The sequence below is a fragment of the Plecotus auritus genome (assembly GCF_963455305.1).
Source record: "Plecotus auritus genome assembly, chromosome: 6".
Lineage (NCBI taxonomy): Eukaryota > Metazoa > Chordata > Mammalia > Chiroptera > Vespertilionidae > Plecotus > Plecotus auritus.
In genome coordinates, this window is record NC_137773.1 from 108,750,178 (window position 1) to 108,893,545 (window position 143,368).

At 45.6% G+C, this 143,368-nt stretch overlaps 3 protein-coding genes and 1 pseudogene across 23 annotated transcripts; 3 read left to right on the forward strand and 1 right to left on the reverse strand.

Annotated features, from left to right (window-relative positions):
* Positions 1 to 11,601: 11,601 nt before the first annotated feature.
* On the forward strand, positions 11,602 to 90,675 carry RUFY1 (RUN and FYVE domain containing 1). Of its 2 annotated transcripts, none has more exons than XM_080676731.1 (18): positions 11,602 to 11,890; positions 24,564 to 24,737; positions 26,220 to 26,337; positions 29,780 to 29,881; positions 31,419 to 31,542; positions 37,881 to 37,942; positions 41,818 to 41,883; positions 44,430 to 44,499; positions 51,224 to 51,325; positions 52,560 to 52,676; positions 53,867 to 54,034; positions 65,276 to 65,373; positions 67,541 to 67,660; positions 68,269 to 68,398; positions 72,619 to 72,713; positions 75,346 to 75,394; positions 76,505 to 76,582; positions 90,217 to 90,675. In XM_080676731.1, the coding sequence occupies exons 1-18, from the start codon at positions 11,626 to 11,628 to the stop codon at positions 90,238 to 90,240; spliced, it is 1,962 nt and encodes a 653-aa protein (XP_080532857.1). In that variant the 5' UTR covers positions 11,602 to 11,625; the 3' UTR covers positions 90,241 to 90,675. The 2 variants fall into 2 exon arrangements, with proteins under 2 accessions (XP_080532857.1, XP_080532856.1); XM_080676730.1 differs by lacking the exon at positions 90,217 to 90,675 and adding an exon at positions 77,868 to 81,873.
* LOC308250525 (large ribosomal subunit protein uL16-like) lies at positions 22,727 to 23,879 on the forward strand. Its single transcript, XM_080673242.1, has one exon. The coding sequence runs from the start codon at positions 23,319 to 23,321 to the stop codon at positions 23,808 to 23,810; it is 492 nt and encodes a 163-aa protein (XP_080529368.1). The 5' UTR covers positions 22,727 to 23,318; the 3' UTR covers positions 23,811 to 23,879.
* Positions 83,003 to 93,290, reverse strand: HNRNPH1 (heterogeneous nuclear ribonucleoprotein H1). 19 transcript variants are annotated; one of them, XM_080676736.1, is made up of 14 exons: positions 93,040 to 93,290; positions 91,832 to 91,960; positions 90,174 to 90,329; positions 89,824 to 89,967; positions 88,203 to 88,341; positions 87,077 to 87,255; positions 86,927 to 86,998; positions 86,738 to 86,871; positions 86,455 to 86,590; positions 85,777 to 85,836; positions 85,594 to 85,683; positions 84,838 to 84,930; positions 84,352 to 84,401; positions 83,003 to 83,766 (listed from the first exon to the last, which is right to left on the reverse strand). In XM_080676736.1, exons 2-13 carry the CDS (start codon positions 91,926 to 91,928, stop codon positions 84,352 to 84,354), a joined length of 1,350 nt encoding a protein of 449 aa, XP_080532862.1. In that variant the 5' UTR covers positions 91,929 to 91,960; positions 93,040 to 93,290; the 3' UTR covers positions 83,003 to 83,766. The 19 variants fall into 19 exon arrangements, with proteins under 19 accessions (XP_080532862.1, XP_080532864.1, XP_080532860.1 ...); XM_080676738.1 differs by lacking the exon at positions 93,040 to 93,290 and adding an exon at positions 92,424 to 92,533 and having other exon boundaries at positions 85,624 to 85,683; XM_080676734.1 differs by lacking the exon at positions 93,040 to 93,290 and adding an exon at positions 92,424 to 92,533.
* Positions 93,291 to 116,950: 23,660 nt separating this feature from the next.
* LOC308252303 (glyceraldehyde-3-phosphate dehydrogenase-like) lies at positions 116,951 to 118,174 on the forward strand (annotated as a pseudogene). The gene is made up of 2 exons: positions 116,951 to 117,737; positions 117,947 to 118,174. The product of its transcript is annotated as a glyceraldehyde-3-phosphate dehydrogenase-like (transcript).
* The last annotated feature ends 25,194 nt before the right edge of the window (positions 118,175 to 143,368 follow it).

Below are 143,368 nucleotides of genomic sequence, written 5' to 3' on the forward strand. Positions count from 1 at the left end.
AATCACTGGAAAAATATCCTCCAGTGAAGATAAAAAAAAAAAAAGATTGATTGAGGTGAGATGTAGGACAGTCTTTAGGGTGCCCACTGTCTTCTCAGATCACCAGCCATCTCAATAAAGCACCCATAAAGATTCAGTCTTTGTCTCTACTTATTGGTTCTGGTAGGGACAGGCAGCAAGAATGCTGATGTTTCAAATTCACAATGTCTACATATATCAAAGCATCACTGCACACCTTAAATATATACAGTGTTTATTTGTCATTCATTCCTCAATAAAGCTGGGGGCAGGGGAAGAATAAAAAACGTTATGTTAGTGTTTCTCACATTGACCGTAGAATCACGGTGTTATAGAGTGAATTGTGCCTTCTAAAATTCATGTTGCATTTCTAATGCCCAGTACCTTATAATGTGACTATTGGAAATAGGGCTTTTAAAGAGGTGATTAAATTCAAATAAGGCCAGTAGGGTGGTCCCTAATCCAATCTGACTAGTGTCCTTATAAAGAGAAGATTTGGACACAGAGAGACACCAGGGATAGATATAGAGGAGAGGGAATGTGAGGACACAGAGAGAAGGCAGTAAGTGGCCTGCAAGCCAAGGAGAATCGTCTCGAGAGAAACCTTTTGGTGCACCGAACCACCCTCCAACCAACTGAACCAACTGAGCCACCTGGCCAGGGCTAAACACTCTTAAAGGACATAAAAGGGCATCTGAAGAAACACTCCAAGGGCTCTCGAATTAACCTACCACGTTCAGGCAACTCCATTATAATTCCAATTGGATTGATTACAGAACTTGATAGACTTACTCTGAAATATTCTGATTCTAGTAATAGCAAACCAGTTTATTCAAACAAAACTTCCTACTGGGAAAAATTTAAATGCAGTTTTAAATGTCTCTTAATCGTTGTAAAAACAATTAAGACATTCTGGTTCCAAGTAAGATGGAGTCAGCACAGTCCACTCCTTCTCTTTCACTGAACGCAGTTGAAACCCTGGGCCTGGACCCACAGTTTGGCTTTCTGGGGGCTCTGAAAAATAAGTAGTATCAAACAGATTGGAGATGAAACCAGATCTCACGGTACACATGATCGGGCAGTGGCTTCGGGGGGAGTTGCCTCCCTTATCTCCTGGTCTGAATTCAAAGGCAGCACAGATCCTGGAACTGCACACCGAGTGCCAACAAAAATTGCTCCAGGACAAGCCCTCCTTTTCTTGTCTGAGAAGCAGAAAGAACCCCTAAAGAACAAAGACAGTGGCAAATGCCCCCTACGCTGGCTGGCTGGTTTTTCTCCCCAGGCTGGAAGCTGCAGCCCTCAGCTCTTCTATTTCTCTCTCTTCTCCCTCCGCCTCACCACAGAAGGTGTGCAGAGCAGGGGAACCGCAGCTCTGGCTTTCTCGGGGCTCCTGGGAGTAGGGAGTGTGGAGAAGATTGTGAAGAGGAGGCCGCTTAGAAAGGCATCCCCTATGTATATGAACTCCAGGGCTCGTGTTCACGCTGCACATGCATGGGCCTGACCCCAAGCAGGACACCAAAGGCTTTGAGAACTAAATGACATGTTATCCAAAAACTCAGATCAGCTGTGAAAACTGAACCACTGCTGGAACCGGAACCCACAGAGGACAGGTTGGAACTTGGAACTTAAACCTCACCCCAATTAAACTGCCTGCTAAGAAAAAAATTTCCACAAGATTTAAACAACACCCGGAGTCTCATGATATATTATATTTCAAAGGTCCAGGATAAGATCCAAAATTGTTTGACATGTAAAGAACCAGGAAATTGTGATCTATTTGCAAAAGAAAAGACAGTTAACACACCAACTTCATGATGACCCAAATGTTGGAATTATTATATTTTAAAGCAGTTACTATAACCATGCTCCAAGAAGTAAGGTCAAGCATTCTTTAAACAAACAGAAGATAGAATATCTGAGCAGATAAAAAGAAGCTTTTAAAAATATTATAACTGAAAAGTATGGTCACTGAAATGAAATGTATTGGATGAGCTCACGAACAGACTGTAGATGAATGTACAAAGAGTCAGTGAACTTAATAGCTAGACCAATCGATGTTATCCAATCTGAAGAGCAGGCACTTTAAAAGTTGATAAAAAATGAACAGCTTCAGGGACCTGTCAAATAATATCTAAAGGTCTAACATCCATGTCTTGGGAAATGCAGAAGAGGAGAAAGGGTGTACCACTAAAAGAGTATTTAAATAAATAATGGGTGAAAACTTCCCAAATTTGGTGTAAGACATAAATCTACTGATCCTCCTCAGCGAACCCCAAGCAGAATAAACGCAAAGAAATCCAAGCCCAGAAATGTGATCACCAAATTGATGAAAATGAAAGACAATGAAAAAGTTTTAAAGCAGCCACAAAAAAGACTCATTGCATAAAGGGGAACAATGATCCAAATGACTGGAATTTCTCCCAGCAGGATTGTTTGCAAAAACTGGAAACAGCCAAGGGTCCATCAACAGGATAAACATGTTGTAAATGGATAAACAAATTTCGGTGTAGCCAAACAACAGAAACTACTCAGCAATAATAAGGAACTAAAGCACAATGGTTAGAGCACCAGCCCATGCACCAAACGGTCTCAGGTTCAATTCCCAATCAAGGGCACCTAGTTTCTTTCTTTTTTTTTTTTTAATATATTTTTTATTCATTTTTTTACAGAGAGGAATGGAGAGGGATAGAGAATTAGAAACATCGATGAGAGAGAAACATCAACCAGCTGCCTCCTGCACACCTCCCAGTGGGGATGTGCCCGCAACCAAGGTACATGCACTTGACTGGAATCCAACCTGGGACCCTTCAGTCCGCAGGCCAACGCTCTATCCACTGAGCCAAACTGTCTAGGGCTAGGGCACCTAGTTTCTGCATGTGGGAGGCAACCAATCAATGTGTCTCTCTCTCCCTCTCCCTTCTTCTCTCTCTAAAAATCAATAAAAATATATTTATAAAAAAGAATAAATTCATATGTGCCTCCCACAGACTTACAATGCAGACATTATTCTTGTGCAGAAGAGCAAATTGAGGGCCAGACGGATGCAGCAGCCCATCCAAGGCAACCCAGAGGCTGTGGGAGACCAAGGAGGAGACCAAATTGAGGGCCAGACCCTGTGCTTCTTCAGGTAAAGAGGACTTGACTAAAAGGCCTCGGTGGGGTCATCTCATGCCCCTGGTCCAGGGCCTTCACAGGTAACTGGAGTGAGCATTTACCATGAGCATTCCTTCCCTAACCCTAGCCCTAGCCCTAACCCTAACCATAACCATAACCATAACCATAAACCTAACCATAAACCTAACCATAAACCTAACCATAACCCTATTACTCATGTGTCAGGAGGCACTCAGCCAGGCTCCTCTCAGCCCTGGGTCCACACATCTCACCCCTTCCTGGACCACTCTACCTGGATGTCCCCGCACATGTCCTCTCCTTGCTCCCCACCGCACATCCACTCACCAGGTCAGAAAGCTGAACATAGCCTACATTTCTTCTCCTCCTCGCCTTCCTGTCTCACAACAAGTCCTCTGACTCTCCTCCAACAGCTCTGGCATCAGACTGTTCTGTCTCAGTGTAGGCCTCCCACCTGGATGACCATGAATGGTTTCCCAACTGGTCTACTTCTCTTTGATCTCACATGCCCTTGAACCATGCCACCTGCCACCATATTTTAACTTTCAGAGCACTTTCTGAACATGTCACTTCCCTACTTACAAGCATCCTTGTCCCTGCTGCTTACAGGATAAAGTCCAGACTCTTTCGAGTCTCAGTTGGCATCCTCCAAGGCCTGCACTCAGACCACTTTGATGACTCACCGTTACCCATTGAACCACTCAAATCCCACAGCTTATTCTGCACAAGGTGCAGATCTCAGCCATTCCAGGACTCTGCACTTTGCTCTGGATGCTTTCCGTGCCCCAGCTCCCTGCACAGGTGAGCAACTGCTCATCCTCCCAGGCCCAAGCCATGTGAACTTCTCTACGAACACTTTCCAGCACCTCCCACCACCACACTGGAGGATGAGCATGGCTCCTTTGTGCACCATGCGGTGTTGTGCTCTGCCATCCCTTCCAGCCTGGCCCCTCATGACCACCTCGCTGTGTCTGCCTCACCAAGGTGGGAACCATCAGCCTCGAGCACCTCCAACCTGATTCTTCTCCTAGGCACATGGTGGGGTTGCACCTCCCCTTGAAGCTAGGCATGACCATGAGTTCACTCTGGCCAGTGAAATGTGAGCACAAGAAATGGTCACTTCTGTGAGGAAGCCCTTAGGAGCAGGTCACTTTTCTCTCTGTCCCTTCTGTTGCTGAGGTGATGAAGTGCCAGAGGATAGGTCTCAGCCAGCAGGGTCTCTAAGTGGAAAGAATGGGGAGCAATCTGCCAACCATCCACACAGTGGCCGTGTGGTGCGAGCATGGCATACACTTGTGTGGGGTTTTGTTTGTTTGTTTGTTTGTTTTTCCCATTCACTATTTTTTTATTTACAAATAATTTTAGGCAAAGGCTTATGGATCAATATTCATTTACAAAGTAAGTTTAGCCCTGCCCGGTTTGGCTCAGTGTATAGAGCGTCAGACTGTGGACTGAGGGGTCCCAGGTTCGATTCCGGTCAAGGGCATGTACCTTGGTTGCGGGCACATCCCCAGTAGGAGGTGTGCAGGAGGCAGCTGATCGATGTTTCTCTCTCATCGATGTTTCTAACTCTCTCCCTCTCCCTTCCTCTCTGTAAAAAATCAATAAAATACATATTTTTAAAAAATAAGTTTAGTTTTTGTGTTGCTATTTTTTATCCTAGGTACTTCCACAGTTTTAAAAAGAAATTTACTTTTCACATTTGAATGTCTTTCAAAGGATTCCTTATCCTTCTGCGTTCTCCTTTTCAGAAAGTACTTTTGAGGTCCATCTGTTCCAGATTCTTTTTCTTTTTCTTTTCTTTTCAGAGCTAGATGGTTTTGTATCCTGTGCTTTTTTTTTTTTAACTTAACTTTATTGTTGAAAGCTTTACAAATGTCCCCCTTTCCCCCCCATAACTCCCTCCACCCCCTGTCCCTACCCCCATCTCCACTAGCCTTCACCACACTGTTGTCTGTGTCCATGGGTTATGCATATCTATAATAATAAAAGTGTAATATGCTAATTACTAGTAGACCAGACATCCTTCCAGGACGAAGCCTGCTGCAGCCGCCACAGCTGTGAGGGAGGGGTTGAGGCAGCCGAGGCTTCGAAGGACTACTCTTGCATGAATTTCATGCATTTGGCCTCTAATATGCATATAAATTCTTTGGTTAATCTCTCCCATCCATCCCCACCCACCACCCACCTTCCCTCTGAAATTTGTCAGAGCAAGACAAGTATCCTCTCGCTCATATGGGAAATCTAATAAACAAAACAAATTGATGAACAAAATGGACCCAGCGATACAGACTGTGTTGTTTCGGGTTTGCTTGTTTGTTTGTAATATATTTTCATTGATTTCAGAGAGGAAGGGAGCAGGAGAAAGAAATAGAAACATCAATGAGAGAGAATCATTGATTAGCTGCCTTCTGCACGCCCCACACGCCCCGAAATCTGGGCATGTGCCCTGAACGGGAATTGAACCTTGACCTCCTGGATCATAGGCCGATGCTCCACTACTAAGCCACGCCGGCCAGGAAGACTTGTGTTAAAGTCACTAACACACGGGTGTAGTTTGCTCTGAGCACCGGGGATCCGGCAGTGAGCAAAAGAGGCAGGCCTCCCTCTGCGCTGTGCTCCAGACACACCAAATCCAACTCCAACAGGAAGAGACAAGTTCCATGACACTTCACTCAGTGATAGAGAGGGACCGGAGACGGGACGACTGTGCATTTTAGAGTGTTTACGCAACGTCTCTGTGCAAAGTTGAATTGAGCTTGAATAAGAAGAAGGATGACACAAAGTCAGTCAGGCTAAAACTGAGGGTGGGGAGGAGGCAGGGGGTTGGGAGTCACTCCAAGCAGAAGGGGAAACATATGCAAAGAATAAGCTTGGTGTGTTTAAGGAACAGAAAGAAACCATGTGGGGCTTAACAAATGCAGATAATAATGTTATGAAATGGGGTCAGAAAGACTGGCAGGGGTCGGTCCCATAGGACCTCATGATGCGTGATGGCATGGCTACGTGGATGGGAGGATGTACGAATGGACTAAAGGATGGATGGGAGGATAGAGGAAGGAAGGATGGAAGGATGGAAGGATGAATGGATGAAAACTGTCAAATCCTGGATGGTTAGAAACCCAAATCCAAATCCATTTTACACCACTAGATGGAGCCAAACATTGGCAGTATTGTTACACAGTTGGGTCTTCCTTTTGGCATAAATTTAAAAGCATACATGATATTCCTCACTGGGAAACAGACAAGCCATCCACTCTCTTTAGGGGGGAGCAGAGCTTCTCGGCTAGTACAGCTGTTGGGCCAGTGGCCAGGCAGAGACACTGATGCCCTTGGTTCCGGGGTGATGGAGTCAAGTATGATGAAGCCAGACACCCCAAGCATCACGTCCACAGCAAGCAGCCTCGGTCTATTTGTGATGCTGTCTTATACATCCAGCACGAACATGTTCTTGGTTGGCCATGATGTAAAGAAGATGAGGAGGCACATTTCTAGAGAATGAGAATCTCTGGTTCTGATAAAGAAGTGAAAAGACCAAAAAGTTTGACCTAGAGGAGACTCCTACCCTAAAAAGTAAATGTCCGTCCCGGACTCTCCATTTTAAAAATAATTGCTTATAGAATTAAATTACATCATTCAGTCCTTCAAAACACACTTCATGAGCACCCACTCTGTGTCTGTCTGGCATACAGAAGTGGGTATTATTGTGAGGAGGCCCCTACCTTAAGGAGCTCCACTACAGAGAGGAGACAGACAGGCAAACCAAGGACTATTAAATAGCAGGATGCTCGCCGTGGCCAACCAGCACACAGAATGAAGTTCAGCTTCACTGGGTACCTCATTTAGAAATACAAGTAAGAGGTTTACTGTGGCTTCAACAGACTGGTCCTATTATGCTGGTCACATTATGGTAGCACAGTGGCTGCCTTCACTCCAGCATCATGTCTCCATTTAAGGCAGGAAGGGACAAGGACAGGAATAGTCAGCTAACTGTTCTGTTTATCAGGAAAGCCAAAAGACTTCCCAGAAACCCCAACACACTCTAGTTGCAGCTCCTTAGTCAGAACTAGGCCACATGACAGCCTGGATGCCAGGAAGGTTGTCAGCATGAGTACCTCACCTGGGGGTGACCCGATTAACAAAATCAAGATCCAATGAGGAAAACAGGACAGGAACTGGCAGAGCATACAATTGTCTGTGTGTCTCATACAGTAATAGTCAAAGAAATGCTAATTAAAATAAGAGATCTTTTTTGCTTAGCAAATTGGGCAAATTTTAAAAGGTTCACATCTACTGTTGAGAAGGTGGAGAAAAGTGAACATTTCACAGCCTGTTGGTAGAAATGCGCAATCCTCATTTGGCAATATAATGAAATTTAGGATTTTTTTCAATGTTAATATTTTGACCCAACAATTCCACTCCTAGATAGTTATCTTAAGGAGGTAAGTTCACAAAGATATAGTTAAAATATATTTGTTTAGATAGTTAAAATTAGAAAACTATCTATATAGCCAACAATAGGAAATTGGTAAAAATAAATGAAGATACCTCCATACAATCTAATACAATCATTTTTTTAAATTACAAATTTATACAAATGCAAGGTTAGATTAAAATATCTTTTTTGATGATTTTCTGTAGTGGTATGCTTTGATTTCTCTTCCTCTTTGTGTAACCAATATAGATTTTCTTTTTACAGTTACCATTAGGCTTATATAAAACATCTTATAGATATAACTGTCTATTTTAGGTGATAATAACTTAACTTTAATCACATACAAAAACTGTATACTTTTTGTCTCCTACCACATTTTGTTTTTGATGTCACAATCTATATCTTTTTATATTATGTATCCATTAACCAATTATTGTATCTATAGTTATTTTTAATATTTTATACTTGAGTTAAAAGAGTTTTACACACCACCATTACAAGAGTATTCTGACTTTGACTATGTAGTTACCTTTGCCAGTGAGTTATACTTTCACATGTTGTCATGTTACTAATTAATGTCCTTTCATTTCAACTTCAAGAACGTTCTTTAGCATTTCTTGTAAAGAAGATCCAGATCAAAAGTAACTTATTAAGCCCAGCCAGCGTGGCTTGGTGGTTGAGGTTTTGACCTATGAACTGGGAGGTCCAGGTTCGATTCCTGGTCAGGGCACATGCCCGGGTTATAGAAAATAACATAAATATGTTAGAGTGTCTTCTAAATCTTACTGTTTTGACCTAAAGTAATCACACACATCCTGTTCATCAAAACCCACCTTACCAAGTTTTCTCCAGAGTTGATCTCATGTAAAATAAAACTTGAAAGCACTTAGAATTGCCATGTTTATTGCCAGGAGGATTAAGATTATTATCAGCACACTCAATTACCTACCTTATCAGGAATATATATTTTATAGCGCCCCATTTACAATTCTGAAATAAAATTCATAGATAATAAACCTAACAAGACTAAAAAAATTAAAAATAATCTGTCTTAACTGTAATATAAAAGAGAAGTCTATAATATGTATTTCAATATGCAAATGAGGTACAGCTACCACTAAAAGAAATACTGTAACCACACATTTGCACCTTTATATAAAATCCCCATGATTGCAACACCACAGGCACTGTCTTAACATCTCAAATACCAAAAGCAACAGTGTTGTGGGTGATGAGATGTTCTGAAATAGTTACCATCTCTTAGTTTCTGAACAAATCAATTCAGTTACATTCTGGGAAAATTCAGGCTACATTTATGGTAGTCATTCTACTGCTCACCAATATTCACAATTCTCCTTTTCCCAGGCACTAGTAGGACTTAACCTTCTAGCTCACTTGAAGTTAGAGGTGGCATGTGACTTGCTTTGGACAATGCAATGTGTGTAAGTGAAGTCTGTCACTTAAATACTGGGGCAGTTAATGCTGATGGAACCTCCAAAAGCCAAGGTCCTCCAGTGAAGGGTGATGAGCAACAAACTTGTTATGTTAAGCCCCTGAGATTTGGGGCTGTTACTGAAGCATATAGCCTGATACAATGTGAAAACTGTTCCTGCCCCTGTCCCCCCAAAAAAGAGTTTATATTTTTATGCAAAATGGAATTAGGATCCAAGCTCTGGTCATTATAAACAAGCTTTTCACTTATGTGAGTGTCCAGGGGCGCTGGAGAGTCCTGAAGGGTCCTGGACAACTGCTAGTTATTCAAGACTCCTTTACACCTTGCTCATCCCAATCCTCAACCACTGTGGCAACTCAAACACTCTCCCCACCAATTCCCCACTCACTCCCCACCCCGCTCAAAACACGGGCCTTCAGGAGCCAGCCAGGTCCTGAAAACTAGCAAAGGGGCTAGATCAGGGGTGGGCAAACTTTTTGACTCGAGGGCCACAATGGGTTCTTAAACTGGACCAGAGGGCTGGAACAAAAGCATGGATGGAGTGTTTGTGTGAACTAATATAAATTCAAAGTAAACATCATTACATAAAAGGGTACGGTCTTTTTTTTTTTATTTCAATCGTTTTATTCATTTCAAACATTTTAACAAGAAGAATGTAAACACTAATTATTATAAATGGAGGAATCATAGCACAATAACATACCTTATATTGAAGATGGCAAAGGCAAAATAAAATTGCCTAACAAAGGAAAGGTACAAAAGCCTTTCAAATTAAACTTAAATATAATAAAATAATTTAAAACTAAAACAAACAGAAAAGAACAAAATGTGTAAACAGTAAATTAAACATTTTCTTTAGTGCAACTTCCAAATTATGCCCAGGACGTAGATGTAGATGGCAATGTAGACTGGGTTGAAAGGTTTTTGGTCTTTAAAACATCAACTTCAGTGGGAACAGTGTTGTTGGTCTCCTTTTTAGCTAATGCTCTGATACTGTGCTCTCCAGGGGCGTGTCTCCCTACATCACCACGATAACGTGTCTGTCTACGCATTCCCAGGGTGATGTCGGGGGACGCGTCCGCGGGCATTACAAGGAGCCTCTGGAAGATTGAGAGGTTGTTCCTTCTACTGAATGGGCGGATATAAATGCGCCCACTCAGAAGAAGGAGCTGTGGCCGTGTTTCCCCACGTTGCCATGTTAACACTGCTGCTGGTGAAGGAGCGGAGGGGAGAGCAAGAGAACCCTCTGCTCTTTCGGCTCCGCGGGCCGGATAGAACAGCCGAACGGGCCGGATCCGGCCCGCGGGCCGTAGTTTGCCCACGGCTGGGCTAGATGCTTGAGACACCTCAAGGGGCAGCCATTGTCCACTCTAGCAGTTCATTGCCACCAGGAAATATACCCGGTGGTACCGAGTCTTCCGATGTTTCAAGAGAAGTCCAAAGTCCAGATGTTTGGGCAAGGGGATGGGGGCTGGAAGGGAAAGAGGGTATGGGGATAAATGCTGAGGAAAAAAAAAGTTAAAATTTTAAAAGAAAAAAATCATTTTAAAAGTCCAGATTTTTATGCAAAATATTTTAATTTCTAAATATCTGCAACAATTTAAAATATTTGAATTTAAGGCCCTGACCGGTGGTAGCTCAGTTGGTTTAGAGCCTTGCCCAGTACACCAATGTTGTGGGATCCATCCCGTCAGGGCACATGCAAGAATCAACCAATGTATGCATATGTAGGTAAGTTAATGTTTTTCTCTCTCTCTAAAAAATCAATCAATCAATATTTTTAAATTTAAGCACTTTGGGAGTCAACCCAAACAGTTCTAGTTTGATGAGGCCACATGCAACACTTTGCAAAAAAAAAAGTCAAATGCTAGTGAAATTTGGGTTTCTATTTTGTCAAACTTTCTTCGTTTCCAAGTGACAAAATAGTAACTTCTTACAAGTGCAGAGTGCCTTGCCCAAGCCGCATGGTTGGGTAAGTCACACAATGGCGAACGTCTGCCCTGTGCTCCTTCCAGCAAAACCTGATTTAATGAGGAGGTAGGTTCTGTTATTGTCCCCACTTAACTGATTAATAGCAGAATCCGAACCTTTAGCTTTCCGTCCCAACAGTGTGCTCTTTCCTGCCAACCTGTTGTAATTAATTTTTTTTTAAATCCTGTTTCCTGCCTCTCCTCTTCCAGTTTCCTTTCCCGCTCTTTTTAGGGCTTGTCCTGAAGACTGCTGCAGAAAAATGACTAAGTAGAAAAAGTAAAATATGAACTGAAAATAAAAAAGAGAAACTCGTGTCACAAAGAAAACGAAGTCAGGGGGCTGTGTTCCAGGCCCGGCTGGGCGAACCCCGTAAGAGGAGAAAGCCCAAGTACCCGCCCTCAAACAGACCCCTGCGGGTGCGAAGGTGGGCGCTGCTGAGGTTAAGACTGGTGCGCTCCCGCAGCCACCCAAACCTGCCGAGAGTGGGAGCAAGGAAAGGAGAAAGACGCGCCCAAAGGAAAGCGGGACAGCAAGGGCGCGAACGCTAACGCCAGCTCGCCTGCCCGCGGGAGGCGACCCGTGCGGCCACGTGACGCGACCACGTGACGCGGTCAAGATGGCCGCCAGCAGGGGCGACGGCGGCCCGGTGGAGTGGAGGCCGGGGCCGGAGCCCGGAGAAGAGTTCGAGGTAGTGGACAGGAGCCAGCTGCCAGGCCCGGGGGACCTGCCGAGCGCGGCGAGGCGGCGGGCGGCGGCGGAGGGCTGGTCTGCGCCCATCCTGACCCTGGCGCGCAGGGCCACGGGCAACCTGTCGGCCAGCTTCGGGAGCGCGCTCCGCGCGGCCGAGGGGCCGGACGGCGCGGAGGGCGCGGCGCGCGCAGGTAGGTCAGTGGGTTGCGCTGCCCCGCGTTCCCGGTGGAGTGGTGGGCCGTCGCGGGTTGGGAGCCGGCTGGCCGGGCCTTGCTAGGGGAGTTCCCAGTCTGACTTGTCCTGTTTTCTCTGCTCCGTGGCCACGCCCAGATGAGCACGTGGGCTTGGGGGGCGGGTGTTGACTCCCACGTGCGTTCCCACAACAACATCCTTACTCTCATGGGTGAGCATTAGGAAAATGTTTGCGCTTAGGTTATCTGTATGAACTTTAATTAGTGATTCAAGGCTGTTCTCTGCCCGCCCACGCGCACCTGCAGGTGTGGCCGTCCTGGGGCCTCCGCACGGGCGGAGCTGGGGGTGCGGGTGCAGACGAGCCGGAGCGCCGTTGCCCACGCGCTGTGTGATGCACCGCGCTTCCCAGGGCACATGCAAGAAAATTGGGACATTTCTTTTTTTCACCCCATGATCTCTTATAGTCCTTACAGCCCTTGTCTGGAAAGCGTTTGAGCACCTTTGTGAGAAGAATGGAAACATTACAAGTGTGACTTTCTGGGCTGCATGTGGCTAGGGGCTGCCTGTTGCATGGCGGTGAGAGCGTTTTCTTCTTCCTAGGAAGGGTGTGGGACACAGCTGACTGCGGGGCTCCGCTCCCCAGGATGTGTTAGGGTGCCTGGGAGGTTTTCTGATCGTGCCCTATCCACCGGTGAATTTGCTGTAGAAGTCACACTGACACCAGAATCGTGAATTGTGAAAATTTCAGGGGTTAAGAAAAACTGAGTAAAGTTTAAAATTGGACTTGAGATTCTGGCAACGAAAAGTAGTTCTAGATTAGAAGGTAATGGGAAAGGCTGTTCAACCCAGATTTCTGGTTCCCACAAGCCTGCCAACTTTATCCAGTCCCTGGTGTTTGTCTACCCCACACACTGGCAGTCCTGAGAGCCCAGGCCTGGGGTCTAATGGGGCCTCTCAGATGGTTCATGGCATGTAGTAAGCAAATAAATTCGTCAGGGCCTAGCACACAAATGCATACAGGGTTGGGGAAAAGTAGGCTTGCAGTTCATATGGAAAATAATACAACGATTAATAAATAATACAAGAATAAACTTTTGTGTACTCACAACTGTAAACCTACTTTTGCCCCACATTGTATTTGAAAAATACTTGTTTTCCATTTATGGTAGATGAATAATAGCCAACACTTACATTGTGCTTCCTAAGCGGCAGATTTTATCTTAACTCTACATGCATGAATTCATTTTATCTTCACAATACTACCTGGTAGCAGGACTGGCTTCATGGTGTACAGCCGATGCAGGCTGTGGTTAGTGTGGTCACCCAGGACTGGCTCTGAGCAGTGCCCCATGCTTGACATCCTCATTAATTATATCTCTGAATTTGTGTTTTGTAAGTGAAGTCCAGTGGAACAAAGGAGCATGTGCGGAAGCGGGGCCTGGAGCTGGGCTCATGTGTGGTTCTCCCTTCCACTGCCTCCTTGGAACAGGTTCTCAGCCCCACCCACCCTTCCCGCCCCAGTAAGGACTGCCCTGGGGCTTGTCTCTACCCCTCCCTGATGCTACTCCATGACCACTGCTGGCCCGGGGTGGGGGGGAGGGGGGGGTGGAGGTCACACCTTCTGAGTCTCAGGGCAGGGCAGTCAGTCAGGCTGGCAGCACCACAGCACACTAGGCAGGCAACTGGGCAGGGGCCTCACACCACCCCAACCAGACAACACTGTATCCCTGCAGGAAGTTGTGATGCCTTAGACCAGGGGTGGGCAAACTTTTTGACTCGAGGGCCACAATGGGTTCTTAAACTGGACCGGAGGGCCGGAACAAAAGCATGGATGGAGTGTTTGTGTGAACTAATATAAATTCAAAGTAAAGGAGCAGAGGGGCAAGCAAGAGAACCGGATAGAACAGCCGGATCCGGCCCGCGGGCCGTAGTTTGCCCAAGGCTGCCTTAGACCCAATGAAGGGGAGATTGACGTCCTCGTCTCTGCCCATGTAGCCAGCCCCAGGTAATAGGTACCATTATTCTCCCCGTTTTATAAAGAGAGAAACTGAATTAAAGAGAAGTAACTTGACCTGGTTACTTAGACATGGCAGAAGCAGTACCGGAACCAAGACATCTGCCTCTCGAGACCATGCTCTCAGTCAGAATAACTCAATGCCTCGATGCCTCTAATTTTATAAATAAACTAGAGGCCTGGTGCACAAAAATTCATGCACAGGGGAGGGGGGGTGTCCCTCAGCCCGGCCTGCCCCCTCTCACAGTCCGGAAGCCCTCAGGGGATGGCCTACTGACAGCTTAGGCCTGGGGAGCAGGCCTAAGCCACAGTCTGGCCTCCCTCTGCGGGAGGCAACCGGGCCGATCAGGGGAAGGCGCTGCCCCCATCACCCCGCTGCTGCTGCCACTGCTGGCCACCACAGCCACCTGCCCTTGGCCCTCACAGCTGCTCCAGCTTTGTCTGGAAGATGTCCAGTCTATCTGGTCTAATTAGCATATTACCCTTTTATTAGTATGACTAGTGGCCCAGTGCATGAATTTGTGCACATTGAAAGGAAATTAATTAGAAGAAATATTTTAATATTGCTCTTCGCCCTTTTTTTATAATAGTGTCAACCAAATTGACGATTGACAATGACAGATCGAAACACACGCGTGTGATTGGCACCAGTGAGAGCTTTATATGTATCACGCATGCGCACGTCAACTTAGCCTTTTATAGATATAAGAATACACTTGCTTAATTAGACCTGCTTTCTGATTTAGCTAAATTTTTTCCAGCCTAACTTCTCTTTCAGATAATTGTCAGCAACACAGTAGTAAATATCAACACAAAGCAGATTATTATTGTAGATCATGCAGGGAGAACAATGGATAAAATATTTAACTGCGTCAGTGTTTGACTATATTCTGCGCAGTGAGAAAATCTGAAGTCATTTTCAAGGTCCACCATTTCTTCTTTACAGTCGGGTCAAGTTTCTAAGCTTTCTAAATCTCTGTTTTCTGGCTAATGAAAAGAAAATATGATTCCACCAAGTCTTCTATCTACCTACTCCAGGACTTCTGTAAGGATCAAATGAGATGAGGCTTGGGAAAATGCTTCACAGACATTTGGTTAAAGTGTGAAATGTTTGCACCTGGCTATAAAGCAAGTCGTGTTTCTGGGCTGAAGAAACTCCAAGGATGCTAGTCACTAGGGAGAGGAAGCTGGGTGTTGCTACGTGACATCATTACCCGGCACTCACAGTGACCATTTCCAGTCTGGGCTGGGCTGTGGGCTGCATTTTGCGCCATGGGGTCTTGGCAGCGTTGGCTGCGATTTGGTGGGGTGTCACTCCAGGGTGGTGGTGGGGCCTGTGTCCCACTTGGGGGAAGCCAAGTGTTGGTTTGTTGGCACCGGGTCCATGGTGCCGGCGAGTGCGTGTCATGGCAGCTCCTGCATTGAGCATCTGCCCCTTGGTGGTCAGTGCATGTCATAGTGACCGATCGGACACTTAGCATATTAACCTTTTATAGATATAGACTAGTGACCCGATGCATGGATTTGTGCACATTGAAAGAAAATTAATTAGAAGGTGGCCGGCAGGGTGGGACTGGGCAAGATGGGCCGGACATGCCCTGGAGCCAACCTCCTGCTGTCCCTCCCTGGCTGGCTGCACCTGGGGTGGCACCATGGCTTAAAAGGCATCTGCGGAGTGAGCGGCGTCCCTCTGGCAGATGGGGTTCCCTTGGCCTGGCCTGCGGAGATTGGCTGAAACCGGCTCTCCAACATCCCCCAAGGGGTCCTGGAGTGCGAGAAGTGTGGAATGCAAACGCAAGTGTGCAGTAAACCAGATTCGGGGCTGACAGTGCCTCAGCAACAACATAACCCACGGCCAAAGGTGGAATCATGTGGCCACGTGAGGAATCGGGCTCTCTCCTCTCTGGTTTCGGGGTGCATCACCTGAGAACCGCCGCTGCCAAGTCACTGCAGCTCGGCAGCTCCTGCGTTGAGCGTCTGCCCCCTGGTGGTCAGTGCGCATCATAGCGACTGGTCCAACAGTCGGACACTTAGCATATTAGCCTTTTATATATATAGATTGCCATAACATATACATATGGATTTTTTAATTAGACAATTTATAGAAAATATTATGTAAATAACTGCCGCTCAGATCTGGTAAAAATTGTGAACATGGGTTACCAAGGACCAAAATGTGGGGAGGAGCTGGGAGGAGCTGTGTAGCTAGTCCCCAAAGGTGACCTGGATTTGAAGCTCTTCAGTAGGATAGGAATGGGGGTAGGGAAAGGAAATGGACCCTGGGCATCACACTTGGCAGAGGCCTCAAAAAATCAGGTTCAGAGAAGACAGCAGCATCCTTCCCTCTTATCCCCCAAGCCAGGGCCTGCTCATTCCTCTCTTTCCCATTGATCTGCTTCCACAAGCAGTGAGGACAGAGCTTTCTCAAAGGAAGTGGTGAAGAGCAGAGATCCAATTTGAGCAACACTCTTGCCAGATAAAATTATTTTTGTAATAGAGGTTAAAGGGAAATGAGGTAGACTGTTGTGGAATGCTCTGAATATTTCTTTTACAATGCTGTCCTGTGTTGGGCCTGGTAGCACAGCATGCCACAGTGATTCCCCATTGCATTCACATTGTTGTCTTGTTTTGGGGGGATTGTTTTTTCTTAAGATAATAAATGTGCATGGTAAAACAACAACAACAAAAGACATACAAAAGAAAACCCAGTGTAGAGGAAGTCCTCCATCCCAGAAACTGTTCCTGTGGCATGTCCCTTCATCTCCACACACAATTCTCATACAAACCACAGGGCATACACACAGGGTTCCACATCTTGCATTGTTATTCATCCTCCTCCTAAAGGATGAATAACAAAACACACATGTTTACAGAATTAACGTGCCCAGCACAATGTCTTGCACATGGGTACTCACTGAAGAAGGCACTCTTTGATTTTAAAATTATATATTTGCCATTGGGTAGGTGGTAGGTATGCCTTTCTCTGTTTTCTTCCATGGCAAATTTTATTTTGTGGTGCAACTTTTTCCAAAGGGAAGCATGATAACTTTTTCCCCTTCGCATTGCTGACCTCCTTAAGTTAGCCATTAACATAAATATAAATTAGGAAAGTGTAAAAACCATTTTCTTCCTTGTCGGTACAGATGACACCATACTGTAAGATAAAATACTTCAAGAAACCAAAGGGCTACTCAACTAAAACTTACATCTACCTGTAAGAATCTAGTCCTTTCACTATAAAATTCAGAACCCAACAAAAAAAAACGTTCAACCCCCTCCCCCTCCTGAGTACTTATTCTCTCTACCAGATGTTACAACACACTGGCAGCCCTTTGAGCTGTTTGTGGCTGCTGGTTTGTATTTTTTTCTATCTTGAAGGTATAAAAGCATTTAAAAAAAATTTTTTTAGGCAATTAGCAGGTCTTACATAAAAATGCAGGACCCCAGTTTCTGAAACCTCTACTGATAGCATTTCTCCAGCAAGAGGGTCTGAAGCTCAGCCCATCTCTGCTGTGCTCATTTAGGTCACAGGCCCGCCCTTCTAAAAGCGTCAAGGTTGAGATCCCTGATCAGACCACTTATTTGGCAATCCCATAAGTGTAGAATTTTGTGACATTCTGTGTGTTGTGTTGAATTATTATTAATGAAGCTTAGAGATGTGAAAAGCATGGCCAAGGTCACAAACCTAGTAAAATTGAGAGATAGACCAGGTTGAAGATCCTTCCGCTCCAATTTTCCATAATTCTAAGTCGAGCATGTGTGGGAATAGGTGACTCACCAACCGGGGTGGATGAGTTGGCTGCAGTGCACTGCCATTCCCAGCATCAGTGGTGGGAGCCGCTGCCACCCCCAGCTCTGACCACCTAAAACACTAGTCTCCACGTTTTTTGCTCACATGACCCCCTAAAGTAGTGGTTCTCAACCTTTCTAATGTCGCGACCCTTTAATACAGTTCCTCATGTTGTGGTGACCCCCAACCATAAAATTATTTTCGTTGCTACATCATAAGTGAAATTTTGCTACTGTTATGAATCATAATGTAAATATCTGTGTTTTCCGATGGTCTTAAGCAGTGGTCCTCAAACTTTTTAAAAAGGGGCCAGTTCACTGTCCCTCAGACGGTTGGAGGGCCCGACTATAGTTTTAAAAAAAACCTATGAACAAATTCCTATGTACACTGCGGGCCCAGGACGAGTCGGCTGCTAAGCAGGACAGGCAGCGGCACCCGGTGGGCCGGATAAATGTCCTCCGCGGGCCATAGTTTGAGGACCCCTGGTCTTAAGCGACCCTGCTAGTGGTCACGACCCACGGGTTAAGAATCGCTGCTATAGAGCCTAAGACCATCGGAAAACACAGATATTTACATTACGATTCATAACAGTAGCAAAATTACAGTTATGAAGTAGCAATGAAAATAATTTTATGGTTGGGGGTCACCACAACATGAGGAACTGTATTAAAGGGTCACGGCATTAGAAAGTTTGAGAACCATTGCCCTAAAGAAACTTCAACTTTTTTTTTTATTACTTTAGAGAGAGAGGAAGGGGACACACACACACACACACAGAGAGAGAGAGAGAGAGAGAGAGAGAGAGAGAGAGATAAATTTGTTGTTCCACTTATTTATTTATTCATTGGTTGTTTCTTGTACATGCCCTGACCCAGGATTGAACCCGCAACCTTGGTGTATCAGGATGATGCTGTAACCAACTGAGCTTCTCAGTCAGGGCAAGAAACTCCAACTTTTAAAGTTGACATATAAAGTTCTTCATCATAATTTTAAAGTTTAGAATACATTTTCCGGCTCATTAAAAATGTTGACTTTTTGAAATAAAACTATTACACCACTTTTAAGTGTGTCAAGTGGTATGTAAATACCTTAATGATTTGATAAGCACTAGCATTCATCTTAAAAATAAGCATGTTTTTTAATATTTAAAAATTTTTACATTTTTCCCTTCTTTTACCCCTTGAACTTGAATTCCCATTCCACTTCCATATGTTTTATAATTTTTTATTGGTCATCCTATCATATATCTCAGCCAAAAATATGTAAATAAAAATTTAATAAACTTTTCTTGTGACTTAAGCTCTAAGTGTATAAAAATTTTTCTTCTGGAATGTACCATTAAAAGTATTGGTGATGAGAAGTCGATACAAGGAATTTAAATATAATTTTATAAATAATCATACATATATTTTTCATGGCATTGCCTCTCTTTTAAAAAACATATATTTTTATTGATTTCAGAGAGGAAGGAAGAGGAAGGGAGAGATAGAAACATCAATGATGAGAATCATTGATTGGCTGCCTCCTGCATGCCCCCTACCGGCCCACAACCCAAACATGTGCCCTGACTGGGAATTGAACCATGACCTCCTGGTTCATAGGTCAATGCTCAACCACTGAGCCACACCGGGTGGGCAGGTGCAATTGCCTCTGTTAAGATGAGCTAAATGGTATTGATTTTTTCATTAGCATGTATCTATAGATGAATATATATGATTTACTGATAAAATGTGATAGGACTCAGCATCAATTTTATTCCAGATTTTTTGTTTTTATGAATGTAATCCCTGAGAAACCTGGTTCATATAAATAAGAAATATAGTTTTGTTAGAGCAGTGTTGCTCAAGTCTTTGAACTCCTAAGTTATATGCTCCAAATCACATTGATCTACTGTCAGTAATTTTTTTTTCAAAGCAAATGAAAATCATCTGACTTGCAAGAGAAGATACAACTTGCAAGTGTTACCCCCACCCGCTAGACCAAGTTTCCTTAACTAAGTGCAATAAAGCAGAGAGGTTTTATAATTTTTATTTCCTTTGCCCATTATCCATTTCATTAAAGTTTCAAATGTATAAATATAATACATAGGATTCTCTCAAAATTTAAAAATAATTAACTATCTCAACCTCTGGGAAGTTTTCCAACAAAGGCTTTACCAAAACTTATCTAATGATAATTATGCTTGTAATTCTTTTTTTTTTTTTAATATATTTTATTGATATTTCACAGAGAGGAAGGGAGAGGGATAGAGAGCTAGAAACATCGATGAGAGAGAAACATCGATCAGCTGCCTCCCGCACACCTCCCACTGAGGATGTGCCCGCAACCAAGGTACATGCCCTTGACCAGAATCAAACCCGGGACCTTTCAGTCCGCAGGCCGACGCTCTATCCACTGAGCCAAACCAGTTTCGGCGCTTGTAATTCTTTTATGTACTTAGTTATCTTGTTTAACCCAGAACACTCAAAATGGTTGGGGACATCTAAATATTATTTCATTACACCTTTGCGGATACAATATTTTTTGACCAAAAGACTTATTTTATGTGTACTTCAAAGCTATTTTCATCAAAAACTTGGAGCTACAGTTTGGCTCATTTAATTTATGAAACATGTCCATGGAGTTAATGGCACATCCTAGAGTATTGAGGCTAGCGGAAAATAATTATTTATAATTGAGGGGGGGTAATTTTCTAAATTCAGGACACCCAGCAGAGGACTAGAAGTGTTCCCCTCTCCCCCTAGACAGGTTTCCTTAACTAAGTGCAGTAAAGCTAAAGCATTAAGGGATTGAAAGCTCTTCATGTTGTTGGTGACTTAATCATCACAAGCGGCTCCACCACCATGTGGTGTGTGCAATTGTGTGGGACTTTATGCAACCAGGCCAATGCATCAAGAGGACAAGGAGTGAATTGACACTCTTCTGTGGAATGGGAGAAGAAAAAGTGCCTGTGAAACAGGAAGGTCTGTTCATGGGTTTCCTTAAAACATCTGGGCTTGCCTCGCCCTCTGCAAGACTTCCTGGATATGTACAGCAATTGGAAGACCACTAGTTTATAGACCGGGCCTGTCTTCTGTACGGTTAAATCTTTACAAATTGTTTCTATGGTTATTTGGTTTATTCAGGGTGACTCCTCTTGATAAGGTTTTATAATTTAAAAAAATTTTATTGATTTCAGAGAGGAAGGGAGAGGGAGAGACAGATAGAAGCATCAATGATCTGCTGCCTTCTGCACTCCACCCACTGGGAATCAGCCCACAACCTAGGCATGTGCCCTGACTTCCTGGTTCAAAGGTCGATGCTCAACAACTGAGCCACGCTGGCCGGGGAGGTTTTATAATTTTTATTTTCTTTGCCCAGTAACCATTTCATTAAAATTGTCAAATGTAGAAATATAATACATAGGATTCTCTCAAAATTTAAAAATGATTAAACCGCCAACCCAAGTGCTTTATTTTTTTCTCTTTCCACAACCAGGATGAAATGTTCAGACAGAGTTTCCTTTCCCAGAGCTAGTCTTGGGTTTTGCTGAGAGTGGAGAATATTTAGTCCCACCCAGGCTGTCTCAAGTCTCAATGATACTTACTTAATGCCTTTATTATATAACTAGTGACCCAGTGCACGAAATTCGTGCACATTAAAAGGGGATTAAGGAAATAATTTAATATTGCTATTTGCACTTTCTTTATAATAGAAGTGTCAGAGATGAAAGAAAATTAGTAAAATGTATATGAAAACTTTCCTCCTGTCAGAGTCTGGGGCTCACCACGGGACCCAGAGTCAAGTCCCCACCTACCCACATGCACCTCAAAATCGCATGAGACCCAGACTCGGCTGGCCCCCACCCCCTCCCCATTGGGCTAGATCCAGACCCGGCCAGTCCCACCCTTGTAAAGCCCTGCCAGGCAGGGGGTGTAGCCTCAGGTCCCCTGGCCTGGTGCAAGGATTGGGGGGCGTGGCCTGAGGTCCCCCAGCCAGACCAGGGCAGGGGGCATGCCTTAAGGTCCTCCGTCAAGCCCTGCCAGGTGGGGGACACGGCCTGAGATCCCCTGTCAAGCTCCACTAGGTAGGGGGCATGGCCTGAGGTCCCCGGTCAAGCCCTGCTGGGCGGGGGAGCGCAGCCTCAGGTCCCCCGGCCTAGCACCGGGAGGGAGGCGCAGCCTGAGTTCCCCTGAACCAGCACTGGGCGTGCACCTTGAGGTCCCCCGTCAAGCCCCGCTGGGTGGGGGGCATGGCCTGAGGTCCCCTGTCAAGCCCAGCCAGACAGGGGGGTGCAGCCTCAGGTCTCCTGGGGTGGGGGGCGTGGCCTGAGGTCCCCTGTCAAGCCCTGCTGGGCAGGGGGTGCAATCTGAGTTCCCCCTGCCTGGTGCCGGGGTGGGGGGGGGCACAGCCTGAAGTCCCCTGTCAAGCCCTGCCAGGTGGGGGGTGCAGCCTGAGGTCCCCCAGTTTGGCACTGGGGCGGGGGGAGCAGTCTGAGGTCCCCTAGCCCAGCACCAGGACGGGAAGTGCACCTTGAGGTCCCCTGTCAAGCCCTGCCAGGTGGGGGGTGCAGCCTGAGGTCCCCGGCCTGGTGCTGGGGCGGGGGGAGCAGCCTGAGGTCCCCTAGCCCAGCACCAGGATGGGAAGCGCACCTTGAGGTCACCTGTCAAGCCCTGCCAGGTGGGGGGTGCAGCCTGAGGTCCCCTGTCAATCACTGCCAGGTGGGGGGTGTGGCCTGAGGTCCCCCAGCCTGGTGCTGGGGCAGGGGGAGCAGCCTGAGGTCCCCTAGCCCAGCACCAGGATGGGAAGCACACCTTGAGGTCCCCAGTCAAGCCCCGCTGGGTGGGGGGCGCAGCCTGAGATTCCCTGGTAAGCCCCATGGGAGGCGGGGGAAGGCGTAGCCTCAGGTCCCTGCTGATTGTTCATTAAGGCTCCTTATGGGAACTTGGCCTCAGCTGTGGGTGCAGCCATTTTTGTGACAGAGTGATGGTCAATTAGCATATTCCCTCTTTATTAGATAGGATAGGATTCAGTTATAACTTCATTACTTTCAATTTAGCTAACATATATATGCCCTTTTAACTGTATCCATATAAATTAATGCTCATAAAAGAAAAACAGGCAAGCAAAGGATTAACACCAGAAATATACAGATCAACTCTTGTTAATATTTAACAAGCAATTCGGAGATTACGAACTTAACGATTAAGCACAGTATAGTAATCAGACAACTGCAAACTAAAAAACGGTAAGTCCCCCGTCCCATTTCCACCTGCAAACCTTAGGCGAGGGTCGGTGCAGGATCGGAGCCACGCGGGACAGAGAGAGGATGACACGGGCACAGAGGGCACAGAAGGCACTCCCCCCCACCCCCCGCCCTTCCTGCCTGGGGAGTTTTCTGGTCAGGACTTTTAAGAGTTGAAGGTCTAGCTTTGCGCAGTGGCGGTATCTTAGCCTGTGAGGTTTATCTGACATGCGATTATTGCTAATTAAAAAATAAGAAGTTGGTCTCTTTCCCTTCCGCGTGCCACTGAAGATCCTGGTGTCGCCATGGGTCGCCGTCCCGCCCGGTGATGCTAAGATCCGAATCTTTGACCTGGGGCGGAAGAAGGCGAAAGTGGATGAGTTCCCACTCTGTGGCCACATGGTGTCAGACGAATATGAGCAGCTCTCCTCCGAAGCCCTGGAGGCTGCCCGTATTTGTGCCAATAAGTACATGGTGAAAAGTTGTGGCAAAGATGGCTTTCACATTGGAGTGCGGCTGCACCCCTTCCACGTCATCCGCATCAACAAGATGTTGTCCTGTGTTGGGGCTGACAGGCTCCAAACAGGTATACGGGGTGCCTTTGGAAAGCCCCAAGGCACAGTGGCCAGAGTCCACATTGGCCAAGTCATCATGTCCATCCGCACCAAACTGCAGAACAAGGAGCATGTGATTGAGGCCCTACGCAGAGCCAAGTTCAAGTTCCCTGGCCGCCAGAAGATCCACATCTCTAAGAAGTGGGGCTTTACTAAGTTTAATGCGGATGAGTTTGAAGACATGGTGGCCGAGAAGCGCCTCATCCCAGATGGCTGTGGGGTCAAATACATCCCTAATCGTGGTCCCCTGGACAAATGGCGAGCCCTGCACTCGTGAGAGTCTCAGTGCTGCCCCCACCTTACACCCACCAATAAATCAACTTTCCATCAAAAAAAAAAAAAAAAAGTTGAAGGTCTACATTTTTACCAAGTTTCTGTGATAATAGTTTCCTGGGTTTGAGGGGACAGTTGGCACGCATCTGTCCTGGATATCTAATACTGATTGAACACAAAGTTTTTAAACCTCAAAACAAAGCGACAAGGTTAATGGCATTGAAATGGAAAGACACAAAACTCATAATTGTCCGCTCATTGTAGACGAAAGGTGGGCAACAATTTGTGAGTCCAGAACCGAGTGGCAGGTGCTTCCCAGAAGGAACTCGGATGGCACCTTCACACCCAAGAGCCGGTTCCAGACCCCCTCCAGGCCCAGGGGGCACCCGCGCCCCACGTGACGCCCGCGCGGGCTGTGGGCGTGGCCTCTTGGGGTTCGTCCAATAGGCACGTCCGGGGGCAGACACATTCTCCAGCTTGGGGCGGGGCTTCCTGCGGCTTGCGCCTCTCAGGTGGGTGGAAAATAGAACACTGCGTGCGGAGAGGCCGCTCCTCTGCTGTCTGACCGCGGGCCAGGCGGTCCTGGTGCGGCTGTGACCACCGGGGGTCAGGTGACTGCGGACCCGTTATCCGCACGTTTGCACCCCGCGCTGACCACCTGCCTCCCACCTGGCTGGTCTTGCCATTATTGTCCCGCGTCCTTGCCCTGGAGCACACGCAGTCCACTGACAAAGCTATCCCTGCTTCTGCCCCACAGCTTCCAAGTCCCAGATGATGGAGGAGCGCGCCAACCTGATGCACATGATGAAACTCAGCATCAAGGTCTTGCTCCAGTCCGCTCTGAGCCTGGGTCGCAGCCTGGATGCGGACCACGCCCCCTTGCAGCAGTTTTTCGTGGTGATGGAGCACTGCCTCAAACATGGGCTGAAAGGTGAGCCTGGGGTGTCCGGGGCTCACAGCATGTATTCATCAGTGCAGAACATTGTTCTGGTGCTAGGATAACAGCAATGTTCAAAACAAAAGCTCCTGCCTGCAAGATGGGACATTCTTGAGCAATGCTGTCCAATAAAAATAGTCATGCAAACCAGATGTGCAATTTTTTTTTTAAATATATTTTTATTGATTTCAGAGAGGAAGGGAGAGGGAGAGAGAGATAGAAACATTAATGATGAGAGAGAATCATTGGCTGCCTCCTGCATGCCCCCCACTGGGGATCAGGCCTGCAACCCAGGCATGTGCCTTTGACTGGAATCGAACCTGGGACCCTTCAGTCTGCAGGCCAATGCTCTATCCACTGAGCCAAACCAGCTAGGGTCAATTTTTAATGTTCTAGTACACATTTTTTTTTTTAATTAAAAGAAACAAGTAAAATTAGTTTTAATGATTTATTTTATTGAACTGAATATATCCAAAATATTGTGATACATAATCAGTATTTAAAAGCCTTACTAATGAGATATTTTGCATTCTTTTTTATACTAAGGCTTAAAAATCCACTGTGTTTTACATTTATAGCATGCCTCAATTGCACTAGCATTTGAACAAGTGTTCAGTAGCACATGTGGCTAGTGATAACCTTGGACAGCACAGTTCCTGACCAGGAGGTAGATGATAAATGCCAGGAACAAACCAACGTAATTATAAAATGCTACAAATTCAAGGAAGCAAAATAGGTTAAATGATAGAGAATCCAAGAGAAAACCTTTCAGCTGGAGTAAAAGGGGCCAGTTTTTCTGGGGAGGTGAAATGTCAACCGAGACATACAGGAGAGGGAGGAGTCAATCATGTAAAGATTAGGGGAAAGCAAAAATTAGAAACAAAAAACAGGTTAAGGGTCCTGAGTGGGACCACCCTTGGCCTGAGGAAGAGATCAGGTAACTAAAGGGTGCTGAGAGGAGAAAAGTAGGATGGGCTAGAACATGTAGGCCTTTGCGGGTGAAGAATTGGGTTTTATTCTAAGAGTACTGGGAAGATTTTAAGCAAAGGGAAACATGACCTGACTTCCATTCATAAAAGACCCCCAGCAACGTGGAATGCGAATTGAAGGGTGACAATATTAGGAGCAGGGAGACTCATTAGGAGGTTATTGCAGCAGTTCAGGTGAGGATGGTGGTGATGTCCATTTGAAGTTAAGTGTTGATTTTGGCATCAGGTAGGAAGGAGAAAGGGGAAGGACTTCACAAGGGATCATGTTTTATCTCCTGGGCAGTAAACAACTTGGAGAAAGAGCATAAATAGGTACATCAGAGAATCCCTGTTTCCAGAAGAAGGGAGAGCTCATGTGTTACTTGGCTCTCCCAGTCCTCAAGACTAAATTTGAAGCGTTTATTTGGCTTTTGGAAGAGAGACCATGGACCCCTGAAGACATTTTGCAACCTATCCTTATGACTAACACTTTCGTTTTCCCTTTTAGTTAAGAAGAGTTTTATTGGCCAAAATAAATCTTTCTTTGGTCCTTTGGAGCTGGTGGAGAAACTTTGTCCAGAAGCATCAGATATAGCCACTAGTGTCAGAAATCTACCAGAATTAAAGTGAGTAAGAAGTCATCACATGGTCTTGATATTTAGAAAAACTTACCCATTTCTTAATTCCTTGCTGATTAAACATTTTCTAATTTAAAACAAAGTGCATGAACCACATTCAGGGACAGTGTCTGGCTGGCATGGCTCAGTGGTTGAGTGTCGACCCATAAACCAGGAGGTCATGGTTGGATTTCCAATCAGGGCACACACCCAGATTGCAGGTTCGATGCCCAGTGGGGGGGCATGCAGGAGGCAGCCAGTCTATGATTCTCATTCATCATTGATGTTTCTCTCCCTCTTCCTTCCTCTCTCTGAAATCAATTTTAAAAAAAGAAAAGGAAGAAAAATTTAAGTATTAAACTGTACATACTGTTCTGTAGGCTTTTTTTCCCCATTTCATATTAGATTTTAGACCTCTTTCCATTATCAGATACTCATCCACATCACTTTTGAAATGGGCATAGCTTTATGTTATCTAGCTCATATGTTTAACGCCTCTTTGGGCTTTGTAGCTGTCTTCCAATGCTCATCCTCCAAATAGTGCAGTAGTGACCATCCCCAAGCATCCCTTGTGCATTCTAGTCACTTCCTGAGGCTGTATTCCAAGATGTAGAATTTGGATAACCAGCCATCACCAACCTGCCTGCTGGAAGAATTGTGACAGTTTACACCCCCACTGAGCAGCCTGTGTCAGTATCCATTTTCCACAACATCCCAACATTAAATACCTTTTTTCACTATATTGTTTTCTTCCCTTTTACTCTGGTTCTTTCCCCGCCCCCCCCTCATCATTTATTTGGCGGGGCGGGGGAGGGGGTTACGGGGGTGTTCAGAGCCTTTTGTATTGATGAAGTTAGATGAGCCATGAGGTCACTGGGGTGCACAGCCAGGCTGTGGCCCTAAGAGTGCCCTTGGATGCAGACACTGATGACAGTGGTGCCTCTGTACTCCTGAGTGTCACAAATGCACTTACTCTGCTTAAAAAGAATCTTGTTTTTCTTAAACAGTGTGAGGTGTATAGTAGGGAGGCTTTTTTTCCTTTTTCTAATGTTTAAAACAGGCCTTTTCAAGTTTGCACCTTTGAGATTGGTTGCACAACAATGTGAATGCACTTAACATTACCAACCAATACACTTAAAAAGATAAATTTTATTTCATACGTTTTCTACCACAATTATTTTTTAAAATACATTTTTATTGATTTCAGAGAGGAAGGGAGAGGGAGAGAGAGATAGAAACATCAATGATGAGAGAGAATCATCAATCGGCTGCCTCACCCTAGCTGGTTTGAGACAACCAGCCTAGCCTAGGGGTCCCCTACACCTAACCTAGGTAACCGCTAACCTAGCCTAGGCGACCCCTAGCCTAGCCTGAGGACTGAAGGGTCTAGGGCAGGGGTGGGCAAACTTTTTGACTCTAGGGCCACAATGGGTTCTTAAACTGGACCGGAGGGCCGGAACAAAAGCATGGATGGAGTGTTTGTATGAACTAATATAAATTCAAAGTAAAGGAGCGGAGGGGAGAGCAAGAGAACCGGATAGAACAGCCGGATCTGGCCCGTGGGCCGTAGATTGCCCAAGGCTGGTCTAGGGTTTGATTCTGGTCAAGGGCACATGCCCGGGTTATGGGCTTGATCCCCAGTGGGGGACGTGCAGGAGGCAGCCGGTCAATGATTCTCTCTCATCATTATTGTTTCTATCTCTCTCTCCCTCTCCCTTCCTCTTTGAAATTAATAAAAATATATTTTTTAAAAAATCGGCTGCCTCCTACACGCCCCACATGGGGACTGAGCCTATATCCCAGACATGTGCACTGACCAGGAATCGAACCGTGACCTCCTAGCTCATAGGTCAACGCTCAACCATTGAGCCATGCTGGACAGGCCACAATTATTTTTTAATTGCATCTTTGAGCTAATGCCTCAGAAACCTTGTGAGTCTTCAACACTTTAACAAGCACTGACAATGTTGTGTATGAATCTTTGAAAGAATATTTATCCATTCTACAAAGCTAATCTAATATTTCCTGGTTCCTGTGAAATTTTATCAATATACACAAAGTTTTATCTGATTATATTTGTTCCAGGAATCAGATTTTGTGGCTTAAGATTTTTCCCCTGTTTTGTCAAAATAAAAAAAAAACACACACACATGCCCATGATACAAAATTCAAACAGTACCCAGAGGTATATAGTGAGCTAACTGCCTTCCCTGACATTGTGCTCCCTCAACCCCCAACACAGCTATTCTTACCGAGTTCTCTGTATTCACAAGCAGGAATGTGTGTACCTCTTGGGCTAACTTGTCTTTTTGCTTTGTTTTATTGTTATTATCCTATATAATAAAGAGGTAATATGCAAATTGACCATCACTCCAACACACAAGATGGCTGCCCCCCATGTGGACACAAGATAGCCAGCAGGGGAGGGCAGTTGGGGGGACCAGGCCTGCAAGGGAGGGCAGTTGGGGGTGACCAGGCCAACAGGAGAGAGCAGTTAGGGGTAACCGGGCCAGTAGGGGAGGGCAGTTAAGGGCGACCGTGCCAGCAGGGGAGGGCAGTTAGGGGTGACTGGGCCTGCAGGGGAGGGCAGTTGGGGGGACCAGGCCTGCAAGGGAGGGCAGTTGGGAGGGACAAGGCCTGCAGGGTTGGGCAGTTGGGGGCGACCAGACCAGCAAGGGAGGGCAGTTGGGAGGGACAAGACCTGCAGGGAAGGACAGTTGGGGGGGACCAGGCCTGCAGGGGAGGGCAGTTGGGGGGGACCAGGCCTGCAGGGGAGGGCAGTTGGGGGCAATTGGGCCGGCAGGGGAGCAGTTAGGTGTCGATCAGTCTGGCAGGGGAGTGGTTAGGGGGTGACCTGCCAGAAGCGGGTGATCAGGCTGGCAAGCAGAAGGGGTTAGGGGCAATCGGGCAGGCAGGCAGGCGAGTGGTTGGGAGCCAGCAGTCTTGGATTGTGAGAGGGATGTCCAACTGCCCGTTTAGGCCCCAGTGGGATCGGGCCTAAACGGGCAGTTGGACATCCCTCGAGGGGTCCCAGATTGGAGAGGGTGCAGGCTGGGCTGAGGAACAAACCCCCCCACAAACACTGTGCACAAATTTCGTGCACTGGGCCTCTAGTCCTATATAATAAAAGGCTTGTATGCAAACAACCGAACAGCAGAACGACCAGTTGCTATGATGCACACTGACCACCAGGAGGCAGATGCTCAATGCAGGAGCTGCTCCCTGGTGGTCAGTGAGTTCCCACAGGGGGAGCACTGCTCAGTCAGAAGCTGGGCTCACGGTGGCAGGCCTAAGCCATCATTTGGACATCCGCCGAGGGCTCCCGCGCTGCAAGAGGACACAGGCTGGGCTGAGGGTCCCATTCCACGCCCACCCCCTCCCAAGTGCACGAATTTCGTGCACCAGGCCTCTAGTTATGCCATAACAGTTTGTTTCTCTGTTTGAATTCTAGGACAGCTGTGGGAAGAGGCAGAGCTTGGCTTTATCTTGCACTCATGCAAAAGAAACTGGCAGATTATCTGAAAGTGCTGATAGACAATAAACATCTCTTAAGGTAGTTCATCACCTATCTTTGCTTGTCTTGCTTTGAATTAAAATGAGTCTAACTCTATAATGTATAGAGCTTTTATTCAAATTATTATTAGTCATAAATATTCTCTGGCTTAGTTTTAAAAGTTCAATTCATTTTTTTGAGCACGGATATCTGAAAGTTGATATGAATGGCTGAAGATTTATATTACTTTTCATTTGTAAAAGTTATTTTAAAGATAATTCTTCAAAAATACCTAAGATTAGGTAGTTGACAGTATACTCCATTAAATTTCAGCAAAATTGTATTTATTAGATTGGATAACGACAGGGAAAAATTACTTTCGGACTAAATGCTTTTTGTAATATCTTACCGATTTTAGGATTCCATATCCAATTTATAAAATTTTATCTCTTAGCATCAGTAATTTGACTGGTTCATATATATTTTTTTATATTTTTTTATTGATTTCAGAGAGGAAGGGAGAGGGAGAGAGAGAGAGAAACATCAGTGGTGAGAGAGAATCATTGATTGGCTGCCTTCTGCCCACTCCCTACTGGGGATTGAGCCCACAGGCCAGATACGTGCCCTTGACTGGAATCAAACCTGGGACCCTTCAGTCTGCAGCCCAATGCTCTGTCCACTGAGCCAAACCAAGTAGGGCTGACTGTTTCATATTTGATATTTATAACTATAAGCAAAAATAATCATTATGAAAGGAATTTTCTCTAGAATATGAGAATTCATAAGGGAAAAATCTCTCGAGTTAATTCTCTTATCTAATTGAGATAAAAATAAATTTTATAGTATGGCCTGCTACTCCAAATTTTTCATTGTTTTCAAGTCATGGTTTATTGTTGAATATTCTTTACATGATAAATACAGATTTCAAGTATGTCATGTCCTTTGTACTCTGAGCACAGTTACGCTGAGTAACTTTGAGTTACAGATTTTGTCTAAAAAACTGATTCTTAAGATAGTAAGTTCTCGCGTGCGCGCGCGCGCGCGCGCGCGCACACACACACACACACACACACACACACACACACACAATGGTAAATTAGCAGATCAATGGTGACCAGAAGCAGTCAGAGACGGGCTGCTGTCCCACTGCAAACAGCCGCGGTGGTGGCTGCTGTCAGGAAGTAGGAGCAGCCAGTGTTGCTCCATGGGACATGTGGAAGAGGGAAGAACTTTATTCTTGGGTGTGGGAGTTGTCCTCAGCAATGTGGAAGAAGGAGCCTGTAGGGAGAGGAGGGGCAGATGGTCAGGAATGTAGGAGCCAAGAGGAGATGAGAAGGGCTGGGGTCCAGGATCCAAATGGCAGAGTTCACCATAGACCAGAGGCAGGAGGAGCCCTCTCTAAGCCATAGGAAGGAGAGAGACCAGAGGAGAAATAGCGACTTGCAGCAAGAGAGGAAAATGAAAGGGAAGGAAGTTCACACAAGGGAGCTGCTGGCAGTCAGGCCATGAGCTGAGAGGTGGGAAGGCAGGTTGGGGTGGGGAGAAGGGGTGGTGAGGACATTCCTGAATGGCTCCCCCGGCCACCAATCTCTTGCAGTGAGTTTTATGAGCCAGAGGCATTAATGATGGAGGAAGAGGGGATGGTGCTCGTCGGTCTGCTGGTGGGACTCAATGTTCTTGATGCCAATCTCTGCTTAAAAGGAGAAGACTTGGATTCTCAGGTAAAGTGGGGATTTGGATCCTGATGGAATAACTTCTCTAGGCCAAGGATTTTATGTAGGATCTGCAGACAGTGCTGAACCTCAGGCAGGCACAATGGGTGTCTGACTGAAGGCTATGCTGGGGTAGGCAGGGAAGCACTGGGGAAGGGTGAAGAAAGCTGGGCAGGGGCTCACAGAAAGCACGCATGCTTGTGAGCAGGAAGAGCTCTCCAAGGCTGGAGCCCAGATGCTCCACAGGGAGGTGAAGGTGAAGGCTGGGTTCAGATGCTGGGCCACCGGTGTCAGGCTAAAGGCTTTAACATGGTCCTTGAGCTTTGAGAAGCTCTTGGAGGTTTTTAGGCAGTGAAATGATCAGGTCAGAGCTTGAGAACAATCAATTTCACATCCAGGCCATGAGTTAGAAGTGGCCAAGAATAGACACAGCAAAACATTGAGCGGACAAGCCTACGAGTCCCGCAAGATTGGATGAGAAGTGGGGAGAGAGAGTCAGGAGAGGTTTGGGAAGTCAGGTTAATAAAATGGGGCACAAATGAAAGTAATAAGTAAAGTACAGAGAGGTGGGGCAACCCGCTTAGAATGGGAGCAGGTGACCAGGGTTGAGGCCTAAACTCCTGGTGTCTGAGCGGGACAGACACCCTGAACCATCCCTCCCTTGACCCCTCTTCAGGGCAAGAACGGCCTTCTGCCCACCACATGTTTATACCTGAAAACTCTAAAGCTTCCCTAATCCCTAAACACCCAGGTCAGCTTTTTTTTTTTTTTTTTCAATAGTTTTGTTGTTTTTGAGTATTGAACAAATTTTTTTAAATACAGAGGTATATTTTTGCCCTAGCTGGTTTGGCTCAGTGGATAGAGCATTGGCCCACAGACTGAAGGGTCCTGGGTTCGATTCCAGTGAAGATCCTGGTCGTGGTCGGGGTGGGTGCGGGAGACAACCTATCAGTGTGTATCTCTGACATCAGTGTTTCTCTCTCTGTGTCTCTCCCACTCCCTTCCAGTCTCTCTAAAAATTAATGGAAAAAATACCCTCGGGTGAGGATTAACAAAAAAATATAAATAAATAAATACAGAGGTGTATTTTTTAAAAGAATCTAAATATCACACATAATCCCATTACTCAGAGATAACTAATTCAGTGTTACATTTTGGTATATATTCTTCCAGCCCCCGAATAAGCAGATGTTTGTATGTGTGTGTGTATTTTAGAGAGAGATGTTTGGAGTTGTTTTGTTTTTTATCAAAATATGGTTATTTAAAGCACACTACGGTAATTTTTTTTAAAGAACATACTCTACATAGACCCCAGTGTCACTGAGATGTAAGCCATTTTTAGTGGCTAGATAGTATTCCATTTTATGAATGTACCATATTTATTTAACCAGTGCTTATTAACTTAGGTTGTTTCCATTTTTTAACAACAATATTATAAACAGCCTCATACCTCTTTGTACTCTTGTCCAATTATTTCCCTACGATAAATCTGGGGATTGATTGTCAAAGTATGCACATTTTGGTGTCACGATGAACACCAGCAAAACTTTTTTTAAATAAGATTTTCATGTTTCTGGAAGAATTGAATCGTGGGCTGATAATGAACCAGTGCTACACATTTGGCAATCTATCCATCTATTTCCTTTTTCTTTTTTTAAATATATTTTTATTGATTTTAGAGAGAAGGGAGAGGGAGAGAAAAACATTGATGAGAATGAATTATGTATTGTCTGCCTCCTGCACGCCCCCTACTGGGGATGGGGCCCGCAACCCGATTATGTGCCCTTGACCAGAATGGAACCCAGCGGGAGTCCACAGGCCGATGCTCTATGTGCGCTGAGCCAAACCAGCTAGGGCACGATGAGCATTCTTGGTCTTTTTCAATCTGATAGACAAAGCAACTGTTCTCAAGTTTACAGTTTTGAGAACTAGGGAGGTCAAGTATTTTTTCTTCTTATTTATTTTTTTATTGATTGATTTGAGGGGGCGGGGTGGGAGAGAGAGAAACATTGATTTGTTGTTCCACTTATTTACGCATTCACTGGTTGATTCTTGTATGTGCCATGACTGGGCATCGAATCCACAACCTTGGCATATTGGGGACAATGTTTTAACTAACAGTTAGCTGGCCAGGTCAAGTATTTTTTTCATGTTTTATTTGCCATTGATGGTTCGGCTTTTAACTACCTGTTTATATCCTTTTCCCATTTCTCTGAGTTTTTCATCCTCCCCCCACCCCCCCAATCCCCGGTTTCTCAGAGCGGATTTTCTCTGTAGAAATTTTTTGGGGCAATCAATTTTAATGGACTTTCCTTTATACTTTTTAAGGTATTGTGCTTAGAAAGTCCTTCCCCACCTAAAAATTATTTTTTAAATCAACTGTGTATTTTTTACATTTAAATAATCTCCCTGTCATTTGTTTTAACATAGTGTGCAGTATGAGTCTAGATTTCTTTACTAGTGTTAAACCAATTTTCTGAATATCATGTATGATATGTTATTTTTCTACTAATTTGAAATTCTGAGGACCAGGGTCTTCACACTTTCAGGGTTTCTTTTTTCTTGCAAATTTTGGATCAAAGTTTTCTGTTTTTCGTCTGCCTCTTATGGTGGGACAACAGCCCTCAAGTCTCAGCTGTCTCCTTTGCCTTGTGTAGTCCTGCACTCACGGGTCCTAGGGGCTTCCCTCTGCACAGACCAGACTTCACGCTGGCTGGCCTCGCCCTCTTCTCGATCCTGGAACCCTGAGCTTCCATGTCTGGGTGGGGACAAGGGTATAAACATTTATTTATTTTTTTAGGGTACAGATATTTATAAATTTTTATACATTACAAGACATGAGGGGCAGTAAATGCAGTTTTTTGTGGTGACATGGATGTATATTTTGATACCAGCTATTACAGGCTCAGTATTGTTAATGTGGAGGGAATATGGCACATTCCACTGCCCGCCTGATGACTTGTAATGTGGAAAGAACTGAATTAAAGTGATTTTATAACAACTTTGCCTTTTCCCCAGGCTTTCTGTTCCTGTTGTTGAAGGCAGTTTGGCCAGTCTGTACTGGATTTTGAATAAACTCTGTATCCTGAAAGAAAAAAAAAAAAGAAAAAAAGAAAGAAATTCCATCTTTATTATGTGCGAAATATCTAAAATACAGAAGTTTATTTCTGGACTCTCTGTTTAGTCTCTGGATCTCTTTATCCTTACATCAGTAGCACAGTCTTTTAATTTCTAGAGCCATATGTGTTGTTGTTTTGCTTTTGCGTTTTTTTCGGTTTTTATTTTAATCCTCACCTGAGGATATTTTTCCCATTGCTTTTCAGAGAGAGTAGAATGAAGAGATGGAGGAGGGGGGAGAGAGAGAGAGAAACATCAATGTGAGACAGATACATTGACCGGTTGCCTCCTGCACATGCCCCAACTTGGGATAGAGAGTGAACCCGCATCCGAGGTTCATGCCCTTGACTAGGAATTGAACCCACAACCCTCCAGTGCACAGGCCAATGCTCTAACCATTGAGCACACCAGCTAGGGCCCACATGGTTTGTTTTATACTCTGGTAGTTCACCTCTTGCCCACTTTGTTACACTTTTTTCAATATAGTTCAGGCTGTCCATTCTGCCAGCTCAACTTGAACATCATTTTGTCAAATTCCAAAATAAAGATTGGGAATTGTATTAAATAATAGATGTGCTTGAGCCCCTGCTGTTCTTTAACGCAGTGCCTCTCATCTGTCACCATAAAGTGTGAGTGTTTGCTATTGATGTCTGAGGAGTTCTCCGTCCCATGTTTAGAAAGTACTGTTTTATTCTAATTTACTTTGTGTTTTTATGAAAAGTGAACATTAAATGCTAATCAAATACTGTTTTTGGCATCCATTGAAATGTCATATTTGTTTTTAATTCATAAATATAATTGAGTTAATTCATTGGTTTCCTGTGTGATATTATGCCTGCATTCCTAAAATAAGTCTCCATGCATTATTCTCTGTGTGTGTTTCTAGATTTAATATGCCTCTGGTTTATGTGGAATTTTTGTGTTTCCAGGTACTAGTGACACTGTTCTGAATTTCCCTTCCTATGCTGTCTTTGTCACTTTTCAGTGTAAGGATTGTATTAATCTCATAAAATAAGCTGGATAGAATCCTTTTTCCTGTTTTCTGCAGCAGTTTATTAGAGCAGGAGTTATTTTTCTTTGAAGGCTTGCTGGTAGGACCACTTCTAATACCTTTGTTGGTCCTAGTTCTTTTATCACATTAAGTTTTTTCATGGCTTTTGGTTAGTGTATTGGTTTCCTAAGTCTTAGGACTATGTTTTAGTCATTTAAAATTTTCCATAAGTCATTTGTTTCATTCAGATCAATTATTATATCAGCATATTCTCTTACAGCACCGTAAAATCTCACCGTTCTCACATGTAATATCGTGCACTTGCTGAATACTGATCATACTTGGTAGAGGTTAGTCTTCTTTGTTGAACTCGAAGAAGCAGCTGTTGTTTGTATTAATTCTGCTTTGGGAGGAGGATTTTATTTGCTTTCTTATCCATTCATTTCTACTTTGGATATTCTTTCTCATTCTTTCTCTTGTTTTTTTCATTTGAATATATTTTTTCCGTTATTTTTTTAATTTCAAAAGTACATGCTTCTTGAAAAAAAATTAATTAATACAAAAGCATGAAAAGTGAAATTCAAATTGCCCTTCTCCCCTTCCCTCTCCTACTCTCATCTTAACGGTAAAAGTTGGCCGGGGATGGAGGGGTGTCTTTCTTGAACTTTCTACTTTTTTAATGCACTTATGTATACATAGGTTTTGGTTCAAATTCAGTCTTTTCTGGTTTTCTCTTTCTGTGTAACAAGTCAACAGGCACATGAACAGTAACACCCACTGTATCTCACAGTTGGGGGTTTGGGCTCAGCAAGGCCCTTCCTCCTCTGAGCGCCAGTTTTTGGTGCTGGGCAGGCAGCACGGAAGGCTTGCTCTCGCTGGCTGGGAGAGGCCAAGGGGCTCCATGAACTGGCCTGGAGCAACAGGGGCTTCTTGACCTCTCTGTCCCCAGGTGGTCTTCCCACTTGGTGTTCTGCATGATGGCTTCAGCTTGGCCAGACTTCTTTCATGGCAGCCGAGAATTCGAAGGTCTATGCCCCGAGAGAAAGTGCTAGGAAGAAGCTGGTATTGCCCTCGTTAGTCTGCTGTAGAAATCATAGCCATCATTTCTGCTGCTTGACATAATTTTTTTTTAAAATCCATGTTTTTTATTGATTCTTTGAGAAGAAGGGAGAGAGAGAGAAAAACATCACTCTTCTGCCTTGTGGACACGCCCTGACCAGGCGTCGAACCTGCCATCTGGGTATGTGTCCTGACCGGGAATCAAACCTGCCACATTTTGGTATACAGGACAATGCTCTAACCAACTGAGCCACCTGGCCGGGGCATATTTCTGCTGTTTTCTAACTCATCAAGACCGGCACGAAGGCTGCCCTGGATCAAGGGTCAGGAATATGGATTAGTGGGAGGTGCTACAGAGAAGTTGCAGAAACCATCCTGCATAGCTTTTGGCTTTAACACAAGTGGAATTATGATAAGGAGTTTAACGCTGTGCATGTTATTCTTTGACTTAAAATTTTATCCTGGAACTTCCTTTGTGCAACTACATTTCCATCTGCTGCATTCTTTGGTATGCTCCCTAGGGTTCTGTGATATGGCTATAAAGTGATTTTAAACATTTCTCTACCAGTGGACCCAATATTCTTATATATCAAATCGGAATAGCTTCCCTTACACTGCAGTGGACATTGGCAGACTAGGACCCTCACTCCCTTTCTCTCAGGTGCTTTATTTCTGGACCTTGACCTTGAGATGTGTGAGGGGTCTTCATCCTCTCTAGGTGCCCACAGCAGCAGAGAATTTTCCTGGCATACCGATGGGCCATTTCCCCACAGTCCCGGAGCAAGGGGGGTCAGAGTCTTAGTGAAGGTCGCCATTTTCGTCTAAAGCCATGGTCTCTCCCTTTTTTATTACTTGGCACCCAAAGAACTTGGTTGATCTTTTGTCAACAACTTGATTATTGAATAAATACACAAAACTAATCGTAACTAGGTGGTAACATTTCAGAATATTCCTTTAAATTTTGATTTTTAGTAAGTTTTTCTTCTACAAGCGGGTGGTGGGGTAATTTTTTCTTGACTTGTTTGTTTGATTGATTGCTATTTTATAGAGCTGCTTAACCTAAGTATTTGTAGGAAAGAGACAGGGAATGTAAATACCAGAATTTTAAAGATTGTAAGGTTTGTGTGGAAAGTGAGAACGTGATTTTTTTACTTAAACGTGTGTGTTTTATGTTGAACAGGTTGGAGTGATCGACTTTTCCCTCTACCTTAAGGATATGCAGGATCTTGATGGTGGCAAAGAGTGAGTACTGGATTGTGTGCTGCTGTTCACATTATTAATGAAATCCCAGCAAAGAATGCTACATTTGTTTTAGCTTTGTTTGAAATCCTAGTTTTTATTTATCTGCTTTGAATTACAGAGGTGATACATTAATTTTCCCATTGTTTGAGGAATTGTGCTCTACAGAATGCAGAGTACAAGTGAAATTTCTCCATTCATACTGTCCCTTGTCTGCCTCCCACTGCCACTCCCGCTCCTCCCTCAGAGGAGTCTGCTCATGTCTCCTTTCAAGCCTTTTATTAATGCCCCACAGATACATCGTTGTTAGTCATGATTTTTTTTTTTAATACTCACTGAGGAGTGAGGATATTTTTTTCCATTGATTTTTAGAGAGAGTGGAAGGGAGGGGAGAAGGGAAGAAAGAGAAACATCGATGTGAGAGAGACACATTGATTGGTTGCCTCCCACTTGTGCCCCAACTGAGGCCAGCGACTGAACCTATAACCAAGGTATGTGCCATTGACCAGGATTCGAACCCGAAGACTGAACCCGACACTCTATCCACTGAGCAAAACCAGCCAGGGCTGCTTTTATAAAGATTTTTTATTGATTTCTAGAGAGAGAGGAAGGGAGCGGGAGAGAGAGAGAAAGCAAAACATCAATTGGCTGTCTCCTATACACTCCCTACCAGGGATTGAGCCCGCAACCTGGGCATGTGCCCTGACTGGGACTCAAACCAGCAACCTTTCAGTGCAGGGATGAGGCCCACTGAACCACACTGGCTGGTGCTTTTGTTTTGTTTTGTTTTTTAATTGATTTGAGAGAGAGGAAAGGGGATAGAGAGAAACATGGATTTGTTGTTCCATTTATTTATGCATCATTGGTTGATTCTTGTATGTGCTCTGATCAGGGCTTGAACCTGCAACCTTGGCGTATTGGGATATCACTCTAACCAACTAAGCTATCTGGCCAGGGCCATTGGTCATGCATTTTGCTATGCAGTTTGTTTGAATGTAAATGGGATGGTACTATTATATATGGAAGTTGCCCGTGGAATTGTTCTTTGATCCTAATGTTATCTTTGATGTCTTCATGCCATGTGGAACTCTCCCTCATCCTTGTTAACAAAAGCATTCTTCTAAAAAAAAGTTATCCTGGCCCAGCTGGTGTGGCTCTGTGGTTGAGCACCGACCCATGAACCAAGAAGTAACTGGTTTGATTTCTAGTCAGGGCAGATGCCCGGGTTTCAGGCTTGAACCTCAGTAAGTTTTGTGCAGGAATCAGCTGATTGATGATATTTTTCTCTCATCGATGTTTCTCTCTATATATCCCTCTTCCTTCCCCTCTCTCTCTCTCTAAAAATCAATAAAAATACTTTAAAAATTATTTTAAAAAGTTATTCTGGATGCCCAGCAGGTTTGGCTCAGTGGTTGAACGTTGACCTGTGAACCAAGAGGTTAGGGTTCAAATCCAGTCAGGGCACATGCCTGGGTTTTGGGTTCCATCCCCAGTGGGGGCCGTGCAGGAGGCAGCTGATCAATAATTCTCTCTCATCATTGATATTTCTATCTTCCTCTCCCTTACTCTCTGAAATCAATAAAAATATCTATATATATAAAAGCCTAAGTGACCGTTATGACCAGTCGACCGAACGAGTGGTCACCCGGTAGACCGGTCGCTATGGTGATGCACTGACCACCAAGGGGCAGATGCTTAATGCAGGAGCTTCCCCCTGGTGGTCAGTGCACTCCCACAGCCAACCTGCAGCCAGCCAACCTACTGCGGTCCCTCTTCCCGGCCAGCCAATCTCCCAATCACCGGCCAGGCCGAGGGACCCCACCCATGCACGAATTTGTGCACAAGGCCTCTAGTATATTTTTTTAAAAAAGAAGAAGAAAACAAACAACATGTAAAACCTGCTACCATTTATGTTATGATAAAAACAACACACTATTTATATATGTTGTACCTCCGTACCCAGGGACTGTTTCTAGAGTGGCACGTAGACTTGGTAGCCATGCTGCTGGAGGTAAGAGGACAGAAGGGAGATACACTGTAAACCCATGGGTCGTGTTTGACTGTTTTACTATGTGCATCTGTTACCTGTCATTCACTCTTCTTTCCAACAAAGACATCTCCCTCCCCCTAGTCTCAGCACCTTGGCAGCACACCTTACCAAGGAAGGGACCAGAGAGAACCCCCTTAATGATTAATGTACCCTAAATACAAGGATTCACCTACTTTAAATTTAAAATATATCCTTTATATTTTAAAAAATGGAAATAAACAGGTTATCCATCAGTAAGGGAATAATTGAATGAATTATGGAACATTAATAATATTCCATGAAGACCTAAAAAAATGAGCTACTAGTATAGTTGACTTAGAGGGATTTCCACAAGGTATTATTAAGTGAGAAAAGTATGATACTGAGAAGTATATGTATACCATTTTTTAAATGAACCCAAAAAATCCCTAGTCCATATTTTATATTTTAATTGCGTAGTACACATGCGCGTGTGTACACACACACACATGATCGATAGATGATTATATGCACACTAAAGGCCTGGTGCATGAAAATTCATGCACTGTAGGACAGGGGTCCCTCAGCCCGGCCTGCCCCCTCTCACAGTCCAGGAACCCTCAGGGGCGGGAGGCGACCTGGCGATCAGGGGAAGGTGACGCCCCATCACACCTCTGCTGCTACCACTGCCGGCAGCACAAGCCTTGGCTGGCCCTGGTTACCTGAGCCTCGGGCGGCCCTGGGCAGCTGGGCAGCCACCATCTGAGGCTTGCCTGCACCTCGGGCCGGCCCTGGGCGGCTGGGGGCTAAGAGGATTGGGGGACTCCGGAGGCCGCACCTGCCGCCCCGGTGGGGCTGAGGGGACTGGGCACCACGATCTTGTGGCTGTGGGTGCCACCATCTTTGAGGGCGGGGCAGTCAATTAGCATATTCCCTCCTTATTGGCTGTGGGCGCCACCATCTTTGTGACAGCGTGAGGGTCAATTAGCATATTCCCTCTTTATTATATAGGATAGTATATATTCAACAGGGTTAGGGTTACCTGGGAGAGTTATGTAAAGTGAATAATAACAGGTAAAAGGAAAAAAGTGACTGCACTGGAAAACAAATCCAGTACCAGTGGAATGAGCCTGTGTAGAATGATCCTACTTATGTATATATGTATATATGAATGCAAAGGAATGTGGAGGACTAACTTTAAAATATTAAAGTCTTTTTTTAAATATACTTTTATTAATTTCAGAGAGGAAGGGAGAGGGAGAGAGATAGAAACATCAATGATGAGAGAGAATCATTGATTGGCTGCCTCCTGCACACCCCACAACCCAGGCACGTGCCCTTAACCAGGAATCGAACCGTGACCTCCTGGTTCATAGGTTGATGCTCAACCACTGAGCCATGCTGGCCAGGCAAAGTCTTTTTTTTTTTTTTTTCTTTTTTTTTAATGCAGACCCATCAGCTTTGTGTTTCGAGTCACGTGGTCTTCTTTTCTAAGCCAACCTCCTTTCCTTCAGTATAGCAAGGTGTCTTCATCTGCCACCATGGGAGCCATTTGCATGTGGCTGTTGGTGTTTCCACCTTGCATGCTCATGGCTTTCATCCTCCCAAATACCCAGCCAGTTGCAAGGGTGGGAGGGTGTCTGCAGGAGCCTGCTCTCCAGGCGTGTTTCCATGTCTCCCCAGGCCCCAGCTGCTGTCTCCCCCACGGCCTTGCTCTCTGTTCACTCAGGGCCATGTAGACAGTACTAAGCTCTATCTCTTGGTTTCCTGGTAACATTGTTACCCCTACCAGCTGAAATTCGAAGGTTGAGGGACGGTTACACAGTGTCAACCCTTAGTAAGAAGATTTCTTTTTGTGCTCTTTTAAAAGGCATGAAAGAATTACTGATGTCCTTGATCAAAAAAATTATGTGGAAGAACTGAACCGGCACTTAAGGTAAGGCTCACCCCTTTTTCCAGGGCTACAGTGCAGTCGCAGTACCTGATAATTGTCTCGTGGAACTTTTTTGAGTTGCCAAGTATTTCCAACTAACTTTCTTTCCAAACCAGGAAGAAAGATTGTCGTGCCATGCTCACATGTACAGACTGGAGAAGTATGATGTCTTGATAAAGAGCTTTTGGGACTTCTTCAGTTCTTTGTTTTGTGCAGTTACACAATTTAGAGAGTCAATAAATAAAACCTTGAATCTCCACCCCTCCCCACAGCCACTTAGTTGAAAATCACTGTCTTGGGGAGCATTGTTGCTGCTGGGAATCAGCACACGTCCCTCCAGGTTTGGGAGCAGGAGAAAAAGGACTGAAAACCACTGGGCTCGATCTTTGAGAGCATTCAGTAGCCGTTGCCAGCATCTTTATCTTGATTTTTCATTTTAATTGGAAAGCTGCTGCTGCCGTATCTCATGAAATAGCAGTCGCTAGAGGTATTTATGAGAGAGGTGGAGATTCCCCGTGGCCTGTGCTGGGAGACGGTACTCGCTCTCTGAACCCCCTTCAGAGAGTGCGCAGTCACATTGGCAGAGCTTCGCAGGGGCAGCCTCTCTGGCGCAGAGGCAGGTAAGACAGGCGAAGGAGCTGCCACATCCCTCGGGACCGACCTAGGGAAGTGCTGCTCTAAGCTCTCCTTAAGTGTGATGTTGGCTGTTACTTTGAAAGAAATTCTTGATCATTTCCTAGTTTATTGAGAGTTTTTATAAGGAATGGGTGTTGAATTTTTAGCATCCAATAAGATAATTGTGACTTTTCTCCCTTAATCTGTTGATGTGATCTATTTTATTCACAGATTTCTTCATACTGAGCAATTCCTGGATCATAGAAATAAACTCTGCTTGATCCTAGTTTTAAAACTTAATTGTTCTCTTACCAGGGAACTTGACCTAACTGTCCTCTAGTTCTCACCTTCTAGCGCAGCGGTTCCCTACTGGTGGTCCGTGAGGTCCGAAAGGTTGGCCGACCGCTGCTCTGGCATGTTAGTGAGGTTATGCAGCTTCGCAACACAAACTGGGAAGCTTTGCGTTGGTTCTGTGCCTAGGAACTGAACGCCTTTTAGTCTGTGAGCATTATTGCTCCTCGGATGCTGGAAGCCAGTGCCTGTACGCAGACAGTACTGTGCCAGTGTATCAGCTTTCCCTTCATTGTTAGTTCATCTATGTTTTCTTCTCTGGAGGATCTGTCTGTTTTGGTAATTTATATTTCCTAAAAAATATATAAATGTTATTAATATTTTCTAAGCTATATAATTGGTATAGAATTGACAGTTGTCGACTCTTAAACTTTTAGTTCCCTTTATATCATTTGCTTTGTTCCCTTTTTCATTTTGTGTCCTTGTATTTTTATTTCTCTTCCACCCAGTTCTTTTTGTGGTGGGGATGAATCAAACCCTTTTATTGGGGGGTTTCAGGGGAGGGTCAAAGGGCTGGAAGGACAGTCAGGTCCACCATCCTCAGCCTGGCGGGATCTCCCCCGCTTTCCTGTTGTTGAAAAGCTCCCACCCAGTTCTTGAGTCTTGATTCTCTAGCTTTGCTGGGGCTGTGGCTTGGTCCCCCTCACAAGCACAAGCACCAGGTTTGGAGTAGGGCCCGTTGTCTACAAGTGCAGGCTCTGGGGCCAGACGACCTGGCTTCAGTCACGGCGCCCCTCATAGGGGTATGAACTTGAGTAAGTCTTTAATATAAAGTTATGGTTTTCTTGTCTGTAAAATAGGTTAATAAAGTTTACCTCACAGAATTGTGGGAGGATTATATGCATTTAAAGTGCTTAGAACAAACAGGGCCTGGCACATTGTCCAAACAGAAAGTGACTGCTGTGATTTCTGTGGTTGTTATTAGTATTGTTTATCAATCTTCTTTAGCTCTTTACATATTTTTCAGTAGAAAAGTAGTACATATTACTTAAAGAATATTTGGAAAATGGGGCAAAGTATTACAAGATTTGTCCGGCCAGCGTGGCTCAGTGGTTGAGTGTCAGTCTGTGAACCAGGAGATCACAGTTCAGTTCCAGTCAGGGCACTTGCCTGGGCTGTGGGCTTGATCCCCAGTAGGGGTCATTCTGGAGGCAGCTGATCAATTATTCTTTTTCATCATGGATGTTTCTCTCTCCCCCTCCCTCTCTTTCCCTCTCTCCACCTTCCTCCCTGAAACCAACAAAAATATGTATTTTTAAGTATTACAATATTTATTATAAATCACCTTTGATCCTACTACCCAAAAGTACCAGTGTCTTGTTATGAATATTACATTAGATATATGACTGCTAATGCATTTTAGTTCCCATTTATTGTGTTGGGAAGAAAACATTGAACACTCTTTAACAAGTGTACAGTACACACACATACATGTGTACCTAGAATTGTCATCCGAGTTCATTGGAGGCCCTTTGACTCCACTTCCTGCAGGAAATCTAGGAATCGCTGTTCTCGTTGTTACAGGTTGAAAAGGCAGTCGGCCTTTGTAAGTTTACACTTTCTTAATATTGTGTTTTCTATAGCTGCACAGTTGGGGATCTTCAAACCAAGATAGATGGCTTGGAAAAGACTAATTCAAAGCTTCAAGAAGAGGTTGGTAACTTATTAAAATTCTTAAAACAGCATGGCCTGAGGTTAAGGAAATGGTGCCGTCCGTGCCCCCAACCAGAGCTGCTTGCTGCTGGCACTGAATTGCTGACCTGGGGTTGAGCTGCACGTGGGACAGGCAGATTTCACATCCTCCGAATGTATTCTGCCCTGACGGCTCACATGAGCCAGTGCATCTGATCCTGAGCCAGGCATCTCAGTCCTCGTCCCCAGAGAAGCTTAGCTCCTTGTGAGCGGGCTCTCCTCTCCCACGTTTCCCAGGATGCGGTTCACCTCCCTGCTGCCCAGCCGGCACAGACTCTTCCGAGGTGGACAGCAGCCCGCCCACTCCTTCTGTGTGTCGGCCTCTCAGAAGCATGGAGCCAGTCTTCCCAGTGTGGCCTTTCTCTGCTTTCTCACTAGGAAGAGAGAGTGAAAGGACAGGAGGGAGGGCTGAGCCGAGGAAGACAGCTTGCTGCCAGCTGCCTGGCAGCCTCCTTGGTGGACACATCCGTCTCCTGTTAGCAAGAGGGGGAGTTGCTCAGCCTTTCTGAGCCTTTCCACAGGTAGCGGTCCCTGGCTGCTCCGATGTCCCCACCAAGTCTCATTGAGGAGAAGGAGGACTGTGAGAGGGAGCCGCAGCGCGGAACCCCACACACAGTGGAGGCAAGTTATAGCCAAGATGAGAGTCGCAAGGCACGCCTTTGCATGGAGGACCCAGTGTCGGCTCCAGGGAGACAGACCTGCTCTCCGAGGGGCGGACCTGCTCTCCTGAGGGGCAGCCTGAAACCCTTTCTGGGAGGAGCCCGATCTGTGTGAGGGGGACACTCGAAGGCGCCGTCACAGGCAGGCCTCGCAGGAGAGACTGGCCACACCTGGAAGAGGCTCGCCTTCCCCTTGGGTGGCTGGGCCTTGGGGCCTCCACTGAGGGGCAGGTGTTTGAGTTCTCATCACCACACGGGATGGTAATCCACCCCCTCACACTGTTGTAGAGAGCACATTGGATTAATACCGTACAGATGTGCCGCACATGACGGCGGCCTGTGGAGGGCACTCAGGATGGTAGTCGGTAGGAGAGCCAGCAGATTCGGTCATTCTCCCGGACAAGGGCCTGCTTGGCAGGAGGTTCTGACTTACCTTCTGAAACGAAATGACTGGGTTATTTTTTTCAAAGGCAAACAATTGTATTAGAAAATGTCCTTTGGGAAAAGGATACCTCTCCTCGTGGCGTGCTTGCTCATCTTCAGAGAGTGGAATGGGCATTAGCTCGTGGTTTTTGCCTGTGTTCTCCCTTGTAGCAACTTGCACCTCCTTCAGAGCCTCCACGTTTCTCGTAGGGGCACAGCTGCTGTGTTTACATACCCCAGGTCTGGATGCTGAGTCTGAGTGAACTTAGACCAGCCGTGGGCAAACTACGGCCCGCGGGCCGGATCCGGCCCGTTCGGCTGTTCTATCCGGCCCGCGGAGCCGAAAGAGCAGAGGGTTCTCTTGCTCTCCCCTCCGCTCCTTCACCAGCAGCAGTGTTAACATGGCAACGTCGGGAAACACGGCCACAGCTCCTTCTTCTGAGTGGGCGGATTTATATCCGCCCATTCCGTAGAAGGAACAACCTCTCAATCTTCCAGAGGCTCCTTGTAATGCCCGCGGACGCGTCCCCCGACATCACCCTGGGAATGTGTAGACACGTTATCGTGGTGATGTAGGGAGACACGCCCCTGGAGAGCACAGTATCAGAGCCTTTCTGAGGTAAGATTAAGAGCTCTACTCAAACACAATTTTAATAAAACAACAAAGACTTTCAGCTTTTAGGGCTTGTATCCACTGCATTTTTTTTTTCCCAATGCGGACGCGCGCAGCAGGGAAAAAGACACACAGAGGACATGTCATACTAGCCATGCTGCGGCTGCATTTTTTTGCTGATACGGATGTGGTATCAGTAACGCTACCGTGGCCACTAACCGCATGTGTTAGTGGCAAAACAAATGCATTTTGCGCTGCGTTTGCTTCTCCCCCTTGCGCCTGTAAAAATGCGTGCTACAGGGCATTTGTGTTAACATGCACCACTGCACATTAGCATCAACGCAAACATGATGGAAACCTGTGTACCCTGCATTAACCCTAGCTGCGCTGCATTGCAGTACTGCACCACACTGCAACGGCAGCACGGCTAGTGTGAACGAACCCTAATTCAGTGGGTTGAACAAAAAGATTGTATAGAAATGTGATGAACTAAAGATTTCATTACAAAATCGCTTAATTTTAGGGTTTCAGAAGTAATTGGACAAATGAAAAACTGAAAATCAAATGTTCATATCTAATACTTGGACGAAACCCTTTCCTGGTAATGACAGCCTGAAGTCTTGTACTTATGGACATCACCAGATGCTGGGTTTTCTCCTTTGTAATGCTCTGCCAGGCTGTCACAGTAGGGGTATATATATAAATATCCTGCCATTTCCAGCTTTTAATATGAAAAACTGTTGCAATGGGCATTTAAAAGTGGCACTTGGTTGTTTTTATAGAGTCCAGTGGATGCAATCTGACATTGATAATGGGCTCTTTCACACTATGTGCACTGCGGCTGTTTTTTGCCAGTAACGGGAAGTGCTAGTGGTAACTACTGGTTACCCATGTTTTGCACTGCCCTAGCACCTCCCATACAAGTGTGTCTGGAAGACACAGCAATGTGCAACTATGTGTGTTACCATAAACAAAGGGCCTGTGTGAAAGATACACAGGTTTCCTATGGAGGAAAGGGGTTGTTCTCTATGGTCAGGGTATGCCTCTGTCCCATGTCTGAACTTTTTCAGATGATTTTGTTATATATATATTTTTAGAAGACCAAAAATGTTATAGTAGAGCAAATTTAATCACTTGTTTTTATACTTTACTGTCTTATTTTAGTAAAGAATTTAATAAGAGAACGGTACTGTTGGTTTTAGCCCAATATTAAACATGAGTGGACCAAAGAAAAGGAAAGTGGACAGTGAATGCCAAGTGTTTAAGAGGGAGTGGACAACAAAATATTTTTTCACCGAAGTCCGATCAATGCTGGTATGTCTGATATGCCAGGAAACACTTGCAGTCTTCAAAGAGTACAATCTCAGCCGTCACTTTGCCACAAAGCATGGCAACTATGCTAACAAGCAGTCACCTCAAGAACGGGAGGCTACTGCACAGAGGTTGATGGCTAAATTACAGGCTCAGCAAAATGTCTTTCACAGACAAACTGCAATTCAAGAGACAACTACCAAAGCAAGTTTTATGCTATCATTCAAATTAGCAAAAGCTAGCAAACCTCTCTCTGAAGGCGAGTTTTTGAAAGAATGTATGATAGAGACAGCAGGTCTCTTGTGTCCAGAGAGCAAAGGCAAGTTTGAAAAACTCAGCTTATCGCGCAGGACAGTGACTCGTCGAGTGGAACTGATTGATGAAGACTTGGCCAGCAAGTTAAATAGTAAGGCAGAGTTCTTTAAGTTTTATTCACTAGCATTGGATGAAAGTAATGACGTAAAGGACACTGCTCAGCTCTTAATTTTTATCCGAGGGATTAGTGACAATTTTGAAATCACAGAGGAGTTTTTAGCCATGGAGCCACTGAAAGGAAAAACACGGGGAGAGGACTTGTATGACCGGGTGTCTGCTGTCATCGAGAAAATGAAGCTACCATGGAGTAAACTTGCTAATGTCACGACAGATGGATCTCCAAATTTAACTGGAAAAAATGTTGGACTGCTAAAAAGAATTCAGGATAAAGTGAAAGAGGAGAACCCTAAATGTTATTTTTCTTCACTGTATTATTCACCAGGAATCATTGTGCAAGTCTATATTACAACTTAATCATGTTGTTAATCCAGTCGTAAAGCTTGTTAATTTCATTCGAGCAAAGGGACTTCAGCACCGTCAGTTTATTAAGTTTCTGGAGGAAACTGATGCGGATCACCACAACTTACTTTACCACTCTCATGTCCGCTGGTTGAGTTTGGGCAAAGTTTTCCAACGAGTGTGGGAGCTCAAAGAAGAGATTGGTGCATTTTTTAAATTAAAGGGGAAGTCTGACGAATTTACTGAGCTGAGTGACAAGAATTGGCTGTGTGACTTTGCATTTGCTGTAGATGTATTTTCACATTTGAATGAGCTAAATGTGAAGCTACAGGGAAAAGATCAGTATGTACATGACATGTACACTAATGTGAAAGTCTTTAAATCGAAGCTGATTTTCTTTTCCAGACAAATTTCAGACAAAGTCTTCACTCATTTTGCCACACTAGCCACACAGAAGGAGACCATCCAAAATGTGAAGAAATACAGCAAATCACTGGATGACCTGCATGCAGAATTCTGTCGTCAGTTTTCTGATGTTGAAAAAATTGACAAGTCACTTCAACTGGTGGCCTGTCCTTTGTCACAAAACCCTGAAACAGCACCAGAAGAGGTGCAACTGGAACTCATCGATCTCCAGTCTGACTTTGTCCTAAAGGAGAAATTCAGCTCTCTTGAACTAAGAGACTTTTATGCTTCACTTAATGAAGCCATTTTTCCAAACATCCGGAGGATGGCACAGAAGATACTGGTGCTGTTTGGGTCAACCTATGTTTGTGAGCAGACATTTAGCGTCATGAACATCAACAAAGCCCCTCACAGATCCAGCTTAACTGACGAACACCTCAGATCTATCCTGAGAATAGCCACAACAAAACTAACTCCAGACTTTGATGCATTAGCTAAAAAAGGAGACCAACAACACTGTTCCCACTGAAGTTGATGTTTTAAAGACCAAAAACCTTTCAACCCAGTCTACATTGCCATCTACATCTACGTCCCGGGCATAATTTGGAAGTTGCACTAAAGAAAATGTTTAAGCCGAAACCGGTTTGGCTCAGTGGATAGAGCGTCGGCCTGCGGACTGAAGGGTCCCGGGTTCGATTCCGGTCAAGGGCACATACCTTGGTTGCGGGCACATCCCCAGTAGGAGGTGTGCAGGAAGCAGCTGATCGATGTTTCTCTCTCATCGATGTTTCTAACTCTCTATCCCTCTCTCTCTCTTCCTCTCTGTAAAAAATCAATAAAATATATTTAAAAAAAAAAAAAGAAAATGTTTAATTTACTGTTTACACATTTTGTTCTTTTCTATTTGTTTTAGTTTTAAATTATTTTATTATATTTAAGTTTAATTTGAAAGGCTTTTGTACCTTTCCTTTGTTAGGCAATTTTATTTTGCCTTTGCCATCTTCAATATAAGGTATGTTATTGTGCTATGATTCCTCCATTTTTTGAAGTTTCAAATTATAATAATTAGTGTTTACATTCTTCTTGTTAAAATGTTTGAAATGAATAAAACGATTGAAATAAAAAAAAAAAAGACCGTACCCTTTTATGTAATGATGTTTACTTTGAATTTATATTAGTTCACACAAACACTCCATCCATGCTTTTGTTCCGGCCCTCTGGTCCAGTTTAAGAACCCATTGTGGCCCTCGAGTCAAAAAGTTTGCCCACCCCTGACTTAGACGCTCTTGACGAAGAGATGTAGAGCTCAGTGCTTCAAGGCCCCCGTGAGTTATGATGCTAAGAGCACAGCCAGGTACCCAGGGCAGATGTCTTTCTCCTCCAGCCTCACCGCCTCTCTCCAGGCTGTGTTCACGAGTTGGATAAGGAGGGCTCCGCGGATGTATCTCTAAACTCTTAAGTCATTCAAAGGAGGAAGATGTCTTCCTCAGGTGTGGTGGTGGTGCCTACCCCAGGGTGCTTTAATTCCCCCTCTCTGATAAAACATCCTTTTCTTCATTGGCTAGAAAAACGGAAAAGAACAAAGAATCAGAAAAAAATATATATATATAATCTCTTGGCTAAGTGACAGCTATTTTTATCATGTGGTATATATATTTCTTAAGCATTTTTAACAGTAGATTTTTTTTAATAAAGTGGTGAGAAAATACTGTATAACTTATTTTGTTTTCATGTTGGTTTTATAAGAATGTTCTCAAATTATTAACAGCTTTTGTAAACATTTCAGTGATTACATATTTCTACTGTATGCTTCCACTTTAATTTATTAAACTATTTCTTTAATGTTCAAGCTATTTCTGATGTCTTGTATCCATAAATCTTTGCCCCCCATTATGTGGTATGCTGTCACTTTTATAAAACAAGAAAATTGGGAGAGGGCAGAGATAGCTAGAGGCAGGAGTGAGAGAGACTTTCATTATATGTATTTTTATATCTTTGGAATTTTGTGAATGTGAATGTATTACCTATTCAAAACAAGGACATAAAATAAATATATGACCAGCCCTGGCTGGTGTGGTGCAGTGATTAGAGCATCAGGTTCGATCCCGGTCAAGGGCACATACCTGAGTTGCAGGTTCAATGCCAACCCCAGTCAGGGCACTTGTGTCTCTCACATCACCATTTCTCTCTCTCTCTCTCTCTCTCTCTCTCTCTCTCTCTCTCTCTCTCTCTCCCCCTCCCTCGCTCTCTCGCTCTCTCTCTCCCTCCCTCTCCCCCATCCTCCCTTTCACTCTCTCTGAAAATCAGTGGAAAAAATATTCTCAGGTGAAGATTAACCAAAGACAGACAGATAGATAGATAGATAGATAGATAGATAGATAGATAAAATATCTGATATGTGAAAATAAATTGTCGGTTGTGAAGGTGCCAAATGTTAGATTTTATTTGAACAGTAAGATTCATTTTGATGTGAAGAAATATAAAAATCTTTCTTAATCAGCTTTCAGCTGCAACAGACCGGATTTTTTCACTTCAAGAAGAACAGCAACAATTAAGAGAACAAAATGAATTAATTCGTGAAAGAAGTGAGAAGAGCGTAGAGGTGAGAACTTGACCTGACAGTTGGCATGTTTCTCACTTGGACAGACATGTCCATCACAAATCTCAAGCTCATAGAAAGTGCCTCCTGCCACTGTGCCTCTCTGTCACGCTCAAGCCAGTTGAACCTGGGTTTCCCAGGCACCCTGCTCCCTCCCTCTGGGCCTTTGCACACAAAAGTTCCTATTCACTCTTCTTCAGCTTCCACTCCTGAGCCGGGTCCTCTGTGATGCCATCCCTAGTGCAATCCCCAGCGCCCATCAATGGGCTTGGGCCCTCCTCCTGTGTCCCCGCAGCTCTTTGCACCTCCCTGCTCTGTAGAATCTGTTGTTTTGTAGAATTGCTGGCTTGCTCACCTCATAATTTGAAGGTAGAGATCATATCTGATTCTTCTCAAAATTCATCCAGTGCTAAAAACTTGCTCATAAACACAGAATGGTGAGTTGAATGGGGCCTTCCCCACTGGGAATGATAGTTGTGTTTTAAAGAAAAGTAATTTCACCCTAGCTGGTGTGGCTCAGTGGATAGAGCATTGCCTGTGGACCAAAGGGTCCTGGGTTCGATTTGGTCAAGGGTATATACCTTGGTTGCAGGCTCCTCCATGGCCCTGGCCCTAGTTGGGGCACATGCAGGAGGCAACCAATTGATGTGTTTCTCTCACATGGATGTTTCTCTCTGTCTTTCCCTCCCATCCTCTCTAAAAAAATAATCAATGAAAACATATCCTCAGATGAGGATTAACAAAACAAAAAAAAGAAAGAAAGAAAAGTAAATTTGTTTTCTGAACATAAATTTTCTTTTTTTTAAATGTATTGACTTGCCCTAGCTGGTTTTGCTCAGTGGATAGAGCATTGGCCTGCAGACTGAAGGGTCCCAGGTTCGATTCCAGTCAAAGGCACATGCCTGGGTTGCAGACTCGATCCCCAGTGTGGGGCGTGTCAGAGGCAGCCGATCAATGATTCTCTCTCATCATTGATGTTCCTATCTATCATTCCCTCTCCCTTCCTCTCTGAAATCAATAAAAATACATTTTTTAAAAAGTTTAAAAAGTATTGACTTGTTCTCATCCTCAAGTTCAAAGATACTTCAAAATAGCTTTAAAATTTTAATCTTTCTTTATTATACTTAAGAAATGGAAATTGTGCTACATTTTTTAAAATTATGGTGCATTTTTAAATACTTTGTAGTTGGCTTGCTGCCCATAAAACCTCTTCTCTCGGTACTCTTGTTGGATACAGATAACAAAACAGGACACAAAAGTTGAGCTGGAGACTTACAAGCAAACTCGGCAGGGTCTGGACAAAATGTACAGTGACGTGTGGAAGCAGCTGAAGGAGGAGAAGAAAGTGCATTTGGTGAGTGTGCGAGCCTGGTGTCTTCAGAAAGGTTTCCCAAAAGCCGTGCCAGTGATTTCCTCCCAGTTCCCACAGGCATGCTTACCCCACGGGCACCCACAGACAGCCCACAGTCGTCCCTTAAAAGAGAATAAAAGGTCATGTTTACCACTCAGGTCTGCACTGTCACATTTTTCTAATTTTACAAACCTTTTTCAGGGATTGCTATGAAATCAGATGCGTGGTTTCTTTGACCATACACTTCCCTCAGTCAGAGCCTTGGTCTGTTTATTTCCACCCCATCTATGAGTCAGTGGCCTGTGTTTTTCTTTTTTTTTTTTTTTTTTTTAATTGATTGATTTTTTTTAGAGAAAGAGAGACATTGATTTGTTGTTCCACTTATCTATGCTATCATTGGTTGATTCTTATATGCCCCCTGACCAGGGATCGAACCTGCAATCTTGGCATATCGAGACAATGCTCTAACCAGCTGAGCCACCCAGTCAGGGCCTCGTGTTTTTTATTAAATACAGTTCTTGCACCTGCTTCTTTGCATGGATGTGGAACACATGAGTCCTGAGTTACCCAGGACAGAACCATTTCAAAATGGTTTCACCTTTGTTGCCATAAACCAGTAAATCATTCCAGAAGTTCTAACATTTGAACATCAAATCGCTTTAGCACTGAAATACAAGACACATTCTTTCAGACCATATATTCTGATCTTGTGGTTTGAAGAACATGGTTGCAAGAACTCCAGGCTCATATGCCACCTACCAGCTTTCTGTTGACTTGATGCAAAGCCAGTTTTCATTGTAAAATAAGAAAAGGGGGAAAACGTCATCTAGCTATACTTTAGACCAGGGGTGGGCAAACTTTTTGACTCGAGGGCCACAATGGGTTCTTAAACTGGACCGGAGGGCCGGAACAAAAGCATGGATGGAGTGTTTGTGTGAACTAATATAAATTCAAAGTAAAGGAGCGGAGGGGAGAGCAAGAGAACCCTCCACTCTTTCGGCTCCGCAGGCCGGATAGAACAGCCGAACTGGGGCCGTAGTTTGCCCACGGCTGCTCTAGACAGACTTTTCAAAAATCTCCCTAACCTATTCTGACTTTCAGCTTATATTTTACATATTGCCCAAGACAGCCTCAGTTAAATTTATTTCTTTGTTCTACTTGAGTAACATTGTCCTTGTTCCCATCCTTTTAAGGAACTAGAAAAAGAACTGGAATTACAAATTGGGATGAAAACTGAAATGGAAATTGCAATGAAGCTACTGGAAAAGGACACCCATGAGAAGCAGGACACACTCGTCGCCCTCCGCCAGCAGCTGGAAGAAGTCAAAGCGATCAACTTGCAGATGTTCCACAAAGTTCAGGTGGGAGCTGGCTCTGTGTCCCCATCCCAGCCTGGGTTCCTGCTGCTGCCTGCAGCGTGGAGCTGTCCCACGCTGCCTCTCCGTCCTCTCGCATCCGTCCTGCAGAGGGAGATAATCGGCACATCTGTGAGGTCCCAGTGTCCTAGGCCCTGTTCCATGTCATGGTATTTATTTTATTTGAGTCTCGCAGCAAACCCCTAGGAAAGTTTATAAAATGGGGAAAGCATCAAAGATAGGACCAAACTGAGTGGGTAAACCACGTGCCCCTGGTGGCACAGCTGTGCCTGTGGCACCCTCACTGTCTCCCTGCCGCCCGTTCCCTCTGCTTCAGAGGGTGATTGCTTGAGAAGTGGTTTAAGGATAGAAGTTTGTATTGTCTTTTCAAGTTTGCCAAGTCTGCAGGCCTCACAGTGAGCAGTCTGCTGCTCGCCTCACCTGTCATTTCAGCATGGTGAAGGGAGCCAGCCCAGGTAGAATCCATCAGGGCAGGGTCTGGAAGCTGCCATTTTGTGTCCTTCTCAAAACTATGCTTTCTGAAGTTCTGTTTCCTGTTTTATCACAAAAACAGTCCCACTCCACTTCCTTTTCCGTGGGTGTGGTTTCAATTTCACTGTCAAAGACAGTGTAAGAGCAGACAGTACAAATAAACTGTTATTTTGTCCTGTCTCTTTAAAACGATCACCTCATCCTATCTAATAAAGAGGGAATATGCAAATTGACCATCACACTGTAACAAGATGGCTGCACCCACAGTGGAGGCAGGGATTCCATAACACAAGATGGCTGTGCCCACAGCAGAGGCCGAGTTCCCATAATGAGCCTTAATGAGCAATCAGCAGGGACCTGAGGCTGCGTGGCGCTGGGCCAGGCCAGGCAAGCTGAGACGGTGCCCCCCACCTGGCAGGGCTTGAGAGGAGTGGGGCCGGCCAGGTCTGGTTCTCGTACTATTTCGAGGTGCACGTGGGTGGGCAGGGACTTTACTCTGGTTCCCATGGTGCGCCCCAGACTCTGACAGGAGGAAGATTTTCATATACATTTTACTAATTTTCTTTCATCTGTGACACTTCTATTATAGAGAAAGGGTAAATAGCAATATTAAAATATTTCCTCTAAACTCCCTTTTAATGTGCATGAATTTCGTGCACCAGGTCACTAGTCATCATTATAGCAGCAATAGTGAAAACCAAAGTAAAAAGAGAAAAGGAAAAAAAACAACTTCACCTTCCTAACAAATTATCTATTTTAATGTTTTCATGTTTTTATCTGGTTTGGGTGAGTATGTAACATAATGTGACATGTATTTTAGAGGAAACTAAACTACTGTAAAAACTTGGCAGACCCTAAAGTAGAGTGGCTTAAAAATATGGACATTTGTATCTTAGTTACTTATGGTTATTTCCAAGGAGAGCATTTCAGACCCGCTTTGTTCGCGCAGTCATCAGGGACCCAGGCTATTGGCAGCTCCAGCTCTCAGGGCCACTTTGGATGTCACCATTCTTGCCAGTGGAAGGTGGGGAAGAAAAGCAGAAGGTCAGCACTGGGGTTCTTCTCTCAAGCTGGAGACATAAGCGGCAGCCATCCTTCTTGCGAGTCCACAGAAAAGGGCAGCTCAGCATGGCTGCTCAGCGGCAGGGGCGCCTGCGACTGTCCTTCCTCAACTACACGTCATAGGAAGCAGAGGCTAAATGTTTGGCATACATAGTTGTTCCTACCACACAGGCCATCCAGTCCCTGCATCCTCAAAGTCCGCAGCCCCTGGGAGGTGGCAGCACTCCATCGAGCAGTGTGCCTGCACCAGAAGGCCTGCTGTCTTTCTCACATTAACCTGTCCCACCCAGCATCCCAGGGCAGAGCAGGAACAGATAACCAAGAGAAAGGCCTGTCTGGAAAGGGGAAACAATGGGAGTGGCTGGTGGCAGTCATATATTTTCTGGGGAGGAATTGTGAAGGATGCCCTGGGGCAGGGGGGCACCATTTCTTAGCATGTCTGCTACCCCGCTTCTGCCTTCTATAGTATTTGTCAGCCTTCCTGCGTGGCTCCTGAAAAGTCCACCGTCTGTGGCTCTTGGGGAACATGGCCTCCCTGGCGACTACCCAGCTTTTCTGGCCAGCTGCGTGTGGTCTCAGTGTGCCAGCCTGGAGGTTGTACTTAGGGATCCGTTACAGATACTTTCCAGGTCTGACTCATGTCTCTGATCTGTTTATTTCCACTCAGCCTGTGTGTCAGTAACCAGTTTGTTGTTTTATTTATTAAACGCTGTTCTTGTGGCTGCTTCATTTCTTTGTTTTCTCTCTCCCTCTCCCTCTCCCTCCCTCCCCCCCCCCCCCTCTCATGCGCAAGTTAGTGGCCAGTCATCTGAAACAGCTGATTGAGCTGTGAAGAAATCCCCCAACCTGACCTTTCCTGATGTCCCAGACCTCTGCTGCTTAGTCTTCCATCTTCTCTCACTTAGGTCAGGGTCAGGAGCAGCTGCTTTTCTAACCCGTGAGGCCCCAACATTTGGCCGCTCTGTTTCCGCCCTCTCTCTGCAAACTGCTTGCTTACAGTGCCTGTTCAGACCTGCCACACATCCCAGCATCCCTGCTCTTTTTTTGTTGTTGTTTGTTTTTTTTGTTTTCCAGGTATTTATTTTAATATTTCCACTTTGGCTTTATTTGGGAGAAGGGGTCAGGTGTATGGAACATGGGAAGGAAAAGAACAGTAGGGAAATAAAAGATGAGGGAAGTGGGAAGAAATCAGGTTTTAAAGATGCCTGTGTGGGAAGCAAATCTGGAGAAAGAACATCCAGCCAGAAACTGGAAGCCACTTGCTGACCTTGCTAATCACTAATATTCTCTGGCCTCAGTTACTTCATTTGCAAAGTGAAGAGAGACTGGACCAGTTGATGTTCAAGTATTTCAGCTTAAATGTAATCCCTGGAAATAACCACACTTTTTGGTGAAAGTGGATCCTCTCCCAAACAACCCCTTTTTAATCACAAGGAAACACAGACATGAAACTTTATTGCAGTCACTTAACACATTGGTGTTAACATTATTTCCCAACAGAAAAGAAAAAGGTTATCTGGCCTGTCTCCAGTTTGTCCCCACAGAAAAACCACAATCTACAGTTATCAGAAACTAGTTGGTAAATTAAAATATTGTAGCAACTTTTCAGAATCTTCTTTTTCATGATACTCATTAGAGCATCATCTCCATGTCAAAGGATTCACTCTGGGGCTGATGAAAACTGGTTGAATGACCTCATCGTCTTCCGAAGAACATTTAAGAAATTTCTGCAATGAGGACATTAAATACATACTGCAAGATATTACTTGAGAGCACTTAATATTTACCAACGTGCAACTTAAAAAAAAGTTTTTGGAGTACAAACCCTAGTAATGCACCCGCATCCAGTGTTCCAGTCAGTAGTTAACGCTCTTGCAAATGTACCGTTTCTTCTTTGGTTGTTTCCCTTTTTTTTTTTTTTTAAATATATTTTATTGATTTTAGAGAGGAAGGAAGAGGGAGAGAGAGATAGAAACATCAATGATGAGAGAGAATCATTGATCGGCCGCCTCCTGCACGCCCCCCACTGCGGATCAAGCCCGCAACCCAGGCATGTGCCCTTGGCCGGAATGGAACCTGGGACCCTTCAGTCCGCAGGCCGACGCTCTATCCATTGAGCCAAACCAGCTAGGGCTGGTTGTTTCCTTTTCAAAAGCAACCTAAATCCAAGTACGTTTTTCTTCGTCCTCCGCTAATACTTAATTTTAATCCATGAATTTACATCACCGACACCGAAGCAAAAAGGATCCCGATGCCTGCCAGCTACAAAGCAGCTCGGCTTGCGGAATGCGGGAAGGACAGGTGCGGACGCCCCCTGGCGACATGGCCCCGCGGGTGCGAGCAGCGCGCACCGGCCGCGCGACCCCCGGCGGGACCCCAGCCCGCCTCACCATTGCCCCAGTCGCCTGCTCCGCTTCCCTCTTGCTCACAGCCTGCTGGCCGCCCTTGAGGGCTGCCACGCAGCCGATGCCTCGCCCGCACCCCAGCATCCCTGTTCACACCATGTCCTTGCAGCCACCACATGGCTGGCAGGGATTCGTGTTCCAAGTTGGGGCAAGTGGCAGTTATAATAACTGTTTTCCGTAATTAACAAGCTTTCCAGCTTGTGACACCTGTTTGACAGCGCCACGCCGCTGACAGCTGGGTCAGTGCTGCAGCACATGCCATGTCCTCTGGTGGCCTGTTTCCACTTCTGCCCTTACCCCTCTGGCTGCATGTACCAAGGAATCCATGATATCCCTCAGTTTGGGACACACTGTAATCAGGCACCTCTTATTTCTTATCCTTTTATCACCCCTCCCCTGCTCCCGTCCTCTTTCCTCTATGCTAACATTCTAAATGTTTACTTTTTGGGTGTGTTTTTTTTTTGTCACTTGAAGGTATTAAAAGGTTTAATTATTTTTGAGTACATGAATTTTTTACTTTTTTCTGTTCTGCTTGCTTGTTTATTTTGTTTTTTAGGTTCAGTTTTTAAAAATTACATATACTTTTATTATTAATTTTAGAGACAGAAGAAAGGAGGACAGAGAGAGAGAGAGAGAGAGAGAAGGAAAGAAACATCGATTGTTGTACCACTTATTTATGTATTCACTGTTTGATTCTTGTATGTGACCTGACCAGGGATCAAACCTGCAACCTTGACATATCAGGACAAGGTTCTAACCAACTAAGCTACCCAGCCAGGGCTAAATTCAATTGTTGATAGATATGTATTTATTGCCATTTATTGTTCATCTTTTTTATCTTTTTTCTTCTTAAAGATGACCCTTTAAAATTGTATGTAGTTTGCTGGTGATAAACCCCTTTGGCTTTTCCTGGGCTGGAAAGCTCTTTATCTGACCTTCAATTCTGAATGAGAGCTTTGTTGGGTAGAGTAATCTAGGTTGTAGGTCCTTGCTTTTCATCACTTTGGATATTTCTTACCATTCCCTTCTGCCCTGAAAAATTCTGTTGTGAAATCAGCTGACAGTCTTAATGGGAGCTCTCTTGTAGGTAACTAATTGTTTTTTTTCTTGCTGCTTTTAAGATTCTCTCTTCATCTCTAACCTTTGGCATTTTGATTATGTTGTGTCTTTGTGTGGGCCTATTTGGGTCCATCATGTTTGGGACCCTGCGCTTCCTAGACATATATCTATAGTATTTCCTTCACCAGGTTAGGAAAGTGTTTTGTGTGTTTTTTGTTTGTTTGTTTGTTTGTTTAAAATGTTTTTATTGATTTTAGAAAGAGAGGGAGAGGGAGAGAGCGATAGAAACATCGATCGCTGCCTCCTGCACACCCCCAGGCATGGGCCCTCACTAGAAACTGGTGACCTCTTGGTGCAAGGGACAGTGCTGAACCAACTGAGCCACACTGGCTAGGCAGCCAGGTTCGGGACGTTTACCACCATTGTTTTTATTACATAGCTTTCAATTCCTTGCTTTCTCTCTTCTGGGACCCCCCTGATGTGATTGTTGATATACTTGAAGTTGTGCCCAAGGCTCCTTACACTATCCTCATTTTTTAAATTATTTTTTCTTTTTACTGTTCTGATTGGGTGTTTTCGGCTTCCTTATATTCCAGATATCTAATTTAATCCTCTGCTTCATCTGTTCTACTGTTGATTCCCTATAATGTAGTCTTCATTTTAGATGTTGTATTCTTCATTTCTGACTGATTCTTTTTTGTTTTCTAGTTCTGTTTTTATGCCTCCTATCTCTTTGTTCAATTTCTCATTAAATTCATCTAATCTTCCCCTAAGTTCATTAAGCATTCTTATAACCAGTGTTTTGAACTCTGCCTCTAGTAAATTGCCCATCTCCTTTTTCTGGGTTTTTATTTTGTTCTTTAATTTGGGGCATGTTTTTTTGTTTTTTTTTTTATCTCCTCATTTTGGCAGCCTCACTGTGTTTCTTTCTATGTATTAGATATAGCGGCTGCATCTCCCGGCCTTATGTAGTAGGTGTTCTGTAGGGTCCAAAGGCACAGTTGGACAATCCAGATGCACTGCTGCCACCCAACCACCCACCCCATGTGTGTGTACACTCTCCTGTTTAGTTGAGCCTTGATTGCTGTTGGCACATCACTAGGAGGGTTTTACTCTTAGGCTGACTAACTGTAAGGACTGGCTGTGACCACCATGGAGGATCAGCTGTTCAGGGCCAACCACATAGATTAGGACTGACTTTGGTGGGGCTCTGGTGCCCACTGATTCTTCCCCTTGAGTGTTTCACTTGTGGAGGTGGTTGGGTGGTGCTTTGATGTGGTCTGAAGCTGTCTACCAAGTGCGCTGACTCTGGAGCCTCCTGAGAGGTGCAGATTAAGGTCAGCCACCACATATGTTCTACCTAGGGCCACCAAGCATGAGCTACAAAGTGATCTGCAGATGGCTGTTACTTGTGCTGGGCTTGGAGGTGGCCAGGAGAGACCAAGCTGCAAACCAAAGCCAGCTTCTGCTTGTACCAGGACTGGATTTCTGCCTTGATCTCATTGTTAACCCATCTTTTACATTTTTTTAAATATATTTTTATTGATTTCAGAGAGGAAGGGAGAGGGAAGGAGATAGAAACATCAATGATGAGAGAGAATCATTGATCAGCTGCCTCCTATACACCCCACACTGGGGTTTGAGCCTGCAACCCGGGGAATGTGCCCTGACTAGGAATTGAACTGTGACCTCCTGGTTCATAGGTTGACACTCAACCACTGAGCCACGTTGGCTGGACAACATTTCTTATGATACTTGTTTGGTTGTGATGAGCTCCTTTAGCTATTAGCTCTTTATCTTTCCTTTGATTCTAAATGATAGCCTTTCTGGGAAGAGTAATCTTGGTTGTGTAGGTCCTTGCTTTTTATCACTTTGCATATTTTGTGGCAATCCCTCTTGGCCTGTAAAGTTTCTATTGTGAAATCAGCTGACAGCCTTATGGGAGTTCCTTTGTAGGTAACAAATTGCTTTTCTCTTTCTACCTTTAAGATTCTCTCTTTGTCTTTAATTTTTGGCATTTTAATTATGATGTGTCTGGGCATGGGCCTGTTTAGGATTCTCTATGCTTCCTGAACTTATGTGACTTTTTCCTTCACCAGGTTAGGGAAGTTTTCTGCCATTATTTCTTCAAACACGGTTTCTTTCCCTTGCTCGCTTTCTTCACCTTCTGGTACTCCTATGATGTGGATATTGTTACATTTCATGGTGTCCCACAGCTCCCTTAAGCTGTCCTGTTTGTTTGTTTTGTTTTTTCTTTTTGGTTCTCTGATTGTGTGATTTTTAAATACTGTCTTCTGATTCACTTATCTGATCCTTGGCTTTCTCTATAATCTGCTGTTTATTGTTGATGATTTGTTCTTTATTTCTGCTAGTTATTCTTCATTTCTGACTGGTCATTTTTCTTAGTTTCTCCAACCTTGCTCATGTTGAGCATCCTTATAATCATTACTCTGAACTCTATATCTGATAAATTGCTTATCTCCATTTCATTTAGCTTTTCTCCTGGGGAATTCTCTTGTTCTTTCATTCAGGGCTTTTTTGTCTTCCCATTTTTGCTGTCTAATTGGGTTTGTTTCTATGTATTAGGTAGATCTGCTATGACTCCCAGTCTTATTGGAGGGTCCCTGGTGCAAGCCAATGTCAGATGCTGTTTGTGACTGGCCTTGAGTACCCTGTTACAAGCTATCAATGATCCACAGCTTGTGGTTCCCTCTGCTGGGACTGGGTGTGTTTGGAAAGGATCAAGATGTGCACCAAGGTCTGCTTTTCCTAGCTTCAGGTCCAGAAGCAGATCAATCAAAGACTCAACCCAGAGCTCCACCTCTGCCTGCAGGCTGTTACTCTCAGTCTCCTAATGAGCCTCAGCAAGGCGTAAACTCCACAGGGGTTTTCCAACAGGTGGTATCTCATTGTGGTTTTGATTTTCATTTCCCTTATGACTAGTGATGTTGAGCATCTCTTCATATTTCTGTTGCCCATTTGTATGTATTCTTTGGGGAAATGTCTATTCATGTCCTCTGCCTTTTTTTTTTTTTTGCCCATTTTTAATCAGATTGTTGTTGTTGTTGAGTTGTGTGAGTTTTTTATATATTTTGAGTATTGGCCTCTTATCAGAGGTAACATTTGCAAATATCTTCTCCCATTCCGTTGGTTGCCTCAAACAAACTAACAAAATAAACATAGATATACACAACAGAATGGTGGTTACCAGAGGGAGGGGGTGGTGTGGGGAGGGTGAAGAGGGTAAAGGCAGTTGAGTATATGGTTACAGAAGGAAACTCAACTTTGGGTGGGGAGCATGCAATAGAGTATACAGATGTTGAATTATAATCTTGTACACCTGAAAGTTACATAATGTTATTAATCACTGTTACCCCAATAAATTTAATTTTTAAAATGTTAAAAATTACCCACAAGTACTGCTTTAGCTGTGGCCCTCAAGTTTTGACAAAGATATTTATTTCATCCTAAGTAAGTTTTTCACATTTTAACATCTCTGGAATTGAGATTGCATCTTATAGTCAACAGCATGATGTGTTTCAAGTAGCAGCGTTTTTCCTCTTAGTGTATGTAAAGTTAGGGTGCACTTATGCTCAGTGGCATCTTCAGTGCAGTAATATACTGTACTGTGTTTTCACTGTCTTCTAGCTCTAAGTATTTCATAATTTCTTTTCTGTGCATTTTCTTAAGCTCATTTTTAGTAATATGAAACTATTAAATAGTTTCCTGATATGAGGTGATTTTAGTTATTATTTTGTTGTTAGTATCTGATTTTATTACATTAAGGTCAGAAAATACAGTTTTTATATTATTTCCTAAGAATTTGTTAGGACTTCCTTCTGTCCTCAGCCTTTTTTATTCTTTTCTTTTAATTTAATAAATCTTTATTGTTCAGATTATTACAATTGTTCCTCTTTTTTCCCCCATAGCTCCCCTCCACCCGGTTCCCACCCCACCCTCTGCCCTTACCACCCCCCACACTGTCCTCATCCATAGGTGTACGATTTTTGTCCATTCTTTTCCCGCACCCCCCACACCACTTTCCCCCTGAGAATTGTCAGTCCACTCCCTTTCTATGCCCCTGATTCTATTATATTCACCAGTTTATTCTGTTCATCAGATTTTTTATTCACTTGATTTTTAGATTCACTTGTTGATAGACATGTATTTGTTGTTCATAATTTTTATCTTTACCTTTTTCTTCTTCCTCTTCTTAAAGAATACCCTTCAGCATTTCATATAATCCTGGTTTGGTGGTGATGAACTCCTTTAGCTTTTTCTTATCTGTGAAGCTCTTTATCTGACCTTCAATTCTGAATGATAGCTTTGCTGGGTAGAGTAATCTTGGTTGTAGGTTCTTGCTATTCATCACTTTGAATATTTCTTGCCACTCCCGCCTGGCCTGCATGGTTTCTGTTGAGAAATCAGCTGACAGTCGTATGGGTGCTCCCTTGTAGGTAACTAACTGTTTTTCTCTTGCTGCTTTTAATATTCTCTCTTTGTCTTTTGCTCTTGGCATTTTAACTATGATGTGTCTTGGTGTGGTCCTCTTTGGATTCCTTTTGTTTGGGGTTCTCTGCGCTTCCTGGACTTGTAAGTCTAATTCTTTCACCAGGTGGGGGAAGTTTTCTGTCATTATTTCTTCAAATAGGTTTTCAGTATCTTGCTCTCTCTCTTCTTCTGGCACCCCCATAATTCTGATGTTGGTACACTTGAAGTTATCCCAGAGGCTCCTTACACTATCTTCATATTTTTGGATTCTTTTTGCTTTTTGCTTTTCTGGTTGAGTGTTTTTTGCTTCTTTGTATTTCAAGTCTTTGACTTGATTTTTGCAATCCTCTAGTCTGCTGTTAGATCTCTGTATAATATTTTTTATTTCAGTCAGTGTATGCTTAATTTCTAGTTGGTCCTTTTTCATATCCTCGAGGGTCTCGCTAAATTTATCAGCCTTTTCTAGAAAATTCTTGAAAAACCTTATAACTGTGGTTTTGAACTCTATATCCAGTAGTTTGCTTTCCTCCATTTCTTTCATTTGTGACCTGTTTCTTTGTCTCCACATTTTGTCTGCTTCCCTGTGTTAATAGAGTGGCTTTGTGTGCTAGGTGTCCTATAGGGCCCAGTGGCTCAGCCTCCCCAGTTACCTGAGGTGGACACTCTTGGTGCACCCCTTTGTGGGCTGTGTGCACAGTCTTGTTGTAGTTAAGCCTTGATTGTTGTTGGTATCACTGGGAGGAATTGACCTCCAGGCCAATTGGCTGTGAGGATCAGCTGTGTTTACACTGGGAGAACTTTTGTGCTGGAGACACCCTTATGAGACAAGACTTGAAAAAGTGCTCAGCTTGGATGGGGCGGAGTCTCAGGGCGGAGCAGACAGTATTGGTTTCCCGTCAGCCTTGCCCTAATAGGCCCCTGTGTCTCAGTGTCCCGTGGTAATCACTGCAAGAACCTCTGAGAGAAAGCCGCCCTCGAGTTCCGCCCGCTGCCAGACAGTCCAGTTTCTCCCCGAATGAGTCTGAGTCCCCAGAGTCTCGCCTGGGACTGGAGTTCAGTGCAGTCGGGAGCTTTTGTCTTCCTCCCACTTGAGAAAGCCAGCCGCGTACTCAGTCGTCTGCCCTCTCTGCGCACGCGCCTTGGTACCTCTGCCTTTCGCAGTTCCTGAGTCTCAGTGTCACCCCGTATGAGTCTGGGTCCCCAGAGTCTCGCCCGGAACTGGAGTTCAGCGCAGTCAGGAGCTTTTGTCTCCCTCCTGCTTGAGAAAGCCAGCCACGTACTCAGTTGCCAGTCCTCTCCACGCACGTGCCTCAGTACCTCTGCCTCCTGCAGCTCCTCTGAGTCTCAGTGTGCTGTCTTTTAGTTGTAGTTTTGAAATTGTTGTGCGAGGCAGCAGTTTAGGTGTTTACCTATGCCGCCATCTTGGTTTCTCCCCCTGTCCTCAGCCTTTCTGTGTTCTTTTATTTTAAGAATGTCTCTTGTAGACACACAGAAACATAGTGCTTTTTTTTTTTTTTTTTTTTTTTTTTTTCCCCTCCTTGTCCCGTAGCATCTGCCATGGTTAAACGCCTGGGCTCAGAAAGTCACACTTGAGTAACACGTCCAGGGCTCTGGGGAAGAGCAGCAGTGAGTGAAATGGTCTTGCAAGTGCTATGACAGTACCAAGTGAACAAACAGCCAAACCCTGCTGAACTCGGGATGCAGGAGAGGCGTCTGACCCCCAGCCTTGCTTTTGTAGGATACAGAGAGCAGTTTACAGCAAAAGGATGAAGTCATCGCATCTTTTGAAGAAAAAATCAATCAAATCATGTCCAGCATGAAGCAGATGGAAGAAAGGTAATCCCTTCCCTGGGAGCTACTCCCTGGAATGTGCAGGGCATTCTCTTGAGCCTGAGGACTGACTCAGAGTCTCTCCCAGAAGAGCAGACAGGTTGGCTGGCTGCCCTCCAGCCCGGGGCCTGTATTCACTCCAGTCCTCACAGGGCAGCAGGGCTTTCCAGAGGGCTCAATGTCACTGTCACATTTAGACATCAGGTCAGCAGTGGATCAGAATAGAATCTGAAAATAGACCCACAAATACGGGCCACTGATTTTTTACAAAAGTGCAAAGGCATTTCAATGGAGACAGGATTGTCTTTTCTGTAAATGATGTTGGAACAATTAGACATTGCTAAGCAATAAATAAATAAATAAATAAATAAATAAATAAATAAATAAATAAAATAACCTCAATCTATATCTCACACCTTTATATAAAAATTAACTCAAAATGGATCATAAGTCTAAATATAAAATTTTAAACTATAAAACTTTTAGAATACATAGAAAGTCTTTGTGACCTTGGGTTGTACAAAGAGATCTTAGACATGATATAAAAGCATGATCCATGATAGAAAAACTTGACAGGTTGTACTTTATAATTTAAAACCTGTATTCTGTGAAAGACACAGTTAGGAGAATAAAGCCCTAGCTGGTTTGGCTCATGGGATAAAGCGTCGGCCTGTAGACTGAAGGGTCCTGGGTTCGATTCTGGTCTAGGGCACGTACCTTGGCAGCAGGCTCCTCCCGGCCCTGGTCAGAGTGCATGCAGGAGGCACCAAACGATGTATTTCTCTCACATCAATGTTTCTTTCTGTCTTTTCCCTCTCTCTTTCACTCTCTCTAAAAATCAAGGAAAAATATCCTCCGATTGAGGATTAAAAAAAATAATAGTAAAAAACAAGTTGTAGATTGGGAGAAAATGTGTAAATCACATACAGGGTGGTGCAAAAATAGATTTATAGTTGTTCATATGGAAAATAATACAATAATTAATAAAATATAAGAATAAACTATGTTTCATGTCCTCACAACCGTAAGCCCACTTTTGCCTTCCCCTGTATCTGACAAAAGATTTGCATCCAGTATATAAAAACTTTCAAACTCAGCAAACAATTCTAGTTAAAAAGGACAAAAGACTTGGACAGAACTTCCCAAAGAAGGCGTATAGATGGCAAAGGAGCGGTTAGGGGAAGTGCATGTTAAAACCATGCTGAGATGCCTCTACACACAGCTGAATGTCTTTTTAATGACAACGCCTAGTGTTTGATGAGGCTGTGGAACTACTGGAACTCACGTGTATTGCTGGTGGGAATGCAAAATGGTACAGCCACTTTGGAAAAAGTTTCTTACAATAAAGCTGAACAGCCCTAGCCAGTTTGGCTCAGTGGATAGAGTGTCGGCCTGCAGACTAAAGGGTCCCAGGTTCCAAGCACATGCCTGGGTTGTGGGCTCAATCCCCTGCAGGGGACGTGCAGGAGGCAGCCGATCATCGTGGATGTTTCTATCTCCCTCTCCCTTCCTCTTTGAAATCAATAAAAATATCTTTAAAAATAATAGTAATAAAGCTGAACATAATCTTAATATGACCCAAAAGTACCACTTTTGGCTATTTGCCCAAGAGAATAAAAACTTATGTTCATACAAAAGCCTTTACACAAATGTATAGCAGCTCTATTCATAATTGCCAAAAACTGGAAGCAATCCAGCTATCTCTCATGGGGAATGGATAACCAAACTGGCACTGAAACACTACTCAGCCATAGAAACATGGATGGTCTCAAAGATACTGCGCTGAGAGAAAGAAGCTAGTCTCAGTGGGTTATATAAATAGTAATTCCATTTCTGTGATGTTATCAAAAGGCAAAGCCATGGCATCAGAGTTGCCAGGGGTCAGGGATGGGAAGGGGGGGTTACAAGGGACCCCACTAGAGAGTTTTCTGGCCGGCGGGGTCGCGGGGGGGTGGGGGGGTGGAACTGCTCTGTTTCCTGGTGGCCATGGTGATTACACAGTTTGAGACGTGCGTGCTAAAACTTATGGAATTGGACACACACACACAAGTCAGTTTTACTGTCTATTAATTAAAAATGAAAGAAAAAACTATGCAGCAAGAATATGAAAAATTGCTACGTTGAATCGGACCTTTGATCCTTTTCTTAAAAAGCTGTGGTTCTTTTGGTGCAGGTTACAGCACTCGGAAAGGGCCCGGCAGGGCGCCGAGGAGCGGGGCCGCCAGCTGCAGCAGGAGCTGGGCTGCAGGAGCGGCGTGCTGCAGGAGCAGCTCTCCCAGCTGCAGGGCCAGTGGTAGGTGCCGCGGCCAGCCGGCAGGGGGCAGGGCAGGTGGCTCCCGTTGAGGCAGACAGTGTCCTGCTTTGTACCCTGCAAGGCTGGAATGGGGGTGAGGGCAGGTGTGCTGAGGAGAAGTGCAAAGGCCAATGAGGAGAGAAGAGACGTGTGTATACCCCATTTCACAAGTGAGGAAACGGCCCACAAGGTTCAGCATCCTCACGGGGCACACACGCCTAATCCTCATAGCTCTCTCCCCACCCGACCCCCAGGGTCCTCCATCATTAGGATGCATGTCGCACTCGCCCCTCTGGTCTCCATCTCAGTGGAGGGTTCTGCTGTGCGCTCCTGAGTGTGTCAGAGCCTTTCCCTTCCTCTCCATGCGTGCGAGGACTGTCCGGTGCATGCCACGCCTGCTCCCTGCATGTTCCTGGCCTGTGCTGTGGTGTGCAGGCAGCCCTGGGGGGAGGGAGCTGTGTTTCCATGCTTTGCTGAAGGGTCTAAGGCTCATGAGGCAGTTCAGTTTCCTATGAATTCCATTTCTGTGTCGTGTCTTGGGTTGGATTATAGATTTACCATGAAAATCTCCCACAGAGACTAACTCACATTTCGTTTTGGAAAAATAGCTCAAGTCTTGAGAAAGAATTGAAATCAGAAAAAGAGCAAAGGCAAGCTCTTCAGCGAGAGTTGCAGTGTGAGAAGGACACCTCGTCTCTCCTCCGAGCAGAGCTGCAGCAAGTGGACGGGCTGAAAAGGGTGAGTGGCACTGTAAGAGCTGTAGCATCCTGGGAAGCTCCTGCTGAAGCACCTGCCACACCCTCGCCGCCCAGAGTGGGTGGGCGGGGGCGGGGGGGTGCTGCGCACTGGTGCCCGGGCTGGGAGGCACTGTCCCCCACCCTCCTCGCCTCTGCTCAGGAGGAAAGGGCGAGGCTGATCGAGAGCCAGTGAGCAAACCAGAGACTCGTGGTGAGTGCTGTGAAGAGACTAGCAGGAAGCTGTCCCCAGTGTGGCTGGGAAGTCTGGGAACAGAGCGAGTCACCCAGAGACTGGAAGGACGAGCCAAGGACCGGCAGGCAGTGGTTTGGTCAGACCTCACAGAGTGTGAGGTGTGTCATGGTGAAGAGGCAGAAAGAAGGCTGCGGCTGAGGAGTGACAGCAGAGGGAGGAGGTGCTTGAGCTGGGGCCTCCAGCAGACAGCCGCGTGGGGCCCTCAAAGCTATGAATTTGGGTTTTATTCCTAGCACGATAAGAAGCTGTTGGACGGGCGTAATCCATTTATTTCATTTGAAGGCCAGCACCACCTACCGTGTGGAGAATGGGTAGTAAGTTTGCAAGAGAGAAAACAGAGTAACCATTAAACATCATCAGCAAGTGCCAGCCCACACCGTCACTCTGAGGAGGGCCTGCACTCTGCCAGGGAGGTGTTCTGCCTCTCAAGGACCGCCTGGTCCGTGGTCCCCAGGAAGCCGCTGGCCCAGGGCCCTAAGTCTGCCCTAGACCCGACCTGAGTCTGTTCCGGAGTCGCCTCCTGCCTCTGGAGGGTGGGCCTGGACCCTGCGGTGCAGCTCCAGCGCAGGGACGTTGAGGGCCAGCACAGACTGTCATCTGGCTGGACCGGACCTCCCTGGCCCTGGGTAGCCCACAGTCTTCCCCTGCCATGAAATTACCATGTCTCCCCAGAAAGGGGGGCCTGGCCGTCCCTCCCCACACACACAGAAACAAAACAACGTGTCACATGTCTGGCGTTGCCCACAAGCCTGTGTTAACAGGCTCTGGGGGAGTGCCCACCACTCAGGCTTAGGCCCCACGGCGCTCAGGGTCAGCCCTGGACCCCACATTACTTTTCTGGGTCTTTGTTTGGCCCTCATCAGCCCATGTCCTCCAGGTGGAGCAGGCCTAAGCCAGCAGTCAGACATCCTTAACGCTGCCAAGGAGGCGGGAGAGGCTCGCAGCCGTGAGCCCCGCTTCTGGCTAAGCAGAGCTCCCCCTGTGGGAGCGCACTGACCACCAGGGGGCAGGGTTTGCATTGAGCGTCTGCCCCCTGGTGGTCAGTGAGCGTCGTAGCGACCAGTCATTCCCAGTCCTCCTGTTAGGGTCAATTTGCATATTACCCTTTTATTATGTAGGAAACATATCAATATCTTAATAGAAACTCAGATAGGCAAAGCCTTATTTGCCCTGCAAGGGTGACTGCTTTGAATGTACCTGATGAACGTAGCTGCTTCCTGTCCCATGTCACCGTCCCGCTGCAGAGCTGCTCACCTGCACTCGCCCGTTGCGGAGAAGTAAGCGAGTGAGAAGTAACCCACAAAGTCACCCTGTCTTGAATGAGGTTAATGCAAGAGGACTGCCTTTTACCCTGTTTTAAATATATTTTTATTGATTTCAGAGAGGAAGGGAGAGAGAGAGAAACATCAATGATGAGAGAATCATTGATTGGCTGCCTCCTGCATGCCCCCTGTGGGGGATTGAGCCTGCAACCCAGGCATGTACCCTGACTGGAATCCAACTGTGACCTCCTGGTTCGTGGATCAGAACTCAATCACTGAGCCATGCTGGCCCGGCTGCCTTTTACTCTTGAAAAATATTCTGACCTGGGGAAACCAAGATGGTGGCATAAGGTATACACCTGTACGTGCTGCCTCTCACAACCACACCAAAACTACAATTAAAAGACAAAACATCTATCACCCAGAACCATGGGAAAGCTGGCTGAGTAGAAGTTCTACAACTAGAAGGAAAGAGAAAAGAGCATTGAGAGCGGGTAGGAAATGCACAAGCACGGAAAAGCAGAGGTACGAAGGCATGTGAATCGGGCTGGCGACTGGGTGCGCTGTTTTTTTCAGTCTGAAGGGAGACACAAGCTCCCGACTGCTCTGAACTCCAGTTTCCAGCGAGACTCTGGGGACCCAGACTCCTATGGGGAGAAGCTGGATTGTCTGCCATCAGGTCGGAAAGTGAGGGTGGCCTTCTTGCAGAGGTGTGTGCAGGAATCATTGTTTACTGCGCTGGGGCATGGGATGTGGAAACATGGAGACGCAGAGACGGCTGACTGGCAGCCATTGCTGTTTGCCACACCTTAGTGATTCCCTGAGATCCCGCCCCGCCCAATTTACAAACCCACCCAAACTGTGCGCAGTGGCTTTTGCATATGAATGGCCTGCCCTATCGCAGCTTAACCTCACAAACTGCAGCTCCAGTCAGACAGCTCCAAAACTTCCAAACCCCAAACAAATAGGAGAAACCTACAGATCTCTCTGTAGCTCCTGCTGGGTGGCCTCAGACAGTAGCTGACCTGCACCCCATTGGAGATCCAGGAGCCAGTGTTCCTAGTGGTCAGTGTGAGACACCAGATTTCAACTCCTCACATCCAGAGGCAGACTCAGTGAGCACCAAAGCCCTACTGAAACAAGTCCTGCCCCATAAGGGTGTCTCCAGCACAGCAGTTCTTCCATTATAGACACAGCAGGTCCTCACAGCCAATTGGCCTGGAGGTCAATTCCTCCCAGTGTACCAACAGCAATCAAGGCTTAACTACACCAAGACTTTGCACTCAGCCCACAAAGGGGTGCACCAAGAGTGTCCACCTCAGGTAATTGGGGAGGCTGAACCACTGGGCCCTATAGGTCACCTACCACAGAAAACCACCCCATCAACACAGGGAAGCAGCCAAAATGCGGAGACAAAGAAACATGTCACAAATGAAAGAAATGGAGGAAAGCAAACTACTGGACATAGAGTTCAAAACCACAGTTATAAGGTTACTCAAGACTCTTCTAGAAACCTCTGAGGAACTTAGTGAGACCTTTAAGAATCTTAATGAGAATGCCAAAAAAATGGAAAAGGACCAGTCAGAAATTAAGCATACACAGTCTGAAATAAAGAATATACAGAAATTCAACAGTAGACCAAAGGACCCCAAGAATCAAAGATTTGAAATATGAGGAAACAACACCCAACCAGAAAAACAAAAAGAAAAAATCCAAAAATATGAAGATAGTGTAAGGAGCCTCTGAGACAACTTTAAGTGTACCAACATCTGAATTATGGGGGTGCCAGAAGAAGAGAGAGAGCAAAATATTGAAAACCTATTAGAAGAAATAATGACAGAAAACTTCCCCTACCTGGTGAAAGAAATAGACTTACAAGTCCAGGAAGCACAGAGAACCCCAAACAAGAGGAATCCAAAGAAGACCACACCAAGACACATCATAATTAAAATGCCAAGGGCAAAAGACAAAGAGAGAATCTTGAAAGCAGCAAAAGAAAAGCAGTTAGTTACCTACAAGGGAGTACCCATACGACTGTCAGCTGATTTCTCAACAAAAACTATACAGGCCAGACGGGAGTGGCAAGAAATATTCAAAGTGATGAACAGCAAGAACCTACAACCAAGATTACTCTACCCAGCAAAGCTATCATTCAGAATTGAAGGTCAGATAAAGAGCTTCACAGACAAGAAAGAGCTAAAGGAGTTCCATCACCACCAAACCAGGATTATATGAAATGCTGAAAGGTATTCTTTAGAAGAGGAGGAAGAAGAAAAAGGTAAAGATAAAAATTATGAACAACAAATACATGTCTATCAACAAGTGAATCTAAAAATCAAGTGAATAAAAAAATCTGATGAACAGAATAAACTGGTGAATATAATAGAATCAGGGGCATAGAAAGGGAGTGGACTGACAATTCTCAGGGGGAAGGGGGTGTGAGGGGTGTGGGAAGAGACTGGACAAAAATCATACACCTATGGATGAGGACAGGGGCGGGGGGGCGGGTAAGAGCAGAGGGTGGGGTGGGAACCGGGTGGAGGGGAGCTATGGGGGAAAAAAGAGGAACAATTGTAATCTGAACAATAAAGATTTATTAAAAAAAAAAGAAAAGAAAAATATTCTGACCTGCTTGTTGCTATGATTACTAAACCTTACAAAAAGGACTTTCAATTCTGTGTCAGCCATCTGGTTTGTTCATTTTAGGAGCTGCGAGCGCTCCAGGACGAGAAGGCAGAGTTACAGAAGGTTTGTGACGAGCAGGAACAAGCCCTCCAGGAAATGGGACTTCACCTCAGCCAGTAAGAACCTGCTCCCCTACCTCCCCATAAAGAGTCTGGCCACTGCATGACTCAAGTCCCAAACCTATGTCCTGTTGCCAGAGGAGGGGGAGCCAGTCAGGGCGGCTTGCCAGCTACTCAAGGGTGACCCCAAGAAGTGAGACCTCAGGGGCATAGAGCCCTCCCGTTCACTAACACAGCATCTGGGTCCCCAGGGAGCCAGAGGGCTGCTGAGAGGGTTGCCTGCGGTCGGAGCACAGGGAGCCCTGGAGCTGAGAATCCAGCCTGCTGTGTGCGCCTGCCTTTCCGGGGCAACACTCACCCGCCAGTCCGGTCTCTGCTGGGCAGTGCTGCAGCCGTGCAGACCTTGGGAGGTTGGTCTCCCTTTTGGCTGGACAGTCCCCTGGTGTTCTGTCCTGCCAGGGCACCCTGATGAGTCACACTGCAAATCGTGCAACTTGCCCGTGTGTGATCATTGCAGTTCCAAACACAGTTTTGTCCCTTATGAGCCAGGACTCTTGGATGCAAGTGACAGAAATCCAACGCAAACTGGCTTAAGCAAAGAAAGTCAGAGGATCAGTCTCTGCCTCCACTCTGCTGTCCTGTCTGTCACTTACCTCCTAGGTAGCCTGGTGCCCACGGGGGCAGAATGGTGCCCAGCAGGGTCTGTGAGAACGAGTTCTTTCTCCATCACTCCTGGACCCATGGCTGACTCACTGCCCACCCTAGGTCCTCACACAAGCTCAGTGACCAGAGACATGGGCTCTTGTGACCAGCACAGCCTGGGCGCAGGCCCAGTGCTGAATACAATGGGACCAGAAAGGTCCAGAGTTGGGGACCAACATGAGAATAAACTATAAACACACAGGACACAGATCTGCACCCCTTAGGTTTCTCAGTCTGGAAAATCAGAACATTTAGGTAAAGCAGTGCAGTAGGCTGGTCCACAAAAGTAGTAAGAACGGAAATGTTACAGCTCTGATGGGGATGGGAGGTGAAGATGCCGTCCCCCTCGCTTTATTTTTCTAGACCAGCTCAGGGCTACTGACCACCCCTTCCACCCTGAGCCCGCCTGCCACCTCTCCTGCTGATGCCGCACTGCTCTCTTCCGGCCTACTTGCCCCGTCCCCACCCTGGGGGCCTCCTGGGCCATGGGCTCTCTTCCAGCTGGTACTTGCTCCATCCCCACCCTGGGGGGCTCCTGAGCGGTGGGCAAGGCTGGTACCTGCCCCTTGCTTGGAGCACAAGGAGCTCTGAGGGTGTCCATGAGACCAAAGAGCACCAGGTGTGGAGGCTGGCATACAGCTGGCGCCTGGGCGTTGCAGTGGCATTGAGGGAGGGAGGGAAGGACGCCTTGGGCACGGTCCCTTCTCAGGAACCAGCACCATTCTCTCCTGCCTGGACAGCCTGCAGGCGGTTGAGAGCACCTTCCTGTTCTAGGGGCTTCAGCCTGAAACATGGATGGGCCTGGTCAGGAAACAAAGCCCTGCACTTGGCAGCCTTGCCCTGCTGCTGCCTGACTCACAGCAGGCTGTGCAGTACGAGCAGGGCCGTGTGCTGTCTCCCCTTCCTTCCTTCTCCTTGCAAGCACACATAGGGTATAGAGAAGGGAAAGCCTGTCCTCAGGCCCCCTTTCTCTCCCCCCCACCCCGCCCCATTACAGACCTCAGCTGTGTTGTATTTCCCAGGGGAGCCCTGGTTCCCAAGTCTGGGCAGCCTTGGGCCCATCAATCTGCTGGCCTCTTTCTACAGGTGGTGGGGTGGGGGGGGGGGAGGTGTGATCTTTCCTGAAAGCCACAGGGTTTTCTAAAGGCCCTGAGGCTTTCTCAGAGGACTGACACTTTGACCCTTAGATAGCTGGGGGTGGGGGATGGGGGTTGAGGGGGAAAAAAGAGAACTCATAGACATGGACAGCAGTGTGGTGATTGCAGGGTGAAGGAGGTGGGGGGTGGAAGAGGGCATAGAGGATACATGGTGATGGAAAAAATGACCATAATTTTTATCATAATTAAAATAGGGGCTAAGAATCATTTGCCCTTGCAATTGTGTTAATTTACATTTCAGTGACAGGTATGGGAGAAAAGGTCTGTCTGTCCTCCCCGGGACAGACCAGCAACATCTCATGTAACTTGTGCAAATAAAGCTTGTGTGGTCGTCAAAAAAAAAAGGGCTCAGACCATTCTCCCTGCAAATGTGTTTTGTGTTTTCTAGTTTAACTCTGCCAGTTTAGACCACGTTGTCCTTTTATGTGGATAGCTAAGGAATGCTCTTACACTAGCAACAGTGGAGCAAGGACCAGCGACCCTGCACTCAGCAGGAGGCCGGAACCCTGCGGGTGTGGGTGCCTGAAAAAGGAGCCTCCTCCGCACCGAGCACGTCACGTGCAGGAATGTTTGCCCAAAGACCTAAAACTCTGGGCTTTTGTGAGGGAATTCTTAAATGATTGCAGTACTTCAGTCATTTTCAACCCTGGCAGGCTAAACTGTCTGTTTTGGGGCCAGATTCAGTCCACAGGCTCAGCTCAGACCTCGACATGGGAGCCAGTGGATGAGGCGATTCTGGGATTATAAAAAAGTGGGAAACATTTTAGAACGACTCATATTACACTCCTAAGTTATTACCCCACAAACCTGCTCTCTCTCCTTTTTTAAAGGTCAAAGCTGAAGATGGAAGACATCAAGGAAGTCAATAAAGCACTGAAGGTACTGAATTACTCATGTCATTAGCATAAAAGCCACTCCTGTGACTGTTGGTCAGCTCAGGCTAACTAATATCCTGCATGCTGCTGGGTCTTCTCCCCCAAAAGTCAGGTGAGACATGAGAGGTTGAGGCGTGGTTCTTACCACTCACAGATAAAATGCTGCTCAGAGCTGCATCGCTGCTGTGCTGGTAAGTGGCAGACCCAGCTAGAACCGGTCTCCTGACTTGTTCCTCTGCCACTAGCTGGAGTGACATAAGCCTAGAGATGCAGGTGCCCTAGTGAAGGAAGCGAAAGGTGGCAGAAAGAAGCCAGGGGTTGTTTTTCATAGTGAGAGTGAGGCCTCTTCCTCCAAGTGAGACCAGAGCCCTCCCTGCCCAGCCCAGGGCAGTTCAGAGCAGAAGGGACAGCCCACCAGTGGTGGTGACAGCAAGGCACAGGTGCTCCCCCAAGGTATACGCTGGAGCAGAGACCTGATGACTGGGCATCTCACCTCCATGGGCACACAGGTCAGAGGCAGCAAAGGGCCGCAGCCCCTGCCAGCATCTGGACTTGGAACAACTGTCTGTCTCCCACCCTCCCTGTAGAGGGAAAGTTCCTTCCATGTAACTGCTGAGCTGCTTGTCTTCGTGTCCCCTGCCCTGCACACAGAGGATAGAATCATGCTTCTAGGGCCCCTTTCAAAGCCTCAGTTACCTCCTCCACAGAATGGAGTCATGTGCTCCCCCACGATGCTCTAAGGATGAGGGGGGCTTTCTGTGACAGGGACCACTATGGCGGATTGTTTTTGTCTGGCTAAAAGGTCTGGCCTCTCTCCCTCCTGCCAGTTCAGGAGACACTATGGAGTGCCTCAGCCAGGGTTGGAGTTGCAAGCACTAGACCCTGATTCTCAGGACTCAGCCAGAGGCCTCTGTTGAAAGGTAGTGAACAGGGGGCTGGAGAATCCGGCTTGAGGCCCAGGGGGCAGCATGCATAGGCTGAAAACCAGAGCCACAGACCAGGCCAGGTCTGTCCCTGGAGAGGAATGAAGCTATTACGGGACTGTGGATACTGAGCAACCAGAACACGGCTACTGGTCTATCAGGAGCCGGCCAGCAATGTGCTTTCCTCCCAGGGCCACACTTGGCTGAAAGACGACGAAGCTACCCACTGTAAGCAGTGTGAGAAGGAGTTCTCCATCTCCCGGAGAAAGGTATGTGCGCCCAGGGCTGGGTTGGTACCCAGCTGGGCTCCCCTTCCTCTGGTTCTGGGACGAGCCCTTGGGACAAGCCAAGTACTGTGGTCACATCTGGTATGCTGGCCCATTCAGGGTGCCCCCAGTCAGTCATAGGCCTTGTCCCCAGCACAGTCCTTTCAGTGATTGGCAGTTTCTTTGGGAGTTGGGCTGCTTGTATACAAAACTGGTCTAAGTGAATGTATCATTGAAAAGTCTTTGTACGCAACAGAAACAAAATCTGCCCAAGTTGGTAAAAAAAAAAAAAAGGATCTCTGGGGAACTGATGGGCAGTGGGTCTTGGGACAGGCATCCAAGTAGCACCCAAAGCTCACAGGTCACCTGGGCAGGGCACTTGGTCCTGCTGACCTCTCCCAGTGAACCTGCTTTTCTGCCTGGAAGCCTGCCTCCAGGTCTCAAGAACAGGTCCTGGGCCCAGACTTTGGTCCATGATTGAGAGGACCGTGGTTGGCCATGTGGATGCACATTCTCACCTGTCCCATTAAAACCCTCTCTGTGGAAAATAGCAAAACTTCCAAATTCTAAGAACAAGCAGCAGCCCAGGCGAGGCTGCCTTTGAGATCAGCCGTTCACAAGGCCTGCTAGCGGTGGGGCTCCACAGGCCTGCCTCTCCCTACACCAGTCCAAGGTCCAGCTTCCAGCCTGAGGGGCGTGGGCCAGTGGCATCAGTGATGTATAGCCCAGAGGAGCAGAGGCCACACAGGTCCTGGTTTTGGTGTCTGCTGTGTGCCCATCAAACATTTGTGGCAGCTCAGCTTACAAAGACACTCTCCCCCCCGCCTCCTCCCCCCCCAGGGACTAGTAAAGTAGCCACACTGGATGATCCGGGCCCAAGTCCAGTAAAACATTTTAAAGAAAAAGAACCTTAGTCCTACTAGTGCACACCACTCCACGGATTGTTCAGGAACATAAATGTAGAAATAAAGGTTTAGAGCAGGGGTAGGGAATGTGGGCCCTGGGCCTTATAAGGCCCATGAAGTCATTTAGCCTGGCCCTGCCAGGGCATTAGGGGTGAGTTAATTACATGTTTGACTAATTAAGTTGATAATTTTGTATGACCCATAAATTTTGTTATAAATAGCTAAAAGGTTCCCCAACCCTGTCTAGAGGAAGCCCTTCCAAATTGGCAAGTCTGGGGGAGGGACCTGGAAGTAGTAAATGAACTCTGAAAGGCTGCAAGTCTAAACTGGGTGTGTGGGCCAGGGAGCACAGCGTGTCCCGTAACTGCCTCTCTGTCCTCTAGCACCACTGCCGCAACTGTGGCCACATCTTCTGCAACACGTGCTCCAGTAACGAGCTGGCCCTGCCCTCCTACCCCAAGCCCGTGCGCGTGTGTGACAGCTGCCACACCCTGCTCCTGCAGCGCTGCTCCTCCTCCACAGGCTCCTAAGGCCTCAGAACAGCGCCAACCTTGCAGGGGTTCGCGGGCTCAGAAGCTTGTTTCCCAAGAGAATCTAAGGAAAGAACAGTTCCTGGGTCGGTGGCAAGCACTTGCAGAGTTGAGTGAAATGAACTCTGGGCTGAAACTTCCTTCTCACTTGGCTGCATCACGGTTTAGGGTCAGAAGTAACTTCATGGTTTTGATACTGTCATTTTCACTTTTTAAAGAACTAACCTATCTTGCAGCAGTTGTACTAGTGTAGTGAGTAATCGGTTCCTCTCCACCTCCCTCCCCCCCGCCGCCCCCATTGCCCTATGTGCCTTCCCTGCTTGAGTCAAGAAACGGGCCCTTTCACACCCTTGTAAATCATTTCTCTAGTGCAGAAAATAAAGGAGCTTGTGTCAACTTGAGTTAGCTTCTGAAGACACCTCAGACAAGCTCCATTTCGGGACAAGAGGCCCTTTGGGGGCTGTGTTTGGGGTGAAGCATGCTGGGTTCTGGGGTATAGGCTGTGCTCTGCGCCCAGGTGAGCCAAGGACAACTTGGGCCATTAAGTCCATTGGTGGATATGAGAAGTGACCTGTCGCCAAAGCTCATGACAGATGGACACACCTGTGGAGAAGCACCTTGGGGTTTGCGTTTCAGAAGCACTGTCAGGACAGGTGTTAACTATGGGCTGTGAAAACTGGCTCAGAGCACATGTTCACCTCCCTCCCCCAGTCACTCAGTGGCCTCAAAAGTCAGTCCATTTGTGGACTGGGCTTCAGCCTTCTTACCCTCAGTGCACTCACCTTACTGCCCCATCGAATTCATCTTCCTTATTGCCTGTCTGTACCTCCCACCAGTCCTGGACTGCTCCCAGCTGGCCAGCCCCTATTGGAGGCCCTGACTCTTCCTTCTCAGGAGGGCTCTCCACAGCCTAGCTCAAGGTTCCCAGCTACTCCCTTAAATACATCTTTATGTTATGGATGGAAAACAGAGGCTCCGTGAGGTTAGGTACCAGCATTCAGTGCAGCCAGCCTCCAAAACCATGCCTAACTCCAAAGCCATGTTTTATCCAAGCTGCAGGTTTTCACAACTTACCCTGAGCTTTTTAAATATTCACTCTTCCCCAAACATTTACATACTGCTACCTCGAACTGGTCTGGCATTAGATGTATGTACCTTGTCTTCGATGCACCCCATTTGTACTCCAGCTTGCTGGAAGACCTTAGCTCTCATCTGCACACACAAAAGGTAGCAGGCTAATACCTCCCCACTAATGTACTAACTATTCTGAAGGCTAAGTACATGACATGCCCACCACTGTGCCACACTTATTGCTCTTCCCTTAATCACACCTATTTTCTTCTCCAACCTCATCCCCTCTCCTAACCCTCAAGCAACAAATGTTCAAGTATTATTCACAAAGAATCCTTGGGCCAGTTACCAATATTTAGCTGCATGGAAAAATTTTTCATTCAGACATCAGATACACACCTGAACTTTGGGACCCTCTGGTCTGGCAACCTTCTCCTAACCTGGGCAGTGACAGACGCCCTAAGGCAGCGTGGAGATGTGTTCAATGCAGACAATGTCTGGAGGTTCTGGTCATTCCCAACAAGCTCCAGGATGCTGGCCCACAGAACCTAAGATTCCTAAGAACCAGAACATTCTTACTCGTTCGCTTTACTCCACATTTCTAGTTCTTTCCCTTCCTCAATGTTTTCAACGAAAATGTTCTTTATGTGAAACAAATTAACTGAAGAACTCAAGATGGAACCCTCCTTGAGCCTTCTCAATACCAGGTATCTCCAATCCACACACTTTTAGTAACAGCCAATACTAGGTTTAGACCAGCCTTGGGTAAACTATGGCCCGCGGGCCGGATCCGGCTGTTCTATCCGGTTCTCTTGCTCTCCCCTCCGCTCCATTACTTTGATTTTATATTAGTTCACACAAACACTCCATCCATGCTTTTGTTCCGGCCCTCCGGTCCAGTTTAAGAACCCATTGTGGACCTCGAGTCAAAAAGTTTGCCCACCCCTAGTTTAGACTGTAGCTGATCACCAGTGCTCACACTGAAAATTAATCATCTCTAAACCTGCTGGACAAGCGACATGATACATTCCAAGTGCAACACCTGTGTGTCCATAACCCTTTCCCGACAGTGTAGAGCAGCACCAATAGTCAGCAGAGAGCATGCAGCAGGGCAGGGGGGTCTACAGGGCCCACGCACATCTTTGTGCAATGCTGCCACCTACAGACTTAGAATTGGGTAGGCCCACCCAACTAATCTCACCCAGGAATAAAGAACATCTTTAGCACTTGTCAGAGCAAAATGTACACACCAGGCTCCAAATAGTACAAGCCTTTACAGCTAATCAATACAACTGAGTCTGGAGCAAGCAGCAACTTCCAACTGGTGAGCTGCAAGAATTTTTAAAACATGCAATACCTATTTTTAGTCAAGGGCACTGACCTCTCTTCCCTTAGACTATCAAATTTTAAAAATGACAACAGCCAACACAACAGCCATCTGGTGTGAATGCCATCTTGAACTCTAATATATAGGCCATATAACCGAATTGCATCTGATTGGTCAATTCTTGGTACCAGAAATCTATAATAAAAGCATAAGATGCTAATTAGACAGGACATCCTTCCGGACAAGGCTGGAGCTGCAGCTGTGGGATGGAAGCAGCCACTAGGGCTACAAGGGAGCCTCTAGTACTTATTCGTGCAAGAGTAGGCCTACCTTTGCCCGGCTGCCCACAGGCACCCATGACTGGGGCTGGCTTCCCTCCAGCCCCGGCTTCATTGGGAAGACGTCCAATCTAATTAGCATATCACCCTTTTATTATTATAGATAGGCAACTGATTTTTTAGTCACTTCAGAGCAAAAAGAGTAGGCAATTACTAGTGTTTTGTTTTGTAAACCTATCAAAATCATACCCATTTTATCAGATTGGAAAAAAACACAAAACTATTCTTTGGTGTACCGCAGATTTTAGTTTATATGCCATTAGATGAAAATTACTAGTCTAGAGGGACCGTGAATGAGTGGTAGTTTCCAAATTGCAGTCTACACTTTAAATTCCTAGTTAGAGTATTTTCTAACAAATATCAAATTTTAGCCCTAATCTACAATCTACCAGACTTTAAATGATTTACTTTCAGAAATATGTGGTCTTGCCCTAGCTGGTTTGGCTCAGTGGATAGAGCCTTGGTCCTGTGTTTGATTCAAAGGCACACACTCAAGTTGTGGGCTTGATCCCCAGTAGGGGGTGTGCAGGAGGCAGCTGATCAATGATTCTCATTGATGTTTCTATCTCCCTCTCCCTTCCTCTCTGAAATCAACTTAAAGAAAAAAGAAATATGTGGTCTTCTCACTCAGGAGCTTTAAAGGAAATGAATTTTGCTCTTAAGTCAAGCATGTCAAACTCACGGGCCCACAATTAATATTTTAGCAGCCCAGCCAATATAATGGTAAGAAACGTTTTAATAAAAATGTCATTAACTTTTACAATATCCTGTTATAATTATTAACAACAAACTACCATGTTCACTAATGACATTACTATAATTGTGCTGCATTTATTTCCCTTCCGTGCCGGCACACCATTTCTCTCCACTAATACTAGCAGTGAATACTTAGCAGCTGGTCTTGTACTGATTAGTTTGGTGTGCTCAACAGGAAATATTTCGCTTTCAGAGAACAAGAAAAATAGGTTTATTTGCATTATGCTTAATTTGTGCAGTTCAGTGCCTGGTAAATTAATGTTCAAGAAAAAATATCAAAATGTTTTATTATTTTATATTGATTACTCACTTATTTCAGCTCTTTGTATTCAGCATGTCTCTATTGAAATAAACCTACGTTTCTATGAAAATTGAAGCTTTTGGTTTTGTGGCCCACATACACTTAAACCTTATTTGGCCTGTATTAGCCTTTGAGTTTGACATGCTTGTCGTTAAGTGGTCTTGGATCTTTAGGAATGAGGCAAAAACGAAGATTAAAACCTCAATTTGAAAAAGAAAACTTGAGTTCTCCCTCCTAGGAGCACACTTGTACCTTTCCCCTCCCCCCAGGCATTTACCCATTACTTTCCTCACTTCCAAGCTCTAAGGGCCCCCCCCTTTTTTTTGCCCCTGTAACTTGTTTCCTAAACCCATTTCTTCTACAGCTTACTTCACCTCTGGAATTTTCTAAACAAATATTGTTCTAGTTTGGGGTAAGGGGGCACTTCATATAAAAACTCAGCCCTAGCCAGTTTGGCTCAGAGGTTAGAGCACTGGCCTACAGACCAGAGTCCTGGGTTTGATTCCGGCCAAGGATGCAGGCTCCTCCCTGGCCCAGGCCCTGGTCAAGGGTCATGCAGGAGGCAACCAATCAATGTTTCTCACATCCATGTTTCTGTCTTTCTCTCTCTTTCTCCCCCTAAAAACCAATGGAAAAGTATCCTTGGGTAATGATCAACAAAAAACTCAAAGGAACCCTGGTGGGGTAGCTTAGTTGGTTCAAGTGTTGTCCTGATAAACCAAGGTTTGCAGGTTCAGTCCCTGGACAGGGTACATACAAGAATCAACCAATGAACACAAAAATTAGTGGAACAAATCAGTCTTTTTCTCTCCCTCTAAAATCCATATAAAATAAACTAGAAAAGATGCCATCCAATAGTGAAGGACAGCTCCAGCCACCCTTTGCCTGTAGTGCTTCTTCTCAGCCATGCCTGAAGGCCTCTGTGGACATGCAGCATGCAGTGAGGACACTTCTGCCTGTTTTGTGCAAGTGCTTAGCAAGTCAAAGGCAGTACACAAACACACAGCCCATCCACAAGGGCCCCAAAGCCACGATTACCTTGTATTGGAGGGAAGTCTGAAGACATCTACACAACAGCCTCAACTGGTGAGCCTCTCTGTCACAGCCAGAAATATGGGCACTGTCACCTACGCCCAGGCAGGAATAGAGCACCAAGAAATAGTCCACATGACACTGAAGCACAGACAAGACAAAGTGCAGTTTTTAAAAGGAAAATTTATTTGACAAGTTTCACTTAGCGCAATACACCTAAAAGGAAATCACAATACAATGAAAGATTTAAATCAAGGCCTCGGAATTTCATACAAACACCAAGACCAAAATCCTAAAGTATTGGTATTGCGTCTCAAAATTTCCCCATTTAACTTAAAAAAAGCTTAAACTTACATGCCTTGGAAGTTATTAAATGAAACTAGAATTAACAAACATGCCAAATGTTTCACTTTTAATTGTAGACACAGCTCCTATATTGAGTTTTACAAAAAAAGCATGTTTTTCAACATGCTTCCACAAACAAGTGTTCGATGTGATGTGGTGTAAGAGCAACATTTAACATAATTCAACTTCTTTAACCTAAATATACTTACTGCTTAAGTACATCCTACAATAGAACTAACTTGAGAAAAGCTAAAAATTGTTTAACAGTTATAGTTTACTCAACTTAGTTGTTACATCCTAGATGAATATTTGTGTTCAAAAATAATGAACCTTTAAGTCTTTAATTCAATCCTGATTTCCACTTAGAGTAAGCATAAATCACAAGCTGGTATTGCAAAACTGTTACGTTTTGTTTTTTTCTTCTTTAAAATAACGTTGACCAAGAGTCAGTGATAAGGATCAATTACATTCCCCATCCACCACTCATACTAGACATGCTAGACATCCCTCCCATTCCGTTCACTCCCACAGATGCACGGCTTCCACTACTGTAGTAGCTGCTGTTCACTGCTCCTTGGCTGCCTGCAAAGAGATCAATTTGACAAGTCAGGAGAAGTACCACATTATCAGTCAAGTAAAATATCGCATTCCAGGAAAAAGTTTTAAAAGAATACTGAGTACAAATGGCTGCTGTCCAAGTGGCGAGAAGCATATTTGGGAAAAGGGACTCCCGACTCCAAACAAGTCTCATTAACCCCTTTTCTCTGCAGTACCAAAATCTTGCCAGACTCTCGTGCTACCATTTAAAAAGCAGGTGCTTCAGGATCAACATGGAAAATTAAGTTTAAAGGAAAACTAGTGTTTTTCAAAAATTGCAGAATTACTTCGTTTCTAAAACTAAACAAGGCATTTTTTAAAATTTTACCATAAACAACAATGTGTCCATCAAATGGCGTATATGAATAGGGAGCACAGGGGCAGTCTTGCTTTTCCTATTCATGGTGGGCAGGAGTGAGACAGTGGGACTAAAGGCAACTCACTGTGCCCAAAATGGCAGCCTCCATGGAGTTAAGTCAGAGCCATTGACTGCTACAGAAAAAGTATTAGCACAACATATCAGTATTTGCTATTGGGAATTTAAATTATATTTTTTGAGAAAATATTTACCTATGCAATGTTTGATTGAAAATCACTGGAGTTTTCCTGTAAAACTTGGTCTGCAAAAGGATTTTGTAGGGTAAGACTATAATACCAAAATCACCATTCTTTAGACCAATTGAAAAAAATAAAACCAATCCTAGGTTAACTGACTAGTAAATACGGTCCCTGAACCCACCCCCATTTTACTATTTTCAATTTTCCCTCCATCTAAAATGAATTTATACGCTAACCAAAAGACAGAAAAAGTGAACTATTTATTTAATACATGGAGGCAGATGTTTTCTGACTACATTATTCCAAGTTGCACACTTAATTTATAGAACACTCCCCCCTCCACCCCATAATTGGGTCTGTAAATTAAACTATTAAAAATTTTTAACAGGATCAAAAGCATAATAATAACCCAATTTCACCAAAAAAGGAGCCTGCATATTCCCCCAACTAAAGAAACCTACCTAAACTTACTGCAAGTATATTAAAAAACACACTTACCATATCCACTCATGCTGCTCTGGCCGCCATAGCCACCTCCGTAACCACCACTCAGCTGCTGGCTGGTTGGGCCACCATAACTGGACTGGTTTGCTGTTAAGTTAAGAGAACATTAGAACCTTGTTCCCTATGTAATGTGGTACCTGGTGGTACCGGGCTTGCAACTAAATCTATGATTTTGAGTCTTGATCTTACATTCCTGTAACCCTTTGCCTATTTCTATGAACAGACTACCTTTCTGTCATTTGAGCTAGTCAAACATTTATAAACCAACTAGCCAAAAGCATACACATCAGCAGGACTAAATCCACATGATTCCATAGAGGCATTTTGAGAAAACCTTTTGAAACTGTTTAACTGAAATTATTGGGGTTGGTCCCCATAACTTGATATGGTAAGGCTATGTCATTACACAGGTTATCACTGAACACCTAATTATGCCCAACAAATTATGTCCAAAAACCTAAGTTATTTTGATCCTGTGCTTTTTGCTAAGTCATTCACTTTAGATTTATACTATATAGACAATTCCACTTGTTTCTTTAATGCCCCCCACAAAATATTTAAAATTACTTATCTATTCTAAATAGTTTTGCATAATGCAAGGATTTAAGTCAGACCCAAAATTCAAATAAAAACTTTTTCCTTTGCCTAACTTAATATGCTAATAAACTCATGAAATATAAATTAACTTATATATAATTGACTTATACAGATATAAACGTTTTTGTTTTTAAAAAAACTAACGATATTTACACAAGCCCATGCCTCCCATCATTTGGCTACCATAAGCACCACCGCTTGCTCCTGCTGTAGAATTCAAGAAGAGTTCTACATATCTGTGTTCTGAAATGAGAGAAAAGGCATACAAGGTTAGCTTTAAAAAAAAGACACTAAAGCGATATTTACACAAACCCATGCCTCCTAGCATTTGGCTACCGTAAGCACCACCGCTTGCTCCTGCTGTAGAATTCAAGAAGAGTTCTACATATCTGTGTTCTGAAATGAGAAGAAAAAAAAATTGAAAATGTTTGTTGGTGAAAGAATACTAAAGTTCTTAAATAAGAAAGATTTGAACTTCAAATATATTTTGGTATAAAAAAATTCTAGCTGCTTCTCAGTTGATTTACTTTAATTATGCAGCTTTCCAAAACTAGCCTTTTATCTTAAATGTTCACCTAAATTGCCTTAAGTTTATTGGATATACTTCAAGTCAATGTTTGTACCACAAATCTTTTGTCACAATAATTTTTAAAACCCACAAAATTTTTTTAACACATTCCCAAGAGCTAACCTATCACAAGCAAACCAATTTCTTGTACATCCTTTCTATTCTATTCCTCTACAGTGGTCAGCAAACTCATTAGTTAACAAACCAAATATCAACAGTACAACAATTGAAGTTTCTTTTGAGAGCCAAATTTTTTAAACTTAAACTTCTTCTAACGCCACTTCAAAAGAGACTTGGCCAGGCCGTGGTATTTTGTGGAAGAGCCACACTCAAGGGGCCAAAGAGTCGCATGTGGCTCACGAGCCGCAGTTTGCCGACCACTGCTCTAGCATGTTAGTCACACAACCACTTGTAAAGACTCCCCAAGACAGTTAAATCACACTTACGCATATTTGCTTTGTCTTTCGACATAGCTGCCACAGCATCTTCATGAGTTGCAAACTCGACATCTGCTTCACCAGTTACTCTGCCATCAGGACCGATTTCAATATGTACTCTCACAGGGTTGAGCGGTGAAAAAAACTAAATACAAGGTATTTCAGAGAATCAAGTCAACTTTCTAATGTTACGAAAAATTTATAACATCCTGTTTCACGTAGGCAGAATTAAGACCCCAGGTTTTTACTGCTCTACTGAAATAGCCGACTTATGAATTCATCTTACACTTACATTATAAATGTCATTCTCCGTAGCTCTGTAAGGTAATCCCCGCATGTGTACACAGTGTCCAGTTGTGCTCTGGAAAGTAGAGCCACCATCCCCATATCTGTGGTCAGACATTCCTGAAAAACAGTAATTGAGGTCTAGATGGACAGAGTGTAAGTAGCCTTTGATTGAGAAATTCAATTCTTACCTTACCTCTTCCAAATCTATCTGACCCAAAACCATAGCCATCATTATAGCCATTATAATCATCATAGCCTCCATAACCTAAAAGACAAAAAGTACAATCACTCAAATGAAAACACACAAGAACCACACTCCTCACACCTGCATCTCCTCACATACCTCCACCATAAGCTCCACGCCTCATCCTTTCAAAGCCAGCTCCCCTGCCAATGCTGTTATACCCTCTGCCGGCCCCAGGTCTGTCATAGGGACCTGGCCGCTGCATGGCCATAAGCTTTCGTGGTGGGTCATAGTGAGTTCTGACTTCTGCTCGACTGCTCTTAAAAATTTCGATATACCTAAAGCATTGTTCATGAAGGGAATGGGGAGGGGAGAGGAAAAATTAGTTCATGTCATACAGGTATTTAGTTACACAAGAAAACAATGTAGTCATAGCCATGAAACTGACTAATATTTAAAGCCAGATTTCTTATACTTGCATCGGCAATGACCAGAAATTCACTCAATTGTAAGACTATTTCATGTAAACTTTACAGAAAACTCACTCCTCTAAAGCAGAGAAGCCCACCTTTAGGGGTGGAGAGGAGTACTATAAATAAATGTCTTAGGAGGGAAAAGATTCCACTCAACTTTCATTTCATGTCTTAAATCCTTTGGCAGTACGTATAGCAAGTGGGCTAGAAAGCCAGCCTCCACCAACAGTCTAGCCCACACTACACATTTTCTTTCGCCAATAAATACCCCAGCCTATGCTTTTAGTAGGAATCAGCATAGGTAAGCGCATGCTTCAATGAAAAATAGTCACAAGCGAAGAGAATAAAACCTTTTGTGACAATTTCTTGAAAGCTATGCTTATTAATACATATGCAGAATATTTATACAGCAAGAAAGTTTGTTGCATTTCAACTTTAAAAACAAGATCAGAAAGTATCACATTTTCTTATGGTAATATTAATTTACTATGTGGGTGTGTTACAGCTAAAGTCAGGTTTGCATTACATTTTTTTTAAAAGCCATAGTCTCTCAACTCAATTGATTGGGGTTAAATAGATATCTTACAAAATTATAAAGTAGACCAAATTAACTGAGAAGTTCTAATTTTAAAATCTAAAATTTAATCTGAATGCATTATGGGAATTTGGCATAGTGTAAAGTTTGAAAACTGTGGCCAAACATCAATTAATTGGGACTAGGAAATAGATTTATTATTCCTAAGCAGAGAGAATATGGATTTAATGTTTTACCATAAGAAAAGTGACAAATCCAACCAACCATCCATCCCCACCTGTGCCCTATTCTTTCCTTGTGTTTCTTTAGAGCCTTTTCAGCTATTTCCTGTGAAGCAAACTGCACGAAGGCCTCCCCCGTACTCCTCCCCTGGAAGTCCACCGGCAATGTTATCCCATTTGGCACGATTTCCAACCCTTCAACCCAAGGACAAATAACCCCAGTAGGGGGGCAATATTAACATCACAAGCCCAGAAATGATTCTTCTTATAGCTTTAAATAAACCAGAATTTTAACTTTAGGTGAACGGTATGCTTTCAACAAGTACTCTTTAAATATGCATTGCAGTAATATGAAGTTCCATTATGGCTAAGTATAACAATTCTTAACACACCCATGGCACAAAGAAAAAATTTGCTGAGCACAGGATGAATTAAGAATTCAACAAATTAAAAACACTCTTATCTATTCAATGTTGAAAATTACACAATAATTTAATAAAGTTTCAAACATTAAATACAACAGTTTTACTAAATTCAAGAAACACCTGTTACCTCATTTTTATAGTTCAACGTTTTACGTTAGTGGAACTTCAAGTTTAAAAAAATTACACATTTAAACATTTTTATATACAAATTGAAACATTGCTTAAGTATATCATTGACAAACATACAATCTAAACTTTCAGCAAACAAACTGATCTAGACAGAACAATCATGCACTTTTATGTTCTAACAGTAGTATGATTCACTTCTGGAAATTCCGTCTATGAAAAATCCTTTCCGTGGATACATTCCCAAGCTTACAAAAAGGGCTTAAAGCACTTTCCTAGAAGATATGAAATTATGTTCATATTTAACGTTGACAGTTGACAGCATTAAATTCTCACCAATTTAGATAAACAATAAAAACACACTTGATCTCAAAAATTCTGGCAAAATATTAGGACTTGACACATATCTAACAGTCAGGATTTTCATTTATACTACCCTAAATCATGAGAGGATTTCTTGTTCTTAATTCCAGTTTATGACATCATGAATATAAATAATATTTTAGATATAGGATCAAACATTCTACTAAACATGCAATTTTATCAGCTCTTCAGCATAAAAACATTCAAATACTTTAGACCCAGAACAACTTTAAAACATTCTCTGTATTTCAGATACTAAGACTATACATTCAATTATTCTTTGACTTTTAGTAAATTTAGAATTTCCTGGCTGAACCAGTTTTTCTGCATAAAGAGAATTAGACCGTTAAGAGATATTTCTGGTCCCAAGACCCAACGTGTCTTACAATATATACACCTGCCATAAATTACAACCACCTAACTCATACTAATCTAATGTTTAGGGATCTTACCTTTAACTTGAAGTACTTTGCTGAACAGCATTGTGAGGAAAGTAGTTAAAGCTGTTGAGGACAATCCTCAAAGATCTACTCTGAACTACAATACTAAATATAGGCAAGTTAGCATTTTCAAAATACAAAATTTCCACCATTAAGATGGGTCTAAATTATATGAAGGTCTCCAGGAAGAAAACATTAATTCATCTGCATATAACTCACAACCTGTTTAAGTATCTAAGTTGCTCAACTTTAAGATCTATTAAAAATCATGTTGCCAGGAGCTAGCCAAAACTCACTGCTCAGCAACAAACACGACTACATACCTGAGAAGAACTGAACAATTTCTTCCTTGCTACATCCAAAGGGGAGTCCTCTAAGCCGTACAAAGCCATCATTGGCCGTGTCAGGACTATTTGGACCAGTATGCTTCAACACCCAATCCATTTCAACGTTGTTTGACTTGAATACTGAAAGAGGTGCTTAGAATTAGTCAATTTTGGAAAGTTACAGAACGAAGTTCAGACTTCCTAGGTCTTTAGATAATCTAGGAAGAGCTGCCACAAACCCTTAGGTGACCATTTCCATGCGGTCAAATACCTAAAATTCAGGAGGGATAAAATAGATCTCTCTGTTTAATGTTTATTTACTGTTACGAGGGCAACATAAATCAAACCTTCAACATATCTGTGTCCCATAGTTTCTCTGTCTTTTTTCAGGGCCAATTTGACTTCATCTTCTGATTCAAGTTCAACAAAAGCCTCGCCACTCGGTCTGCCTTCTCTGGTGTAGATGAAACGTATACCTTGAGCCCCATTTTGAATTTTGCAGTCTGGAAAGAAAACAACCGTTAATACAGAATTTAAAATTTAAAATCACCTCTGGGTGATACTGATGAAATGCCTATCATGCCCCCCAACAAAGTAGATCACATGCAAAGCCTAAAATGACCAAGATACTGCCAAATCCTAGAGTCTCTTCGAGGTAATTAGTTATCCCCTCCAGATCAGACTTTATTCTCAATCCATCAATAAAAGCCAATATTCAGTTTCTTAACAAAAATCTCCCAGTACTTACTACCCAAGTGTCTCCATTAACATCATTTGTAACTTCTCAGTAAGTTAATTCTGAACCTTATTATTTAAATGCATTTCCTGAATATATTTGTTTCAACTTTTGCTCTGGACCTTTGATCATTTTACCTTACTAGCAGTGACATTATAATCCAAATTGCAGGGCCAATACTCACCTGAAAGGGGATCAATGTTACAAAGCTAAAATGCTCCAAGTTGAACAGCTGAAGCCAAAACCAGTCTTGCCCACTGCAAGGTGGCTTCCAGTGTACTTGGTTCTTGTATTACAGGTCGCTTTCCGTTACCAACACTAAATTCAGATAGTTAGTCAATACTACAAGTGTCCTTCCAAAACCTGTAGAATTCTTCCAAATCAATTTGTATCAGTCTACTCTTACACTAATGGGAACAAGGATATTTTTGCAGAAATTATACAGGAAACCTACATTACTTGGGGAAAAATTAGTAGGCAACTGAACTTGCCTGGGCTTCAGTGTCCTCAACTGTAAAATGAGCCAGATCAAGAACTAAAACAAGAACTTAATTACCAAATCTTGATTAGGAAAACTGTCGTTAATTAAAAAGTGACAGTTAACTCTAGGAACCAAAATGCCTCCTTTCCAAGGACATGCCAACATTGTAAAGTTGTTATACTTTAACGTTTTCAAAATATTACTATTTGCCCAGCCACTGGGCAATTTTCTTAGGGTTGAAGGGGGAAATCCAGTTTATCCTTTCGAAGGCATCACAGAAAGGCTAGTGCTTAAAGATAAAGGGGGAAAAAATCCCGCCCTGGCCCGTGTGCTCAGTGGTTAGAACGACGCCCACACACGGAAGGTTCATTCCCAGGTTGCAGGTTCCATCCACAGCGAAGTTAGGGCGCGTGCAGGAGGCAATCAATAGATGTCTTTCTCTCATCGATGTTTCTCTCCCTCCCTCCCTCCCTCCCATCCACTCTCCAAATATTAATGGAAGAAGTACCCTTGGGTGAGGATTACCAAAACCAAGGGAAAAAAATCCGCCAGAGAAGCCGCCGTCTTCCAACAAGGCCCAGAAGGCGGGAGGGCGGGGCTTTCGCTGTTTGCATTGCGTAACAGCGGACGCCGGTGCGCAAGCAGCCCTGCGGGAAAGGCTGCGCCGGCGCCCGCGCCCCGCCAGGGGGCGCCCCTAGCCGGGCCTGGCCCTCTCCGGCCCTCCCCGGCCGGCCGCCCGCCCGCCCCGCAGCCCTGACTGCGAGCTCCCGCCTCCGCTTCAAACTCACCAGAAAAAAAACGCTGCACTTCGTCCGCCGAGCAAGACCAGGGCAAGCCTCGGACCTTCACCACGAATCCCTCTCCGCCTTCGGTACCCAACATCATCGTCTCTTAGTGGATCCTGGCGTCGAAGCAGACTGCAGAGAGGAGATGAGGGTCAGACCTGGAAATTGTTCAAATTAAACTGCCCTCCCCCGCGAGGCAGCCCGCGGGACCACGGCGCCTCAATAGAACCAAGTCCGTGCACAAGTCCCAACCCCGGCGACTCCAACACCAAACACCCTCTTAAAAGCCAGTGGGCGGGCCGCCCAAGGCGCCCTGGGCTCTAGTTATCCGAGGACCAAGCTGCAGGGGGCCAGGCCTGGCGCCAGCGTGGAGGCAAGGAAATGGCGGCCGCGCTTCCGCTCCGCCTCCTCCGACATATCACACAATAGAGTCGGCGCGGCCTGCAGGCCCTAGCGGCTCTGGCGGCAGCCCGTACCTTGAGAAGGTTCCCCCCAGCCCGCCCCAGCCTCTACAGAGACCTGGGGCAAGCAATCCTCACAAAATCGGCATCCTCAGGGGTCATTGGGCGGCTCACATCGAGCTACAAACACTTACCTGATCACACGACTTCTGCGTGGCTGAGCGAAATGGCCAGCGGGCGCCTGCGCAACCTAAATAAGTCCCTTTGAACAAGCTCTGCGCACGCGCAGCCAGGCACTGCCCGCCCCCTGCGTCACACTGCGCTCCGACGCAGGCGCACTGTCAAGAGTCGGCCCACTCGGACCAGCGGGTTGTTACGCCCTAGCGTTTGTGGCTCAGCCCCGCCCACCTACACAAAGCCTACGGGCTTTTTTGCGCCTGCGTATTGTCGCGATTATTGTACAAGCTTAAACGAGTTATTATTCAGTTTCCTGCGCATGCGTCTTCCTTCAAACCGTTCTCGCCTTACCCGCCTGAAGGGGGGAGGGGAATGGCGGCAGTCTGTTCCCTATGGGGATCGTCTGGCAGCCCCCGGCCCTGCGTTGGGCTTAGGTGGCCGTCTTCCTATTCCTGCCTCCAGCCTATTAATCGCGCTGATGGCCGACCCGAAATGACACCCTCCTTCTCCCCAGAGCCGCCCGTGACCACCACCGCCTCTCGGGGGCAGCGTAGCTGCGCACCCTCCTAGCCCGAGGCCACCCCCGCGGCGCCGGGAGCTGGTCCCAGAAAATGTGCCGCCCCTTTCCCTTACCTGCCGCCGGCGGGCCTGGAGCCCCCGCCCGCGCGGGGTCCCCGTGCCTGTACCTCAGGCCCGTACCCCACTTTTGTCCTAACGAACTCCTACCCTGCGACCCCCTCTGCCCCGCCCTAGGGTCGGCGGGCCCTGAACGTGCCGCGGGCCGCTCCCACGAGGTGTGGCCGGATGCTGCGCCACGCGAGCGCGGGCTGAGCCCCAGGTGCGCGCCAGGCTGTTTCCCGAGTGGAATCCTGCCTAAAGCCCCCGACGGCGTAGATAAGGTTACGTCCGTTTGCCGGTTGGAGGTCCTGAGTTCTGCGGGACCCTAGGTCACCCTGTGTGCGCCTTGGCACGATGATGATCGTGACTTCCAGCAGCACCGCTAGTTGCGGATGAAGCCCGCAGATGAAGTCCCAGGCCTCCCCTTGTCTGATCCCGGGAGCCTCACCCCCACCTCGGGCTTGGTCGATACAGGCAATAAACGACCACAAGGCTGTGTTGGACACTGCACAAGGTTACCACGGTTAGGAAAGGAAAGATGCTGGCGAAGCATGTTCCCACCCATGCCATGGTCTGGAGTTTTGACAGGTTTGAGCAAACTGGAGAGGAATAAATGAGAGGGTAATCCAAGATAGGATCCTAGGGATTGGCAGGACCTGATCCTGAAAGGCCATTTAACTCCAAGCGCAGGGGGAAGGCATTGGCAGGTCTTCAGCAGGCAGCAATAGGAGCTGTTTGTAAGGAAAAGTGTGAGGAAGGCACAGATGGAACAGGCAGGGCGAATGGTGCTGCCTGCCCTCAAGCGCTAAGGGATTAGAGGAAATGAAAGGCATTTTTGCTGAAGTCACCAAGATGTGGGACTCCCAAGTGTTCCAGAAAGCAGGTCTGTGTCTGGGTGATTCAAAAGCAAGGAGAACACTTTTTGTTCTTAGGTACTCCCCCCAGAACATCACAAAAACACATTCTGGTCCTATTAAATGACCAAGAACACTGGTTTCTGATTAGATGAGGGGAAAATCCTGATCCCCTTGGTAGTAGTACATTAAAAACAAAAATCATGTTTTTAACTTTTAATAATATGGCCACACTTCTGGAGTTTTTTCCTAATTTTTTTCTATCGTTTTCTGGGATTTTCTGTAATAAGAGTAAATGTATAATCATCATAGAAAAATTAGATAATTTCCTCGGCATAAATTTCTGTAAGTAAAATTATTTGATGAACTTATCTGAACCCGGTCAGTGGATGGCACAATGTCTTGCCATGGCTGGGTTGCTCGGGTGCGTAGAGCAGCGGTCGCCAACCTTTCAGACCTCTCAGACCACCAGTGGTCCGCAGACCATTGGTTGGCGACCACTGGGTTAGAGCATCGTCCAGCTACGCCAAGGTTTTGGGTTGGATCCCCCATCCAGTCAAGGCACATACAAGAATCAGCCAATGAATACATAAATTAGTGAAAAAAATAAATCGATGTTTCTCAAAAAAAGAAATATTTGCTTTTCTTTATTTTCTAACTTCCTAAAATGCATGTGCATACTTGCATAATCATAAAAGGATCTGAGTATTTTTAGGGCTACTAATAAAAAAAAGGGTACAAACAATCTTCTCTGGTGTGTGAAGGTTGCATGTTTTGTTGGAAATAAAAATTTCCTATAATCTTTCCTAATTTCATTCCGAGAGAAAAAATATCTCGAATTTGTATCTGTTTGATAACTAGTGAGGTACAATATTATACATTTATAGCCAATTCCCTCATATAAATTGTCAGTTTGACTTCTTTCTCCAGTGATCTTTTGGTCTTTACTAAGGCTATTCACCCATGGCCATAGTTCCCATAAACATTTTTCTATTTACTTTTTCATTGTTGTTGATTTTTTAGATATACTAAAGTTTTTCACTTTAATGAAGTCAAAGCCAGGGATACTTTCCTTTTAGTTTATTGGTTAAAAAATTTTTTTTTTTAATTTCAGAGAGGGAGAGAGAGAGAGAGAAACATCAATGTTGAGAGAGAATCATTGATCAAGCTGCCTCCTGCACATCCCACACTGGGGATCGAGCTCACAACTCCAGGCATGTGCCCGGACCAGGAATGGAACTGTGACCACCTCAGTGGCTCAACCACTGAGCCACGCCAACTGGGCTACTCATTTATCTTTTTCATCAATTCTAAAACACATTTTCTTCACAGTTTAACCTCTCTAAAATAGAGATGTGTCTTAAAGACCAAAGGCAAGTCATAGTTTAATAGGCAGCATTTTTTTCTTAGTGGTGCCAAAAATAATTGTGTATCTTAAAATTGACATCTTAGACTTGGAAACTGGAATATTCTACTTTTTTCATTGTTTGTGATGACACATCACATCTATTAAAAGTATGTTTGTATAGATTCTTAATAATGTGAGAAATGTATGTGATACATAGTATATGGGAATGTGGAAAATGTGGAAAAATAGCAGGATACAAAATTAACAAGTGGTGTATTAAATATGTAAAACTATATTCTTTTATGATCTGTCTCTAGGAATTTGCCTATTCTAGGTACCTGATATAAATGGAATTATACAATATTTGAACTTTTGTGTGTGATTTATTTTATTTGACACAATGTTTTCAAGGTCTATCCATGTTATAACAGGTGCCAGAATTTCATCAATTTTACTTTATTTTTTATTATATTTTTTAAGAATTTCATTATATTTAAAGCTGAATAATATTCTGTTGTTCACATATACCCCCCCCCCTTTTTTTTTTTACCAGTATACATCTATTGATGGACATTTGGGTTGGTTCCACCTTTTACCTATTGTGAATATGCTGCTATGAACTTTGGTATACAAGATCTGTTTGACTCCCTGCTTTCCATTCTTCAGGTACATAACTAGGAGTGGAATTGTTTGTTCATATGGTAATTTTATGTTTAACTTTTTGAAGAACTGTCCAACTATTTTCCACAGAGGCTGAATGGTCTACATTTCCATCAGCAATGCACAAAGTTTCCAATTTCTTGCCCTGACTGGGTATCTTGATTTGAGCATTGTCCCCACACACCAAGGTTGTGGGTTCAATCCCAGGTCAGGGCACATAAAAGAATCAACCAATGAATGAATGCATAAATAACTGGAACAACAAATCAGTATTTCTCTCTTTCTCCCTCCCTCTCTCTCTAAAATCAATCAATAATTAAATAAATACACTGTGGCACCAGCACAGAAAGAGAGCACTGAATGGGGAATAATCTAGAAACAGGTCCAAGATGTACTTGGGAATCCAACATACAATAAGGTGACATTTCATATCAGAATGGGAATAATTTTCAATACGTGGTGTTAAAACCAATGACTAGCAATTTGGGGAAAAAATAGCATTAGAGCTCTATCTCACATCATACATCAAAATAAACTAAAGACATTAAAATAAGAAACAAACTAAATAGATTAAGTCTACTTAGAGTTTAAAATTATGCAAAGCTAAAATAAAATGTTATGTATGTATTTATAAACGTTTCAGGTGAGGAAGGCATTTCTAAGCATGAAGTCAGACATAATCACAGCAGGTACATTTGACTACATAAAAATAAGTTCATTTTTAAAATTTTGAGGTCCTGCCCCACCCAACTTTCAGGCCCACCAATGCTATTTCCAGTAACTTTTTCATATGAATGGCCTGTCTTCACTCATGCTTCAGATTTTTCTAAAATCTCTCAAAAAAGAAGCATCTGGCCTCAGCATGCCTCAAACGTCAGGCCCTGCACTAGCAGCAGCAGGCCTTGCTTCACAGCTTGGCCTGTCCTGGGCACTTCCAAGCCCAACACAAGTAGCAGCCATCTGCAAATTGCTCTGTAGTTCATGCCAGGTGTCCCAGGCTGACTTTGCACCTCCCAGGAGGCCCCAGAGCCAGTGCACTCAGTGGACAGCTTCAGACCACACCAGGTTACAATTCTACACATCCATAAACAACACACTCAAGGGGCAGACTCAGTGAGCACCAAAGCCCCACTGAAGCAAGTCCTGCTCCATAAGGGGTCTGCTGAACAGCAACTCTAGCAGTAGTTGCAGCTGGTCCTCACAACCAATTTGGCCTGGAGCTCAATTCCTTGAGTGAAGCCAACAGCAATCAAGGCTCAACGACAATAAGACTGTGCACACAGTCCACACAGGGGCACACCAAGAGTGCCCAGCTCAGGTGACTTGGGGAGGCTGAGCCAATGGGCCCTACAGGACACCTACTACACAAGGCCACTCTAGCAATTCTAGGAGACGTAGCAGTTCTACCTAATATGTAGAAACAAACAAAGGAAGTGGCCAAAATTTGTGGACAAAGAAATATGTCACAAATGAAAGAACAGAAGACAACTCCAAAAAAAGAACTAAATGAAATGGAAGCAAGCAAACTACTAGATACAGAATTCAAAAACATGGTTATTAGGATGTTCAAGGATCTTAATGAGAGCTTCAAGGGACTTAGTGAGAATTTCAAGGACCTTCATGAGAATTTCAAGGAAATCAGTGAGAACATTAAAGACATGAAAAAGGACCAGTCAAAAATGGAGGATACAATAACTAAAATGAAGAATAATTTACAAGGAATCAATGGCAGAGTAAAAGATGCTGAGAATCAAATCAGTGATTTGGAATGTGAGGAAGCAAAGAACACCCAATCAGAAGAGCAAAAAGAAAAAAGAATCCAGAAACATGAAGATAGTGTAAGGAGCTGCTGGGACAACTTCAAACACACCAACATTCACATTATTGGGGTGCCAGAAGGAGAAGAACGAGAGCAAGATACTGAAAACCTATTTAAAGAAATAATGACAGAAAACTTCCCCTACCTGGTGAAAGAAATAGACTTATAAGTTCAGAAGTGCAGAGAGTCCCAAACAAGAGGAACCCAAAGAGGCCCACACCAAGACACATCATAATTAAAATGCCAAGGGTTAAAGACAAAGAGAACTTTAAAAGCAGCAAGAGAAAAGCTGTTAGTTACCTACAAGGGAGCACCCATACAATTGTCAGCTGATTTCTCAACAGAAACTTTGCAGGCCAGAAAGGAGTGGCAAGAAATATTCAAAGTGATGAATAGCAAGATTACTCTATCCAGCAAAGCTATCATTTAGAATTGAAGATCAGATAAAGAACTTCACAGGCAAAAAAAAACAAAACAAAAAAAAAAAACAACTACATAGGTTCATCACCACCGAATCAGTATTACATAAAATGTTGAAGGATATTTTTTAATAATAGATTTTTTAAAATCTTTATTGTTGCAAGTATTATAGATGTACCCTTTTTTACCCCATTGCCCCCCTCCACCCGGTTCCCACCCTACCTCAGGCCTTCACCAAGCTACTGTATGTGTCCATAAGTAAGATCTTTGGTTAAACGTTTCCCGCTCCCTTCCCCCCTTCCCTCTGAGATTTGTCAGTCTGTTTCATGCTTCCATGCCTCTGATTCTATTTTATTCACCAGTTTATTTTGCTCATTTGATTTCTTGTTCATTTATTTTGATTTTTAGATTCAATTGTTGCTAGACATGTATTTGTTGACATTTTATTAGTCATATTTTTATCCCTTCTTCTCCTCCTTCTCCTTCTCCTTTTTCTCCTTCTTCTCCTTCGTCTCCTTCTTCTTCTTTCTTCTTCTTCTTCTTCCTCTTGTTAAAGAGAGAAACATTGATGTGAGAGAAACATTGATTGGCTACCTCCTGCATACACCCCAACAGGGGATCAAATCTGCAACCTGTGCATACGTCCTGACTTGGAATCAACCCCCTCACACATTGTTGCATGGGAAGACACTCCAATCAACTGAGCCACACCTGCCAGGGTGCATACAATTATTTTTAATGTTGTAAAACTGTTACCCAAGTGGAAGGGGGCTCTCCCCTCCTTGGCTATTATCACACTCGTGAGAAAGAATTCAGATGCGTGACAGAAAACAGTGTTGAAGTAAAGCAAGTGAATTTATTGAGGAAGCAAAGCACACAAATTTATTACAAATACACTTGGCATAAAGCATAAGTGGGCAACTCAGCTAGTCTGAGTATGAGTTCAAGGGTTTTGTACTTTTCCTTCCATAGTTTTCATATGAAAGTCCCCTGCCAGATAGACGAGATTTTAAGGTCCCCCTTGTTTCAGCTTTCCCCAGAATTTATGAGAACATCTGGCAATTTTATCTTGGCAAATCCCAAGACTGCTGATTTCTTTGTTCAGTGGGTGAGATAAACTCTTCCTTTTCCCTCCTTCCCCTCTTCCTGCCCTTGCAGCTATATTTCCTGCCTAATATTTCCCCTTCAAATGCTTTGGGGTTTTTTGTTATTTGTCCCCCAGACTTCATCTGTCCCTGGGTTTAGCTGACACAAATGGCATTAATTGTGTCTTTATTCACTATTTTCCCAGGCCAGGGTGATTTAAACTATATACTCTTTCGTTAGGGAAGAGAATATAAACTATTTGCTCTCAAGTGTCTTTGGTTGGGGAAGATCTGGTCTTAAAATTCACAAGCTACCTGCAAGCTGCCCAAACCATTTAGCCTTGTTTAATTTTATTTTCTCAGTTTCCCCATTCCACTTGACCAGGAATTTTCCTAGCTTCTTACTATCCTGCCACACAACCATTAATACATTCTACGTTTAGAACATTTTTATCACCCACAAAAAGCCCCTTGCTCATTATCAGTTCAGAGTGATCTTTCAAAACTTCAAATTAGATCACAGAATCCAGCTTTAAGTCCTTCAGAAGCTAATACTGCACTTCAAATTTAATGTCTTTGTCATGCCTATAAGGTCCTGTATGATGTAACTCCTATGTACCTCCCCATCTTCTTCTCATTACTTTTCTACTCCCTTCTCTACACTCTTGCCATACTGAACTCCTTTCTTCTCTTTTCCACCCCCTGGCCTTTGCAAATGGTGTTTCCTCTGCCTGGAGCACTTTCCCCTAAATGCTGGTCAGGCCTCTCTCTATCAAATTCCTCTGTTTATTTCCTACACACTGTTTCTACACTCTGTGATTGTCTTGTTTATTTGTGGGCTTACACTTCTATTTTTAATTATAGTTGACCTATAATATTCCAGGTATAAATTGTAGTGATTATATATTTATACTAGAGGCCCAATGCACGAGATTCGTTCAAGAGTAGGCCTTCCGAGGAGAAACCAAGATGGCAGCATAGGTAAGCACCTAAACTGCTGCCTCGCACAACAATTTCAAAACTACAACTAAAAGACAGAACGGACACCATCCAGAACCACAGGAAAGCTGGCTGAGTGAAAATTCTACAACTAGAAGGAAAGAGAAAAGCTCACAGAGAATTGGAGGTACGGCAAAGTGTCTTTGTGCATGCAGAGAGGAAGGGTGGCTGAGAGCCTGGCTGACTTTCTCTGGCGGAAGGGGGAAGGAAGCCCCCAACTGCACTGAACCCCAGTTGTGACTGCACTGAACCCCAGTCCCGTGCGAAACCCCGTGGACCCAGGCTCATACAGGGGGAGTCTGGACTGTCAGGTAGAGAGAAAGGCACCCGGAGACTCGGAGACCCAGGGGAGACCCAGGGGAGCCCCGGCAGGCAGGGTTCTGGAGGCGCGCTCGCCAGTGTGCACAAAGGCTGCGGAGGTTGCCACAGGCTTTCCCTAGCAGAAGGGAGTCCTAAGCTCCTGACTGCACTGAACCCCAATTCTGACTGCACTGAACCCCAGTTCCAGGCGACCCCCTGGGGACCCACGCTCTTACGGGGGGGAATCTGAACTCTCGGGCGGAGACTTGGGAGCCAGGGAAGGCAGAGGTCTGCAGGCGCGCACGCGCGCAAGGGCAGGGTTGACGGGAAGCCAAGACTGTCTGCTCCGCCCTGAGACTCCACCCCATCCAAGCTGAGCACAGAGGCTATTGCAATTTGGCAAGTCTAATCCTATAAGGCTGTCTCCAACACCGAACTTCTCCCAGTGTAGACACAGCTGATCCTTACAGCCAACTGGCCTGGAGGTCAATTCCTCCCAGTGATACCAACAACAATCAAGACTTAACTACAACAAGGCTGTACACACAGTCCACAAAGGGGTGCACCAAGAGTGTCCACCTCAGGTTAACTGGGGAGGCCGACCCACTGGGCCATATAGGAAACCTAGCACACAAATCTACCCTACCAACTCAGAGAAGCAGTGAAAATGCGGGGTCAAAGAAACAGATCACAAACAAAAGAAATGAAGGAAAACAAAAGACTGGATATAGAATTCAAAATCACGGTTATAAGGCTTTTCAAGAATATCCTAGAAAAGGCCGATAAATATAACGAGACCCTCGAAGATATGAAATTAAACATACACTGACTGAAATAAAAAATATTATACAGAGACCCAACAACAGACTAGAGGAACACAAGAATCAAGTCAAAGAATTGAAATACAAAGAAGCAAAAAACACTCAACCGAAAAAGCAAAAAGAAAAAAAAATCCAAAAAGTTGAAGATAGTGTAAGAAGACTCTGGGACAACTTCAAGCGTACCAACATCAGAATTATGGGGGTGCCAGAGAGGAGAAACCAAGATGGCGGCATAGGTAAACACCTAAACTGCTGCCTCGCACAACAATTTCAAAACTACAACTAAAAGACAGAACGGACACCATCCAGAACCACAGGAAAGCTGGCTGAGTGAAAATTCTACAACTAGAAGGAAAGAGAAAAACTCACAGAGAATTGGAGGTACGGCAAAGGGGCTTTGTGCGCGCAGAGAGGAAGGGCGGCTGAGAGCCTGGCTGACTTTCTCTGGCGGAAGGGGGAAGGAAGCCTCCGACCGCACTGAACCCCAGTTCTGACTGCACTGAACCCCAGTTCCGGGCGAACCCCTGGGGACCCACGCTCTTACGGGGGGAGTCTGGACTCTCGGGCGGAGACTCGAGCTGGGAAAGGCAGAAGTCTGAAGGCGCACGCGGGGCCAGTGCGCACAAAGGCTGCGGAAGTTGCCACAGGCTTTCCCTAGTGGAAGGGAGTCAGAGGATTCTGACTGCACTGAGCCCCAGTTCTGACTGCAGTGAACCCCAGTTCCAGGTGAGCCCCTGGGGACCCACGCTCTTGTGGGGGGAGTCTGGACTCTCGGGCGGAGACTCGGGAGCCGGGGAAGGCGGAGGACTGAAAGTGCGCACGCGCACGCGCGCCAGTGCGCACAAAGGCTGCGGAGGTTGCCACAGGCTTTCCCTAGTGGAAGGGAGTCAGAGGCTCCTGACGGCACTGAGCCCCAGTTCTGACTGCAGTGAACCCCAGTTCCAGGCGAGCCCCTGGGGACCCACGCTCTTGTGGGGGGAGTCTGGACTCTCAGGCAGAGACTCGAGCTGGGGAAGGCGGAGGACTGAAAGCGCACATGTGCGCAAGGGCAAGGCTGACAGGAAGCCAAGACTGAGACTCCACCCCATCCAAGCTGAGCACAGAGGCTATTGCAATTTGGCAAGTCTAATCCTATAAGGCTGTCTCCAGCACCGAACTTCTCCCAGCATAGACACAGCTGATCCTTACAGCCAACTGGCCCGGAGGTCAATTCTTCCCAGTGATACCAACAACAATAAAGACTTAATTACAACAAGGCTGTACACACAGACCACAAAGGGGTGCACCAAGAGTGTCCACCTCAGGTTAACTGGGGAAGCAGACCCACTGGGCCATATTGGAAACCTAGCACAAATATCTACCTTACCAACTCAGGGAATCAGTGAAAATGCGGGGTCAAAGAATCAGATCACAAACGAAAGAAATGGAGGAAAACAAACGACTGGATATAGAATTCAAAACCACGGTTATAAGACTTTTTAAGAATATCCTAGAAAAGGCCGATAAATATAACGAGACCCTCGAAGATATGAAAAAGGACCAACTAGAAATTAAACATACACTGACTGAAATAAAAAATATTATACAGAGACCCAGAAACAGAATAGAGGAACACAAGAATCAAGTCAAAGAATTGAAATACAAAGAAGCAAAAAACACTCAACCGAAAAAGCAAAAAGCAAAAAAATAAAATCCAAAAAGTTGAAGATAATGTAAGAAGACTCTGGGACAACTTCAAGCGTACCAACATCAGAATTATGGGGGTGCCAGAAGAAGAGAGAGAGCAAGATACTGAAAACCTATTTGAAGAAATAATGACAGAAAACTTCCCCCACCTGGTGAAAGAAATAGACTTACAAGTCCAGGAAGCCCACAGAACCCCAAACAAAAGGAATCCAAAGAGGACCACACCAAGACACATCATAATTAAAATGCCAAGAGCAAAAGACAAAGAGAGAATATTAAAAGCAGCAAGAGAAAAACAGTTAATTACCTACAAGGGAGCACCCAAACGACTGTCAGCTGACTTCTCAACAGAAACTATGCAAGCCAGACGGGAGTGGCAAGAAATTTTCAATGTGATGAATAGCAAGAACCTACAACCAAGATTACTCTACCCAGCAAAGCTATCATTCAGAATTGAAGGGCAGATAAAGAGCTTCACAGATAAGAAAAAGCTGAAGGAGTTCATCACCACCAAACCAGTATTATATGAAATGCTGAAAGGTATTCTTAAAGAAGAGGAAGAAGAAAAAAGTAAAGAGAAAAATTATGAACAACAAATACATATCTATCAACAAGCGAACCTAAAAATCAAGTGAATTAAAAACCTGAGGAACAGAATAATCTGGTGAATATAATAGAATCAGGGGCATAGAAAGGGAGTGGACTGATAATTCTCAGGGGGAAAGGGGTATGGGGGGTTCATGAAGAGAATGGACAAAAATCATACACCCATGGATGAGGACAGTGGGGGGGAGGTAAGGGCAGAAGGTGGGGTGGGAACCGGGTGGAGGGGAGCTATGGGGGGAAAAAGGAGAAACAATTGTAATAATCTGAATAAAGATTTATTTTAAACAAAAAAAAAGAGTAGGCCTTCCTTCCCCTGACTGCCAGCACCGGCTTCCCTCTGGCCCCCAGGACCCAGGCGTCCCTCAGGCCCCGGCTTTGTCCGGAAGGATGTCCAGAATGACATCCGGAATGACTTCTGGTCTAATTAGCATATTACCCTTTTATTATTATAGATACTGTATGAAGTGATCACCCTAATATGTCTAGCACCCACCTGGCATCATATATAGTTATTACTGTGGATAAAAAGGGGCCACATACTAAACCTGACAAGCTCAGGGGAGGCCTGTATGGTGGCCTAAAGTAACCACAAATAATGGTCTGAAATGAAAACTTTTAACTAAAAGTGGTTCGTGGTAAGTAGTCATGTCCTAAAACAGTGGTTGGCAAACTGCGACTCGCGAGCCACATGCGGCTCTTTGGCCCCTTGAGTGTGGCTCTTCCACAAAATACCATGTGCGGGCACACACATACAGTGCGATTGAAACTTCGTGGCCCATGCACAGAAGTCAGTTTTCGGCTCTCAAAAGAAATTTCAATCATTGTATTGTTGATATTTGGCTCTGTTGACTAATGAGTTTGCTGACCACTGTCCTAAAACAATATTTTTCCCTAACAAAGGTTAATCTTCACCTTAAAGAAGGCTGTCTGTTGTCTTTTTACATCAGGATGACAATACTGTTGCAATTGACTAGTTTCTAATAATAGGAAAGACGCAAAGGGGGAAGTCAGGCATTATAGACACATAATTTGGGCAGCCAGGAAGCTAGTTTCACACTCCCCAGGTATCCAACAAAGGGGATATCGATGTATGCCCATAAAGTTGGAGGAACTAACTTTCACTTGTTGTCAGTCACACCTGGGAACAGAGGGTATTGGCCAGAATGGGCAGGGCCATAGCAAGTGCATGGAAATTTGGAGATATATAATCCCCTAAACAAAAGAAGTTCACTCTCATGGAACTCTTTTTTATTTAATATATCTTTTTATTGATTTCAGAGAGGAAGGGAGATGGAGAGAGAGATAGAAACATCAATGATGAGAGAGAATCATTGATCACCTGTCTCCTACAAGCCCTACATTAGGGATTGAGTCCACAACTGGGCATGCGCCCCAACCTGGAATCAAACTGTGACCTCCTGGTTCATAGGTCGATGCTCAATCACTGAGCCATGCTGGCCGGGCATCTCTTGGAATTCTTGTTGCTCATGTGGCCCTTGGCTCTTGGCTCCCTTGCATTTTCCCCTGTGGCCCAGGGCCATGCGGACTCCCACATGCAATGACTGTTAACTATCCTGTACCCACCACAGTTAAAAGCAATGGACTGAGGGACTACAGTTTGCCTGATGTTGACCTGGCTCCAACATGGAAAGGAAACTCTGGACACTGACTGATTTTAGCTCTACTGAAACCCAAGCTACACTTCTTCTATGACTGGAATGAGGGAAATGGGACTTTGGAAATCCAGAAATATAATTCCACAGAAATAAAACTTTCTACTATATCACATCCTCCCTTGGGGGCCTCCAAAAATACTTATCCCAGCAATATTCCAAGGACTCCACCCCCAGCAGCAACCAGGGGAGACGAGGTCCTCTCCTCTCCTGTAACTATCACACTTGTTACAGATTGGGAGGTTGTGTCAATGAAACAAATGAAAGAATACATGGACGAAAAAGGGGCCACATACTAAAACTGACTAACCCTCAGGGGCCTTCATGGTGGCCTTACAAACTCAGAGGCCTAAAATAACTACAGAGGGTGGTCTGAAATTAATTTTTTTTTTTTTGTTTTTACCTAAAAGCAGTTTATGGTGGGTAGTCATGTCCTAGGTCAGTATCTTCCCTGACAAAGGTCAATCTTCACCTTAACTGAGCCTTCCTATTGTCTTTTTGCATCTAGGATAACATATCTTTGGAATGTGAAACTAATTTTGTGGTAGGCAGATAGACAGTCATGAGCAGAGCAAGGATAATGGGCCAGGTACAGAAAGTCACCAGAGCACAAAGCCCTGGGTGCCTGGCAAAGGACAATTGTGGGGTGGGGCCTCATCCCCAGGGTGACCTTTCCTCCCCTAGCATATTGCTGGTCATGCAGTTTGGACCCTCTGACCTTTTCTCCCTAGAGATAATATTTAGGCCTCAGGTGTATTTCATCTCCAGGCCCAGAAAAGCAGCAAAACCAGACAAGCAACCCCACAGCTGACCTCAGGACCAGATGCATGGGATAATGACCCTCTGCCCTGGAGCCAACCAATCAGTCAGTGGAGACCTAGACCCTGAAAGAACACATCTGGAAAGCTGCTGAATATTCTATTCAGATCTTCCCCTGGTACCTCCCCTAAGAAACCACCCTTAAAACCCTTAGGATGGCAAAAAACCAAGATGGCGGCATAGGTAAACACCTGAACCCCAAGCAAGCACTTAGGGGTATCAGGCAGGCAGGCAGAGTGGTTAGGAGAGATCAGGTAGGCAGACCAGCGGTTAGGGGCGATCAGGTAGGCAGACGGCCCCTCACAGGGCTGGCCCCTTCCTGCAGCAAGCAGTTAGGGGTGATCAGGTAGGCAGGCAAGTGGTTAGCGGTGATCAGGTAGGCAGGTGAGCCGTTAGGGGCGATCAGGTAGGCAGATGGCCCCTCCCAGGGCTGGCCCTGCCACCTAGCAAAGAAAAAGGGAGGCCTAGACCACCTACGGCGACTCTGTGGCAGATGTGTTGCTGGCCAGCGATCGCCCTGCAGAGGGAGGCCCAGGCCAGCCAAGCCATCGCACCCCACGCCTGTCGCCTGCAGAGGGAAGCCACTGGTGGCAGGGGAGGGGGGACAGCGCTGCACAGATGGCAAGAAGTGGCAGTGGCGGGGGTGGGGCCAGCTGCCTGCAGCTGGGGAAAGGAAAGCCCCAATAGGCCCTGATCTCAGACCAGGCCTAGGGACCCTACCTGAGGGGTCCCCGATTGTGAGAGGGTGCAGGCCTGGCTGAAGGACACCCCCGAGTGCACAAATTTTTGTGCACCAGGACTCTAGTCAATAAATAAGAGAAAGAAAAGAAAACAGGATGTAAGTGGCCTAAAACTTATGAGGCCTCACAAGTACTCAGAGAAATGCAAATTAAAGCAATAGTAGGATTGAGTCATGTCCATAGTCCTTTATCCCTAATCCAAAATTCATAGTTCTGAAAATCAGAAAGCTTTTTGGACTTTGTTAAATGTACGTGCTCAGCCCCAGCCAACCAAGGCCAGGGAGCGGCTCTGCTGTGATGAATGCAAGTTAGGGTTTGGATTTACCCCTGAACCCAGCTGCAGTTCTGTTGGCAAAGAAGCAGAAGCAGAGAATGGTGTTACACAGGCAGCCCAGTGTTGGCTACAGAACAAGAAGGGAGAAAGGAAGAACATTTGAAAGATGGAAGAATTACCCAAAAGACTAAATTAAATCCAGATTGTCACTATCAAAGAGCAAATTTGCCCTGTTTCCCTCCAATATGAGTGGGGCTCAGAGCTCATAAGTCAAAAACAGCTTCGTAGCACCCCTAAATTTCATTTAGTCTTTGAAGGAGTCACCTCAGTCAACAGCCACCCAATCAATCAATCAATCAATCAACCAGCCAGGAGACAGGCAGTATCCCACCCATGCTGCACTAAAGCCCTGGCCTTCATCACCTTCCACACCTTTCCTCCCCCCCACCCCCCGTCCCCCGCCCCCGTTTTTCCCCATTCAGGGCTGAGTCTGTTGACTGTTTTGGTCCTGGAATTCAATATTTATTTTAGAGTTGAATTATTACTGAGTCAATGAGTCTGAGAAATGTAAGCCTTCCCCCAGACCCTGGCCTAATATAACAGATTAAGGAAAGCTTCCTGCCAGGCTCAGGGCAGTGCGAAGTCACTGGAAGTGTGTGGAGTGGAGTGGGTTGAAGGCACCTTCCAGCTGAGCAACAGGAACCAAAAGTCACAAGTCACAAGGAGAGAGCCAGATTGGGGCAGAGAGGAGGGAGCTCAGGCAGTTGGGTCAATGACTACTTCAGGGTCAGACCTCAATGCGGGGTGCTTCACCAGCTGTCTCACTGGGGCCTCTCAGCAATCCCAAATCTCCCAGAAGCAGGCTCAGAGATGTGCACAGGCAGAGATCCGACCAACGGGCAGAGCAGAGCCAGACTTCCGTCCATGTCCAAGTCCAGTGCCCCTTTCAGTTCGATGGCCAAGGGCAACTGGCCAAGATGGACACTAGAGGAGCTGCAATCCGGGGGAGAAGCCCTGGGCTCCTGACTATTGAGGCACCCAAGGGAGAGGAGTCACCCAGAATCTCAAAGCAGCTTCAGGAGCGTGTAGGAACAAATCCAATGCCCCGCCCGCCCACCCACCTCAAGGAAGGTGCTGCCCCTACAGGAGGCGCAACGCGGCCCAGGCTCTGCATTACCAGCAGGGGGCGCCCTGCCCCGTGCTCCAGTCCCAACCGTGGAGAAGGTTGTGAGTGGATGGGCCTGGGGAGGTGATTCAGCCCCGCCAAGTCCTTCCCTTGTTTGTGCAGTGAAAGTGGTTTAAACCTATGACTACTGATTCCCACGTGGAATCAAATTAGGGCACGGTAAGGATTTTTGCTTTTCGTTTTAAGCTCTGCTATTTAAATACTAAATATACTGCTTGACAAATTTATAAGCTTGTATTAATTTGGTGGAGTGCACTATTCTGTATCTGACTTGGCCTGGGTTCTCCTGAAAGCAGAGCCTGTGAGGAGTTGATTTAGGAGGTGACAGTGAGAAGTGTAAGTGGCCAGGAAAGGAGAGAGCGCCAACACAAGCCCGTGTGACCAAGGTGATCTCCACGCAGTTGCCCAGTACACTCTGGGGGACCTTATGAAATGTGTCTCAGAACGCCCCCTGGGGTAGAAGAGGAGGAATTTATCCACTTCCCACTGCAGCACGGGTCTGAAGGGATATTCTGTCTGGCACTTGTGTAAAGCCTGCCCAGTTGGTCTCCCGGTCGGGGTTGGAAATGAGAAAAGGTACACTGACCTCACAACTCCTCCCGGAAAGGGGCCTAAGAAAACAAGGGGAACCTAAGGAAACCATTCACAATGGAGACAGAGCTCTTCACGTCAGGGCTGTGGGTGTGGGAGGGATTCAGGGAAGTGGGATGGCTTGGCTAGAGCGTGAAGGCACGTGCAACTTTGATGCATGTTGTCAAATTTTCATAAACAGCAGGTTGTACCATTTTTTAAAAAATATATATATTTTTATTGATTTCAGGGAGGGAGAGAGACATGGAAACATTAATGATCAGAATCATTAATTGGCTGCCTCCTACATGCCCTCCACTAGGGCCAAGCCCACAACCCAGACATGTACCCTGATTCGGAATCGAACCATAACCTTCTGGTTCATGGGTCGACCCTCAACCACTGAGCCATGCCAACCGAGCAGGTTGTACCATTTTGCATGTCCCCTGTCAACTTATGTGAACGCCAGCTCCCCCACAGCCTTGCCTGCAGAGTATGTTGCAAACCCTTAGGCTTTAACAATTTTTTTTATTTAATATATTTTATTGATTTTTTAGAGAGGAAGGGAGAGGGATAGAGAGTTAGAAACATCGATGAAAGAGAAATATCGATCAGCTGCCTCCTGCACACTCCCCACCGGGCATGTGCCCGCAACCAAGGTACATGCCCTTTTTTTTTTTTTTTTTTTTTAATAAATCTTTATTGTTCAGATTATTACAGGTGTTCCTCTTTTTTTCCCCCATAGCTCCCCTCCACCTGATTCCCCACCCCACCCCATGCCCTTACCCCCCACCACTGTCTTCATCCATAGGTGTAAGCTTTTTGTCCAATCTCTTCCCGCACCCCTCACACCCCCTCCCCCCTGAGAATTGTCAGTCCACTCCCTTTCTATGTCCCTGATTCTATTATATTTACCAGTCCATTCTGTCATTCAGATTTTTTATTCACTTGATTTTTAGATTCACTTGTTGGTAGGTATGTATTTGATGTCACTTTGTTGTTCATAATTTTTATTTTTACCTTTTTCTTCTTCTTCCTCTTCTTAAAGAACACCCTTCAGCATTTTATGTAATCCTGGTTTGGTGGTGATGAACTCCTTTAGCTTTTTCTTGTCTGTGAAGCTCTTTATCTGACCTTCAACTCTGAATGATAGCTTTGCTGGGTAGAGTAATCTTTGTTGTAGGTTCTTGCTGTTCATCACTTTGAATATTTCTTGCCACTCCCTTCTGGCCTGCATAGTTTCTGCTGAGAAATCAGCTGACAGTCGTATGGGTGCTCCCTTGTAGGTAACTAACCGTTTTTCTCTTGCTGCTTTCAAGATTCTCTCTTTGTCTTTTGCCCTTGGCATTTTAATTATGATGTGTCTTGGTGTGGTCCTCTTTGGATTCCTCTTGTATGGGGTTCTGTGTGCTTCCTGAACTTGTAAGTCTATTTCTTTCACCAGGTAGGGAAAGTTTTCTGTCATTATTTCTTCTAATAGGTTTTCAATATTTTGCTCTCTCTCTTCTTCTGGCACCCCAAAAATTTGGATGTTGGTACGCTTAAAGTTGTCCCAGAGGCTCCTTACACTGTCTTCATATTTTTGGATTTTTTCTTTTTGTTTTTCTGGTTGGGTGTTTTTTGTTTCCTCATATTTCAGATCTTTGGTTTGATTCTTGGGGTACGTTGATCTACAGTTGAGTTTCTGTATATTCTTTATTTCAGACAGTGTATGCTTAATTTCTGACTGGTCCTTTTCCATTTTTTTGGCATTCTCATTAAGATCCTTAAAGGTCTCACTAAGTTCCTCAGCGGTTTTTAGAAGATTCTTGAGTAACCTTATAAATGTGGTTCTGAACTCTATGTCGTCCAGTAGTTTGCTTTCCTCCATTTCTCTCATTCGTGACATGTTTCTTTGTCTCCGCATTTTGCTGCTTCCTTGTGTTGATGGAGTGGCTTTGTGTGGTAGGTGACCTATAGGGGCCAGTAGCTCAGCCTCCACAATCACCCTGAGGTGGATGCCTTTGGTACACCCCTTTGTGGGCTGAGTGCAAAGTCTTGGTGTAGTTAAGCCTTGATTGCTGTTGGTACACTGGGAGGAATTGACCTCCAGGCCAATTGGCTGTGAGGACCTGCTGTGTCTATAATGGAAGAACTGCTGTGCTGGAGACACGCTTATGGGGCAGGACTTGTTTCAGTGGGGCTTTGGTGCTCACTGAGTCTGCCTCTTGAATGTGTCACTTATGGATGTGAGGAGTTGAAATCTGGTGTCTCACACTGACCACTAGGTACACTGGCTTCTGGATCTCCAATAGGGTGCAGGTCAGCTACTGTCTGAGGCCACCCAGCAGGCGCTACAGCGAGAACTACAGTTTTCTCCTCTTTGCTTGGGGTTTGGAGGTTTTGGAGCTATCTGACCCGGGCTGCAAGTTTGCTAGGTTAAGCTGCGATAGGGCAGACCATTCATATGCTAAAGCCGCTGCTTGGAGCTTGGGTGGGTTTGTAGGTTGTGCAGGGCGGGGTCTCAGGGCCTCACTAGGCTAGGGCGTGGCAAACAGTGATGGCTGCCAGAAGTCGGCTCTGTGTCTCCCACCGTGTCCCTGCGTCCCGCGCCCCAGCACAGTAAACAATTATTCCTGCATGCAGCCCTGCAAGCAAGCCACCCTCACTTTCCGACCCCACGGCAGACAGTCCAGCTTCTCCCCGTAGGAGTTTGGGTCCGGCTCTGCGTCTCCCACCGTGTCCCTGCGTCCCGCGCCCCAGCACAGTAAACAATTATTCCTGCATGCAGCCCTGCAAGCAAGCCACCCTCACTTTCCGACCCCACGGCAGACAGTCCAGCTTCTCCCCGTAGAAGTTTGGGTCCCCCGCGTCTCCCCAGAAACTGGAGTTCGATTGGAGTAATTGGGAGCTTATCTCCCTTCGGGTTGAAAACAGCAGCGCTCCCTATTCGCGCGTCTCAGTACCTCAGCTTTTCCCGCGCTTGTGCACCCCTCAATGCTGTTTGCTCTTTCCTTCTAGTTGTAGAACTTCCACTCAGCCAGCTTTCCCGTGGTTCTGGGTGATACACGTTCTGTCTTTTAGTTGTAGTTTTGAAATTGTTGTGCGAGGCAGCAGTTTAGGTGTTTACCTACGCCGCCATCTTGGATCCTCTCTCCCAAGGTACATGCCCTTGACCGGAATCAAACCTGGAACCCTTCAGTCCACAGGCTGACGCTCTAACCACTGAGCCAAACCGGTTAGGGCGCAAACCCTTAGGCTTTAGCTGGGAAATGACAACTTAGTGCATTTTTATTTTGCATTCCTGTTATTATAAGCAAAATCGAGCATCCCACCTTATTCACAAGGCTTTTCCTTGCAATATTGATTGTATTGGAAATTACAGGAAACACAAAACCACCATGAGATACCATCTCAGACCCATTAGGATGGCTACTAATAAACAAGTGTTGATAAGGATGTGGATAAATTAGAACTCTTGTGCACTGTTGGTGGGAATGTAAAATGATGCAGCCACTATGGAAAACAGTATGGAGGTTCCTAAAAAAAGTACTATAGAATCCCCATGTGACCCAGCAATTTTGCTCGCTTCTGGGTATACACCCTACAGAATTGGAAGCAGGGTCTCCAAGCACACTCATGTTTGTAGCAGCACTATACATAATAGCCAAGAGGTGAAAAAAACCCATGTGCCCGCTAACAGATGAATGGATAAACAAAACATGGGAAATTCTGACACATGTTCTGACATGAAGCTCGAGGACATTATGCTAAGAGAAATGAGCCAGATACAAAAAGACAAATACTGCATCATTCCACTTACATACGGTACTTAGTCAAATTCAGAGAGACAGAAAGTAGAGTGGTGGTTACCAGGAGAGGGAGGAAGGTGAAATGAGAAGTTGTGTTCAATGGGTATGGAATTTCAGTTTTGCAAGTTCTGGAGACGGGTGGTGGTGATGGCTGCACAATAATGTGAATACACTTCATGCTATTGAACTGCACACCTAAAAATGGCTAAGATGGTAAATTTATATTATGTGTATTTCACCATAATTTTTTAAAATATATTTTTTATTGATTTCAGAGAGAGGAAGGGAGGGGATCAATGATAAGAAAGAATGATCGATCGGCTGTCCCCTACTGAGGATTGAGCCCAAAACCCAGGCATGTGCCCTGATTGGGAATTGAACAGTAACCTCCTGGTTCATGGCTTTATACCGGCCAGACCACCATAATTTTTTAAAAAAACAAGAAATAATCCAAACATTGAATAAATGGTGGGATAGGTTATGCTGCACTCACCCAGTAGATTACAATGCAGCTATGAAAAAGAATGAGGGGTATATGTACATACTCCTGAAATGTGACTAAGGGAAATAGCAAGGGCCTTTACAGTTTTCAAGATATGCTACAGTATCCAAGAAAGGGAGTAAATACAAATATATATTGTATGCTCACATTTTCAAATAGAAACAATGAAAGGATAAAAATTAATATAGATACTTACCTAGAGCATCAATTTTCTTTTTCTTTTTTTAAATATTTTTATTAATTTCAGAGAGGAAGGGAATGGGAGAGATAGAAACCTCAATGATGACAGAGAACCATTGATTGGCTGCTTCCTGCATGCCCCCTACTGGGGATCAAGCCCACAACCCAGGCATGTGCCCTGACCTCCTGGTTCATAATCACTGAGGTACACTGGCCAACTAGAGCAGCAGTTTTCAACTCATGGCTCACATAAACTGATTACTAAAATTCTGCAGCACACCAAAAATAGATTATTTTTTATCTGACCCCCCCCCCAAAAAAAGGTATAATTTTGATTATTCACATTGGATGGCTATTGCTGTGTTGGCTGTTGTCATTTTTTTACTTGACAAATCTAAAGGAAAAGAGGTCAGTGCCTCTGACTAAATAGTCAGTTGTTGCACGTTTTCAACTGGCATTCTGGTTGAATATCGCTGACCTAGAGGAAGAAGAAGATCAGGATCAAGGGACAGCGTAGAATGTGCACACAGTATTTGAAAAATGTAATCAGTATCCAGTTAGTTGGATTGACTGCTCTGCAATCTCGATAAGCATAGCCTGAGAGGGGCATGGGGCATTTTTGAGATTTATCCCACTAGTATGGATATAATTTTTAAAAAAGAAAACAAATATTGGTGAGGGTGTGGAGACATTGGACCTATTAAAAAAAGAAAAAGGAACTGGAGGTCACATGTCTTTAACTGTGATAAGAGGGATTTTTCCCTCAAGGGTGGGGGTTTTCCCCACCAAGGGGGGTTGTTGCCCCAGTTGCCAGCACATTGATCTTGCATCTCCTGTGCTTGTGGACTGGTTTGGTTATCCATTGGGTGTCAAGATTCCATCTGATAGCTTAATGGGATGGATAGGGATAACCTGAAAGAATTTGTGCGTGGAATCTTCACCCAGCAGTAAGAATTTAGGACTCTCGGAGCCCCACAGTGGAACCCAGCTCGCTCCTCGCTCCTCAGCAGCAGACCGAAGGCTTCCAGCAAACTTTAGCTAGTCAACACCACGATGGGCAGGTTTGCCATAGGACGCATTCTTAGGAACTGGGTGTCTGTTCTCTCACTTTATAAAATGGGAAAGTTAAACCCATCAGTCTTATTTGATATATTAAATTACACAGGAAGCACTGTCAAATAAATTATGCTAAATCTTTGATTATTTTGATATATTGTTCATATAAATGTTCTAGAAATTATATAAAATTCCTAAAATTCTGACATTTTGGTAAGTTAAAAAAACAACACTTAGTCCTTCTCCATCTCTTAAAGTTATAACTCTTATCATGTCTTTAACATGTAAACACCTAAGAACTAACTATAACATTGTCCACAGAGACTGAAGGGAGAAAAATAAAAAGGTCTTTTTTTAATCCTCACCTGAGGATTTTTTTTTCCATCGATTTTTAGAGAGTGGAAAGGAGGGGAGAGAGATACTTCAATGTGAGAAAGACACATCGACTGGTTGCCTCCTGCATGCTCCCCAACCTGGCCGGGGATGGAACCTACAACCCAGGTATGCGCCCTTTGGTTCTCCAGCCAACGCTCTAACCACTCAGCAATACCAGCCAGGGCAAGGCCTTTTATCTATCTATTAAAAAACAACAAAACATAAATTCTCTCACAGTTCTAGAAGCCAAAATCCAAAGTCAGTATCAGTGGGCCCAAATCAAGGTGATGGTAGGTAGGGCTGGAGGATCGAGAAAGAATCTATTCCTTGCCTCTTCTAACTTCTGGTGGTTGTTGGCATTCCTTGGCTTATGTCTGCATTGCTCTAGTCAAGGGCAAAGCCTTTTAAAAATATGACTGTTTGCCCAGCCGGAGAGGCTCAGATGATTGGGCGTCTTCCCAGGCACAGAAAGGTTGCCAGCTTGATTCCTGGTCAGGGCACATGCTGTGGTTAGTGGGCTTGGTCCTCTGTAGGGGGTGTGCAGGAGGTAGCTGATTAACATTCGCTCTCACATTAATGTTTCTCTCTCCCTCTTTCTTCCTCTCTCTCTAAAAATCAATTTTTAAAAATCTTTAAAACACACTGTAGAAAAACAAAACAAAACAAAAAAAAAATAAAAAACAGACTGTAGATCCCTGCCAAAATTAATTTGTAAAACAGCTGTAGTGTTTACAAAACTACTAGAAAATAATAAGGCCTTAGCCAGTTTGGCTTAGTGGATAGAGTGTCGGCCTATGGACTGAAGGGTCCCGACTGAAGGGTCCCGGGTTCGATTCTGGTCAAGGGCAAATGCCGGGGTTGCAGGCTCGATCCCCAGTATGGGGCGTGCAGGAGGCAGCTGATCAATGATTCTCTCTTATCATTGATGTTTCTATCTCTCTCTCCTTCTCCCTTCCTCTCTGAAATAAAAATATTTTTTAAAAAAGAAAATCATGAAACAAAATGACTGTGTATGAAAAATAGGACATGTTTTCAGTAGAAGAAGGTATGAAGTATAGAGATGCACTGTTGTTGAGGGAAAGAAAAATAGAATGTATTTTTTTAATAAGGATATAAAGGATATGGGTGGTTTTTGTTTGGTTTGGTTTTAGTTTTGGATTTTTGTTTTTGTATAAAAAGAAATAGAAAAGTAATTTTGTCCTAAAGTAAAATTGTTTCAAAATAAGACAGGGAAAGATACAACAAAAACTGAAAGTTATAAAAACTAAAAATGGAGCTCCCATTTGACCCAGTGATCCCACTTCTAGGAATATATCCCAAGAAACTAGAAACACCAATCAGAAAGGATATATGCACTCCTATGTTCATAGCAGCACAATTTACAATAGCTAAGATCTGGAAATAGCCTAAGTGCCCATCAGCAGATGAGTGGATTAGAAAACTGTGGTACATCTACACAATGGAATACTATGCTGCGGTAAAAAAGAAGTTCTTACCATTTGCAACAGCATGGATGGAACTGGAGAGCATTATGCTAAGTCAGTGGTCGGCAAACTCATTAGTCAACAGAGCGGCAAACCGCGGCTCTCGAGCCGCAGTTTGCCAACCATTGTGCTAAGTGAAATAAGCCAGTCAGAGAAAGATAAGTATCACATGATCTCACTCATTTATGGAATATAATGAACAACATAAACTGATGAACAAAAACAGAGACAGAGAAACATCGATCAGACCATCAAACCTCAGAGGGAAGGTAGGGAAGGGTGGGGGTAAAGGGGAGAGATCAACCAAAGGACTTGTATGCATGCATATAAGCCTAACCAATTGACAGAGACAATAGGGGGGTGAGGGCATGAGTGGGGAGGTTGGGGGGTGGGTAATGGGGGAATAAAGAAATTAAAAAAAAACCTGAACGTTATATATAAGTTGCAGAAATTTTGTGGAAGTTGCAGAAGGTTCATGGAGGAGGGATCTTGAGAAAAGAATTTTATAGATGGTCAAAGTAACTAAAGTTGGAATAGATAGCTAAGACAACTGCATTCTTTATATGTATGTATGGGAATTGACCAGCTCTTCAATCATAGCCATTAAAAAAAATTATCTGGCTCTCTGCTCCACCTGTTCGTCAGTCAGCCTCTCCTCCTGCACTGTGCCAGCAGCCACGACCCTGAGACACGATGGTGAAGATCGGAGTGAATGCATTTGGCCACATTGGGCGCCTGGTCACCAGAGTTGCTTTTAACTCTGGCAAAGTGGATATTGTCGCCATCAGTGACCCCTTCATTGACCTCAACTACATGGTACATGTTCCAGTATGATACTACTCATGGCAAGTTCAAAGGCACAGGCAAGGCTTAGAACGAGAAGCTTGTCATCAATGGAAAGCCCATCTCCATCTTCCAGGAGCAAGATCCCGCCAATATCAAATGGGGTGATGCTGGTGCTAAGTATGTGGTGGAGTCCACCAGTGTCTTCACTACCATGGAGAAGGCTGGGGCTCACTTGAAGGGTGGAGCCAAGAGGGTCATCATCTCTGCCCCTTCTGCAGATGCCCCCATGTTTGTGATGGGTGTGAACCATGACAAGTATGACAACTCCCTCAAGATTGTCAGCAATGCCTCCTGCACCACCAACTGCTTGGCCCCCCTGGCCAAGGTCATCCATGACAACTTTGGCATTGTGGAGGGACTCATGACCACAGTCCATGCCATCACTGCCATCTAGAAGACCCTGGATGGCCCCTCTGGGAAGCTGTGGTGTGATGGCCAAGGGGCTGCCCAGAACATCATCCCTGCTTCTGCTGGTGCTGCCAAGGCTGTGGGCAAGGTCATCCCTGAGCTGAATGGGAAGCTCACTGGCATGGCCTTCTGTGTCCCCACCCCCAATGTGTCAGTTGTGGATCTGACATGCCGCCTGGAGAAAGCTGCCAAATATGATGCTATAAAGAAGGTAGTGAAGCCCTAACAGGTTTGGCTCAGTGGATAGAGCATCAGCCTGCGGTCAAGGGCATGTTCCTTGGTTGTGGGCACATCCCCAGTAGGGGGGGTGCAAGAGGCAGCTGATCGATGCTTCTCTCTCAGTGGTGTTTCTAACTCTCTATCACTCTCCCTTCCTCTCTGTAAAAAATCAATAAAATATATTTAAAAAAAATAAAGAAGATAGTAAAGCAGGCATCAGAGGGCCCCCTCAAGGGCATCCTGGGCTATACTGAGGACCAGGTTGTCTCCTGCGACTTTAACAGTGATACCCACTCCTCCACCTTTGATGCTGGGGCTGGCATTGCCCTCAATGACCACTTTGTCAAGCTTGTTTCCTAGTCTGACAATGAATTTGGCTACAACAACAGGGTGGTGGACCTTATGGTCCACATGGCCTCCAAGGAGTAAGAACCCCTGAACCACCAGCCCCAGCGAGAGGAAGAGAGGCCCTCAGCTTCTGGGGAGTCCTTGCACAAATTGATCCCCAACATACTGAGAATCTCCTGACCACCGTTTCCATCCCAAACCCCCTGAAGAAGGGGAGGGGCGTAGGGAGCCCTACTTTGCTGTGCACCATCAATAAAGTTGACTGTACCCAGAAAAAAAAAATTATCTTCATTGTTGAGAGTATTACAGATGTCCCCTTTTACCATGGCCATTTTAAAGATTTTTATCATTTACAGACAACTGTTTGATGCTTTGGCCAAAAGAAAAGAAAATGTTCCTACAAATACTTTCCATCTTCAAAGATTCATTCTTAAAAAACCTGACAACAACAACAAAAAACACCTAACAAGTACTCTAAAATACAGGCTTCTGATAAATTTAAAAACATAACACTAAACTGGGTAAAGATTTACAGAACTCAGGAAAACCCAGTCATAAAACTGCTAACAGGAAGGCCAATTAGAATTAATAACATGGGGCCCTGGCCTGGTAGATATAATGGTTAGAGTGTCATCCCAATACAACAAGATTGTGGGTTTGATTCCCAGGCAGGGCACATACAAGACAAAATGTGAATGCATAGGTGGAACAACAAATTGATTTCTCTCTCTCTAAAATCAACTACCCCCCCCCCCCGACAATTGATAACATGGGACTAAATAAACTTATAGGGATAATTATCCTATCTAATAAAGAGGGAATATGCTAATTAACCATCACTCCGTCACAAAGATGGCTGCACCCACAGCTGAGGCCAACTTCCCATAAGGAGCCTTAACAAGCAATCAGCAGGGACCTGAGGCTACACCCTCCCCCGCCCCCATGGGGCTTGACAGGGGCCTCAGGCTGGCAGGGCTTGACAGGGGACCTCAGCCCGCCTTCCACACCCAGCAGGGCTTGACAGGGGACCTCAAGGTGCACTTTCTGTCCTGGTGCTGGGCTAGGGGACCTCAGGCTGCTCCCCCTGCCCCAGTGCCAGGCCAGGGGACCTCAGGCCGCACCCCCCATCAGGTGGGGCTTGACAGGGGACTTCAGGCCACACCCACCACCAGCAGGGCTTGACAGGGGACCTCAAGGTGCACTTCCTGTCCTGGTGCTGGGCTAGGGGACCTCAGGCTGCTCCCCCCGCCCCAGCGCCAGGCTGGAGGACCTCAGGTCGTGCCCCCCACCTGGTGGGGCTTGACAGGGGATCTCAGGCCATGCCCCCCACCAGGTGGGACTTGACAGGGGACTTCAGGCTGTGCTCCCTGCCCCAGCACTGAGCCAGGGGACCTGAGGCTGTGCCCCCCTGCCTGGCGGGGCTTGATGGGGGTCCTCAGGCCATGCCCCCCACCCAGCGGGGCTTGACAGGGCATCTCAGGCCATGTCCCACACCTGGCGGGGCTTGACGGGGGGGCCTCAAGGCACGCCCCCCCACCCCGGTCTGGGATGGGGGACCTCAGGCCATGCCCCCCATCCTGGCACCAGGCCAGGGGACCTGAGGCTATGATCCCTGGCCTGCGGGGCTTGACAAGGGTGGGACTAGCCAGGTCTGGATCTATCCCAATGTGGGGGGGGCGGCCGGGTCTGGGTCTCACGCGATTTTGAGGCACATGTGGGTAGACGGGGACTTGACTCTGGGTCCCATGGTGTGCCCCGGACTCTGACAGGAGGAAGGTTTTCATATACATTTTACTAATTTTCTTTCATCTCTGACACTTCTATTATAGAGAAAGGGCAAATAGCAATATTAAATTATCTCCTCTAATTAATCCCCTTTTAATGTGCACGAATTTCCTGCACCGGGCCACTAGTCTATATATATAAAAGCCAAAGTGACTCGTCAATCAGTTGACTGTTCGACAGGTCGACCAGTTGCTATGACGTGCACTGACCACCAGGGGCAGATGCTCAATGCAGGAGCTGCCCCCTGGTGGTCAGTGCACTCCCACAGCAGGAGCACCACTCAGCTGACCAACGAGCGCCAGATGCTGGCTCACAGCTGGCAAGCGCAGCTGCGGCAGAGTGAGCCTCTCCCATAGACACTCCCCCTGCGTATTCCTCCCCTATCCAGACCAGGACCAGGATCAGGACCAGCATCGGGACTGACTGGGCACGAACCTGCGGCTGCTTCTCAGTCATGGGCATGCGGTATCACCCTAGGATGGGCGCGTGGAGACCACAGTGGAGCAGCAGCAAGCCTACCGAGTGGTGGTGGTGGCAGACACAGCGGGGCCAGGATGAGCTGGAGCGGTGTGGTGCTGGCCCAGGCTCGGGCTCCTTCCTGGCTGCCTACCGCTTTGTGCACCACTACATCCCTTGGGGGATGTTGGATGCCGGTTTCAGCCCGATCCCTGCAGGCCATGCCAAGGGACTCCACTGGTGCACGAATCCGTGCACTAGGCCTCTAGTAATTTTTATAACTCTTTATGTGAAATATTATTGTTTTTTTCTTTTTTTATTGTTGACAGTATTACAGATGTCCCCCATTTCCCCCCATTTTCCCCCCCTACACCTGGCTCCCACCCACCCCAGGTCTTCACCACTCAATTGTCTGTGTACCTGGCCTATGCATATCCTATCTAATAAAGAGGGAATATGCTAATTAACCATCACTCCATCACAAATATGGCTGCACCCACAGCTGAGGCCAACTTCCCATAAGGAGCCTTAACAAGCAATCAGCAGGAACCTGAGCCTACACCCACCCCCGCCCCTATGGGGCTTGACAGGGGATCTCAGGCCTCACCCCTCACCCGACAGGGCTTGACAGGGGACCTCAAGGTGCGCTTTCTGTCCTGGTGCTGGGCTAGGGGACCTCAGGCTGCTCCCCCCACCCCAGTGCCAGGGGACCTCAGGCCACGCCCCCCACCAGGTGGGACTTGACAGGGGACTTCAGGCCACACCCCCCACCTGGCAGGGCTTGACCGGGGACCTCAAGGTGCACTTCCCATCCTGGTGCTGGGCTAGGGGACCTCAGGTTGCTCCCCCTGCCCCAGTGCCAGGCCGAGGGACCTCAGGCCACGCCCCCCACCTGGCAGGGCTTGACAGGGGACCTCAGGCCATGCCCCCCACCCAGCGGAGATTGATGGGGGACCTCAAGGTGCGCTTCCCGTCCTGGTGCTGGGCTAGGGGATCTCAGGCTGCTCCCCTGGCCCCAGTGCCAGGCCGGGGGACCTCAGGCCACACCCCCCACCCTGGCACCAGGCTGGAGGACCTCAGGCCACACCCCCCACCCCAGCACCGAGGCAGGGGACCTGAGGCTGCGCCCCCCTGACTGGCGGGGCTTGACAGGGGACCTGAGGCTATTCCCCTTTCCTGGTGCCAGGCTGGGGGACCTGAGACTGTGCCACCCCCCCCAGTGGGGCTTAATGGGGGTCCTCAGGCCATGCCCCCCACCAAGCAGGGCTTGACAGGGGATCTCAGGCCATGTCCTACACCTGGCGGGGCTTGACGGGGGGGCCTCAAGGCACGCCCCCCCACCCTGGTCTGGGCTGGGGGACCTCAGGCCACGCCCTCCATCCTGGTGCCAGGCCAGGGGACCTGAGGCTACGTTCTCTGCCTGGCGGGGCTTGACAAGGGTGGGACTAGCCAGGTCTGGATCTATCCCAATGGGAGGGGGGCCGGCCGGGTCTGGGTCTCATGCGATTTTGAGGCGCATGTGGGTGGGCGGGGACTTGACTCTGGGTCCCGCGGTGTGCCCCAGACTCTGACAGGAGGAAGGTTTTCATTTACATTTTACTAATTTTCTTTCATCTCTGACACTTCTATTATAGAGAAAGGGCAAATAGCAATATTAAATTATCTCCTCTAATTAATCCCCTTTTAATGTGCACGAATTTCCTGCACCGGGCCACTAGTCTTATATAATAAAAGCCCAGCAACTGAAACGCCAGAGCAACCAGAATGACCAGAATGACCAAAGCCCCTTGCCCTGGCCAGCCCTGCCCCCCAGCTGGGACCCCCACCCTGATCAGTGGTGTGGCCGGCCTACAAACCTCCCGCAGCCCCTCACCCCAACCCTCTAGGTCAGGGGTCCTCAAACTATGGCCCGCGGGCCACATGCGGCCCACCAAGGACATTTATCCGGCCCGCCGGGTGCCGCTGCCTGTCCCGCTTAGCAGCCGACTCGTCCTGGGCCCACAGTGCACATAGGAATTTGTTCATAGTTTTTTTTTTTAAACTATAGTCCGGCCCTCCCATGGTCTGAGGGACAGTGAACTGGTCCCCTGTTTAAAAAGTTTGAGGACCCCTGCTCTAGGTGCACCAGGCCTCTATAGAAACATAAAACCCTATCCTGCCACTACTCCAACCCAACCTGCCAAAGGCTCCTGAAGCCACAGAATTAGATCACTGATTCAGGCTAGCATTTCAAAGTGTAAAGCCTCATTCACACGTGAGGAATTCACACCTTTCTCCTTCCCCTTGGACTCTTGTGTCTCAGAGGAGGCATGCATGGTATGGACGTGCAAATAAAAGCTCAGAAAAGTCACTCTTTGGGGGTCCTGTGGCCCATACAGGCAGACAAACTGATCACCAAAAGCCAAGCACCAGACTCTGTCCCTTCCTCATCCAGTGGCCTCAGCTCCAGACAGGCACTCCCCGTGCAGGATACGAGAGGCCCGTCTCCTTGAATCTTCGCAGAGATGAGACTGGAATGCTCAGGAGGCCAAGATAATAGAAACCTATGGACCCAAATGCTGGGACCCACGCCACCAGGGCCCGCTCAGCACAAGGCCAAGCGGAGCTTGTACCTAGTCCTAGTCCAATTCCTAACCTGGTCGCGACCTGCCATCCTGGGGCCCCACTGCATGCTGGAGTGTGTAATTGTGGAGGGCGCTCTGGAGGTGGAGGGCTCACCCCAACCCATGCCCCAGGGACTCTTTCCCCAGGTGCTCAGCCCCAGCTGTGCCAGCAAAGCCCCTTTGCTGGGGTGGGATTGCAGGGGGAAGGCCAGGGGAGGGGTGGCCAGCCCATGGCCTCCACTGCAGCTGTTTGTATACATGTAATTAGCTCTAATTATCCAGGCCTTTCAGTTCTCCAACTTCGGGCCTGGGAGCTGCGCCTGGGGTGAACACGCCCACGAAGCCACTGCTTCCCAAATGAGCCCTCTCCCCGTCCATAGCACCCTGTGTCGTGTGTCTGTCCCACCCGGTGCATCTCTCTCCCTGTTCCTTGCTCTCTGATCCTGTTTACTGATTCCCCATGTCTCACTGGGCCTTTTGTCTCTGTCTCTCATCGGATCTCTGCCCACGGAAAACACCCCTGCCACCCCCACAAAGGAACACACACCAGCACACCCCCACAAAGGAACACACACCGCCTTTTCAATAAAAAATGACAAGTGGGAAACAAGTGAATTAAAAAGCATTAACTTAAAAACAATCCTTGTGTCTGCAAATGCATTCCAAATGGCAGCACTTTGGTGGGGGTGGCAGGGGTGGGGCATGTTGGCCACATGTTCTGGAGCCTCAGACACAAAGTGTAGGGGGCTCAGCACCTTGCTATGGACCCCTCCCACTAGTCACCTGGGATGGCAGGGTCTGGGGAAGGGACTTAGTCTATACTCGGTCCCGCGGACCCCCATCTGATTCCATAGAAACTTTCCCCTATTCTGGCATCTGCTGGTCCCTCTTACTCCCCCAGTACCTCCAAACCTTCCTATGCTGACCCCAACTCTCCTTTTGCACCAGCCCTCCCCCCCACCACACACAGATTTCACCCTCTCCCTCCCTTACCCCCCAGTCTTCTATCCCATACTTCTTCCTGCCCTGCCCTGCTCTGTCCCACCTCCATTCTGCCCTCCTGCCCCAGACCACCCAGCAGCCCTGGCTCTGGGAGAAATGGTTAGACCAAAGCTTTCCTTGGCCAGAAGAGACTCTCCAGGGAGCTGCATGCAGAAAGGCGCTCCCAGTCCTATACCTGCAACTGCTCTGTCCTGCCAGATGCCAATCAGAAATTGTGTCTCTGGAGACAGAGGGTAGCAGAAGTAGACTGCTGTCTTTGAAGCCCCTCATCAGGAGGAAATTCTCTCCCACCCCCCCAAAATAAGTTCACCCTGCTGCCTCCCTTATCACTTTCAGCAACCCTCCTTTGCCCCTTTCCCTGGAAGTGGAAGGACTGGAGCACATCTATCTTATCTAATAATAGACAAACATGTAAATTGACCGTACCTCCGCTATGCCACCAGCCAATCAGGAGTGATATGCAAATCAACCCAACAAAGATGGCGGTTAATTTGCATACACAGGTGCCGAGTGACGGGGCAGGCGGGACTCTTGTGCCGTCGCCATGGCGACAATGCAGGCGTTCTGCCCCACCCCTGGTCTCTTAGGGCCTCTGGGCAGCATGGGAAGGCGGGGCTGGAGTGGAAAGAGGTGGCTCCCGGATCAGAAAGAGGCAGCTCCAGGGCCTGAGCGGAAAGGGGCTGAGGGGAAAGGCAGTGCCAGCCTCCAGGGAAAGGAAAGCCCATTCTAGCACAAATCTTCGTGCATCGGGCTTCTAGTATATATATATAAAAGAGTAATATGCAAATTGACCAAATGGCAGAACAACCAGAATGACCACTCGACCAGTTGCTATGAGGCATACTGACCACTTCTCGGTCCCTCCCCTGACTGGCAGGCTCTGATCTTCCAATGGTGAACTGGGGGGTGGGTGGCAGTGGGGGGTGGGGCTGGCTGCCGGCAGCCGGGGAAGATGCCCCTGATCACAGGCCAGGCCTAGGGACTGTATCTGCACACGAATTTCGTGCGCCGGACCTCTAGTATGCATATAAGTTCTTTGGTTATTCTCTCCCTCCCCGTCCCCAACCAGTCTCCCCTCAGATCTGTCAGTCTGTTCCCATACTTCCATGCCTCTGGACCTATTTTGTTCATCAGTTTATTTGTTCATTAGATCCCACAAATAGGTGAGATAATATAATATTTGTCTTTCTCTGGCTTATTTCGCTTAGCATAATAATTTCCAGATCCATCCATGCTGTCAAAAAGGGTAAGAGAGCCTTCTTTTTTATAGCCCAATAGTGTTCCATTGTGTAAATGTACCACAGCTGTTTTATTTACTCGTCTACTGATGAGCACTTGGGCTGTTTCCAGGTCTTAGCTATTATAAATAACTAGAGGCCCGATGCACGAAGATTCGTGCAAGAATGGGCCTTCCTTCCCCTGGCTGCTGGCACCGCCTTCGCTCCGGCCCGAAGCCGCCTTTCCATGCTGCCCAGGGGCCCAAAGCTGCTGGGGTGGTGCGGAATGCCTGCATCCCGCCCTGCCCCCGGCCGCTCTGCACCTGAATATGCAAATTAACCCACCATCTTTGTTGGGTTAATTTGCATACTCACTCCTGATTGGCTGGTGGGCATCACAAAGGTACGGTCAATTTCCATCTTTCTCTTTTAATAGTGTAGATGCTGCTATGAACATAGGGGTATATATATAATTTCTGGTAGGTATTTCTGGATTCTTAGAATATATTCCCAAAAGTGAGAACATTAAGTGAAATAACAGTTCCATATTTAATTTTTTGAGGAGACTCCATACCATTTTCCATAGTGGCTGCACCAGCAGTGCACTAGGGTTCCCTTTTCTCCACATCCTCAACAGCACTTGTTATTTGTTGATTTATTGATGGTAGCTATTCTGGCAGTTGAAGTGATACCTCAGTGTAGTTTCAATTTTGACCTCTGTGATGATTAGTGATGTTGAGCATTTTTTTCATGGCTATTGGCCATTTGTATGTCCTCTTTGGAGAAGTGTCTATTCAGGCCCTTTGCCTATTTTTTAATTATATAGTTTCCTGTGGGGCGCAGCTACAGTGTTTGGACAGGTTCAAGCCTTGGACTGATAAGAAGGCACAGTCCTCTCGTGGCCACGTGCAAGTCCCAGCTTGGAGGGCAGAGCCCTCCCAGCACAATTATAGCCAACAGGTATAGTTGTAAGCTTGAACCTATGGTCCAAACACTGGCCCCACATGCCTAAATGATATAGGCTACAAGTAAACAAAGCTTAATCAGATGCATGTAATTGAGTAGGATCAAAACCCACGACAATGTTGTAAACATCTTGACCACGCCCTTATTTTTTTTTAAAAAAAATCTTTATTCAGATTATTACAATTATTTCTCCTTTTTCCCCCCATAGCTCCCCTCCACCCATTTCCCACCCCACCTTCTGCCCTTACCTCCCCCCCCACTGTCCTCATCCATAGGTGTATGATTTTTGTCCAGTCTCTTCCTGAACCCCCCATACCACTTTCCCCCTGAGAATTATCAGTCCACTCCCTTTCTATGCCCCTGATTCTATTATATTCACCAGATTATTCTGTTCCTCAGGTTTTTAATTCACTTGATTTTTAGGTTCGCTTGTTGATAGACATGTATTTGTTGTTCATAATTTTTATCTTTACTTTTTTCTTCTTCCTCTTCTTTAAGAATACCTTTCAGCATTTCATATAATACTGGTTGGTGGTGATGAACTTCTTTAGCTTTTTCTTATCTGTGAAGCTCTTTATCTGCCCTTCAATTCTGAATGATAGCTTTGCTGGGTAGAGTAATCTTGGTTGTAGGTTCTTGCTATTCATCACATTGAAAATTTCTTGCCACTCCCGTCTGGCCTGCATAGTTTCTGTTGAGAAATCAGCTGACGGTCGTATGGGTGCTCCCTTGTAGGTAAATAACTGCTTTTCTCTTGCTGCTTTCAAGATTCTCTCTTTGTCTTTTGCTCTTGGCATTTTAATTATGATGTGTCTTGGTGTTGTCCTCTTTGGGTTCCTTTTGTTTGGGGTTCTGTGCGCTTCCTGGACTTGTAAGTCTATTTCTTTCACCAGGTGGGGGAAGTTTTCTGTCATTATTTCTTCAAATAGGTTTTCAGTATCTTGCTCTCTCTCTTCTTCTGGCACCCCCATAATTCTGATGTTGGTACGCTTGAAGTTGTCCCAGAGTCTTCTTACACTATCTTCAACTTTTTGGATTTTTTTTTTTTTTTGCTTTTTGCTTTTCCGGTTGAGTGTTTTTTGCTTCTTTGTATTTCAATTCTTTGACTTGATTCTTGTGTTCCTCTAGTCTGTTGTTGGGTCTCTGTATAATATTTTTTATTTCAGTCAGTGTATGTTTAATTTCATATCTTCGAGGGTCTCGTTATATTTATCGGCCTTTTCTAGGATATTCTTGAAAAGCCTTATAACCGTGGTTTTGAATTCTATATGCAGTCGTTTGTTTTCCTCCATTTCTTTTGTTTGTGATCTGTTTCTTTGATGCCGCATTTTCACTGCTTCCCTGAGTTGGTAGGGTAAATTTGTGTGCTATGTTTCCTATATGGCCCAGTGGGTCGGCCTCCCCAGTTAACCTGAGGTGGACACTCTTGGTGCACCCCTTTGTGGACTGTGTGTACACCCTTGTTGTAATGAAGTCTTGATTGTTGTTGGTATCACTGGGAGGAATTGACCTCCAGGCCAGTTGGCTGTAAGGATCAGCTGTGTCTATGCTGGGAGAAGTTCGGTGCTGGAGACAGCCTTATAGGATTAGACTTGCCAAATTGCAATAGCCTCTGTGCTCAGCTTGGATGGGGTGGAGTCTCAGGGCGGAGCAGACAGTCTTGGCTTCCAGTCAGCCTTGCCCTTGCGCACACTCGTAGACCTCTGCCTTCCCCAGCTCCCGAGTCTCTGCCCGAGAGTCCAGACTCCCCCCACAAGAGCGTGGGTCCCCAGGGGCTTGCCTGGAACTGGGGTTCAGTGCAGTCAGAACTGGGGCTCAGTGCAGTCAGGAGCCTCTGACTCCCTTCCACTAGGGAAAGCCTGTGGCAACCTCCGCTGCCTTTGTGCGCACTGGCACGTGCGCGCCTTCAGACCTCTGCCTTCCCCAGCTCCTGAGTCTCTGCCCGAGTCCAGACTCCCCCCACAAGAGCGTGGGTCCCAGAGGCTCGCCTGGAACCGGGGTTCAGTGCAGTCAGAACTGGGGTCCAGTGCAGTCAGGAGCCTCCAACTCCCTTGCACTAGGGAAAGCCTGTGGCAACCTCCGCAGCCTTTGTGCACACTGGCACGCGTGCTCCTTCAGACCTCTGCCTTCCCTGGCTCCCGAATCTCCGCCCGAGAGTCCAGACTCCCCCTGTAAGAGCGTGGGTCCCTAGAGGCTCGCCCGGAACTGGGGTTCAGTGCAGTCATAACTGGGGTTCAGTGCGGTCGGGGGCTTCCTTCCCCCTTCCGCCAGAGAAAGTCAGCCAGGCTCTCAGCCGCCCTTCCTCTCTGCGCGCACAAAGACCCTTTGCCGTACCTCCAATTCTCTGTGAGCTTTTCTCTTTCCTTCTAGTTGTAGAATTTTCACTCAGCCAGCTTCCCTGTGGTTCTGGATGGTGTCCGTTCTGTCTTTTAGTTGTAGTTTTGAAATTGTTGTGCGAGGCAACAGTTTAGGTGCTTACCTATGCCGCCATCTTGGTTTCTCTCCGACCACGCCCTTACTTTGCCTCCTGGCATCTGCTATAAAATAAAGACATGGCTTGTGGGCGTCGGTGCTGTCTCTCCATGAGGAAACAGCATCCCACCGAGACCCAGCTTTCATATTTTCTCTCTCTCTTTTTATCTAGGTTAACACACCTTTGTTGTTGTTGTTTTATTTTATTAAATCCTTATTGCTGCAAGTATTACAGAGTCCCCCTTTTCCCTCATTGAACCCTTCTAGCCTGCCCCCACCCCCTGCCCCAGTTCTTCATCATCCTATTGTCTGTGTCCATGGATTAACACACCTTTGAAATGCCTCTCTTTTTAGACCCCTCATAAGGGTAATCACCCTCAAGTGAGCACATAATTTTAGCTATCCTGTAATGCCATTCTAGAGATTTTCCCGCCTTACTTCCTCCTACTTTCACATAATCTTCTTTACATTCCCCCATTAGTTCCAACTTTAAAGGGATGCAGACTTCCCTACCGACTCCAGTTGGAAGGCAGTTCCCGCCTGGGTCCTCGCTGGTGGGTAGGTGCTGTCAGACATGGCCTTGAACAGGCCCGGAGGAAGCGGGAGGCACAAGAGGACCAAGTTCAGCAAAAACCAACTTCAGGTTCTTATCAAGGCCTTTGAAAAGGATCCATACCATGATATCACTGTCCGAGAGGAACTAGCCAAGCAAAACCAGATTCCTCAGTCCAGAATCCAGGTATGGTTTCAGAACCAGAGAGGTAGACAATCAAAGGACCCCCCCCACACACACACACCTGCCCCCGAGGAGGCCCCTTTTGGAGGCAGATGCTGCGGTTCCCGGATCCCGCCAGGGTGCATTCCCTGCCCCCCGCCACCATGGCCTCCAGGGCCTTTCTCCATCATGTGGCTCCAGCGTCGGAACTCTCCAGAGCTATGCTGACCCATTCTCCTGGGGGGCGGAGCATGCTTCTGGGCCAGCAGTCCTCAGGGCACGCTGGTGTGCTGGGCGCCAATGTGGCCTCTCCCGACCTGGAGACTCCAGCCAAGGCATTGGGAGAACCTTCCAGGAGTTTCCATCACTCTTCAGCTATTGGTGCATTTCCTGCTCCCCAACAGCCCTTCCAGGTAGAAGCTGGTGGCATAGACACTCATCTGGGGGACCCCAGGGCGCTCATATATGGGGACTGGGCCCTGCAAGGGCAGGGGCAGCATTTTCCTTCTGATGGGCAGCAGCCATGGGGGGGCTGGCAGTCTCTACCTGCTTGGGAGCCAGGGATGGCTCCCCAGCAGCGACTGTCCCAGCACCCTGGAGCCCGGAAGCAGCCACCCCTGCCCCCTTCAGCCCAGGAACACTGGCTGGATCCTGCTGAGACCAGATGCCTCAAGGAGGAGGAGAAGTCCTAGATGTTTGGCTCAGTGGACAGACTTCGGACTGAAGGGTTCCAGGTTTAATTTCGGTCAAGGGCTTGTACTTCGGTTGCAGACTCAATCTTGTGGGAGGCAACTAATTGGTGTGTCTCTCTCACACTGAAGTTTCTCTCTGACTCTTCCCCCCTCTCTCCCAGCTTTCATTCTCTTGTCTGTCTTTTCTAAGCCTTTCAGCCGCCCCCACTCAGGTCACAGAACCTGGCTGAGCTGGCGCGGCACATAAGGCACCTGGGGCTGAGTATGCCATGGCTGTGCCAGCCCGCCAGTTTTCCTGGTGTTGAGTTATACGAGTTCTTCATATATTTTGGAAATTAACCCATTATCATTGAATCTATATATTGCTTTGGGTAGTATGGACCTTTTAATGATGTTGATTCTACCATTCCATGAACACGATATATTCCACTTGTTTATATCTTCCTCTGTCTCTTTTTTCAACATCCTGTAGTTTTCCGAGTACAGGTCTTTTACCTCCTTAGTTAAGTTTATTTCTAGGTAAAATTTTTTTGTTGCAATGGTAAATGGGATTGTTTTTTTAGTTTTTCTATGAATTCATTATTGGTGTATGAAAATGCCATAGATCTCTGGGTATTTTGTATCCTGCTACATTGCTGAATTTATTCATTAAATATAGTTTTTTGATAGTCTTTAGGGTTTTCTATGTATAAAATCATGTCACCTGCAAATAATGACAGTTTTACATCTTTTCCAATTTGGATGCCTTTTATTCTGCTTGTCTGATTGCTATGCCTAGCACGTCCAATACTATGCCAAATAGGAGTGGTGAAGTGGGCATCCTGTCTTGTTCCTGTTCTTAGGGGAAATGGTTTTAGTATTTGCCAATTGAGTATGATGTTGGCTGTTGGCTGTAGGTCATATAGGGCTTATATTATGTTGAGGCATGATCCCTCTATTCCCACTTTGCTGAGAGTTTTTATCAAAAAAGGGTGTTGGATTTTGTCAAATGTTTTTCTGCATCAGTTGATATGATCATGTGGTTTTTATCCTTAATTTGTGTTGTAGCACTTTTATTGATTTGTGGATATTGTACCAACCTTGTATCCCCAGAATAAATTCCACTTGATCTTGATGTATGATCTTTTTAATGTATTGTTTGATGCAATTTGCCAATATTTTGTTGAGGATTTAGCATCTATGTTCATCAGGGACATTGGCCTATAATTTTCTTTCTTTGTGGTTACTTTATCTGTAATTAGGATAATGCTGACCTTGTAAAAAGAGCTTGGAAGTCCTCTTGAATTTTTTGGAATAGTTTGAGGAGGATAGGTGTTAGTTCTTCTTTGAATGTTTGGTAAAACTCACTTGTGTAGCCCTCTGGTCCAGGACTTTTGTTTGCTGGGAGTTTTTGTTTGTTTATTACTGCTTCAATTTCATTAGTTGTTATTGGCATATTCAGGTTTTCTGATTCTTCCTGATTGAGTTTTGGAAGGTTGTATGTTTCTAGGTATTTCATTTCACCTAGGTTGTCCAATTTTTTGGCATATAGTTAATATTTTCTTTAATATACTTTGATTTCATAGAAGAAGGGAGAGATAGAAACATCAATGATGAGAATCATTAACTGCTTGCCTCCTGCACTGCCCCCACTGGGGATTGAGCCTGCAACCCAGGCATGTGCCCTGACTGGGAATTGAATCATGACCTCCTGATTTGTAGATTGACCCTCAACCACTGAGCCACATCAGCCGGGATCTATTTTTGTTGTTAACCCTCACCCAAGGATATATTTTTGTTTTTCCATTGATTTTTAGAGAGAGTGGAAGGGAAGGGGAGAGACAGAGAAATACTGATGTGAGAGAGACACATAGATTGGTTGCCTGCTGCCCGAGCCCTTACCTAGGACAGGGGATCGAACCTCCAATTGAGATAGGTGCCCTTGATAAGAATCAAACCCGAGCCCTGACCGGTTTGGCTCAGTGGATAGAGCATCTGGCCAAGGTACATGCCCTTGACCAGAATCAAATCGGTCCCAGGTTTGATTCTGGTCAAGGGCATGTACCTTGGTTGCAGACACATCCCCAGTAGAGGGTGTTCAGGAGGCAGCTGATCGATGTTTCTCTCTCATCAATGTTTCTAACACTCTTTCCCTCTCCCTTCCTCTCTGTAAAATCAATAAAATATATTTTAAAAAAATCAAATCCGAGACTCTTCAGTCCGTGGGCCAGTGCTCTAACCAACTGAACAAAACCAGCTAAGTCCATGATATTTTCTTGCAATCCTTTGTATTTCTGTGATGTCAGTTGTTACTTTGCCTACTTTCATTTCTAATTTTATTCATGTGGGTCCTCTCTCTTTATAAAATGTTACTGGATTTTAATCTTTGTCTTTTAGATATATTTTTCTACTGAACTACCTATAACTTACAGCAATTTGGTAAGTTATACCTCTGTAAGCAAAATCAAACACTTACCTTTTTCTATCTTATTCCTCCACAATATCAGGTACTCTTAACTAATCCATGTGTTACCAAATTTAAAGATGTCGACTCTTAGATTCATGTTTCTCAATTTAATATATTTTTATTGATTTCAGAGAGGAAGGGAGAGGGAGAGATAGAAACATCAATGATGAGAGAGACTCATTGATCTGCTGTCTCCTGCATGCCCCCCATGGGGATCGAGCCTGCAACTTGGGCAGGTGCCCTGACCGGGAATCGGACTGTGACCTCCTGGTTCAACTACTCAGCCACATTGGCTGGGGTAATCTCTTCCTTGCAGGCAGGAATCTTTGGGGAGGTTTCAGGGGAGAGTTTCAGCAGAATAGTCATTGGTTTTCTGGTGTGTTCCAATCTTGTGGTCTCCACTGATTGGTCAGTGTCAGGGCAGGGGGGCATTATTGCAGCTAGTCCCGGTGTTTCCCACCTGGTTTTTTTGCCTTTCTAGGTCTGGAACTGAAATATAACTGAGGCCTGGATGTTATCTCTAGGCCTAGATATATCTGTTTCAGTTTCCCTATTCACTGTCCTGGCTTACTGGTCACCATCATCTCCAAATGACACTAGGAAGCCCAGTTCCACAACAGTATCTCCTGCTGTCAACCATGACCTACAGGGGATAGACACCAACAGCTTCTCAATAACTCAGTGACCACATCACTGTCATAGTCCCAGTGCTTTAGCAAAGAGAGTGTCCTCTGGGCAGCTCCCAGAGAACAGAATCAAATGGCAAATCTTGTTTTCACGGAATAAGCCCATTCTCACATTCTCACTTTCCTAAGCCTTCAGGCCCCTTATTGATTGATTGGTTGATTTTAAAAGAATAGTTTATTGATTTTGAGAGAGAGGGGGAAAGAGAATCATCAATGTGAGAGTATAACATCCATTAGTTGCCTCCTGGAGGGGGAAAGAGAAACATCAATGTGAGAGTATAACATCCATTAGTTGCCTCCTGCATGCCTTCTAGCAGGGATTAAGTCCACAACCAGGCATGTGTCCTGACCAGGAATCCAACCCGCAACATTTCTGTGCACAAGACCATGCCCAAACAACTGAGCCACACCAGCCAGGGCTTTAGGCCCCTTCTTTAAAACTCGGCCAAGGCAGTTCTGGCATCTCCACTTCATTGACTCTGGGATCTCAAGTCTCTTATGTATATTCACCCAAACTTCATCATACCAGGCCACAGGGTCCCATTTCTTCCCTTTAAAATTTAGCCCTGACTTTAGTACAGGAAAACTGTTGAAGATGCATGGTCTCCTTTGTAGTTTTGCTGCCTTTGTGATTAAATCTCCCATAATTTCAGTACATTGTCTCCTGGCTGCAGAAAAGGCTTTTTTTTTTTTTTTTTTGGACATGTTGTGTTAGGACAGCGGTCACCAACCGGTGGTCCGTGAACCACTGGTGGTCCGTGAGGTCCGAAAGGTTGGCGACTGCTGCCTTAGGAGACTTTCTGGCTTGCACAGCATGCTCTGAGTTGAGTGGGATAACTTGAGCCATTCTTTCTTCAAAGTTTCTAAGGCAGTTTTGAAAAGCTAGCCAACTCCATAATCCTTGTAATTATAGCTGCCTCCATATCTTTCAAGTGCCAACGTTACTGCCTAAACAAAGGTTTCCCTTCAACTTCTCATTCCAATCCACCAGATGTTAGAGTCTTGTTCTTCAGGACACTACAGATATCACCACCCCACTCACTCACCATTCGTGGAGAGGTCTTTGTTGCCTCCAAATGGTGGGTGATCTAGTTCTAGGTTCCCATCCCTACAACTTGCCTTCCAGTGCTACTTCCTGTTAACTGCCTTAGCTTGAATCCTCATAAAAGCAGAGCCTCAGGCATGCTCTCCCGGGATTTCACCCATGCTTTCTTCCTCCATAGGCATGCATCTCCTAAGGAATATCCGACCCCCGACCCCCACCCCCAGACTTGGAATCAGAAAAGCAATGGACAGTGTCAGCTTGTCCTGGACTAACCCCCTGAACCTATCTCCAAGGCCCCCTTTCTCTAACTTCACAGTCAGCCAAAGCAGCCTGCCCCACCTAGGCTCTCTCCTGTTGCTTCTATTCTAAGCCCTTCCTTCTTTCACTGTTCCCAGCTTTAATACATGTATTCTCAAATTTATTTTTTAAAAAAAGAAAGAAAAGGAAGCAGAGCCTGAGCCTAGAACTTGGGTGCAGTTTATTTGATAAATGATTCCAGGAAATGAAAAGGAGTGAGGAAATGACAAAGGTAGATGGAAAATCCAACAAAGTGTGTTTTGACTTTGGTCCCTTACTAGTTGAAGGTTGTCCGAGAAGGCACTCCCAGGCTATGCCTGTGGGTTGAGAGCTCTTGAGGGGAAAACCTTGAAGCAGAAAAGCAGAGAAACCACAGCAGACACTTGAAATGAGGCACTGACTGTGTACACAGCCATCTACTATAGCTGCAGCTAAAATCAAAGGTGGGTGATCAGATGTAACCAGAAGTTCCAAAGCCCCTGATACACCTTCCCCACCTCTAGGGGATTAGAAATCTGTGACAATGTCAAATGCCAAACACTTTCTACTCCCTGGGACTCAGGTACCCATCTTTTGTGGACCTTTGTTCATTCCAGAAATATTTGGAGGGCCTAATAAGTGTTGAACACTTTTCTATGTTGAGATACAGGAGACAACATAATAAAAAGCCCCAAGGAGCTTACATTCTAGTGTGTGTGTGGGAGGGTGGGGGGGCAGTAGGCTGATGATAAAGAAAATATATAGCATATCAAATAGTGACAGATGTTAGAAAACAAAGCAGGAAAAAAGGATAATTTGTGCTAGTTTGTTGGGGGTGGAGAGAAGGCATGCTCTTTTATTTATTTAACTTTAAGCATTAATTTGTTGTCCCCCTTATTTATGCATTCATTGGTTAATTCTTTTTTTTAATCTTCACCTGAGGATACATGGTTTGTTTTTTATTGATTTTTAGAGAGGGAGGGAAGGGGAGAGAGAGAGAAACATCAATTGGTTACCTCCTATACTCTAGTATGCACCCTGACTGGGGATCAAACCCACAACCTAGATATGTGCCCTGACCGGGAATCGAACCGGCAATCTTTTGGTGTATAGGGCGACACTCCACCAACTGAGCCACCACCATTGGTTGATTTTTTTTTCAATTTTTAAAAAATATGTTTTTATTGATTTTAGAGAGAGGGAGAGATAGAAACATTAATCAGTTGCTTCCTGCACGTTCCCTATTGGGGACCAAGCCTGCCACTCGGGCATTGCCCAGACCGGGAATTGAACCAGTAACCAGTGACCTCTTGGTGCATGGATCGATACTCAACCACTGAAGCACACCAGCCAGGCCATTGTTGATTCTTGTAGGTGCCCTGACCGGGGCTTGACCTGCAACCTTGGCATATCAGGACGATGCTCTAACCAACTGAGCTACCTAGCCAGAGCCAGGCTCTTTTAAATAAAATTATCAGAGAAAACGTCACTGAAAAGGTGACATTCAAGCAGATAACCTGAAAGAAGTGGGAGTGAGGAAAATCAGCACGACACCGAGAAAGAGCAACTGTGAGGTAGGAGGGAAAATAGAAGAGCGTGGTGTCTTAGAAGCCAAGTGAAGATATATGTTTCAAAGAGGAGGCGAGATCAACTGCTGATGGATAGGCCAAGATGAGGATATAGAATTGGCCAAAGGATTCAACAACATTGGAGGTGTGGACGAAAGGAGCCAAATGCTAACCTGACAAGCTCAGGGGAGGCCTGCGTGGCAGTCTTGCAAACTCAGAGACCTAAAGTCACCACAAAAGATGGTTTGAGAATTAAATATTTAACTACAAACAGGTTATAGTGGGTAGTCATGTCCTAGGCCGATATTTTCCCTGACAAAGATCAACTTAGATCTTCTTTACTGAGCCCATTTGCCTTTTTGCCTCTAAGATAACATATCTGTGAGATGTCTGGGTAACTTGTAACTTCCTTTTTACCCCAGACCCCTCAGGGCACAACAAATGGCACCGGGACATCCACTCATTATTATTGTTATCAAGTTAATTGTCAACTGTTAATTACGTTAAAGTATCCTGTATCCATCTCTGTAAAAGAAGCACATGTCCATCATTTCACTTTTTACCCTATCCCAGAGGTTTCCCCGCTTTGCTTTATCCCGCCTCCCTAATCTATCACCAATGAATTTCATGTAACTCACCTACGTCCCTTTCCTTTGATTGCAATGTATAAATACAAATGTAACTCTCCATTCTCCGGAGCATTATCTCAATTCATTGAGGTTCTGCTTCCCGGCATATGTCCACAGTTTGGCTCAAATAAACTCACAAAATTCTTTACAGGTTTCAATGTTGTTGTTTTTTTCGTTAACAGAGGTAATGGCATCCTTGACAAGAGCAGGCTAGAGAGTGTGTGGTAGTGGTGGGGGTGGGGTGAGAAGTCTGAAATTGAGGGAGGTTAAGAGCAAAGAAGGAGGGGAGGAATTGAAGACAGAGAATATAAGTAGCTTTTTGGAGTTTTGTTATAAAGGGAAGTAGAGAAATGGGGCAGCAGCTGGAAGCTAATGGAGAATCAAGAAAGATATTTTTAGATACACCGACCTGATACACCACCGTTGTTAGTTTGATCCCCTGTCAAGCAACATACAAAAATCAACCAATGAATGCAATAAATAAGTGAAACAACAAATCGATGTTTCTCTCTCTCTAAAATCAATTTTAAAAACTAAAAAAGAAAGTTTTTTCCAAGATGGGAGACCAACCAGGATCTTGACTCCCATTTCTCTTCATCTTTCCTCTTGCTGTAGACAAAAATCTACAGCCTTTTTTTTTACCTCCCTTCTCAAGCCCAAAAATATTTTTGCAAAGCTTATCCTCCAGAGGGTTCTGAGCTGTAGGGCGTGGAAGTCAGAGTCCTTTTCCTCCTTTTTGCTTTTATATCTCTCCCCAATGTGCTTGGCCAACTCAGTGGAATTCCAGAGCAGAAAGGACAAAGATGTCTCACTGGCCCCCACACAGGAAGTGAGCAGAAACACCCAGGTCCCTGTGCCCTGTCTCAAGCCCATGCGGCTCCACAGTAGTGCTGCTTCACCGCTGAGCTGTTTTCGGTGAATAAACTCTCCCTTCACTGGAGAACATGTGAAAATGGCCCTAGGGAAATGGGCCAGAGTCCTACCACTCACATTTCTGGAGGAAGACAAAACAGCCTGTCTCTATTCCAGGAGAGAGGTTGCAGATTGCAAGGACCAGTGTCAACACCTTTGTTGCACAGCGACATCACTCACAAGTACAATTCACTCCATGCAACACCTTATATAATACCGTGTATGTGTGTTGGGGGAGTGGACTCCCCCACATCCTGGGAGAGAACGTGATCTAAAAATGGCTCTAGAGTGAGATCCAAATCAGACAGACTGAAGGAAAAAGGAGTCAAGCTGAGAAAAAGGAGTCAAGCTGATCAGGAGGTGACAGCCACACAGTTCAGCTCAACACAACTGCTGCTGGAATAGAATGAAGGTCCAGGGAGGCCAAGTCCTCTGGATTTTCTGGAGAACACAGAAAATCTGGATTTTTAACGTGAAATAATCCAAATTCTTAAATGTTGGCAACTAACACAAAATTTTAAAATAAGGTGAGTCGGTCAAATCCAAGAAAAGGAGGCCTGCAACGGAGAAGCGATTCGCCAAAACCCCAAAACAGCCAGGTGAGGAGGCGGAGCCCAAAGTTTCCAGAAAGCTTCTTTCGGGGCACAGTTTCCTGGTTGTAAAATACACTTACCCTGGGCTCAGGCTGAAACCCTCCAAGCGCTCGAGGCCGGGAGGGCCAAGTGCAAGGTCCCCGACCCCGCGCGGCTGCGACCGCCTCACCGTGCCCTCCATCCCAGAGCGCCCAAGGTTCCCGGACTTTGGACTTCGCCCGGCGTCCCGCGGGCCGACAATTTCACTATTTGTCCCCCTGCCCCCCACATTACCACATACTCACTGTCTCGCCCCCGCCAACTGTAAGCCTGACTCCCACCCCGCGTCCCCAGCGGGCCACACACCCCGCCCCCTCCCGAGACTGCCTGCGGCTGTCACCTGTCCACACCGGGCTCCAGAGGCCGGTCCGTGGGCGCCCCGGGCCCCTCGCGCGGAGCTCCACAAACGCGCCAGGCAGCTGGGAGGGGAGACGCGCGTGAGTCGCACGGGCTTTATTGAGTCACCAGGACTCGGGCGTGAGGACGCCGCCCGCCCCCTCGCGCCTGCGCCGCGTCCTCGGCCGGGCGCGTGGCGGGCGTATTGGTCTCCTCTGCCAGCTCCAGCAGGTGCATGCGCGCGGTGGTCTCGGTGAGCATGTCCATGAGCACCTCTTGCTGCAGCCTCAGGTAGTTGTTCTCCTCCAGCAGCACCTGGCTGCTGTGCTGCATCTGCGTCTTCCAGCCCGAGGAGGTCGGCGAGGGCAGCGATGGCCTCGACCGCCCTGGTAGGCCCTCGGCTGCCCAGCGGCCGCCGCGGAACACGAACGCCCGGTCGCCGAGTCGCGTGCGCGGCGCGCCGTAGCTGAGCCCCAGCTCTGCGTGGCGCGTGCGGTGGTCCAGCAGGTAGAAGGTGGACATGGAGGAGACGCGGCGCAGCGGCGGGCGCCGAGGCGAGAAGCGCTGCGAGAAGTGGTTGGCCCAGAACTGCCGCAGCCGCTCCCGTAGGCCGCTGGCGAAGTCCATGGCCGGGCACCCGAAGGCCTTCAGGTCGAGGACCAGGTGGGCCCCGGCAGGCGTGTGGGCGCCCAGAGTGGAGAAGCGAGGACGCTGGTGACCCGGGCTGCGCCCTTGCCTTGGGACCCCTGGTGTTCTGAATGATGAAAGCAAGTCAGGGGCACTGCTGGGGGAGGGCGTCAGCACAGCCTGAGATAGGAATTTGTTCTAGGGGAGAGAACAAGAGGAAGCTAATATAGGGTGTCATGGGTCAGATTCCTTAGAAGCAGAGCCTGAGGTGAGAATTGTTGAGCAGCCTGCTTGATGACGGTTGCCCCCTCAAATCGCGTGGTCTGGTGAGCAAGTCTTGACCACTGAGAGCCCATCCCTGCACAGTCCTACTTGCAGCAGCCCCCCGAAACCATCTTCCCAAAGGCCACCCTGGGTTAGGCCCTGAGGACAGAAATGCCAATGAAGAACCAGCCCCCTGCTCTCTGAGCACTGGGTGGCTGCTGGGAAGGGTCACGGGTTGGGGAGGAGGGAATAATACCAGAAACAGGTACTTCAAAGATGTATGGGACTTTGCCAGGTGGATTGGGGGTGGATAAGGGAGAGCCTCTAGGGTGAGTGAAGAGCCAGGCAAGGCTTGCATGTTTCAGAAGGGAGGAAGAACTTGGGGTGGGGTTGGTGTCCAGGACTTAGCTGGGAATAGCAGAAGAGGGAGCTGTACAGGGGGAGGAATGCATAGACTTCCTTCGGAGGGTGAGAGGACACTGCTGAAGGCTTACAACGCCAGGGCTAGGTCTGGATCTGCAAAGTATCTGGTAGAATGTCTAGCACAACCAGCAGCACGATTGCCCTCATCATTCAGCTGTTCTGCAACTTCGAACTAGCACCTGCTCTGTGCCAGGCCCTGGTCGGGCAGGGAGTTCCAGCCTGTGTCTGCCTTCAGGATGCTGCTGGTCCGGCTGGGAAGCCAGATGTGTTTGTAGATAGTTCACAGTCTAGTGTGCTCAGTGTCACCCGGGGGGCATGTGCCATGGGCTATGACCTCTGCTTAGGGCTTGAGGTAACAGGAGTTTTGCAGACTACATCTGACTTTAGTCCCAAGCAGACCACATCCTCAAGGGAGCTAAAGTCCAGAAAGCAGACAGATCCCATTTTCCTTCTTCCCCTTCCCCACCCTTCATCTCCCTGTAAGTGCTGATTCTGTTGTATGTGAGGAGAGGGCTATATGCTCTCTTAAATTCCTCTTCTCCCCATGAAGTGTGAAAAAGGGAAAGAACTCTGGGGCTAGGGTCCCTCTGTCATGCCTTCATTAATTCAACACACACTTATTTCTCACATATAGCTGGGTAGAGGCTGGGTGGTGCTATGTACTAGATGTGGTTCAGGGACACATCTTTGAAAGCCTACAGAGGACCCAAGAGGTAACAACCAGGCTCACACTTGAGGTTGCATCTTTCCAGAGAACCCTTTCCTGAGAATCCTTACTGCTTGTTGTCCCACACCTGGAGGATGTGTTGGAGGTGCTGAGCTGCTGCCCCAGGCTTGGCACCATCTCTGAACCACTCAGCTGATGTCCACCTGTTATGACTCACAATGCCTCCGGGCCAGATCAGCCCACAACAAAAGAGGTGCTGCCTGCCAAGCCATAAAACAGACCCTGGGCTCTCCTGTTTTTATTCAGCACATTCACCGATTGCCTACTGTGTCTGAGGTGCTCCTCTAGGGATGTGTGGAAGCTATCATTCTTGGGGGTAGGGGGTCAGCACAGCCTGAGATAGGAATTTGTTCTAGGGGAGTGAACAAGATGAGGCTAATACAGGGTGTCATGGGTCAGATTCCCTAGAAGCAGAGCCTGAGGTGATAATTGTTTGATTCATTGGAGAAGTGCTCTTGGAAGAAGGGAGTGAGAAAAGCAGGACAGGGTAGGGAAAAGAGCTGAAGGGAAGTTAAAGTGTGGCCTCAAGTGGAGATAAGCTTCAGCCCAATCCTACAGGGAGCTGCAGAAATTGCACCACAGAATTAGGCCTCCTTACCAGGTGTCAGACCCAGCTCCAGGAGAGCTCACACCCTGGGGCAGAGCCAGGTGATTGTGTCACCTCCTGGACAGTTTTTTTCTAGAACACTTGAGTTATAGTTGATAATAAAATACATATATTTATAATGTACAATTTGATATTTTCTGATAATGTATGAAATCAAGATATGGAGGTATCCATTATCCGAAGTTTCCTCTATCCTATCACTATAGATTCATTTGCATTTTCTAGAATTGTATGTAAATGCAATTTAGTATGCACTTTTTTGCACTATCTTCTTACAGCATAATTATTTTGAGATTCATTCATGCTGCATTTATCTACAATTCATTCCCTTTATTGATGAGTAGTATTCCATTGTATGGAAATACCACAATTTGTTTTTCTATCCATCTGTTGATGGAAATTTGGGTTGTTTGCAGTTTGGGGGCTATTACATGTACAGCTGCTACGAACACCTGTGTACAAGCCTTTGGGTGTCCATGTACATTCATTTCTCTTGAATGAGCACTCAGAGTTAGAATGACTGGGTCATATGGTAGGCACATGTTTACTTCTCTGTGAAGTTACTAAACTTCCCAGAATGGTTGTACCACATCCCCACCACCAGTGAAAGAGTTTCTGTTCCTCCACATACTTGACAACACTTTATATAGTAAATCTTTTTAATTGTAGTCATTTTAGTGGGTGTGTCTAAATTGTGGTTTTAATTTAATTTCTCACAGCTAATGATGTTGGGTGTCTTTTCATGTGCTATTTGTTACCCTCCTTGGTGAGGTTGTTCAAGTCTTGTCCACTTAGTTTGTACTAGATTGTTTCTTATTGAGTATAAGGAGTTATTTAATGCTACATATTTGTCAGATATATTTTCTTCCAGACTGTGGCTTGCCTTTCTTTCTTTTTACCTTTTTTTTGAATCTTAAAATAATATTTATTGTTGAGAGCATTACAGATATACCTTCTTTTTCCACCCATTGCCCTCTTCCACCTGGTTCCCACTCTGCCTCAGGCCTTCACCACCTACTGTCTGTGTCCATAGGTAATGCATACTGTATATATGCATATAAGATACTTGGTTATCTCTCCCCCCCTTCCCTCTGAGATTAGTCACTTTGTTCCATGTTTCCATGACTCTGATTCTATTTTATTCATCAGTTTATTTTGTTCATTAGATTTCTTGTTCATTCATTTTGATTTTTAGATTCAATTGTTGATAGATAAGTATTTATTGCCATTTTATCGTTCATGTTTTTGTTGTTGCTGTTATTGTTGTTCTCCTCCTCCTCCTCTGTCTCCTTCTTCTTCTCCTCCTCCTTCTCCTTCTCCTCCTCCTCTTCCTCCTCCTTCCCCCTCCTCCTCCTCCTCCTCCTCCTCCTTCTCCTTCTCCTTCTCCTTTTCTTTCTCCCTCTCTCTTACCCTTCAACATTTCATGTAATACTGGTTTGATGGTGTTGAACTCCTTTAGCTTTTTCTTGTCTTTGAAGCTCTTTATCTAACCTTCAATTCTAAATGATAGCTTTGTTGGGTAGAGTAATCTTGGTTGTAGGTCCTTGATATTCATCATTTTGAATATTTCTTGCCACTCCCTTCTGGCCTGCATAGCGTTTGTTGAGAGATCAGCTGACAGTCATATAGGTGCTCCCTTGTAAGTAACTAACTGCTTTTCTCTTGCTGCTTTTAACACATTGCGACGGATCACGAGAATTCTCGTGTTTTCTGTTCTAAGGCTTGTGGCCAATCATGAGAATTCTTTAAAAATATATTAGCTTGTAAGAACATGTAATAAGCCAAAACCGGTTTGGCTCAGTGGATAGAGCGTCGGCCTGCGGACTGGGGGGTCCCGGGTTCGATTCCGGTCAGGGGCATGTGCCTTGGTTGCGGGCACATCCCCAGTGGGAGTTGTGCAGGAGGCGGCTGATCAATGTTTCTCTCTCATCGGTGTTTCTGGCTCTCTGTCCCTCTCCCTTCCTCTCTGTGAAATATCAATAAAATATATTTAAAAAAAAAAGAACATGTAATAAATAATTTCAAAGTGCAATGGGTATTTAATTTTAAAGCGTGCCTTTAACATTTATGTAAAACGTTTTTTGTACTCGTTCAATAGAAACATATCTGGCCACTGGGTTAAGCTAGCAATAAAACTACTGGTCCACAATGTGTTAAGATTCTCTTTTTGTCTTTATACCTTGGCATTT

What these genes read in the sequence shown, in the direction of transcription:
- RUFY1 (XM_080676730.1), top strand. Translation starts at nt 11,626, where the DNA reads ATGGCCGCCAGCAGGGGCGACGGCGGCCCGGTGGAGTGGAGGCCGGGG. An exon ending in GAGAAGACTTGGATTCTCAG is followed by an intron (nt 31,543 to 37,880) that starts GTAAAGTGGGGA and finishes TATGTTGAACAG; the next exon opens with GTTGGAGTGATCGACTTTTC. An exon ending in ATGGGACTTCACCTCAGCCA is followed by an intron (nt 72,714 to 75,345) that starts GTAAGAACCTGC and finishes CCTTTTTTAAAG; the next exon opens with GTCAAAGCTGAAGATGGAAG.
- LOC308250525 (XM_080673242.1), top strand. Translation starts at nt 23,319, where the DNA reads ATGGTGTCAGACGAATATGAGCAGCTCTCCTCCGAAGCCCTGGAGGCT.
- HNRNPH1 (XM_080676744.1), bottom strand. Translation starts at nt 91,928, where the DNA reads ATGATGTTGGGTACCGAAGGCGGAGAGGGATTCGTGGTGAAGGTCCGA. An exon ending in AATTGTTCAGTTCTTCTCAG is followed by an intron (nt 88,342 to 89,823) that starts GTATGTAGTCGT and finishes CTTGGGTTGAAG; the next exon opens with GGTTGGAAATCGTGCCAAAT. An exon ending in GAGCAGCATGAGTGGATATG is followed by an intron (nt 83,767 to 84,837) that starts GTAAGTGTGTTT and finishes ATCTCTTTGCAG; the next exon opens with GCAGCCAAGGAGCAGTGAAC.